This window comes from Scomber scombrus, chromosome 22 (assembly GCF_963691925.1).
Source record: "Scomber scombrus chromosome 22, fScoSco1.1, whole genome shotgun sequence".
In the NCBI taxonomy this organism is placed as follows: domain Eukaryota; kingdom Metazoa; phylum Chordata; class Actinopteri; order Scombriformes; family Scombridae; genus Scomber; species Scomber scombrus.
In genome coordinates, this window is record NC_084991.1 from 14794239 (window position 1) to 14938417 (window position 144179).

General features: G+C 39.7%; 5 protein-coding genes across 7 annotated transcripts in view; 3 read left to right on the top strand and 2 right to left on the bottom strand.

Moving 5' to 3' along the window:
- Nucleotides 1-2692: 2692 nt before the first annotated feature.
- Nucleotides 2693-58443, bottom strand: ppp1r12a (protein phosphatase 1, regulatory subunit 12A). Of its 3 annotated transcripts, XM_062444082.1 has the most exons (26): nt 58123-58443; nt 33284-33414; nt 29579-29697; nt 25798-25957; nt 24890-25034; nt 24734-24808; nt 24485-24576; nt 24104-24261; nt 23650-23771; nt 21255-21479; nt 20789-20880; nt 20372-20488; nt 19438-19590; nt 18104-18265; nt 17591-17749; nt 16105-16195; nt 15365-15544; nt 14918-15089; nt 13641-13762; nt 13430-13495; nt 11868-11884; nt 11643-11763; nt 10674-10778; nt 10531-10578; nt 9337-9387; nt 2693-4732 (listed from the first exon to the last, which is right to left on the bottom strand). In XM_062444082.1, the coding sequence occupies exons 1-26, from the start codon at nt 58357-58359 to the stop codon at nt 4646-4648; spliced, it is 3207 nt and encodes a 1068-aa protein (XP_062300066.1). In that variant the 5' UTR covers nt 58360-58443; the 3' UTR covers nt 2693-4645. The 3 variants fall into 3 exon arrangements, with proteins under 3 accessions (XP_062300066.1, XP_062300067.1, XP_062300068.1); XM_062444083.1 differs by lacking the exon at nt 19438-19590; XM_062444084.1 differs by lacking the exons at nt 29579-29697; nt 33284-33414; nt 58123-58443 and adding an exon at nt 29046-29161.
- A 22158-nt stretch (nt 58444-80601) lies between these two features.
- Nucleotides 80602-83221, top strand: rps16 (ribosomal protein S16). The gene is made up of 5 exons (XM_062443604.1): nt 80602-80653; nt 81167-81268; nt 82037-82133; nt 82256-82303; nt 83030-83221. Exons 1-5 carry the CDS (start codon nt 80606-80608, stop codon nt 83173-83175), a joined length of 441 nt encoding a protein of 146 aa, XP_062299588.1. The 5' UTR covers nt 80602-80605; the 3' UTR covers nt 83176-83221.
- Nucleotides 83222-116010: 32789 nt separating this feature from the next.
- Nucleotides 116011-117496, top strand: myf6 (myogenic factor 6). Its single transcript, XM_062443679.1, has 3 exons — nt 116011-116532; nt 116951-117044; nt 117137-117496. The coding sequence occupies exons 1-3, from the start codon at nt 116011-116013 to the stop codon at nt 117244-117246; spliced, it is 726 nt and encodes a 241-aa protein (XP_062299663.1). The 3' UTR covers nt 117247-117496.
- A 4503-nt stretch (nt 117497-121999) lies between these two features.
- Nucleotides 122000-124206, top strand: myf5 (myogenic factor 5). Its single transcript, XM_062443777.1, has 3 exons — nt 122000-122487; nt 123469-123541; nt 123763-124206. The coding sequence occupies exons 1-3, from the start codon at nt 122035-122037 to the stop codon at nt 123957-123959; spliced, it is 723 nt and encodes a 240-aa protein (XP_062299761.1). The 5' UTR covers nt 122000-122034; the 3' UTR covers nt 123960-124206.
- A 5606-nt stretch (nt 124207-129812) lies between these two features.
- lin7a (lin-7 homolog A (C. elegans)) overlaps nt 129813-144179 on the bottom strand; it is a 33910-nt gene continuing 19543 nt past the window's right edge. The window contains exons 3-6 of the mRNA XM_062444089.1: nt 140473-140544; nt 135783-135992; nt 134606-134821; nt 129813-131915 (exon numbers count right to left, since the gene is read on the bottom strand). Coding sequence (XP_062300073.1) covers nt 134606-134821; nt 135783-135992; nt 140473-140532 — 486 coding nt within the window. The 5' untranslated portion in view covers nt 140533-140544 and the 3' untranslated portion in view covers nt 129813-131915. The remainder of the gene's footprint in view (nt 131916-134605; nt 134822-135782; nt 135993-140472; nt 140545-144179) is intronic.

The following is a 144179-nucleotide window of genomic DNA, read 5'->3' on the forward strand; positions in this document are numbered from 1 at the left end:
CTTTTCGCCCCATTTGAGCACAATATTGTCTGAAATATCATTGTATGCTATAGCTTTAAGATTTCCCCTAATTGAAACAAAGGGATATTGCTCAAACCATGAAGATATTTGGCCATATAGTGCATGTTGGTGTGTATGTATGGTGGCCTTGAGGTGCAAAACACGATAACATTTCAGGAAAGAAAACAATAAAACAGAAACACAACAATATATGAATAATTATGTTTCTTGAAATGTTGTTGTGTTTCTGAGATGTGTGTATTGTGAAATGTTAAGTTCTAATGTTGCCATGATCTTGTACTGCATTTGTATTTGACTATATCACCCTACAATTATTAAATAGATCTGATTGTGATGACTTATCCATTAAAGCAGGTTTTCAACTCATGGCAAAGGTGTCATGAGACTGAAAGATTGTGGGAATCACATTCAAAACATCCAAAAAAGTATGATTTGAAAATGGTCATAAATAAGGTTAGGCATGCATTAGTGCTACAAGACATAAAAAATGTGTAGGGTCCATCAAAAGCCGGCTGGAAACAAGTTTAGGTACTATGTAAGTGGTGATGCAGTTTCGAATTGGGGGTAAAGATTGACAGAAACTACAGTAACAGGCCGATGTCCTCTTTACACCAAGAGAACATCATGAGAAGGCTGCAATAATTCAAACCATTTGACTTTCCAGAGCCATGAATCTGTCTAAAACAGCTTCCCCCACCCCCACTCTATTATCTTCTGTCGAGGTCCTGATGAAGACAATCTGCGGGAGACAGCTGAGGAAGCCTTGTCCATGTCACAAGCGAAGACACAAACCAGACTCCTTTAACCACGTGCTGAGGCAATGGAAAAATAGATACAACTTTTGCCTGACTGTGGGCAATTACAGCAGATACCACAGCTTATCCTTAAAAAGCTTTATCTAAAGATTTGAGCTCTTCATTACAGACCTAGAGAGAGCAAGTCACACCCATCATCCAGCTATTATTCACAATACATGCAAAGACAAGAGCTTATGGTTAAGTTGGTCCCACAATAACAGTCATATAAATCACATAAAGAGGAATCTGTCTCTTCAGTGGTGGAAATGGTTGTTTTTTCTTCTTTATTTTTATCATCTAACACCGGGCTTCACTTTATTTGTCCTAAATCCACTGCCATCAGGGATTACACTGAAGACCGGTGAAGCAGCGCACATTCAGGAGTGTGAATACATCTGTAGGGATTTTAAGCTCAGGGAGAATAAGGGAGGAGGACAAGGGGGCAGGGGGAGTGTTTTTGTTATTGATGCAGAATTTTAAACTCTTGCCATGAGACAAGACTTATTTCTTTTCAAGCAGAATGACCCAAGAAGCTCTGCTGGTTCAAGAGACAGAGGGCACGACATTCAATACTGTCATTACAGCTGATGAATACAGACACATGCCTTGTTTATATGAGCAGCTTGTTCTATTATCAGCTTCACATTTCTATTGAAGTGTGAGGATTTGTTAAATAAACATGGGCGATGTAGCTCTGATCTGAATCTAATACTCAGTGGCCATAAAACCCCTTTCTTTCTTACAGTAGAATGATGTGAAGTGCACCTGACGGACACAGTGTGCAAAGTGGTGCGCCATCTACTGGTATGATGGAGCGTAACAACAGTGAAATGCTTCATCTAATTCAATTTCCACTGAGTGCATTTAAGCAAGTATTAAAAACAGAAATATTGAGTTTAGAAATACTTTTTTAAAGGGCAAGATCACCCAAATTACAACAATATTACTCTCTTATTTCCCTGTGGTGTAAAGACATGTACATTTGGTTTATTTTATCAGGTTAACTGCCCCTATAACACATCCATTGCATTGCCCCATCACAATGGAGGTGGATGAGCTTTTGTTTTTGATGCTGACAGCGATGAAACATGGCATTTGGCTTTCTACAATCTGTGTAGATGTTATTCAGATCTCACTGTAACTACTTTCTACCAAAGAAAGTAAGAAAGCTAAGGCTCCGACCATGAATCACAGCATTCCTAGTTTATATCCCGCTGGGGACTTTTTTAATACGAGTCATTCTTCCCTCTTTTCCTGTCATCTCCCTGCAGTACATTGTCTAATAAAGGCAACAACAACAAAAAAGACTCCCCCAGGATTAAAAGAAAAAATAGTCTTTGAAATCTGTTAACAGTGTTCTGGGGATTATTCACAGTAACAGGGAGTCATGTTCTTGTTTCTAAAAAGAGATAGTGTTATGTAATTTAAAGTCCCATTACACTCAAAAAACTAAAAGGTGTTTGAGCTTCACTGAGCACAGTTGTACACTAGAAGGCTGAAGTTTCTATCTTTTTCACCTTAAATCCAAGTTTAAGAAGTGCGAGTTTAAGCGTCACAACTAATTCGGAGACAATTGTGGTCCAGTATGCAACAAGTGTGATGTGGAAACCTGCAGTGTGAATACATATTGAATTTTTTCATGCACAAACCATATTGGTCACAAACGATCATTCAAAGAAACATTAAAAACAAAATAAAAATTTTAAGGCAAATCTAACCCTCATTTAATCCCACTGTATTCAGGCTGTGGTAGAAATCCCCATCTTGTTTTATGTAACCTTTATTCAACCACAGAAAGCTTTTTTTCCCCCTCCCGATAGTATCAAAACCACAAAAAAGAAAATAATGAGACATGGGAACTTTACAATGTACAAGTTTATTTTTAATGAACTCTTCAGTGGTTGGTAGTCACAGCACAGCTTGCATGTATTAAGCCACACACCTATTTTACAAGATGACGGGGAAAAAAATAAAATAAAGAAAAAAAAAACAACAAAACAAAAAACAAAAAAACAAAACAAAGTCTAAACCAAAGTAGATGGTCATTAGTCTATCTTCAGTGACTTTTTATTTTTCTTCTTTTACTAAAATATCCTTAAAAAGGCCACTGAAATGCATGAAATGTTTTCAGATGCATGGAACTTTTTGATGGTGGCGATTTGCTTTTTAAACCTGACATCAAGACTCCTCACATGGCATTGACAGTGCATGTAGACATTGTAAAAAGGACTGGGTTAGCGATACCTAAGATATTTTTTTATTTTTTTAGTGACAACACCTTGGCTATAATACTACAGCTTTAAAAAAATTGGAAACAAAATTAACAGCACTCTTCCAAGATACTGAATACAATGAAAGTGAAATGTAGTGAAGCGATTATTTTTTTTCTTTTAATCTCACAATTATGTGAACACTTATTTTAAACTGGAAAAAAAAAAAGCACTGAACACTGTCAGCCGTCCCGTTTTTAAGAGAGGCTCTACTGTATTGTATCCAATGTTTTTTAGACTATAAAAAGAAAAAATAATTAAAACACACCTTTTTGTCCTCTGGAATTTATATACTTTTAATAGTAACAGACGGGAACCATAAATGCATGCCATGTGCTGGTCTCAAACAAAATACATACAGGTATATACAGCATCACTCAGTACCTGCTAAAACAAAGTGAGGAATACAGAGTATAAACTGACTACACTACAAACTTAAAAAAAAAAAGAAAAACAAAAGAGGGGAGGAAGGTGAGCGATGGAAGCGGTGGAAGAGTGAAAAAATCCTACTTGTGATGGACTCATCATTAAAGCATTAAAAAAAATGCATATTGCACATACAGTGAAAGCTTAAATTCCACCAGGTCCGCCTCGTTTTTTTCGCAAAAGCGAGAATTCATTTTTTTTCCCTCTTGGAGGAAGACACACAGAGGTACAAAAAAAAAAAGGAAGAAAAAAAGAAAGAAAAAGGGAGTAGAGCGAGCTAGTGTTTGTGTGTGTGTGTGTGCACTGGTGATCTGTGTGTGTTAAAAAAAAAAGAAAAGGGGGGAGGTGATTGGGTTAGAGGAGGCGAGGCGAGGGCCACAAGAAGCTGATATGGGGGGCAGAAGTGGCACTTTCGGGGGGGGGGGGTATCAGGGAGGGATGAAGAAACTGCACAGCACACAACATTTACACAGGAGGAAAGAAAAGAAAGAAAAAAAAAAAGAAAAATTACATCAAATAAGAGATTGTGGCACAAATAAAATCAGGTGTTGGATAATATCTGTTCTTCAGTGATAGCTAAGAGAGAGAGAGAGAGAAGAGAGAGAGAAGAGATCGATGCAAGTGTTTTCTTTTTCTCTTTATGTACAACTAAGGCTTATTGGTTAAATAGTTTTCAGGCTTCCCCGCCCACGATGCTTTTACATGCTGATCGCACAACCCTTTTTCCTTTTTGCTCTGTAAACTCAGTGGTTCTATCAGGACAGCAGCCACAGAATCGAGTGGATTATAGTTGAAGAGGAGGAGGAGAAGGAGGTGGAGGAGGAGGTGGTGGTGGTGGTGGTGGCGCGCAGGGGAAGATGGATGGATGGATGGATGGATGGGTTGATGCTGCAAGTGGTGGTGGAGGAGCAAAAAAAGAGGAGATAAAGAGTTGAGGAGTAAAAGAAAACAAAAAAAAGAAAAAAGGAGTCTTGTCTCTGATGTCTGTTGCAATTAATATCTAAATGTGCAATTCCATTAGTCACTGCCATGGGGGACTAGAGAGGAGGAAGGGGTTGGGGGTGCAGAAGACGGGGCGGGGGGTTTGGTGGGTGGAGAAGGGGAAGGAGGAGGAAGGAGGGGGGGTATGTTCTACTTGGAAAGCTTGCTAATGACTCGAATGAGTGCTCCGTTCTCGTCCTTTAGTCTCTGGTTGTCTGCTTTCAAGTCTGGGAGCATCTGAAAGGGAATAAAAAGGAAAGAGGGAAGAGAGGGAGAGACACAGAGAGAGAGAAGGCTTAGACAAGTCATGACAGATACACGCTGTAGTTGTTAAACCAGTCAGGTCGGTTTTTAAATTTCTCTCTTTTCTTTTAAACAAACTGTTAATTGCAGCCTGTGTAAATCAATCTTGGAGTCACACAGCATTTCAAGTTTTACTTTCTCCTTTAAAAAAAAAAAAAGGAAAAAAAGAAAAAATAAATAAAAATCACATCCTTGTTCCAGAGTCCAAAGACAGAGGAAACTATTTTTTTTTTTAAAAAGCGGGCACACCACAGGCCAAAAAAGATCCTGAGAAAGCCATGCACAACCTGAACGGCTGCTCACTGGCAGCCAGAAAAATACACAGCAGAGACAAAAACAGTCGTGTTTTTATTTGCTCGATCGCAAACAAAATTCTAATTCTTGATCACTGTAATAGTATCTGACAGAGCCTGGCAAATGTTGGGGTTGTTTCTTTTTTATTCATTTAAATGTGCTCCTGTTTTGCAGCAGGACTTGAAGTCAGATGTTGATGTAGATACTCCAGCTGGCAGCAGGTTAAGCAGCTTTTGTTTGGTATTCACTTTCCTATAAATACTGAATTAATTCCATTAAACATACAGTATCAAAGAGTTTGGACACACTTTCTCACTCAGGTGAATGGGAAGGTCCAAACTTAATTCTTAGTTTTGCTTTTACTCCTGAAGTGTGTGAATATATTTTGCCTGCTGAAGTTGTTTTGTTTTGCTTTTTCCCCCTAGGCATAATTCATTAAAATGACAAAATATATTGAATTCATTTGTGCTCAGAAATAATCAATTTAAGGTTATGAATAAAGTAGCATCCAAATAATAAAATCCTTTAAATGGCTGAGAGACACCGCTCTGTTTCCTGATGTTTTTAGTTAACCATGATGGATGAAATCTTGTGGAGACTGTCTGACTGCGGACATGTTGGGGCAAACATCCTGCAATCATTCAATACACTTTCTGTTGTGGGTCTGAAGTCAGAAATCATTAAATAACTCCAATAAAAACCACAACGCCAAACGAACATTCACTTATTCAAGGTAAGTAAGATGCTTCGAGATGATCACAGATATTATAAAATGTAGAGAGTATGTCGAGGACTTAACGTAGAAATCATGTTCTACAGTTTTCAGAGGTTCTCGACTGACATACAACACTGAGAAACTGAGAAAAGACAATTCAGTCCTTAAAAAAACAAAAAAAAACAACTTTCAATTTATTACAGATGACAATCAACTGACGTGCGAGTGAAATAATTCACTCCACTTGAGACCAACTTTGTACTGATGAAGCTAAAATGCTAAACAAGTGACCAAATGAACCTGCATGTGACGGGCTGGAAGATTTGTTGATGTCATCTGTCAAATAAAATTTTTGATAGAGAAGAAACAGAGGGGGAAGAAAAGTAAAAAAGGGGTCAAGTCTCTGAAGATTTGGGCCAAAAAAGTTGATGCCAAAAAAGGGGGAAGCCACTTCATGCAAAGAAGCCAAGAACAAGCCAAACTGAACAACTGAGCTCCCTGATGGAAGCTTCACAACTAGAAACTACAAAAGAGGACACTTTCCTTTACAGTACTTGAATTATCACATTTTGGAGTAAATTTAAACACCTGTCGGCTTCAAATGATACTCGGCTGAGAATTTCCCCCACCCAGTATAAAGCCGTTTGGCATATTTCAGATGTTTTCACACACTGAGAGGCGTGGAAAGCACCTGACAGTTGTGTACTGTAAAAAGGAGAGTGTCCTGTTGTAAAAAAAAAAAAAAAAAAAAGACACCCTCCCCAATCTGAAAACCAAAAGCTCTGGGGAGGCAAATGGGGGGGGGGGGGGCAGAAAGGGGAGTTTACAAAACCAGTGATAGTTGGGCGGCTGGGCACCTGCCTGTCTATGTGTGCGGGGCAGAGCGCGAATGGAGCATGAGAAGAATGGAGGTTGGGAAAGGAGGGGGGAGAGGAGGTGAAGAAGAAGTAGAGGAGGAGGAGGATGAGGTGGAGATGGTGGTGGACAGACGGACGTGGCTTAGAGGTCGACGGTGGGCAGCTGGCTGCAGGCGGACTGCGAAAGCTTTGCCACCACGCGGGCCAGGGCCCGGTTCTCAGCCTGCAGCCGCTCCTTAACCTGCCGCAGGGCCTGAACCTGCTTTACCTGGGGGAGGTTCTGCAGGGGGGGAAAAACAACAACCACAGAGGAGAACAAAGAAAGAGAGAAGGGAGGGGGGGGGGGGGGGGGGGGGGGGCAAGAAAAGATGGCGGGAGAGTGACAGTGACAGAAAGTATATCAAGAAACAAATTAGGGAGAGAAAGGATTAATGAAAGACAGGACAATATAAATTAATAGAGAATAAGAAGAGGGGCCGAGAGAAGGAAGAAAAAAAGGGAACAGAAAAGGAAGATTGTTAGAAAATGGGGACAGATTTTGGAAACCGAAGGAATGATTAAAGAGCTTTTCCCGGTTCAGCATGATGCTTGTAGTTAGAATGGAAAAGTGACACTAATAAGATCGGCCAGCTGCTCTACGACCTAAAAATAAACACACTTAGTTATCACATTGATGGGAAGAACACTTGTTCATGGAGATTTTAATGGATTGTTTTCCCTTCTACCACTTCGTCAATCGGTTCTCCAGAAAAGAAAAAAAAGGAACCGTTTAATTGGCTGTCTCAATAGAAGAGCTTAAATGTTATGTCAACGTAGATTACACCCGCTGAGCTGAGATCTGCCCTGAGCTGAATAAGAGATGCACATGAATATTTAGCAGGTATACGAGGAGGCTAAAATGGGAGCAGAGGTGAGGCACCATATTCTCTCTGGAAATTTACATTTGAAAAATTGGAGGACATTTGTGTATCCATATTTTTGAATGGCCTCCTACAAAGAGTGTTGCATTTTGGGTTGCTTGTAGTCTGATTGTTGCTAGGCTAGTGAGTTTCTGTCAATAAAGAGTATTTAAGAGTTAAGTTAAACAAATTATGCTGACTGCCCATGTGATGTATTTTTGCAGCTACAGAGGAAATTAATTCCTGATTAAAAAAATGAATTAGAGGTGTCATCTTAGAGAACATTACACTGATCAATTCAAAAGCCTGAATGAAGACTGCGTGGTAATGACACTGATAATTAAGCTACACAGATATTAAGTTTATATCCTGTTCAAATTAAGATAACTTGATTTTAACTGTGAGAATATGCTTCAAGGATTTGCTTTTCATTTCCAAAAATAGGTACTACAACAAGAGGGTGGTGTCTTATATTAGGGTCAATACGGTATTTTTGATACAAACTGTGTCTGCTGTAGCTGTCTGGTAACACCCAATGACATATTTGTGACTGTGGCAGCTGTATTTAATTAAACAATGTTGTTAATTCATATAATATCTGTCATGTTTTATTGGCTGATGATGTACATACTAGGGATGTCCCGATCCAGCTTTTTGCACTTCCGATCCGATACCGATATTATAGCTTTTAGCATAGGCCGATACCGATACCGGCCGATCCAAGCATGTATTAAAGATTAAAGATATTTACTTATTTTGTTGTTATACTCATGTTGAAAAGGGTTTTACTCTTAAGAACAACTAGCCAACTTAATTAGGTTAGTTTGAATAATCCACAATGGTTGGTAATGAGAAGCACAAAAAAGCTGAGTAGAAAATAAATAGTGGGACGCTGGACAGGTCGCTAGGTGTGCTGAAAAACACGGACCGGATTTAGGTGGAAAAGCTGAAAAAAACTGGAATGGATTACCTACATCGGTGTGCTGGAAAACACAGACCGGAGTTTTGAAAACAAACTGGATCGGGAGTCCGGATCGGGATTTTCCCGTGCAGGCCGATCCGATATTGATATGCATTTTTTTGCTAATATCGGCGGCCGATCCGATCCAAATATCGGATCGGGACATCCTTAGTACATACAGCTTTTTATGAAGTGAAATTACATTTTTATACAACCAAAGGCGTATTTTCGCAGCTCTCTCATGCATTAAAGATGTAAACAGTTTGATTTTACTTCCAAATAAAGTAGGTTAGATCATCGGATGACTTGTTTAACTGCCTGACTGCTCTCATTTTTTGCCCCATTGGACTTTGTTAAAGAATATTTAAAGTAATTTCTGTTATGTCTCTGTCAATTATTCTAATGAGTACAGTTTATTTTAATGTAACCCATAGAAATGAAGGCTCAAACTACAAATATAATAATAAGAACCCAAATTGTAATTAACCAAAAAATGTTCCTTCAAGCATCATAGCATTTTGAGATACTTGACCACTCTTATGACCCCGTTTTACAAACATTAATGCTTCATTAGGTTATTTTAGGATCACAAAGTGACAAATGTTAGCACTATGTTGTAATTATTAACTCACAAGTACATCCTGCACAGTAGTCCTGAGTTTAGTAGTGGAAACCTTCAAAAGCTTAATGAACATAATAAGAAATTAAAATGCAGTGTGTGTGTGTGTGTGTGTGTGTGTGTGTGTGTGTGTGTGTGTGTGTGTGTGTGTGTGTGTGTGGGTGTGTGTGATGTGAGATGTGTGTGGCGGTACCTTAAGTTCCTCCTCCATCTCAGAAATCTTCCTTTCTAGAGCTCTTCTTTCCTGCAGGGATGGAGGACAGTGGGTTAACCCCCAACACACACACACAGGTCATGGAACATTTAGCATTACAAAAAACACACACACTAAAGTGAAGGCTCAACACACACAATGGCAAAAAATAAGGTGTGGAAGATGGTGGAGGGTGATAGCACACACTTGAACACACGCGTATCTTGTGAGGCGTCTGCAAGCAACAGCCACTTTGTACCTAAAACATGTTCAGTAACGTAATTTCGATGTCCAGAGGCGGGAACGAGTTGAGAAATGATGGGGGGGGGGGGGGGGGGGGGGGGGGGGGGGGGGGGTGTAGATGTTTAGAGGTAGTGTTGGATGGCAAGTTAATGAAATGACTCATAGACAGAGAGGTCAGAATGTCTTTTTGAACAAGAAAAATGACATTCTTGTGTTTTTAAAGAAGGTTGTGAGGACAAATGATCTGAAAAATGTGGCTTAGATTAACAGCATGGAATTTCAAAATGAGGGGATGAAGTTGACAAATCAGGGGTTATGATGTCATGGCTAAACAGCTGCAGCTATAGACGCCAGTATGATTATTGAATGAGTGACAAAAAAAGCATGAAAACACACATGCACAGGTACTTTAAATAAATCTATAGTTCTACTTTTTTTTCAAATGAGATACAAACACATTCAAAACACACACACACACACACAAACAAAATAAATAGAAGTCTTGAGAAGTAGTGATCACACGCTCTGCCTCTGAGGTTCAAAAACAGGTGAAAGAGAAGGTGGCGGTGTTCTGGGTGGCGAGGAGGAGGAGGAGGAGGAGGAGGAGGAGGGAGGAAGTCCCTTTGACCCCGGGCTATAAGGGCATGTGTGTGACATGACAGCCAGCAGCAGAGAGTAGACTGATACAAAAATAAAATAAATAAAAAACTCAAGGCTAAATTCATACCACCACCCAGCTGATATTGGGGCCTGCTTGTTACCTTCAGACATAAATCCATTTGGAAGTGTTACCGTGATGTTTTCAAAAGCAGGTCGAATTTAAAAATCAACTTTTATATGTAGTTAGAAACAAATTTGACAAAAACAGAATAAACATAACTGTGTAGAAAGTTATTAAAATAAGGAAGAACATGTGTAACAGAGGTGGGTTAAACTAATTTGTGTCATTACCCTTTTCTCCATCTCAAGCTGTGACCGGTCAGCATAGCGTTCCTGCCTCTGCAATGAGAGAAAGAGAAAGAGAGAAACAGTAAATTCTGATTATCTGATCAACTTTTATACTGATCAGCGGAGTCGGTGGGAGCTCAGCGTACCTGTGTGGCCTTCTCTAGTTGTAGCTTCAAGTCTGCCAGCTCCAGGTCTGTGTCACGTAACTGGGCCTTCAACTTCTCGTTCTCAGCTAAGATCTGCTCGTAGAGCTGGAGAGAGAGAGAGAGAAAGGCAAAAATATTCAACATTTAACAAGTGTAACAATCAAACCTCATCATTGTGAAGGAATTTTAAAATATGCGTCCAACATTAAATTGCTCCTATTTTCTTATATGTGGCATAATGAAATGCTCCTTAGACAAGCAGACAGTGAGGGACAGACAGCTGTCTTCCACCCGGTCAAGTCGACCTGACTTTATTATTGTATCCATAGCGACTGTGCTAAAGTTAACAATCTTAAAAGGGATGCTGCGACTAGGGACAAAGTCAATTTAATAACAGAGTGGTTCAACTCTTTTCCTTAATAGTTACTGTGGCATTTCACTGTGACTACACCTTCTAACTGCTGTCTTCTTAGTCAATCAAGTTTGAATTAGTCAATAAACCTTTTTGCATAAAATGTCCAATATCTGCTGTAAGTTTCTGAAATGACAAGCTCAAGATTTCTATAACAATCATCTAAATAAAAATAAAGTGGCTTTTGGTGCAACTTCAAAAGTTTCTCTCATTTAGTAACTTGTCAACATGAAAATAGAATTATTTTGGGGGTAAAATTGAACTTTTTCTTGGTATCATCATCTTTTTTTTTCTCCATACAGCTTCAAGGAGCTATTCAGTTTACGTGTACAAGAGTCAAATTGCTTCAGACAGTCAGACTTCAAAATAATAATGAGGATCCTTCAAAGTCTGCAGCCAAGTCAGCTGACACAGCATTATGGCTACCTGGCAAACATCATTAAGGTATTTTATCCCATGTCATGAGGTATGCATGTTTCTACTTCTAGGTTGAGGGATGATTTAACCATCAGAGACACATTCTTCATGAAAAACTGTGTGACGTGTGTACGAAATACCTTCTTATAGTCAGTGGTATCATCTCTATCCAGTCTGCTCGAGTATGGCCTCCGACTCTCACCATAGCTACGGCTAAAAAGAGTGTCGTTACGATCTATGGATGAAGTGCTGCTCTCGTTCCTACAACAGTAATGACAGATATTTGTTAGAAATTAAATTGTTCAGTGACACAGAAAGATCAAAGATAGTAAGAAAGAGCAAAACATGAAGGGGGTAAAACATACCTGGACAATCTGTCACTCTGTAAGAAAGCAAAAATACAAAAGTGAGGTTAATATTTATAGACAGAAAAATATTTGTGCATAATCAGGAAACTTTTACATAAAACTCAAGTGCATTACAAACCCTGTGTGTCCAAAAGCAAACAAAGAAACAATGAAATCAATTTTGTTGTGTTGCTCATTTCAGACTTAATCTCCACTTCCAGATTCCCCCTCAAGCTACAGCCGTATGTTTGAGCACCTGACCTTCACTCTCTCGCTATCAGCCTCCTACACACACTGCACTACATACAAATACATCCACACTAATTCCTCAACAGCTGCCATGCCAGCCAGGGGCTTCGAGGCCTGCTGCGACTCCAGGCCCCGCCGTGTTCATGCTGCCACAGCGGTGGCGGCAGCGGCCCAGAGGACGGGGGCCAAACATCAGATAGTGAGGTCAGGTTGGAGGGTCGAGTTTCCAGCTATTTTTAAAAAATTGGAGTGGGCTTCCTGAGGCGGGACGGAGGGGCGGTAACATAACAATGCTACAATCTGACTGAAACACTCCTGAGAGCCTTCCAGGGAAATGACAACCATAAGAGTTCAAGTGATCAGATAAACAGTGAGCTTTACACAACTCAACGCACGACTGCAGATGCATTACTCCACACACGCACATCTGTAGCAAGGTTACATATTTTGCAATCTAAACTCTTGAAGACTTGTAGACTTGAAAGGAAGAGACTCTAAAGCTTTTCCTGTAAGCTTTTCTATCTCCATGCAGAGATAATTGCCTGTTTCCTATTCAGCGCTCTGTAACCGCTCCACCCTTTTACACCGTCCTAAAGCGAGCGATGGCTGGCAGCTGTGCACTGTGCAGCTCTTCCTGGACGGCCCGCTGATTGTACTCAAGTAAAACTATTACTTTCTGCTCTCTGTGTTGTGCGGCATTCAAACAGGAAGTCTCTCCTGCCAGCAATATTTTAAGGATCCGGCCGAGTTTTCAATCTCATCACCAAAACTTTCAACTTCGGAAAAACTCACCTCACCGTCACATTCATGCGTGTGCCCCTGACCCTTTTTTCCTCTGTGAGCCTGTGCATTTTTAAAATCTTCTGATCTATGCCAGCAGGAAATTTTGGTTTCGCAAGGTCACCGTGGCAACCAGACAATCGCAGGAAGATGGAAAACGGAGGAAAACAATAAAAATTCAAAGGCTGAGTGAGAGGTGAAGTTTAAGCAGAAGGGGAGGAAATCATAGTGGTAGAGGGCAGGCGAGTGCATATCAAAGGCAAGTTGACTTACTTGAGACACGAGGAAGGACCAGAATAGACAATAAAGCAGGGGGGCAAAAAAAATCAAACCAAAGTCACGCAGAGGGTCAAGAAAAAGAAGACCAGCTTGATTTGGATGTCAAGCTTGGAGGGCTCCTACTTGAAAGTCAGTTTTATCTACTTTCTATCCTCTCTGTGTGTGTGTGTGTGTGTGTGTGTGTGTGTGTGTGTGTGTGTGTGTGTGTGTGTGTGTGTGTGTGTGTGTGTGTGTGTGTGTGTGTGTGTGTGTGTGTGTGTGTGTGTGGTTACTTGTGGCTCTCCCTTGGTGCTTCCCTCCTCTGAGTCAGACTGCTGATCAGGGTCATTTTCATCACCCTAGAAAATAAAACGCAGACAGGAAAGTTACATTCTGCCTCCAGCTCACGCTTACCCAAATGATCAAAGAGGAACGAGTGCTGCACCTCATGAAAGAGTGCTCTGGAAACTTGTTACTTTTTTTGGGGAGGGGAGAAACTCTTACATCTTGGGTCCAGAAGGAAACCCCGGTGGAGCGTCTCTTCTCGCGGGGCCGCCTGCGATCCCGTATGGAGCGGGGCTGGGACTTGTCCTCTCCCTCCTTCTCCTCCTCCCTTTTGTCAGTTTCTGTTCATCGGGAAGAACGGATACAGGTGATAATGCTGCCATGATGTCAAAATTATAATGAAAAGATCAACAACAACAAAAGAAGAAGAGAAGAAAACATGTCATGTTCAATCTCCAGCCTTCACTTTGAAGTAAACCTTGTGCACCTCTACATTACGTCTACATTAGATCATCTATATTTTGTCAAGATTTGTATAACTGATGATGGCCAGCATTCTTTAACATGAGCTAAATTGTGTAATATTCCTTTTGTCATCTGCTTTTGACTTCTGCCTTTTATTTAAAAACACAATTTGACCCTTTTTATGTTGACAACAGTGTGCGATTGCAGATGAAGCAATCCTACTGAAAACTGGAAAAGTTCAGATCAAAAAAAGCCAAGAATTTGACTGCAGGAGGCAAAGTCAGGACAAAAACTGGACTAGAGTTCAGAGGACAAAAAAAAGGCTTTAGTTGTGGGAGAACAAAGCTGTCAGTGTTTCCTGAACAGACTAAAGCTGCCTCCCATTTTTTCCAGTGATGCTTCATGGATTTATTCGTTAGGAGAGGAGCTACTTAATTTAAAAAGGGAACCCAATCCCTTTCTGTCTCAGTGCCCTTAATCAGGCTGTGGCAGTATGCCCATGTGAGTGTGGACCCGAGGAGACAGACACCGGCGTATATGGATTTAATAATATTTTCAGTTATTTCAGTTTATTAAACTGACTCCAGACAAACCAACCAAAGGAGACGACATTAAGACTTTAGGCTAGACTGAAGTTTTAACACAAACATAATCATCATTATTAGATTATAATGACGATTTTGGACAGTTTGATTTAGAGCCTGACCAATATAATTGTTCAGGCAATATTACCGGTATTGGTGAATGTGTTGTCTGATATGTGCAGATTTGTTTTTAATTTTTTTTTGAAGTTATATAGGCAGCATTTTATGTATAGTTGACCCTTTTTGGATGAAAACAGAGGTTGAGGCAACTGTTAAGTGTGTTTTCATAAATACTGCATGCCACTTCAAACCATAATAAGAGTTGTGTTTGGATGTTTTGGCATTTTAGATAATCTGCAGTTTCTTTATGTATAACTGATGTGGGGGAAAAACTAAAAAAAAACTAAAAAAAAAAAAAAAAAAAAACAGTTTTCAGAATTGACCGACCTTTTTCTGTATCTCTGGAGGAACGGCTATAGGAGGAGGTGATCCCCGACAGACTGTTGGGCCTGTTGAGGGAGCTGGAACTGGAGGACAATGCGGCGCTAGTGTAGGGGTTGGAGGCAGTGCTAACTGAGGAAATGGTGGAGGTGGAGGAGGAAGATGACGGCCGGTAACGCTGGTGGAAAGAAAGAGAGGAGTGAACATTTATAGCTGACACAAAGCTGATGCTGCTAAAGATGGCAATTTAATTTAATGACTGTGTCACTGCCACTGTAATAGTGATTAAGCTCTTCGGAGAATATTTTTTTATGACGTTTTGAACTATTTGATCCACTTCAAGTGTTTAAAAATACAATTTAACATTAACATTTTAAAAGGCCCATTTACTCATTGTTATCCACACCAGTTTAAAAGTGAAGACGTGCGTTCAGCTCAGAGGAGGAAACGTACCTCTTCAAAGCTGCGGTACTTCGATCGGTAGTCGTCCTCCTTGGTCTCAGTCTCCTTCCTCTCCTCTTGCTTCTCCTTGTCCTGCTTCTCTCTCTCCTCCTTCTCCTCCTCCCGGGTCTTTATGGGACGAGTCCTGCCGATAGTCTTCTCGGCCTCTTGCAGGTCAGTCAGAGTCACGCCCTGGAAGAGGAGAGAGAAATATTGAATTCTGTGGGCTATGATGTGCATTAAAAAGTCAAAAATCAAAGTAGATTCAAAAAAAGCTCAAATCTATCAGCATGTAAAATGTTCCGCTCTGTTTACAGGACATTAGTGGTGCCTGTGTACACAAATAACACTCTTTCAAACAGGATAACGTCATTTATTATAGTTTAAACCCTCTTTGGCGATAAAACCATAATTCCAAACCAGGGGCAACTACAGGTCACATTTTTTTTTAAACATTTTCTTTTAATGAGCGATTCCGGTGTCATTTTGCTGCTGGTTCATTGTGAAAATATTTTCTTTTTGGTGGAAAATAACATACCAATAACATTAGTTTTTATGTTGTATGTCTCACAACAGGAGGGCCACCTGACGAGTGGTTATGGGTTTATATTGGCTCCTCCAGCACATTCCTCTTTTATTAGTTATTGTTCTCTCCTAATCTCAATGTTCTGCATGTATTATGTATAATGTTTGTATTATGCATTAAATTACATTAAAATAACATTAAAAAAAGGTGATTAAAGTTATCTAACCTGGGTGGACCTTCTCGACTGTCGGGCCTGTCTGGAGCGAGCTTTCCTCTGGGACTCTGACTCCTCGTCTCGCACAGGTGTCAGATAAGACCTGAGATACAAAGACACACACAAACACACCCGAGGTTAAAACTCATTTTACAGTAAGAACAACAATACTGACTTTTGGCATTAAGTGATTATTCGAATGTGGAAATCATCAAGAAAATTCTTCAAGTAACCTCTCTTCCAAAATCATCACTGTGAATGACAGTATGGTATCATAAGGTTATATAAGGTGCTTATAACTAAAAGTATGCCTACTTTAATTAATAGACTGACAGAAAAAACTATGAAAATAAAGTGAAGCAGGTAACTATGTCAAAAATGGATGAATGAGGATGAATGTGAAACGGGATATTCCTGGAAAAGATCTCTGTACCGTTTCTCTAGAAAAAGCTTTCAAAACAATCTTCATACTAGTTTTGAGTTAATGCGCCAAAACAGGATGTAGATCTGAATGTTTAACTTTTTGCTATTTAAGTATCCTAGCCTAACAGGAAACACAATTTAGGGAAATACAACAGTGAGCTATTCTAGCACTTTCTCTGAGACTGGAGCATGCCGCTGTTGGCCACACAGAAGCATGAACTCATTCACTGGAGATTGGAGTCTTGGCCTTGAGGAAAATGTGCAGCTTCTGCCCTCCTTCCATATAAGGAGAAGTCGCTGGAGCAGTCTGAGCTTTGAAAACAGCCCTGCCCCACTCCCACCACGGACAGGTGGCTTATTTCAGCGCTGCAACAGGAAGACACGCGCTAGACCCCACTCAAACACACACACTGTGACACTCTCACACGTGCTCCCTTCTCTCACAGACAGACAAAAGACAAGCTGTCCCTTCCCTGCTGTGTGTGTACAGAGCTGGAGATCACACACACCCCGTTCTCAAACAGAGGAAATATATCCGGATTATTGTTTGACTGATGGAGGCTTTTAAGGTTAATGACGATATTTCTGGAAGGTGATTACAGTAAATGTTTTCAACCAACTTCTGATCTATCTGCATTTAAAATTTTAATTAAAACAAATAATTACAGAAAATAAACTAAATAACATAGTGAGTGCTCATCCTTTCACCTTATGACTCATGTCAGTATAAAAAACACACAACATGGGATGCTGAACGTCTTAACTAAACCCAAAATAGATTCAGCAATAAACACTGAAGTAAACAAGCCTAAAATACAAAATGCATCTATTCATCAATTCTAAGAGTAATAATAAGTCCACATATTTACAAACAGGCCAGAATTAGCACATAAAAAACACTGATTCAGGTCAGTTTTTGTACTTTGTCACACATTAATAAGGCTGTTTATGAGTTATGTAGTTAAAATGTGTGTGTGTGTGTGTGTGTGTGTGTGTGTGTGTGTGTGTGTGTGTGTGTGTGTGTGTGTGTGTGTGTGTGTGTGTGTGTGTGTGTGTGTGTGTGTCTGTATCTTACCTGCGTCTTTCAGAGCCAGTGCCGATGCCGGTAGATATGCCGGTGGTGGTAGTGGTAGATGTGGTGGTCGTAGTAGAGCCAGTGTTTATAGTGGGGATGACTGCAGCAGACTCCCTCTCCTTCTCCTTTTCCCTCTCTGCACTCTCCTCTGACCAGTACCTGTCAGCACACGCACATTTTACTAAACACGCACACCTCACTTGGCCTGACAGCATTCATTTCAACTGGCTTTATCAAACTGTAAAGACTTCTGTGGGAGTACATGGCTTTCAAGTGGTGCCTTGTGTGTCAGATACTGCTCCAATCCTATGCCTAATATATTATAAGGATCATTTTTATGTATCCTCTTAGCTGCTGTGCTAATACGTCCAAAATCAAGCTTAAAAAATACAACTTTTCCCAAAAAAAGCTAAATAAACCCTCTTCTGAGAGAAAGTCACAGATGAACAACATGTGGGATATCTACATGTTATTCTGCATATCATAGCTGTAAGTCATTATCTGCCTGTGTACCTGCTGGTGAGACTGGTGGAGCCAGTGCGTGTGGAGGAGGAGCCCAGGCTGGAGAGCAGTCCGCGATGGCCCGTGGGTGAGGTAACAGATGAGGTGGTGGTGGTCGTGGAGGAGGAGGTGGTCGAGGAGCTCAAGTCCTCGTGTCTTCTGCCAAAAGAGCCACTATGGGACAAAATGTCAGACATTAAAAAGAAAAGAAAAAAAAGACGCAGCAGAGTCATTGGTAGGAAAAAGTGGGAATAGCTAAAATGTTGATTGCATGGTGTTAGATGTGGGGAATATTAACTGTGATAATTAGTAGTGATGATTTGAACAAAGATACATCATATCAACACTGTGGCTATTTATGTTCACAATGTTTAATTTACATAATAGTTATTTTTCCTTTCTTCATAAACTGATTCTACAATTATTAACTGTGGCATACAATTGCTATTTACACTTAAAATTGAGTATTTGTTAAGTCCTGCATGAAAAGACAGGTGAAGGAAATTAAGAATAGTGGATAACCAAAGCTAAACTAAGGTGGTGATTTAATTTATTTGTATTAAGAAATAGAGGGAATCTAATGTATACAATACTTTCCCCTCTTGTGTATTCTCTTTGAGGCAAATTGTAGCCATTTACAGTTCCAGAGGCTTTATTGCATTATTGACTGCAGTGGTTTGAAACATCACTGGTTCAAAAACTAAATGTTGCATCTGGGTTTTACCTGCTGCTGTCAGTAGAGATGACTTTGCATGTATTATAAACAAAAAAGGTCATTTAAGATCCATTAATACTGAAGCCTGCAACAAGAGACTGCAATGATACCACTGTGTCATTCTGCATTGGTGAATATTAATTTCAACTCTCTTTGAAAGACAAGACAAAAATCCATTCAATTATCTGACAAAAAAGGGGGGAAATTGGACTGCGGATTTAGTGAAAATTAAGCTGAATGGACTTTTGCTGATAGTACAGCGGTTTCATATTACTAGATGATCTTTGTTCAGATTTTTTGAGTTATCAAGTCTGTAAAACATGAAATGCTCTGTCCAAGATTACTGAAACATGATGGGTTTTAGCATTCATGAGATTTATGAGAAAACATTTTCATTTAAATTTCACTGGAAGATTTTGGACAAAGTGACAACACTAATGTTCAACACAAATTTCATCCAGAGTCAAGCTCTGAATTTAAAAACAAGCATCTCTTCCAGTATTCACTTTGACATTAAATGTAACCAGGGAGACACAAAACAAAATGGTAGCTTCTCCAGCGGAGCGGAGACACACAGTCAGTGATGACAGGTGGGTGTGGAGACGGCGGTGCCCCGGTGAGGCTGGTGTACCTGCGGTAAATGCTGTAAGACTGGTAGTGGGAGGAGGGTGGCTGCCAGGGTTTAGTATTACAGGTGTTAGGGTCCAAACTGGAGGTGGACGAAGACTTGGCTGGCACGTCCCGCGTGCTGCCGCTCCGCCCTAGCGCTAGCGTATGGGACGTGCTGGCGTGTTGGCAGGCGGGTGGGCGAAAGAAGCATGTTAGCGGTGGAGGCGCACACACACACACACACACACACAGATATAATATAAGAAAAATACATATTTGAGACTATTAAGCTTTGACACACTACTAGTGCATTCATGTCATATGGGAATAGCTGTTGGTGGGTTCATTGATCATAATCAGCTTGATTGAACTACATTGAAAAGCTGAATTTTTTGTTGTAGACATCAGAATTCAGACTTCAAAAATTTCCAAAGCAGTATTTACAACTTAAACTGGAGTAATTGAATAAAGAGGCTTGTTTCCAGCATTTTTCCCACATGACATAAATGCAACATACGTCCATGTCTAGGTGCTGTGCCATGACAAACTCTGAGAACTGAATTTATTTGGGAGTCAGACCGATAGCTAGGGCTCGTTAAAATGTCTGAGCAAACCTAGAGGCACAGCGACCTGACAGGACAGGTACAGTCATGCAACAGACTCTGTAGCAGTGATAGAGAAAAGCGTTGGGCTGATTTGCGTGGCTTTCTCAGTAGCTGCTGCTGTGCATGGAAGCATGTACATACATATCTCTGGTGATATCATCCAAGCGAAATGTACAGTTGATGATTGATAAACAACTATCAATGCTATCTTAAAAAAAGAGGTTTTAGTACCAAAGCTATGCAAGTCCACCTCATTATGCATTAACGCATCAGATCTAAATGGAGCAGAGATCTGATAACTGAATGAGGGATGGTGTTTTTTTTTTTTTTTTTACAGCAGCAGAGGCTAACCTTCGCTGGTAGCTGGGGGTTCGGTTGGTGGAGGCGCTTCCTTCACTGTTCTTCAGGTCGTCATCCCAGCGTCGCCGGGTGTAGGAACCACTACGTATCAGAGTGGCAGAAGAATCCCTGGGGAACCACAAGCTACAATTGTACCCCTGGCTTCCACTAACAGATACTGACATATTTACAATGGTCTTTCCCCATGACACCTAATTATACCCACTACGAAATCTGGCTTTTCTTATTAGATTTAATAAGTCCACTAAATCCATTGCTGCACAACATAAATACCTAAGGCAGTTGTGTTTGGCCGCACACACCATGCAGGATATTAACACCTTTTGCCTGCAACACACAGCAGTGGGCAGCAGGAGCTGCTCATGCCAATGCATGTTTGCACAGAGCCAACTGGCACTGGGGATTCACCTGTTTTCCTTCTCGTCAATGTCTGACGTACTGGCCAGTCTCCTGGGAATAGTAGGGGCCACGTAGGCAAGCCGGGTTCCTTTGTCCTTTTCCTGTCGCAGGGGAACAAATGGGACCTCAGATTAGAGAGTGTTTATGGATGAGATGTCAAATGCTACAAGATTTTTCAACTTTATATACTATTTTAAAAAAGGATCTAAGATGATATGTCAACCTTAATTGAGCTCTTACAAAAGCAAAACTATTTATAACAGCATCAATCTTAAGCTTAAATGATTTCTCCCTTTTCAAACACACATATTTTAAGCAGCTGGTAAATAACAACTCAATAAAAGAAGAGCTCATATGGCTGGACATATGACTGAATTTTAACAGCTAATTATTCAGGTATCCCATCTGGAAATCCTGATGCTACAAAACAGGAAAAAGTAAAAAAAATAAAGGATGTGACTTCTTAACTGCAGACCTTTTCTTTGTCTTTGTTGTCCAGGGACGAGGAGAGGCGAGGGCTCGAGGCTGAGCGCATCACCCCTGTCGTGTCCTTCTCCCTCTGAGCCTCCTTGGTGGCCGTGATCTCAGCCAGCGCCCCATAGCTGCCCGTCTTCCTCAAACCTAGACGCCACGACGCAGGAGACTCGTCCTTCCTCTCCTCCTCCGTTTTAGCGGAGACCTTTGCAACAGGCTGAGTGACCTGAGAGGGAGGACGGGACAGCAGTTTAGTACATCTAGATAACCGTTTAAAAAGTATGAAGATATCAAGATTAGATTTTTAGTCATCTTGGTGAGTAACACAAATGCAAATCAGGTCAAAAAACAGCTTTGATTAATCTTCTGGAGCTGCAATAATTAGGTTTAAAGGATGAGACCAGGAGCACATTTTTAAAGGTAGGACATGCCTGTTAATAGGTACAATCACATCCAGGTTCAAAGGATTAAAAACACATATACCTGACTGAGTCTACTATGGGACTTTGAATTCATTTTGGTCATTTTGTCAAAGGAACAGAAAAAAGCCATTCAACCTGTTGTGGTTTTTAAAGTCTGATCTGATCTGATCTGTCCACATAAATATTCAAAACAAACTATAAAAAAGATGACAAGCAACTAGACAAAACACAGAAGCCACACAGACACAAAGTGAAAGCACAGATAGGACAGTGTGTTTGTTGATTACAAAGTGAAAACAACACCATGTAGGGTTGATGAGTGAGAGTCAGCGATAGGGAAGTTTCAATCAGCATCACCTGGATCGGGCCAGGGCGGTTAAGGAGGGAGTGTTAAGTACTTAGTCAGTGCACAGGTGCATGTAGGATGAGAGAACAACTCTGGTGCACACCAAATGCCTCACCATAGGTTTTTTGGGCACAAGAGAAATGCCAGTTTTGCGCAAGCCTTGACGCCACAATGCAGGACAGCCTGGCTCCGCCACAGGCATGAGGGGAGTAATACAATCAAACTAAAGCCAACCAAGACAAGAGCCCGGGATGAGAAAGACGCAGAGAGAGACAGAGAAGGGGAGGGCAGGGAGGTTGAGACAGAGAAAAAGCCAGAATAAGACTGAAGCAGCAGCAAAAGAAAAAACACACTTTATGGAAAGGACAGCTTTTTTTTAAAGGCCTAGTCACACCACACAATGCTTACTGCCAAACCAAAAGGGAGGGAGGGGGGGTCTACCATGACTGTTTTCAGTTGGAATAAAAATGACAGATCCAACAAACATTTGGTAGTATCAAAACTGGACACTGTTAATGTTTTGTTCACTCTTGTTAGACAGGAGACATTGTGATGTGTGAGCGCTAGGCGTCAAAGAAGGATCGGAACAAGAAGATCATTTGCAAGAGAAGAAGCAAGAAATAAGAAATAACATTTAGAAAAGTCTTCGATTGGTGGCCGCTGATTGCATGGCATTGACTAAAGGTGATCAGTTTCAGAAAGAGGTAAAAGTACTCTATTTAAGCCACATTCAGGAGTCTGTCAATATAGTCTACAGTATTATAATGCTGGTGTTGCTTGACAGACTTAGAGGAATTAGTATGAGGGCTTTTATTAGCTAGTATTTAATTTTAAGTTCTCAGTTTTTCCAAAACACTTGAAGACGCCTCTCTAACAGTTACACAGGATGTCATCATTTCAGCCAGTGGACTGAATGAAGCAGGCAGAGGAATTTATCTGGCTCACTCACTTCATGTGCTTGGCCTCGTTTTGCCAGCAGAGGGCAGCAGACTCAAAAGAGGGAAAACCAGCACCAGTTCACTGCTCTGTATAGTCACTCTAGCCTGCTGGTGTCCTAATTGTGAGTCAGTCCTACAGTAAACTGTTAACATCATCCAGTACTGGGCCGCCAATCATTTCCCTCTTGTGCGGCACGTTGCCATGTTTGTTAAACATCAGCAACAATTAGTCGTAATTCTCTTTCTCAAGGCCTCTGTGACATTTGTTAGCTTTGTTGGCTCATTATGCTGCAACATGAACAGCAAAACAGAACGATGGCCTCGAGTATGAACTCCAAATTAATTTATCTAACGGTGAGCATCTTCGGATGCCTGTGAAATTAGGTTTGTGTTCAAGGGGGGGGAAACCAAATAGATGGAGGATTTTATTGATTTGTATACATAATGAGGCACCGACATGTCTCAGTAGAACAAAGTTGTAGAGGGGTGTAGTTACTACTTGAAGTAGTTTGAGAGTAGAATAGTCACAAGATTACATCATGGCTGTGTTGCAGCTTTTAATTTCCTCTCAAGCCTTTTTTTTTTTTTTTTTTTTTTTTTAAATCAGTCAAACATTGCTTTTTCATTTGATCTGTATGTTGCAGGTTTTTAATGCCAGTAATGAGGCATCTGTCTGATACCAGGTTGTACCTTCTTTGTTGGTGAGGTGGGAGTCGTCAGCTGGTTGGTTGGGCTAGTTGGAGATGAGACAGTGATGCTGGATGGGGTGGGTGTTGTGCTGTTGCTCACTGACGCCGAAGGCTTGCTCTTATCTGGAGGGATTAGAAAGAAAAAAGGTGAGTTATTAAAAGGCAGGAAGCAATAAAAATAATATATCAGCTGCTCCTTTTATCATATTTACCTGCTCAGTGGAGAACACATGCACTATATAAATAATTTTATGTATATCATGGTGATTTTTGACCACTTAAAAAAAAAAGAGAGGAATCAAATGCCTGTTGGTTAAATACTGACAGGCTGACACAAATTTGCCTCATTTTGACCCCGCTGCAGTAAAAAAGAGACAACACTGACTGAATCAAACTTTAAGTGGATAATTTAAGTGGCAAATAGAAAAGATTTTGACTTCAGACAAACACAGTACCTGCTTCAGTCTCTGACTCTGAATCTTCCTCCTCCTCTTCCTCGCTGGAGCAGCTCGATTCGTCCTTCTTTCCCTCCTCTTCTTCATCCACCTTCTCCGGTTCTAAGGTCTCGATGCGTGGAGCGCTCTTTTCTGGCTCCAGAAGCAGCGTTTCTTTGCTGCAGCACACAGATTTAACAGAAATACAACATCAGTATAGTTGGACAGTATTATATGTATGCAGTGTTTTCAATTACAAAAGAGAATACAAGTTCAAGACTAAAAAGGAAAAATATTTCAACCAAACAAATTTAATCAGTTATGCCTGTGCTAACGGCAGCTTTATGACATCCGAACACATTTTGTTTTTCGTTGATTATTTTTCACCATCAAGCTATTTACCTCTTGAGTGGTTTTAGTGATTGGTTGTTATCCCCTGTGGTTGTCGTTTCAATCAAAGGAGACTTCTTAACATCTTTCTTCTCGCTCATCAGCTGGAATAAAGAAAATGAAAATCAGCAATGCTAAACGGAGCAAAAACTGAGACTCCTTCATCTAGCGCGCGCACACACACACACAATTTAATATTGTTAAAATGAGATTCACAAATTTACATTGTGGATTCTGCAATCAGCAGCCACACTGACTTACAAGATTTTGTTTCTTTTGTAGTTCTTCTAAGTATCCCAGAACATCTTCATCTGCTACATCAAAAGCTGTCTGGCCCTGAGGAAAAAGGCATAAAAGTTCTCAAAAATGTCACAATGAAAGTTAATTACACAATAGTAAAGGGTTACAGATGCTCACCATTTTATTAATGAGGTCCATGTCACATAGGTGCTCCACCAGTATCCTACATGCCTCCTCTTTGCCCCAGTGTGATGCTGCATGTAGTGGAGTCCAGCCATCATAGTCCTTAATATTTACATCATACCCTGCTTGGATTAAAAGCCTGCACAATAATAGAGTGGGGAGTGTGAGAGTAGGAGAAGGTGGGGGAGGAGGGAGGGGCAGGCATAAAAATAGTTTTTGTTAGAATAAGCAAATCTGGTTTTCTCGGATTTGCTTCTGTAAACTAATCTTTAAAAGGTGCTGCCAGCGCCCAGGCTTTTTAGAAATGCGTCAGTATTGTAACCCCAGGTCGGATTCATGAGATACAGTCCAAACTCATGGACACATAATCTGAAAAAAAAAACATCTCTAAGCAAGAGCGGGAAGAGGTTGGTGAATTTTAAAACCTTAATATTTCAGTCAGTAAATCTGCCACGACAGGAAAAACATTTAGATCCCCGTCTTGTGTATGGGTAGTCGCACTAAACATTAGATCTCAGAGCTATCTATGGCAGTCGAGTGTGCTGGCTGGTTTCCCAGAACAGATGGACAGGCGGTTGCGGTTCCTATCCTCGAGCAGTGTAGCTGTATTAACAGCCCGCAGAAACAATGTTGGGACAATGCATTGACAAGACGCAGAGACCAAGATATGTTTGGCAATAGCAAAGAAAAAAGGCTGACGCTAAGCCTCGCTGACATGACTATTAACAGAAATCACATAATGTAACTTACTGGGAAAGCTTTGTTTAAAAACAAGCTACCAAAAACGTGTTGGCGATGACATTTGGTCCCAGTGGAAAAAAAAAAAAAAAAAAAAGGGCGACGGCTGCCAAAACAATCTTGACACTGAGGTTAATACCTGTGAAATCAAAACCACTGCTTACTTTAAAACCTCGACGTATCCCTTGGCGGCAGCTACGTGGAGAGCCGTTCCTCCAGACTTGGCGTGCCGGGTGTCTTGGATCTGGCCGCTGTTGAGCCACTGCCGGGCGTCCCTCAGCATGACCCGCTCCTCCTCTTTCCGGGCCGCCTCGATATCCACCCCTGGGGAGACAAGAAGAAGAGACTGTTACTGTTAAAGCGGCGTCCGAGGATTACCTGCTACTTAGGAACAAGGCTGCCAGCTGTAACACTGAACGAGAGCGAGGCACAATTAACTCCAGATATCTATAATAAGTTACATTACATCCACAGTAAGGTATGTGAATGTTTGGAAAGCATTACATTAGTGTGCGACTATGGATTACATTAAAAAAAAACATAAAATAATTCACACACATTGCTATAATAACGCTACAATAATGACATCCATACACATCATTTTCATTCTGGCAACTTGTCTAAACACTAGAGGGTGTTGTCAAGCCCTCGTTCTGCTTGGATAAACAGTTTTGTGCCAATATTCTGTCAATTTGACAAAAAAGTCGTGGCTGCAAACACACAGGCCTCAGCTGGTTAAGTGGGTCAATATGTCTGTCTGAGCTATACGCCTCATGCAGAGGGCCTGTATTGTCTCGTTGACGCCTGGACAGGAACACGAGACGCACTGAAAACGCGCTGTTGAATGAGTCGTCGACTTGTCAGCTGAGCGTTAACTGTGTTGAACGACATAAACAGTAATCCAAGGAGTGCTCTGGGGCGGGAGCCAAAAATTCAGCTGATCTTATAGGTTTTTGTTTCTACTACTCGAGGATACAGCATCACTCTTTTCCTGACACCCAAGAAAGCTTAAGATTGCCTCGAGCTTTTAAACCCAATATAAAAGAAGACAAGTGGGGTTTGTTTTGCAAGTTTGGCTTGAGAAAAGTCACACTTTACCCAGAGGTTTAGACTCTGCTAGAGAGGAGAGGAACATTAAAGAACCTGAAGAACAAACCAAGTCATTTAGAAACTTGCTCATCTTCTTTCTGCTCTTATACATATTACATTTTTAGAAAATTACATACAAAATCTACATTTCTTATTCATCAAAGTGAGAATCTATCTACTTTGTGACAAAACAGTATATGGTTCCCTTTTCCTCTAATTATCATTCGAGAGACTCCACACAGCTCTTCTTTTTCTGTGTTCCTACAGTCTCTAAATCTACTGCTAAAAAAGCGTTTAAGTTCAAAACTTTCTCTGAATGGAATAATAAATATTCTCAAGAATATATTGAATCCTTCCACCTGTTCAGAAATGCTGTCTTCTCATTAAGTCTATAATAACACCTCTGCAATGATAATATTCTGCTTGGAGTATGATCTTAACTGATATTTTCTTTTATGTTTTGTTCATGAATGTGTTTATTTGTTCTTTTGTCTGACCTCCTCGAAAACAAGATGGTACATCTTTGGGTAGGGGGTTGCTTCTAATGAAGAAACACAATTACGACACAGACTAAGTGTTTTTGTGAACAGGAATATTCTGGCTTGTTTAAGGACTGGACATGATGCTTATTAAGAAGTTGAGTGAGCCGAGTGTAAGAGAGTGAAACTAAATGGGAAGAAGATGACTCGGCATCTGAGTTTAGCCTTGATTGGATTTCAAGTTTCATTTTTAAATAGATTGAATTTAAAGACAGCGACTGAGTTTTCTCACCAACCAGCAACTAGTCAGTGAAGCAGTAAGTTTGCAATGCCCTGATCAAAGATTCTTATATTTTACATTAAAGTTATTTTAAAAAAGCAAAAAAAAAAGGAATTGCAACACCAGTTTAATAATAACATACTGAGTCAAATGTAGATTCAAGACTAGTCAAATTATACTAAAAATGTGTTAAACTCATTTTGAATCTGCTTAATTTTGGACATAGAGGGAATATTCATCCCAGGAAATGTACTTCATCTAATTAGATCAAGGCACCACAGAGCTGACAGAGTCCAAAGTTGAGCTTTTGTGATGTAAAGGCCCACAATATGGGATATAAGAGAAAGTACAACACATACTACATACATGTGCTAGGGTAGAAAATGGAGATAAACTTCCTTAGGATAGTTGAGTTAATGTAGGGAATGGGAGCCGGCCAGGTAGGGCAGAGTCCCGTGATCTCTTGGGAAGTAGCCTACACTGTGTCTATAAAAAGCAGGCAGCCTAATGGTCTCTAAGTAGGACTACAGAGAGAGCTGAGCGGAGGAGCTGGCAGCAGTTCAAAGCAGAGTTTTTTTAACAAGAGAATGGCATCTTCTACCTGAACATAGAGAAGATAAAGACAAAATCCAATACAGTTAGTGATGTTTTAGAAAAATCAAGAGAACCTGCAACAAAAATAGTTTATTCTCCTGTCCCCTCAGCACCTAAACTAACAGGGACAGAGTGTGCGTTAGAGGAACTGGTGTGATTGTCACCCTTCCGTCCATTACAAGGGACAGGCACCAGTATTCATGAAGCAGCTGATGGAGAACGGAGGGTGGGGTAGCGCGGGGGCTGACTTGGTCACTTGACCTAATCAGGGTCAAGGAGAGGATCTAGAGGTTGTCACTGCCAATGGGTCGGGGGGGGGGGGGGTGGGGGGAACCAGGGCAAACCGGCTAACCAGTTTAACCCCATGACTGGTATCTCTTTGAGAGGAGAAAATCACATTACAAACATACAGAAGTGTTACACAACAGCTCGTTGCATAATGCTGCCTGCTACATCTAGCACAGAGAGCCGAGCTGTGGATTGTGTGCAGCAGCTTTCCTGAGGCCAGACTCACTGCACAGCACAGCGAGTTATACTGTCTCTCAAGAGCACTTTTTTTTTGGGAAAATCTGCATTAATGAACATATACATACATTAATAATCAAACTTAAACACAAAGTTACATTTAAAGTATTTAAAAGGTCTTTTTATATCGCTGTGAGTAACTTTTATATCCTGTCTCGTTGCATTTTATGTTTTATGTAAAGCACTTTGAATTTCCTTGTTGTTATATGCTATACCAATACATTTGTCTTCCTTTATCACACAATACAAACAGTGTATATCAATGCAGTTCAAAGACATTACATGGAGACTGCACATCTTCTGACACCATGGACAAGCTTGTTATATATTTCTATTTGTGGTTTCTTTATAAAATAAGGTTTAAATGAGAAGAACATTTTTTACTTCTAAAATGTGAGGGTGTAAAGGTGACTCAGACACAACACATCTGCCTGTGGCCTCTCACCATTAAGGCAGAGGGGCCTTTTCATCATCTCAAGAGAGCTCTGGCCAAAAATAGAAAGACCCGACTTTTTTCAGTTTTGAATCATCACATGAGAGCTCACGACGCAGCTGGATGTCTTTTCTATATTATGTAAGTTTTCCTCAAGCAAGCGAATGAATGGAGAAAAAAAAAGAAAGCAGGTGACTGACACTCAGTAAGAACTCAGATCCTATTTGACAACAAACTCATACATGCATGACATACACACAGGGCCCCTAATCCTTCTATTTTTATTAACACGGTTACCACATTGAGACATGATCTGATCAAACTGGATTGCACGCTAACAGTTGAAACATCTTCACAAAACCCTCCCAAATATTAGAACCAAAAAAAATACACATACAAATACATAATGCATCTGCTCCGGCTATCTTAGCTGTATAATCAGTGATTAAACTCACTTCAGACACCAATTCACTGTAGTAAATGTCCATATAAAGGCATTTGTGAGTGGTGGTAATGGCCACATATTGCAGTTTGTAGTACTTTACCTTGTCGGTTGATTTCATTTTGCAATAGCTCTTCCATCGCCTCTTCCTCAGCGATGTCCAGAGGCGTCTCACCCTCACTGTTCACAACTCCTACACTGGCACCTTGGCTAATAAGATACCTGCAACAACAAAAACAACACAAACATTTTAGGTTTTGAGCCAACAGGACATTTGTAGAATAATACAGTTGATTTTTTTAATTGAAGAGTCTACAGTCAAATGTTAAAAATAGGAGGTAGAGTCAACTGTAACTTCCTTTAACTGATGAAGAAACAATTGAAGGACAGGAGATGTGTAATGTTGCTTTTGGTTCAGTGCCAACATTAGTTTCAGACAACACCACAGGCTGCATCTCCTGTTTTGCCAGTCGCATCTTCTGACACCTCAGGCCAAATTACACGTCTTAAAATTGTTGCCGTCCGGAACTCGTATCAAATACTACGTGACTAGAGAAGAAGGCATGTTTATTATAGTGCACATGTCAGCAAACACTTCATGTCAAAAAGGTAAACAACTATGATACATATTCAATCAAGCAAGATACTCATGGCACCAGTCTAGAAACTCGAGGCACGCAAGTCACACAATGTATTTAAATGGCCGAGGGTCCTACTCAGGCTGAGCAAACACAAAGAACACGCCACACCTAAGAAATAAAGAAAATGAGGCGTCTGTGTGAAGAGTGGTACAAATCCAGACAGGTGTGTGTTATAGATGTGTAGCAGAGTTTTACACTCAAGTACGGTCCAGCTCGTCTTGCATAACTGAAATTACAGATGAAATAGAAGCATTCACTATTATCAATTGTCAAATATTTTGGTAGTAAAGGTCATAGGAGCTGTAACTTGCAGATTGTGTGCACACAAGATATGAAATGATATGTGCACATTATATGAAAACACTTCAGGAAACTTATCCAACTTGTCACTGTAACTTAAACTACCACTAAGGCTACTAAATTATATCTAAAATCTTAAAATGTGAGAATGATTCATTATTTAACTTTTAACTTCTAACACTACAGTACATTAATAAGGCTATTTTCTTCATCTAAATAATAGATTATGAGACTATGTTTCAAGATAATAAAAACAAGAATACTAAGCATTTTTTGGGGATATTTTTTTATACAACACATACCGACATAATGCATTTTTAATTAATACCATTTGGTGTAGAATTTCTAATGTGCCTCGTCTGTCAGATTAGGGATTTAACCGTAACATTGTTTAGGCCTGCTGCACACAGAGCCAGTATCCAGTGGGGAGACTCTCCTTCATTGTAGTGAGTGGTAGAAGTAGTAGATGAAGGAGAGGATAGAAATCTTTGTTTTCACATATGATTTAGACTAAATTAAATGAATATTACAGCTCAGTCTTCAGTTTTTGCATGTACATTCCATCTGAAAGCAGGAGGCATCTGGAGCTTAGCCCATAAATCCCTCTATAACCAAAACTTGACTAAAATAAGCATGTAACACTGTATTCATGGCTACCTAGCTGACTTTGTCATGTACTTCTTCTCCAAGTGTTTCCCCCCCAGCAGTGATTCAAGACCTTTTTTTAACCATTCAACATATTGACTTCAGCTGCTTCCAATTAAATCTGCGGTGAGACTCAGACCCTTCTCATTAGGCCGACAAACCACTTGAAACGCTTCTCGGTGCTCATGACTCCCCCCCCCTAAATGGCAGCTGACTTGACTACAGTTACATTTCAAAGTTTTATATCCTCCTGATTGGACTTTCTATTCTGCCTATTTTGGGTCAGCTTTACTAGGTTTGATGGCTTTGTGGTCTGGAGCCCCGCTGTGGGACTCTTAACCGACCCTATCATTAGCTGGCTGTGGTGACATCGGGGGGCTTTAGAGATACCGGCCCTGCTCCGTACTTCCCGTTACTGTGATGGCGGGATTAAAATGGGTCCGCTGAGAGCTCGCCACCCACATCAGGTTGCTGGGTTTCTCTTCATTACATGATGTCTCCATTAGTCATCCGTATCAGGCGAGCCACTTGACCTCTTCACTCATTATGTGACAACAAGAAACTTCTTGTTTTCTGCAATAGTAGCCGTGCACTGATGCTGCATTCATGAAACCTACTGAACACAGACTGGCAGTGTCTGGCGAGCTATCAACACTTTATCTTTGCATATATATATTTTAATACAGCAATTCATATTTCATTTGTACACGTTACTGTTCAGTATTATTCAATAGCAATTTTCCTGGCCAGTAGTTGTTGTTATGTTTTGGGAAAACATCATTAGTGAGGACTAATGTGTAGCCAGGTTCCTGTAACGTAACACAGAAGTAAAAGCAGGTCACAGCACACTTCCAATATGCTGAACAATGAGTACAACTGAGCTCCTTCAACCCTCTTCAACCTGTTTAAATATCCTTCGATAACATCTCCCTGTGTTGTGTTTTGTGCCCCTACGAACAGTCTTCTTTTCTGAAAAGATACTCCAGATACAGAGGGAGAGGGTAACCCCGATCTCGTCATGTTATGGCTCGGACACGCAACATGTAAGCTGCTGCTGCTCCTGTTGATATGTGACAAGAACTGTGCTCTACTTGAAATGATGAGTCCTGACATATTGATTCTGGCATGGAAGATGAAACAACAACATGCATTTGTAGACAGATATAGAAAGCATGAACAAAAGGTTGGACTGGAATAATATGATTTGGTACACCGTGTCTGTTTTGTTCTTGTTACTTTATTTTCTTGTGTTGCTTTGAATATTTTTGGCTTTGTTTTGATTATTAGAGTTTAAAAATAAAAAGGGGGTAGGACAAGAAAAGTTCCTTACTTCATCCTACATCCATTTCAAACATTGTGAATGGTTATTATTTTGTTGTTCATCTAGTTTGTTCTCATTTCTATTTTGTTTGAAATAAAGAAATAAACTAAAACTAGAGTAAACATGCTGCAGTTAGTAGTTATTGTGAATGAGTTAATGGATTCACAGGAGATTGACCAGAATAACGCTAAAAACATGACAAAGAAGAAAAACAGATTATGTATGCTGCTTTGTGATATATGCTCAAATATCTTCTTATAGTTTTTACTTAACATTGTTGTTTTTTATCTTTATTTCATGGTTTTGTCTATTGTTATTTTACTGTTTCATGATATGACGTTTTATAGTCTTAATTGTCCTTTCTATGTTTTACCTCATGTTATGGAAAACACTTTATAACGTTGTTTTGATCAGTTATTATTATTATTATTATTATTATTATTATTATATAACCATAAACTTGTCATAGAGGCCAAAATCCTCTTTCTACTGAGCTAAAAATATGATTAGAGCACTGCTGCGGGTCACACTGAGATGACATCAATCCTGCAGGCAGCATTATAAAATACAGATAAGGGCTTCAGAAGGGTGACAGGACAGTAAAGCACAGTCCTCAAATGGAAACCCTGTTAGTCATGATGTCACTTTGTACTTGACAATCCAAATTAAAATGTATATTACCACATGAATCATTAGAAGACGACCTCATCCTAACCCTGCTGCTCAGATGGTGCTTTACACAAACTTGAAACTGAAACGATCTGATGAGCTTCTTAGAAAACAGGATGTAAAGGAAGGAGAACGTTTGCAGAAATCAAACCTGATTAAAAAACAGATATGACCTAATCTTAAGAAACGAAATAAACCGGCCTTGTTAAAACATGGAAACACATATACTCACTCTGCTATGTCTAGGTATCCGCAGGAGGACGCGGCGTGGAGGGGGATCCAGCCCTCATTGTCAGGTTGGTCGATGCTGGCTCCGTGCTCCACCAGGAAAGTCACCATGTCAACATTGTCATCTATGCACGCCTGGGAGAGGAAAGAGGGAGAGAGAGGGAACGGGTAAGGCCACTGAAAGGAGCAAAGGGGCACCAGCTGCCCCATGTGTGTGTCAATGTGTTTCTCTGTGTGCTTATTATGTCAGTGGGATGGCCTGCGCTATAGTTACAAACAGCTTGCATGGAAAGAGCATTACGCTGCCTCTGATAGATTGCCACGTGCTTTCTGAATTGTTGGGGAATTTTGGCAGCCGGAGGGGTTGCCGAAATGCCAGCACATAGCAGGGGTGCTTCAAATACCACGTAGAGTAGTACTGCTGATGGAGGCAGTGAGGTTGCTGTGCCTATATGCTGCTACTTGATGCAAAAAAAACCTTACAGACGTCATTTCAAAAAGATTATTTTTATTATCTTTCTTTTAAAAATCAATTTTGAACACAAGTCAAATATTTTCTTGTAGACTTCAGCTGATAAATTGATCGATTAAATCCACATTTTGCGGTCTAACAGAAAGTGAATCGGCTTTATTTGCCGGCACATTTTGTACCCCGGTGTTTTGTCCTCTTCAGTTAAATCGATCCTAATCATTAGAAAGTGTCGTTCTCTGGCGCTGCACATCAAAAACTAATCTTTCAAGTAGGCAGATCTTTAATGAGGGGGTAAGCTGGAGTTCCCTGAGAAGGATCTGAAGACAAATAGACCATATAAACACATGAGAAGACCTTAGATTCAAATTTAAAACTAGGCTTATAGGGGTGAGGGGGTACTGTCAGTGGCATATGGTGCACAAGCCGATGAATAACGGTTCACTAGACAATCCGAAATGTAATTTGTGTCTGGGTATCAGTCAGGGGGAAGTAAAGACACCTGAGGTCAGATAAGCAGATGCCCAACAAAAATATCTATATATGCATGTCTGATGACAATAAAATGGGGGAAAGCCCCCACACTGATCCTAACGCCGTTTAACAGACCTAAACATTTATGACTGATGACACAGTGATACCAAAAGTGACACCCATAAAAAAATAGGCTGCTGCAAGTGCTGAACATCTAACTTAAGATTGTGGTTTCACCGACGTTACGGTGCATAATTTGGCTGCTCGAAGATGCAGAACTGTGTACCAGGTTGGGTTTCGTAAAGTCAGTTTCCCTGTACAGTCGAAAAAATGTTGAATTTAAACACTGCTATTTTTTAAAATGTATTCTGTAAAGCAATCAAAATGTTGCTCCATCTGTTGAGAAACACTGCTAACCACTAAGTCCCTGGAGGCAAACATGATCTTCGTATACTTTGAAGTAGTGGCATACATATTTATGCCATATGTCAAAGTGTGCAGAATGTACTAGTAAGATATTTAAAATGGATAACTTGTTGGCTAAATAATGCTAAAAAAAAATGTGTGTACAAGTGACTCATGGCCGGGGGGAACGACAGCTTTGTTTGGCCGCAAGCCCCGAGAGGCAGAAAGCGGTCACAAAGGTCACATTTTTCTACAACATTCAAAGCAGGGAGATGGATGAAAAGCAGCAGCAGAGAACCTGTAGTGCACTTCTTATTCAGGACACACAGAGTCTTTAGGATGAAGAAGTGACCTCACATTAATCCTGCACAAAAAAAACACATCTCCACCAGTATATCTGCAGCTATCCTACATGCACAGCAGTTATAAATAGAACCGCTGATTGATAGTCATTGTAGTAACAGATCAAGAGAGATCTTAAATGTCACAATATTAAAAACAAAACTTCTATTTTTTTTTTTTTTTAAACCCAGCCAGTTAACCCCCCCATCCCTGAACATTGTGCCTGCACTGTCTGCCCTCTCTCTCTCTCCTGGGGTTGCTATGACAACCAAAGCGTTGACAAGGGAAACAGACACACACACACACACACACACACACACACACACACACACACACAGACAGACACAGACACACAGACACACAGACACGAACACAGAGCGGCCTCACGTTCAGGGCACACGACTATCTGGCTGGAATCCTTGTCCAAATTTGGGCCGTTTACAACGCCGTACATGGACCGGGGCTGAAGAGCTCCTGAAAAGGCCTCATTGAGCTTATCTGACGGTGTGTGTGTGTGTGTGTGTGTGTGTGTGTGTGTGTGTGTGTGTGTGTGTGTGTGTGTGTGTGTGTGTGTGTGTGTGTGTTTGTATATGATGCGGTTTGGTTGTGTGTGTGGGTGCTTAGATGGAGTTTCTCCAGGTGCAGGTGGACTTTTTTTTTTTTTTTTTTTTTTTTTTTAAACAGGCTAGATCCAAATTTTGTTACGGGGCAGACGGAAAAGTGCTGACGTCTGCAGCTATTATCACTATCAGTGTCACTCCTGTGGGTTTGCTAGCTGGAAGTCACCATCAAATGCAGATGATGAGGCTTCGATGTCTCAAAAACACAGCTTAAACTGTGCTCCTTAAGTCAAGTAAACACTTGCTTTTAATTTAATGTCAACAAAGGCGGAGGTGTGGTTCATGCTATTAAAATAAAGTATTAAAAGACTCAAGACTATTTATTCAGGTAAAACAGGCTGTCTGTATAGTATAGCTTTAATATCATCACACTGTTAGAAAAAGCTTTAACTCTACTATCATGTTAGTATTACCTCCATGTTTTTGTTATGAGGATAAAGATGTATGGATACTTTTTTAGTGCAATCACGCTCTTGTTTGTTACATTCGTGTGCCGCCATGTTGCCGCACCAGCTCAGAAAAAGTCATTATAATCCATAATTATTGGAAATTGATAGTGTTCAAATCAAAGCAGTAAGAGAGTGAGAGAGAGCGAGAGAGAGCGAGAGAGAGAAAGCTTAAGACAACATATGACAGAAACCAATGCAAAGCAAAGAAACCTTTTACAATTTCACCTGTGACCTTTTAAATCAAACAGAAAACATAAAATAAAAACGTTCATACAGCTGCTACTTTTGTTTTAGGTCCATGAAAACAAAAGACAACGACAACAACAAGCAATTTCCTCTTATGCAGATGCAGATTTTATGTGTAGTTTTTAAATTTTCTGTTCATTTACAACTTTTAACAAAAGATGCAAAGTGATGAACAAGTCAGCCTTGGCTTGGTGTATAAAAAGCACCTTCTTTAAGTTATGAAAGCTTCAGAAAAATGACTGGAAAAAGAAAAGAAAAAAATCTAAAAACTGTCCTCCATACCCTCATCTAAATCCTCCCCCTCAGTCAGCCTCCACACACTTATTATCTTTTCAAAGTCCTCGCTCTCTCTCTTCTCTAAGAATGGAAACAAGCCCCTTAAGGCGAACACAGTAGTGCCGGTTGTGACCTCCCCTCCCCTCCTCCCCTCCCCTCCTTTCCTCTCCTCTGGTGCGTCACAGAGCCTTTCCTCCTTTGCTGGCTCCGCCCAGCAAGCTCTTACAACCCCAAAGGTAATCCCTTAATGGCTGTAATTGTCTGTGGCTGACAGGTGCCAGAGTTACGGCCTGTGCATCATCAAGAGTACGCTCAGTGTAGTCGTGTGTGTGGCCAGAGGCAGACGAGAGAAAGCACAGTGGCATCCTCTAGCACTTTTTTTTTCAAGTATGGAGCCTGTATTACACCTCTGCTAGGGGGAAAAGTACTCCTCCTAAACCATGTGACACAAATATATTGGACAAAGCAGTAACACTCACTTCTATGGTTCATAAAAATCTATTAAGTCACAATATTTGACATGTGACAGCCGGCAGAGTGAGTGAGTCAGACGGTGTAGAGGAGGAGGAGAATCTGACTATTAATTAAAGTTATAATAAGCAACATTGTGGGCTTTAATCCTGTCTCATACACTATAAGATCAGCACCCCCCCCCCCCTCCCAAAACGACATAAATGAGCAGCGTGGCTCACAGTGAAGCATTCAGACATGTAGTGAGTAAGTCACTCTATAGCAGAGAAGCTGCCATTAAACCTGTTTAGCCAGTGTGTCAGAGAGAGAGAGAGAGAGAGAGCGAGAGAGAGAGCGAGAGAGCGAGAGAGCGAGACTGACTTCAGGCCCTGTCAAGCACAAAGGCAGTAAGATGGATGGCTCTACATAATAAAACAGAAGAGGTGAACAAAAGATGAAAAAAAACCGAGGGATGGTCTAACCAAAAGATACACAAAACCCTAATTGTCAACTAAGCTCACATTTAATGTCATACAAGTAGACATAATAGACTTGATTATGTACCAAAATGCACAACTTTTAAAAAAAAATTTAGGCTGATTCTTTATCTTTATAATAATGATGATACATTTGGAGCGTTACAGGATTAGTATTTGGTCCAGACTGTGTATTAAGACCGCTCAATGACGAGAGCTTTAAAAAGCAGAGGGACTCATTTGATGTATCCAGGAAGGACTTCAGGGTGAATCCTTGCTACCATTAAAGGTCCTCTCTAATGGAAACTGATGCTTCTGGGAAGTTGACATAACAGGAGAAAAATCAAGTGCTAACCTAATCAATGGACACAGGATGCTCTATTTGATTGGTCGATAGAGTTTAATGTACATCGTGTAGCCAGCTTCTGAAAATAGCCGTTTATCCATTAGGATTTGAGGAGTGTGAGCAGAAAAAAAATCACTAATCTTTAATAAGAAATTAATTCATGATGAAAAGTGTGAGCTGTGGTCAATGGGAGTCAAAAGTCCAATCTAATGTAATTCAATAATCCACAAAAAGCATCATTAAGACATTTTCAGGGGCCAGTAAGAGTTCATGTAGGATAAATTGATTGGCCAAACAGAGTCATAGGTTAGACCCTTTAAACACTGGTTTTCATCCATCATACTCATTGTCATATTTAGCAGTAACTGCTCAACTGCTCACTGTTGTAATTGCAACTAAATCTGACAGTAAGGGAGACGGTACGAGCAATTTATTAAAGCGTTGAACAAGTAGAGCATAAAGTTAAATTTAAATTCCCCTCTCATACACATATACAGCTATAAAGGGAGCTTCTTGTGATAATATAGTGAACAGTTATGAACTAACTTAAATTGGATGTTCACTGTATGTATCAATGGAGTTTATTTAGCTATGTATCTCAAAATAAGTAGATTTTTTTTTAAAGCAGCAGAGGGATGAACGATGCCACCAGTTTACTTTCATTAGGTTTATTATCGAGGTCGTCCATAAACCTCTGTATTCACACAAAATATGGAGGAAAAACTTACATTTATACACAATTCATTGACTCATCCAATATGTGTCTTATTTCATATTTTGCCTATTTGTGTGATATAACAACATTACGTATCCATAACTAAAGAAAAACAACCAAATCTAAAGGGAACTTGACTATTGTACATACTGTGAATACAATGAATATTGCGATGAATTAATAAATCACAGATATTATGGGAACATTTTATTTTTTTGGGTTGCCACGCCAGTAAAAATATACAAGGGGTTCAAGAGAGGATCTAAGAAATGTTGGCCATGTTCCACTAATATCCAATATCATCTAAAAGGGACCCAAATTAAATGTTTACAGCAGGTGAATCATGTCACGTTTAACAGAGCTATCGAGCAGAGACATAACACCACGGGCGATATAATACTTATATTGTAGAAATCCTCTAATGGTTCATGATGTTTTGACAGAGCACATTTGATCCGGGTCAGTCCATATCAACTCATGTAGGACCTCCGCCCCATTCTAAAATTCATGGGACCCTGCAAAACTCTACAGCTCTAATCAACTAGTAGAGTTATAGGATTTTTGCTAAACTGCTTAATGATGAAATTAATTATGACTGCACTCTCTTATGTATTTGTATGCATGTTGTAAACTATTCTGCAATAATCCTCCCAAACATGTTTCAGGTGGGATAAGTCCGGACTTGATTTGTTTTCTAAAGCTACCCGTTTATGTTAGATATTAGATCAGAAAAGTCTGAAATTTAGAAATAATCTATATCTATATAAATCTATAATAATACACAGGATCTAAAATGTGGTTGCAAAAAAGTAAACCTAGTGAAGATATTACATTTATTAGATTTTTTTTTTTTCATTCTGGTAAAAATTATTTTTATTTATCTGATTACTGTAAAACATCCAACAACATTTATATGAATATGTTGTAAATGATCCTTCAGGTTTCTTTGATGTTCAGTATCAATTTCAGCCCAATACAGTGAAAAATAAGCAATTGCTGAGGCTGAGAAAACACATACAAAGAATCATAAAAATGATTAATTTAAGGCCAAACTTCACAAATTCATAAATAAAAAAGTATTTGGAGTAGAGCTTTAGGATTTTGCAAGGTCCCTTAAGTTTTTACATGTTTTGTTTTCAATAAAATCTACGATATGAACCGGCAGAAGTTCCTTAAATCTGTGTGAGTTGGAATGAATTAACTACCCCTTAAACATCAGCTCTAAGTCACTAAATGTGTTTGTGTTCATGAGCTGCTGCGCTCTGATTGGAGCAAATTAAAAAGAAAGATCAGACATAAATTAAACTGGAAGATCAAACAGCCACAAATGCCACTTTATGTAAGAGGAGGAAGAAAGAAGCTCAGTCCCCTTTAGTCAGTCAAAGAAACATGACACACACACACACACACACACACACACACACACACACACACACACACACATACACACATACACACATACACACATACACACATACACACATACACACATACACACATACACACACACACACACACACACACACACACACACACACACGCACACGCACACGCACACAAAAAAACAAACAAAACATAACAATGACAATAAAAACAACAGTGTTGGCACAGGCCAACACGCCATTAAGACTGGCCTTACTGGATAAATACCAGTTTTATGAGCCGGACATATGTAAACACTTTTTCAGTACTGACATGCCAGTTTTGAGACATGGTTTCAGAAAAGGAGAGCTACAACCAACTCCTGACACAGAAAAGTAGGAGAATCACGCCATTAAGTCCACCTGCAGGTGGCTGATTACAGGTAATATCAACAGATTAACTCTTTGAACCTTTCCAAAAACCAGTATGGACAAAAATATGGAGAAGATTAAGATATAACAATACAGTGTCTATCATATGGATCTCTCTAATCCTGAAATAATATAGAGGAATTCAAGCCCTCCTCCCTACTAGCGCCGCACAGAAGATGGACTTAACCATTCTCGACAAAAAAAATAAAAAATGCACCCGTGACGTGCTCTTAAGAAAGGAGGCCGGTCTGTTGCCACGACAACAAAGCCAAAAAGAGAACATGGGTTCAGGCCTTGTCAAGCTTTTGTAAGAAACATAAATAAATAGAGAAAAGACTTCATTTTAAAGCACACGGGGGTTGCTCGGATAGCCCCCGAAGGCAACGTTTTAAAAGCAAAACCACTGAGACAACATCGCCAAAAAAAAAAAAAAAAAAAACCCTCACGTTGAAAGAGCATCTTGAGGTGCCATCTTTCTTTCTTTTTTTTAACCTCTCACAGGTCATGACTGTTATTGGAAAGGTTCTCATGACCTTTTATGGCCAAAAAAACATAGATATCCAATAGACCCGACTATTTGGGCGCCACGTCTACTTATTATAGTCTCTAATTTGTAATAGGGTCAATGTAGAAATACTCCAAAAATGTTTCTTTTCATTTAATGTTTTAAAATAAAGTAATTATTTGTATAAAGTACACTTAAACACACTGTAGGTGGATATAATACTTAATATTTATCATTCTTGTGTGGTTACACCATTTGACATTTACAGGAGCATTCAGTCTTACTAACTAGCATGACAAGACTTTAAGAAACAAGATTTAATTAAATAAGCAAAATAGAGGGACGCCTACAAGATGATACAGCTACCAGACTTCAAAAACACTATAAAAGGTACAGTTCAGGTGGTGTAAACGATTACTTCTCCTCAGATAATACTATAAAAAGGGCATTGTCTACCTCCTGCTACAGTCAAGCGGTATAGCTAGCTACTGTATGTGTACAAAAAGCCTAAAGTTTATTATCTAGTGGGCCATCGTGCAGAGAGCCCCGAGCTTAATTTAGCAGCACTCCACATGAAGCGGACACTTGAAGAAGACCCCTCCCCTCCTTGACTTGCTTCAGTAGCACCCCTCGGATGGCCGGCTTAAAGCTGCTCTTGTGGCTGTTGCACATTTTACTGCTGAGAGTGGCGGGGTGGGGGTGACGGGTGGGTGGACGGGACTCAGAGGCACAAGCAGCCAGCTAAGCCCATTGTGCTGTGCAGCTATTCTACATTCAATGACGGTGTAAATGGTACATGCCCACGATAACACCATCAGTGACAGCAGTGTGTCCCTAACCCTAGCCCTAACCCTCTGGGTGGGAAGGGATGTCATAAGACCCGTCTGTCTGTACCTCAAAACAATGAATTAAATACAACAATAGCTAATTATTTGCTCAAGTTACTCAATTTAGTTGCTATCTCTATGAATATTAACTGATTCAAACCTTTATTTATATGCAGGGGAAACTCACCACTGTTGCCATGAAGAGCTTAAAAATGCATCATACAAACAATAAATAGCAAATAAAATGCTTTTTAACAAATGTTGCAACCTACCTACACCTATTATACCCTTGTCTGTGTTTAAAATGTATCTTCAAAGAAACATATTTCCAGTTAAAGCCTCCGAGCCAATATTTTAATAATGTGGCGTTATCGTCTGCCAAATGTTGATGCAATGAGAGCATATTTTGACTACATAATCAATGTGCTGTATTTCAGATGGCAGCCACATTAAAAGAGGGTCTAACACAGAAAACACATCACATTTAAAAGTGTCAGAAAACAGTGAATTTAGCTGCTGCAAAGTAGTTTTATGAATATTAGTTGTGGGGGAAACTTACCACAGTTGCCATAAATGGCTTAAAATGCAAATAAAATGTTTTTAACAAATGTTGGAACCTACTGTTACCTGTTTCATTTATCTGTGTTTAATATTTATCTTCAAATAAGCATATTTCCAGTTTTAGCCTCCAAGCCAATATTGTAACAATGTCAATGCAATGAGAGCATATTTTGACTACATAATCAATGTGATGTATTTCAGATGGCGGCCACATTAAAAAGAGGATCTAACACAAAAGGTGATGTCATCAAATTGCTCAGCACACATTGCTCATCAGATGTCCGACAAACACTCAAAACAGCTAAAAATATTCAGCTTGTTATCATGTGTGACAAAGAAACGCAGCAAATCCTCGTTGTTGAGAAGGAAAGAACCAAAAGATGTCCGAAAAATGACTTAAAAAGATTAAATAAACTATAAAAACTTCTGCATTAGTTATGTATCCATCAATTTATTGAGTAATCATTTCATAAAACTTGTCAGTATCATCGTCATATTTATCCACTCATTAATCAAGCTGCTCACTACTTGAACAACTCTGACCATACAGTTTATTTACATATTTAAAAACAGATTGTGTATTAAACTTGTGATGATGAACACGTGTCTGGCACTATTATGTGTTGGCACACACAATAAAACCTTGGCAGCATCACTGTAAGCGACAGTAAAACATCAACAAACTGACCTTCACCATCAGATGAATGAGTGAAACCTACGTTACTGCACACAGTGCGTTTCCCTGAGCTTCATTTTCACTTTATTATTCATTATAGTTCACCGAAAAAAAAGACAATCACACATAAAAAGTATATATTTTCATTTGTTGTTTCAATTGTTTTTATAAAGGTCTATTTTCTACTGAAGAAACAATCAGAATAAGAAAAGTAAAGGTCTATTTTCTACTGAAGAAGCAGAATGAAAAGTAAAGGTCTATTTTCTACTGAAGAAACAGAATGAAAAGTAAAGGTCTATTTTTCTACTGAAGAAACAGTCAGAATGAAAAGTAAAGGTCTATTTTCAGCTGAAGAAACAGTCAGAATGAAAAGTAAAGTTCTATTTTCAGCTGAAGAAACAGTCAGAATGAAAGTAAAAGGTCTATTTTCTACTGAAGAAAACAGTCCCAATGAAAAGTCTCCTCAGAACTGTTGCTGGTATTATGTTACGTTCACTAAAAATGTAAAACTACCACAACAAACCAACAGGTGATCACAGTAACTGGGGAAGATGTTTGAATCAGCTGTTTAACCCCCCCCCCCCTCCCACCAAAAAACAGGTTTGAGTCACTCTCACTGGGAAAAAATAAAATAAAATCACCTAAAAAAACACAACCGAGACAACTCAACGCCCTTTAAAAATCATGGCAAAAACCACTTGCTAATTTCTGCTTTCTCATGCAATCATCTCATGCTTTCTGTGATGCTTTTTGGCTTTTCTGTGTGTGAGGAGAGGGGGGTGAAATCTGCTGTAATTTCTGTGGTGGTGGTTAGATGGAAGATGGCCAAAACCCTCTACTACATGTATCTATACTAAAGTAAGGTTTATGTGCAAAAGAAAGAACAAAAAAAGTAGTGTTGTTGGCTTTCTGAATGTGTGCATTACATATTAACTGGAGTCAGGAGGTCCACAGTAAAGCTTTATAACCAGAGATTTGCTTTTTGTTTTGTTTTGCAGGGAAATTACCTCTTTTCTCCCATATAAAGCAACAGTATGGACAACAAAAAAAGCAGCTTCTTCTGGATATCAGAAGTGGCCTCTCTCTGTCTCTCTCTCTCTCTCTCTTTGCTTTACTTCTCTCCCTCCCCCCTCTAGCAGCAGTACAACTGCTCTCTGCAAACCACCTAACCAGGCAGCAGCGAGGCCCTGGACTAGCATACCAGTGGAGAAATTCCCAGATAAGTAATACTCCTAGCCTTGGGTCTTCAGGCATCAGCGCCCTGGCCACTCCTCGCGGGCCTACGTCATCGGCTCAGAGGCGCGCAGCCACTTCCACAAAAGGAATTCCTTCTTACCGCCTGCATGTAAGTATGAGTGCGTTATGTGTCTGCATTTTCATGTGTGTTAAGAGAGATGAAGCTAGACATGGAGGTGGAAAAAAGTGGGATTTAATTAGGAAGTGGAATAAACTAGAGGTGAATAAAAAATAATAATAAAAGGATTACATGAACTATACTTGTGAGAGAGAGACTGTGGAGTGAATGTTCAGTCTGTTATGTGGTGTACATCTTTGTGTGTTTCTGTATGTGTGTGTTTATGCCTGAGACAAAGAGCTCACAGCTCCTGTGCAATTGGCAGGGTTCAGGAGGCCAGAGGGTACGAGGGGGAGGGTTAGAGCGCTGCAGGGCGACCAGCTGGGTCCCTCCACTAGATGAGCTCTGTTGGGAGCTGTAACCAGACTACACACACACACACACACACACACACACACACACACACACACACACACACACACACACACACACACACACACACACACACACACACACACACACACACACACACACACACACACACACACACACACACACACACACACACACACACACACACACACACACACACACACACACACACACACACACACACACACACACACACACACACACACACACACACACACACACACACACACACACACACTCTGCCTTCAGTGCTCTAGTAGCTGCTGCTACTTCTGCTGCTGCTGCTGCTTCTGCTGCTGCTGCTGCTGCTGCAGCTACCGAGGACGACCATATATGGCCCTGGGATTCCCATGGAAAAAGAAGAGCAGGATTGGGGAAGAGGGGGAAAAATGCCGGCGAGATTGTAACTGTATGTTTCACTTGGGGCTTTTTGCTCAGCAGCCAAAACAATAGCTCCACTTGAGAGCCAAGTTTGTTTCCATGTGAGGGGTCCAAAAAGGCAAGAGGGGGGCACCAGGAGGGGGAGAGGGAGAGGGGGTCATATGGCCGTGAAGAGAGATGGCAGAATACGACCTCTGTTGATATTTCCATATAATAGAAGCCTTATGTGGCTACTATACAGAGGACAGTAGAAAGCCCAGTCAGCAGTCACTGACAGTCAATCTACTAAAGAGGCATTGAGCATGAGCCACACTGCGTCCCCCCCCCCTCCCCTCCTCCCTCAGCGTACTGGCACTGTGTCACCGCTCACTCCAACAAGCTGCGGACTCAAGAGGTTAAATGGACACTGTGGACGCTGGGGTTTTGCCCTGCAGCCATTCTATCAATTTATAACCATTACCAGCACACATATGGATCAGCATCATCGTCTTCATCATGCAAAGAGCGAGGCTGCTTTTACAGTGTAGAGTGGATCAAAATAAGCTGAGTACAGTGAAATCTGCTCCTACAGTATAATATGACGCCCCGCTCACATGTAAAAACAAGCACAACAAATCAACACACACACACACACTAGATTAGATGAGATTCGTTTGCTATTTGCTAATGTGTTTTCCAGCCCAACACAGAAGATCAAATTGCAGTCAACACAGCCATGCTTTGAATTAGATTGACACTTAATTACCAAAGTAATGATATACGTCACTAATAGCATGCAGAGCTCGGTCATAGCTATGATTTCTATGTGAGAAAAAGCTGCACATCACCACACATATATAAAACATTTAAAGAGGTGTGTATGTTTGCCCAGTTTAGAAAGACAGCTGTATGCATGCATGAGCGTGTGTGTTTGTGTGTGTCTATGTTGGGTAAGCAGCAATGATAAAAGCAGAGGGAGTAGAAGAAGCAGGCTCAACTAGTGGAGCCTCAAAGAGGAAATGAGAAGAATAAACAGCCACTTCCTGTTCTTCTTTGGCCTGAAATCTCCCAACACCCTGATCCCTCCTACCATCACCACCTCAGTAAGGAAAGAAGAGCGATAACACCCCCGCCCCTCACCATCCTGCCATCCGACACAAGCTCTGTATTATCAATTGAAAACTTTCTCTAGTCGTCAAATAATAAACACACATATAGAGGTATGGAGGCAAATTTTAAATGACAAATGCACATTTTCGCACGTGTTCGTTCACTAATCATCAGCCAATAATCACCTGAAATAAGCCCAGCAGCTCAAAAGCAAACAAACTAGCTTCCAACAACATATTCTTAATATTATTAACTGTGATCATTGCTAAACTAAAACTGTAAAATTCATCACAATTCATCAATAAATCACTGAAAAACATCCCAATAACCATCCACATGAATTTCATTGTTATCATTAAACTATAAAGAGTCCTGGTCTTAAGGATCGAGACTTATCAGTGTCTTAGTTAGAGACGCACTGATCAATCAGTCACTTATTGAAAACAGACAGTTATCAGCTGATCAGCCTCGACCAGTGACCCTGTCCCCGACCAGTCTCAAAAATCCAATGTTTTGCTGATTAAATTTACTAGCTGGTCATTTTGTGCACACAGGACAACACAGTGACATCACAGCCACACACTGTTATCACGACCACCAGCATGCCTGAACACAAGCTACACCTGGACCATCCAGGTCGGCTTAAAATGGGACAGACGGTGAGTCAGTTCAGCCCAAAATAGCCTATATAACACAGAGTTTACACAATGGGACGTGCTTGGCTGTTTACACACAGTTTACCTGACACCAGGCCATTGACCTTTAAAAGGTAAAGTCTGATATTAATGTTTTATTGAAAATCAACTGAGCTGGGGCTCTGCTGTAGTTTTGTTTGTATTATATTTAATTTAACCTCTTTCAGATTATCTGAAATGTTCTCTAAAATATGCTTTTTTTTTGGTTACACTACTAAAGACAATATTTAAAAAATGACAACATATGAAAGGTGAAAAAGAGGAACGTGCTTTGTGGTACTCACAGCACCACTGACAAATATTTAATCAGTATTGCTTTGGGTTGACTTCAATGAAATTAAAATTTTATTGTGTAGTCATGTAGAAAACCAAATACTAGGTTAATTTTTTACTGCGAACATACAACAGAATTTTCCATCAAAGCAAAGTTACAAAACTTGCAGGTCAGACTTTAAAAAAAAAAAAAAAGGAAATCCGCCGATAAAATTGCAATCGCTGCATCTCTAGTTTTATGGTTGCATTGTAATGAATTGTTAGTTGTCTATAAGGCAGCCCGAGTGGCTGCAGTTCATTTATTATTCATGTAACAGTCAATTAACAACTCAGCTTGATTGGACTCAGTGACCTGACATTTATGCTCCATAAAACATGGAGATAAAACGCTGTTAGAGGACACTGTAAGGACTTCATTTCATCTCGCCTTATTGTGCATCTAGTCTTGTTATTGAAATTATATTGACTTCTCATTTCAACATTTGATATTCAGCACGGAGCTAGCATGCAATGCTAATGTCAGGCTGTCAATTATGGTAAAAAAAAAAAAGAAAAAAAAAAAAAACTTAAGTCAATTTCAGTCACAAACCAAGTTATAATCAAGCGGACTAATAAATGAAAAAACTCCACTGGCCAAGCATATTTTTTACCAATTAATTTGTATCACATTCATTTCAGTACATTTCACATCAGCACAGCCTCGATATCTTACTGTAGTCGGCCTCTAGAAACTCCTTTATCTCCAAACCTCCATTTCTCACAAAACTTTGCTTTTTTTAAAAGTGCTTTGTCCTAATACTGTCAGTTTTCATTTTAACAGGTTAGCTCACTTCTTGTAAATGAACGGCAGCTAGCAGCAGACCAACAGCAAAGTGACAGTTTTTGTTTTAGCGGAGAGCTGCGATGTCGAGTGTAAAAAAAAAAAGAAGAATAATCAAGAGGGTATATTTGAAAAACTAAATGGCAAATTTCCGGCTTCTAGCTGTTGGACAGGTTTGAGATGTTAAGCTCTGCGACAGGTGGAAGAAGCAATGAGCAAACATACCATGATCTTTGTGTTTTAATGTATATCGTGTGAGGTAATGAGTCAACCACCATTCTTTCACCTTTAACCCTCACACGTCATCGAGCGAAGATGCAGCCATTTTGAGACTAAATGGAAAGAATGTAACCTCGCCCCCGTCCACAGACAACAAATGGACATGTGCTCTTATGTCTTAATTGTACTCGCTTGCTCTGTAAAGACAATGAGGAATTCACAGCCTCTGGGTCCAGGTGTTTTCAGTTCAAAAAACAGCTCATAAAAAACACTCAGCGTGAGGCATGTGACTGCCGCCAAGCAAACAACAGCGGGACGGCTTCAAGAAGACCTGGCTTAAGTAGAAGACAGACACACTATGTGCCACGGGGTGGGAAAAGAAAGAAGGAAAAAAGGAGCTGAAGTCATCACACAAACATTTCACAGCAGCTCAATACTATGCACGGCTTGGAAACGTGGGGGCTGACAGAAAAGAGAGTGGCGAGCATTCATTTTTTTTAATCCTAATTTTTGAAAAAGGCACCTTGCTGGATCTTTTTTTATTTTTATTAATCCACCTCAGACAAAAGTTTAAATAGATGCATTCATGCTGCTTTAAAAGCTGCTCCATGTAGTAAAAGAGCTACAACTTCATGGACAGGTGATTGATCAATACCCATCAAACAAGTGGAAACTGATAAAACTGGAAAAATGGAGTCCTCAAACTATTATCCTAATTTTAATTTTATGTATTTTGAGAATGAGTTTTATGTATGTCTGTCTGTTATTGGTGAGCCAAAGATTATTTGTACACCATTGTGGACAATAAAGTGTATTCTTTTCTATATATACAGCAGCACTACCATAATTTAATCACTCTACTATTCTAATTTATTGTAAAAAAAAAAAAGTCCGCCCACATGAAGCTTTTAGGCTAAAAGGTCAAGTCTGTGTCCGTAGCCCTCGCTGTCTTGTCAGCACAGCTCACATACATATATATTTATATATATACGTGGCAGCAGGTTTTGCTCGACTGAGGAATTCATCTTACGACCCCAGGTGAACCAGTTCCAACCTGCAGAAAAACCCTCGCTGCTCCACATCCTCTGGCATTTCACCCTCGCTGTGCATTACCTCAGCAGTGTCAGAAAAAAATGAGAGCAGCGATCAATAGGATCTATGCAGACTGGAATAACACAGTACCATGAATGATTTTTAGCCTTAAAAAAAGCATCTACGGTCCTTTGTTTACAATTATGCACACATTTATTTACTTTTACATTATCAGCATGTTTGAACTTGGTCATTTAAATGGTTGTTTTACACTTTATTTGTGTTTTTGTTTTGTTCATTTCACCCCACCTCACATTTCTGGTTTTACCCACTTTTTTATTATTTATTCATTATATTTTAATTTTATTTGGCTATTCTGAATTTTTTATTTATTTTTTATCCTAGCTCTGGTGTTTCCTCATTGAATATTCATGACAGTTAGATGATAGTGTTTCCTCAGTTCCTGTTTTATGAGTCATTGTTTCTTTTCTTTCTTTGGTTTTTGTTTTGTTTTATACTATGTAAATCACTTTGATTTGTATTACTATGTATGAAAAGTGCTATACTAATAAATTATGACAGATAAAATTGATTGATTAACAAGAAAGAAACTATTCAAATAGACTACAGGCACTACAGAACAAACCTTCACATACTTTGTGAGCGGGACAGTGATGACAACAACATTGACGTGTCACAATCAGCAGACGACCCGGCATGTTGCAAAGCGCCGGCAAACACAAACTCCACAAAGACTTCCTGCTTATTGATTAAGGGGTTTGGTTTGAGAGGCTGAATGAAAAACAGCAAGCGAGGCCAGCTCGATGAGGAGAGACCTGCCAATTACACGCAGGTAATTTAGTGAGCGTGTGCTAAAATTAACACTGTCAGTCATCAAGCACACAGATGTTACAATGTTGCTACAGTGATTCATTACTAAACTATACTAAAAGATATGAGACGGTGAATTTAGCTCATGTTATGGCATCTACAGTACACGTGACATCTTTAAATCTACTGTGTGAAGTTCAACACACGCACACACACGCTCTTATTGCAGCTGCACTGTCCATCCACTATTTGTTTCTTCTATTGAGTCTCATTCATTTGGCTTTAATTCATACTGAAGCAAGCATGGTGCTGTTTTCACGCCTGCTTTCTTGTGTTTGTAATGTTGCTTTGACAATCTGTTTGAATTAAATAGATAGTTCACTGTTTACTTGGTGGTTAAAAGCTTCTAACTGCTGCGTCACCAAAAGATGTGATGATGCTTGAGAAGCTGAAGAGTGGCTTTATGAAGGATGGCACCGAGAAGCAAAAGATAAGCATCAAAATGAAATGATTACAAATCATAATTATGAATCTGTTGTTTACATTTACAGAACTACTACAAACCTTTAATTGAACTGTTACGTGAGTCAGTGTATGTTTTGGCTTCTACATCAGGTTATAAAAAAAAAAAAAAAAAGATTTACAACACCAAACAAAGGTGTGTCACTGGCAATCATTACTCATCACATGGGAAGCAGGTAATTAGCTTTTAACATTAAAATACCAAAACATGACAACTACAATTAAAACAAAAGGGAGGACTGGCAGCCGTCTGTTTGGGCTAGACAAAAGAACAATAACATGTAGACTGTCTAGATTCCAGTCTATGAATTATTGAGTTGCATCTTAATGTATTCTGCAAAGATGTTAGAAAAGCATGAGTGACTGATGCCTACTGTAAGCTGGGCCTTAAATCATAACAAAGACAAAGACGCTGAAAGCCTGGTGTAACCTTTTGTGAGAAAAAAAGTGATGTGAAACTAGACTTCTTCCAAAAATGAAAATACCTCTAGACAGTACGGGCAGCGGGGAGTAACTATTGGGCTCTGAGATCCTGCTTTTTAAAAAAATATTAAGTAACATTTTAATGCTTTTTACCATAGAAACCAAACAACACATTTCCATTTCATTAAGCACAACATTTTAAAATGCTGTTTACCCTTATTATCTTGACTTTAAACGCATAAAACTGGGCAGTAATTCCTCCACAGGGAAGGTAACAGGAGCGCTGGCTAAGACGCTACGTAAGAACAACAAAAGAAACGGGCATGATAGCACTACACAAGGCAGGCAGTCCCCTCTTTTGTGTGCAAACACAAAAAGCACATTGGCATGTACTGTATTACAATCCATGCAATTGTTGTGTTCATTATATCCTGCATAGCCACGTCTAATGAATAAGTCTGTTACAAAGCACAACTATTTAATTACACTACAAAAAATGGACTAAAATATCAAATGAAATGCAGCACTACATAGTTAAGATGAGTGAAATGAATACCTTGATATAAATTACCCAATCTTTCTAATCTCTACAACATATGTGCAATTGTTGCGTTCATTATATCCTGTAGAGCCATGTCTAAAAAATAAGTCATTTACAGAGCACAACTATTTAATTACACTACCAAAAAAAGCACTACAAAGCTACGTGATAAATAACTTAACATAAATTACTCTAGAGCATATGTGCAATCAGAAAGCTTTCCTGTTCTGAACAGAGAATCCACCTCCCTCCTTAAACTAGTAGAAAGGGGAAAAGATTTAAGCAGTGATTTTGATAAATATTGTGACAATGGTTTGCATTCATGTAGTTAATTTTGTTGGGATTTCTAATTAAAATCTATATGAAAAAAAGAAAAAGAAAAGACCTTTTCCTTTTGTCATCTGGGCTCACTTACATAAAGCGCTCAGGCCACCCCTACAAGCTGCTGAAGTACAGTAAAGACAGCGCTATGTGCGTTATATTTCACCCTCAAAATATGCAATTCTGGAGAGCCTTTATCTAGCAGTCATCAGATCTTGGGGTTATTATATGCAAGTTTATCAAGCTACAAACCTGACAGATAACTGAGCGTTGAAACCGTTTTCAAATCACTTCTCAAGACTCACCTTTTCAAATCCGCTTTTAATGTTTGATTGTTTTGATGTTTTCTTCTTCTTCTCTTCTCTACATTGCATTTATTGTTTTTAAATGTCTCTGATTCTGTAAAGCGTCTTTGAGTATTGTTAAAAACGCTCTATAAAATGTATTATTATTATTACTATTAATATCAAGCTTCATCTCTGTTGTGTAGTCTAGGAAAAACAGGTGTAATGAAATGTGATGCACACGTCTCGGTCGAGGGGGGGTGGGGGCCTCTACGACATGAGATGGCGGGATTTTCTAACCCTCGGGTACAAAGACAAGAGACTCGGGGGTCTATAAGGGGGATGCCGTGATGCCTTTTTATCAGGAGGACAGGGACATGTCAAATGCATTTTGTTGTTTTTGGCCAACTGCGAGAGCGTGAGCACAGCTGAGAATCTCAAGGTTGGGGGGGGGGCTTGTGAGCGAGATCCGCTGCAATTATGTAATGCGTTAAATGACAGACGAAAGAAACACGGCTACCTCGCCATCCTCCCATCACATGTTTTATAAAAATTGAAGAGAAAGACGTTGATTCTCTTACTTTTTCTTTTTTTTTCAAAACTGCTGCTGTCAGAGACACTTTTTTTTCTCTCTCTCTCTCTCTCTCTCTCTGCTCGGGTCTGTTATGCAACTCCCACTCTGTACATGCAAATCCACCGACACAAGTGACTAGAAACCTTCCTGAGTCGTTGTCATGGAGACAGCGCAAGATAATGTTCATAGACTTCAGGGCCGTAATGAGGGTGTGTAATGTCAACAAGAGCAGAGAGGCATTGTAAAACGTCGACGCTGTGACACGTTAAGCTCTGAGCTCAGTCCCCGTCACCTCGTCGGTCCTGGTGGAGGGGGGGGTAAGAACAAAGGCCGTGAACGCTCAAGAGGAAGAGTTCAGGTGTAGGTCAGCATGGAGATTTTCTTGTGTGTGTGCGTGAAGCGACAAGCCACCGGTTACCTCAACACTAATTGCCTTGATGAAGCTCAGTGGGCGACAGTCAGTCAGTCAGCTGGGCCCTGGTGGCGTGGTGGTGGTATTGGGGGGGGGGGGGTGAAGCAGGGAGGAGAAGGACCTTCGAGGGGAGGGGTTTAGGTGACAGCTGAGGAATGTCTGCTCTCGCTCTCTCTCTCTCTTTCTTTGCCATGGTTTCCAGCGACTGTCATGTGAGGAATGCGTGGACTAGGACGACGGGGACTTGGAATGCTACCCTCCGAGACGAGTTTAGCTGAAAGGATCTGGAAATCTCCCCCCCCTCCCCTCTTTTTGGAGCCTTCATTCACTTGTACATCCTTCTCTGCTGTGCACCTGAATCTACAGTGAGCGATTTTGAAATGTCAAAAAGTGGCACAAGGAGTTCCAGCATATGTGCATTTATCAAAAAAAATATATCTTAAACCTCTAACAACCTCTGCAAAACAGCAGTGGTCCTCATCAACCACTGACGAGAGCAAGTTTTTAAAGTGACAGAAGGTCCATGACTCATACACACACACACACACACACACACAGAAAGATGCCACCTCTTATCCTAAAATGTGAGATCATGCCCAGGCCCAGCACTACAAAGCAGAGCTACAGACTCTGAGTCATACCCAAACTTAGTATCATCTCCTGAAACCCAGTTAGGAGAACTTGTGGCACAGCGGTATTTATAACCCCTTGCAAAAAAAGCATCTGGGGGGATTGACACCGCTGCAGGGCAATGAAGTTAACACTAAGTTGCACTAAAATAAACGTTCAAAATTACCTGTGATGCTAAAATGATGAAAAAATTACACTTTAACGTAGTCGATTATGTAAATACGTTGATTCGCGTGGGATGCGTCACACTGTTTACTATGGCTTGGCAATAAATCGATTATTATTATAATATCAATATTGTGATATTTTATAGATATCGTCTTAGATTTTGAATATCGTAATATGGTGATATGGAATAAATGTTGTCTTTTCCTGCTTTTAAAGGCTGCATTACAGTAACATTTTAATTTTCTGTTTTATGATCCACATTCTCATTATATCCACATTACTGATGATCACTGATGATTTATCAAAAATCTTATTGTGTAAATATTTTGTGAAACCACCAATAGTCATCCCTACAATATTAGTAATTTGGTCAAAAAATATTGTGATATTTGATTCTGCCACTATCGCCCAGCCCTACTGTTTATGATTATCCCCAATTATGGCGACTCCTGCTCCTGGTACAGATGAAAAACAACCTGATTGTTTAAAATGTGGGAATCCTCTAAAAGGAGACCTAATAAAACGGTAAAAGTGAAATGGCCAACCACAGCAGCAAGACCACAATGCACGAGCATCCCAAAAGAAAAACATCCCGGGGCTCGCCGACCACAAAACGATGAGACAACAGTGAGTTTTGTATTAATGTTGGACGGTAGCCAGTGCCTGAAAATCATCGCTGTGGCTTTTATCTGTTGTGTTTCAGACAAGATCTCAACTAAGACTCCCTTAGAGCACACTAACAGGTAGTATGGCAACGCTGCTTTTGAGTCCATTTGCAGGTTGTTTATGCGGACATAGACATACAAATCTAAACTACGTAGATTTCTGTTCAAATTTTTGCTGTACGTCAGTGTAAGCAACCTTTTGCAGGTAAGTAATTCAAGACATTAGCCATTGAAGTAAATCATACTCAATGCCATCTACAGTAATTAATAGCAGAATATAGTAAATATCTTTCCTAATTAGACCCACACTGCTTAAATCTTAACTTTTGTGATAAATAGTGTCATTAGGTAAAAGCTTAAACTTGAAATGGTTCCTTCATTCATTGATTTGATGTGAAAATATGTCACTGATTTTATTTTGTGTGTCTGTAAGATTTTTTTCCATTGTCATTGTTTACACTTCCGACACACTGGGAAATTATTTGTAAAGTAAGTAGAAAACGCTTGTAGTTATGGTTATTATTTATTGGTAAGTTAACCAATGGATTAATCAACTTATCAGAAAATAATCAATAGAAGAACTGGAAAAAATAATTAAGATGACTGATAAACTAATCATTATTTGCAGCCTTAAAATACACGCTAAGTTATTCTCTGAGCTCTATTATCCAAATTCAATAAGAAAGACATCATGTGACTGACTGAGAAAACGTTTGAAGTTATGGTTATTATTTATTGGCAAGTTAACCAATGGATTAATCAACTCATTAGAAAAAAAAATAATGTTCGATTTATCGCTAAAAGATCATCAGTTGCAATCTTAAAAATCATGCTAAGTTACACTCTGAGGTCTATAACCTAAAATCAATAAGAAAGACATCATGTGACTGACTGTCCATCTCCTCCTCTCCTCACTTCATCTAAGGAAACTAACACAAGCTTGACCTCACAGCAATTCTGGGATTAGCACGTCAAACACGAAATCCCTGTATCGCCTTCAACTCCTTTATAAGACCCCAAAAACCCAGGGATCACATGCTGGCCTACACACACACACACACACACACACACACACACACACACACACACACACACACACACACACACACACACACACACACACACACACACACACACACACACAGACACACACACACACAGACAGACAGACAGACAGACAGACAGACAGACAGAGAGAGAGACACAGCCTCTCGTCTCCAGAGATGGTTAGGTCTGGAGAGCGGCACTGCAAATTCTTTCCTCACTCTAACTCATCCCTGGACATCAGCCCAAAAAAAGGCAACATTTCCACCCAATGAGTTTGCACGGGGGGGGGGGGGGTTACATGGCTAATTCCGGATTTAATTATAGCAGACTCTTGAGCTCAAAAGAACGAGGCGATTCGATTTTTACAACACGATTAATATGTGCACGGAGCAAAAAATACTCAGTGCAAAATAAGATCAATCCATCATCTGAAGATAAAGCTAATGACCTCTTGCAGGATAATTCCAAATAAATTTTAGTAGGTGTAAAAAGTTCTTGGACAACAAATGTACCATGAAAGCGAGGAGGTGCACATAGCAGTACTCAGGCTTACTAAGACTGGACATGTGGGCCTGAGTCATGAGGTGACATCACTAGAAACCTATGCTAGCATTAAGCGTTTAATATTAAAATTCTTGTGTTAATCCTTTGATCATTATAGCACCTGCTATCCAAATAAATAGGGAGGAGAAAGCACCCTTATACAGAATGTCAGCATTGTGGACAGGCTTATTTCCACAAGCTATAATTGAGACTTTGATTTCTTCAGATTAAAAAAGTACCTGAGAGTGTCAAGTTATATCAGTGGTTTTTAAAAGGGCACATGCATGTAAATTAAATGTCCTGTGTACAAATCCAGTTAAGGACCTTTATCAAATGTTACTATTATTTATGAGTATTAACAACTGTGAATGAGTCTGTTATTGATGTGCTGCAGATGACTTAACTACTATAATCTTGCTTTATTTATAACAAATGTCACTGCATGTAATAACATCAAAGTGTCTCTCTTCCATTGATAAATCGTATCTACTTGTTATGTTAAACAGTAAAAAAAAAAAAAAAAAAAAAAAGGTGGAGAGATGGGGGGGGGGGGGGGGGGCACACCTGGAGCATTGCACAAAATTAATCTAAATTAATAAAACTACAATGACACAACTCACAATTCACAATTAACTCAACACAAATGCAGCAATTATACCTACAACACTAATCTACAGGTTTGTTTTAATGTTATACATCTCTGAAATCCAACCTGGTTACATATACATATATAGAGACATATGGGCTCTCATTTAACTGCACTTACTAAATGGTCAATGCACTTTTAAACTACTAGATACCACAATCATTGGACTTGTGTTGTATTGAACCTGGACAATCAGACATTTTTTGCCATGTTTGGTTACAAAACACCTCAAAACACCGTTCAGCACCTGGTGATACTGACTCAAAAAAACGAGCTGCCATTTGCATTATTTGGCTAAAGAGGCTAGTCAAACGTAGCTATTACTATTACCCGTCGTTAGCGGGCAAAATCTACCATGCCAAACACAACCATAAATGCCAAATGGTTGGAAACGACTAATACTACAACCCACAGTCGCCAAATGTCACTTTTGGGGACCTGCTGTCATCATTTGTGAAGCTAGCCAAAGAATGAATTAACCTTAGCTTGTGACGACAGCTTAGCTTAGCATGCTAGCGTAGCGTTAGCATTCAACTTAGCTTCGGCTAACACTGCACTGCAACAATCCACCCCAATGTTTATCATGTTTTTTGACACATTTCAGCGACATTATGGGATACAATATGGTAAACACTTATTTTAAAAGGTGGCCACGGGGTTGATAATATTAGCCTGTAGTTGAATGACGTTGTAACAAACTAAAAAAAACGCTAACTAAAGCTAGCTTCCTCTCCAGAGAGTAGCCACAGCCACAGTGGAGGAGGTTTTATATATCAACAAAACGACTTTTTACTGCTACATCCAGGTTATAGCCACTGCTGTCGTTTCCATGTTTGGTTGCTGTGTATGTATATCTCAATCTCAATCAATGACAACATTTTTCGCGTTTAAACTCATACAGCATCACCATAAAACACCAGATGAGTGTTGAGCTGTTTTTTTTAATGTAATTTCAATCAGTTACAGCAATTAGACTGCACCCCTAGTTTAAATGAAGAAGTTGTGCCTTTCATAGTAGCTGATAACATCGCAGCTTTTATTGTGATATGCACACCTCTTTTTTAGAATGAGATTTAAAATACCACTACCTCAACCAACACACTTTAACAAAAAGAAAGGAGAGAGAAGCTGTTCATCTATTCATCAGTACTCTGCGTCGAGAGAGAAAGAGACGGGAAAAACTAGGTAGGTAAACAACAGGATGAGAATGGCTTCCACTTGACAGGTGCTACAGGGGAAAGCAGCAGACCTACCCCCCTCTCTCTCCTCTCTATCCCCGACATTAGTATCACACGGCCCGGCTTGCAGTGCCTCACACACACCGGTATGTTAACATGTATATATATAAACAAACACAGCTTGGACACGAACCTGGTGGAGGGCAGTGAGACCGTCCACATTGGCGTAGTTGATGTCTGCTCCCCGGTCAAGCATTCGCAGCACCTCCTCGGTGTCGCCGCTGGAGCAGGCGGCCAGAAACACGGCGCCATCATCGAACTTCACCTTCGTCTTCTTCTTCTTCAGCACGGGAGGCTCCAGGTCCGTCTCCGAGCCCAGCCATCGCTTCAACTGCTCGTTCCTCTTCTGCTTGGCGTCCGCCATCTTCATCCCCCTCCTGGTCTCGGGCTTCTTATCTTTTCTCCGAGAGAGAGGATATACTTTATAGTGCCCACTATCCCACAGCGCACTGGGGCGTGGGAAGGGAGGGCTGTCGGTGGTGGTGGTGGTGGTGGTGGAGGGGAGGAGGGAGGGAGATGAGGGGAGGGAGGAGAGAGAGAGAGAGAGAGAGAGAGAGAGGAGGAGGAGGAGGAGGAGGGAGCAGGAGAGGGCGTCTGGATTGTTTTTCCTTAACATCGCGAGATCTGGGGGCTCAGGAGCTGCAGCATAACGTCATCATCAGCAGATTATGAGAAGAGAGAGAGAGAGATGGATTAAACATGAAATATACAAATAACAGGGTTTCGGAAGGTTGTTTAGGAAATGTAATAGGTAACAGATTACTAGTTATAGACATTTCAATTGCTTAATCAGTTTTTATTCTAAAGCAAAAACTACTCTAAATGCTCCAAAATCCTGATCCTGTAATAACTGCAACTTTTATTCTAATATTAAGGGGAATTGTGCATTATTGATGGCAGCGAGTGAAATGTTGTGTGTGTATTATGTGTTTTTGTTAGTTTAATTACTAATTACTAACTTACTTTATTCTTTTACAAGCACCTTCTTTCTTTTTTTTTTTTTTAATTTATGATACCATAAGGATTGCTTTTAGTTTCATTGTACATGTACAATGACAATAAAGACTATTCTATTCTAAAGTAATGTAACTTATGACATTTGAGCTGCAGTATAACGTCATCATCAGCAGATTATGAGAGGAGAGAGAGAGATGGGTTAAACATAAAATATAGTCTACAAATAACAGGGTTCGGGAAGGTTGTTTTGGAAATGTTAGAGGTTACAGATTACTAGTTATAGATATTTCAATTGCTTAATCAGTTTTTATTCTAAAGCAAAAACTGCTCTAAATGCTCCAAAAACCTGATCCTGTAATAACTGCAACTTTGAGTTTAATATTAAGGGGAATTGAGCAAATGTTGTGTGTGTGTATTATGTGTTTTAGTTAGTTTAGTTTTTTTGCAAGCTTTTCTTTCTTTTTTTACTTATAATACCATAAGGATTCCTTTCAATTTCGTTGTACATGTACAATAACAATAAAGACTATCCTATTCTAAAGTAATGTAACTTATGACATTTGATTACTTTTTGATTACTTTTCAAATTTTCTTACGAATGTTTTCAACTGTTAGGTTAAGTTTACCCATCTAAGTACAGGTGTTGTTCATGGATACTGACATGATTTATAAGGGAGATCATTTCTTATAAAGCAAGATTGATCTCTTATTTATAATAATAATAATAACAATAATAATAATAATTATTATTATAATGATAATAAACTTTATTTCTATAGCACCTTTCAATACTGAAGTTGGTGATGATGACTCTTCATCAGCAGATTATAAGGGGGAGAGTGAGCTGGGTTAACATTAAATGTACAAACAAATATATCAGGATCAGGAAAGAGCTTCAGAACTATAATCACATTTCACCTTTTTTGAAATTCACAATTAGATAATATAAACTGGCGCAAAGCATGGTTGTGCCCCTTACAATTCTGTATTTTGAACTAGATCCTTCTGTGGTGCTGATCCTCATCTGTGTTTTGGAGATATATGGAGATGTTTGTTTATAATGGTTATGCCTAAATGCATTATTACTTAATTCAAATGAAATGATTAACCCTTGAGTTACATAATTGTTGTTAATTTCACATACATAAGATTGTCTAAAAGTCCTTCTCAGTCCTTAATATGTTTCTAGTTGAGTTCAATTTGTATATACATTAACCTTTATGATTAACAAAAAAAAAGTGAACGCACAGGGTTATATTTTAAAGAAATATTTTCTGTAGCCCCTAATTCTGGTATATAGATTTTTCATATTTCATTTGATTGATATCTAATTTTATTTCACACATTGGAGGACTGAATTTTACAAGAATGTCCATATCATGTCCTCCAGCTGACTATCTATTATGTACTTAATATTCAATAAAGAGGAAAAAAGGTGAGCTGGATAAATCCCCAATGAATTGAGAGAGGTACATTACAAAATTGTACATAATACATATTGCACCAACAAATGGTGTCATGTATAACAAATGTGAATTTTGTCAAATAAAAAAAAAAATAAAAAACTACAACTAAAGATCTGTTTTATGGAGTCAGTATACGTCATGATTCTGGAAAAAACTCAGACACTCAGACACCAACAATTCAATTACACTGGAAGCCAAAGATATAACTCAACAGACTGTCAATTTATTAATTTTACTGAGAAAATTTCACATTCATAAATCCAAATTCTCGCCCATCGTTTGAACTTTTCATGACTGAATTTAAGAAGTATTTTCAGTCTATCCAACTTATAAACAATAAGAAATGTGCACATACAGTTATTATGATCCAATTAAAATGTTTTTGGAAGAAATCTGATTTTATTGCCCATCTTTTCTGTTAAGTTATTCTTCTATCTATTTATTTATTAGTCTATTACTTTTACCCTTTGTACTGTTACCACGTTCACTGTCATGTCCTTTATGCTATCTTTATTTTCAGTATGATACCTAATTGGTTTCTGCTTTTGTATTATAGTCACACATGTTGTAAGTGACACTTTCTATAAATAAAGCAATGGAAAAGAGAGTGAGCTATGTAATCCCTTACAGACTGTGTGCACCAAACAAGACAACTTAAACCTATTACATAACGTCTAGCTGGCTCACAAGCATTTTCAGAAACAGGCATCATTACAGACATCACATACTTGCCCCATGGCCATACAATATTACTAATAGTTAATATTATTTTATATTATTGACCCTATTGTTTATTGTACCAGACAATTACTGGGTACATGAAAAAGGGTCTCCGTTCACCTTAGTTCAACAATAGCTACTAGCTACAACAATGAGATAAATAAAGCAACAACAAAATTGGTTAGTTTCTTTTAAAAATAGTATTGAATGTTACAGTAAAACGTTTGAATACTCAGGAGTTTTTTTGAATGCATAATGTAGGAATTGTTCATTTATTTTACATATTAACACAGTAGAGTGAGTACTTACCCATACAGGACAGAAAGCCATGGATATTTTCATTGCTGTTGTTGCATGTTTTGTTATTATTGTGGAATACCAGTTTTCAATTCTTAGCTCACTAAATTTTTATCTTTTTTACATGATTTACATTTTGTCCAAAATGTTTTAACATATCTGCAATGCCATATTTTCAGTACAGTGTCTTGAATAGAAAACTGGGTATATTTTGCAAATTCAAGGCATTCTATACAAAGCCATACAAAAAAAAGACAAAAAGGAAGGACTCAACTCAGTAGCTCAAAGCCTGCAACGTAATGGGACTATATATAGTTTTCAGACTTTTTTGATCATTACTAGTGCTTAAAATTAACTTTTATTGACTCCTGACCATGATGCAGCACTTGTTTGTAGTTGGGTGTGTGTTAGTGTTTTCATACCAAGGTGACTTGTCTTTTTTTCTTTGGTCCTCATTTCAGGAAATGACATTTAACCATGCTTACTAAACAAACTTTCACTTTTAGAGGTATTTTCCCTCTCTTCCACACATTGATGCATCCAATTAAATGGCCATTCCAACTTTGCCACATGTAACTTTTTCAGTTTCCATCTAATAAAAACACATTGCTCGCTGAAGGAAAATAAAAGCTGTCTTCCCACAAAGTACCTGTAATGATTTGATGGGTAACACTTGAAGTGCTAGGAATGTCTAGTGGACTCAAGCATCGGGGTGGTCTGGCTCAACCTGGAGTAAAAACAAGGTGGCCAGGCATGAAGTGTTTTTTTATTTTGGCACCGCCATGTGTTATTGTTGGCAGACACCCATGTGTACTCAGTAGGGGGTGCGGTATTACCTCCTCATACGCAAGTTGTGGGTATGAAGCATGCAGCCACTTTTTAAATCTTTTTTACATTGAGTCATCATTACAGATGATAGCGATATTATTTCTGGGTTAAAAAACAGGTAGAAATCTATGAAAATGTATGCTGCCTGTGCTTGATTAGATACCTTCCCCACCTACTGAACTTGAAGCTGACATCCTGAATAACAATCTGTTCAAGCCGAATCATGATCCCAAACTTTTATACAACTGTGACCGTGAGCCATTGTATAAAGTCCTGCTACCTTAGTTTTCTCATTTCAGAACAATTTTTCATGTCACTGACACTGAATGTAGGCAGATTTACAGTCATTTATTGTCTGCCAATGCAGAAAATGAGACTGGGCTGAGGCACACGAGATTCTGAGCCAGGACACGGAGGTCAAGATGCACAGAAGACAAGCAGCTCAGCTGATGCTAATACTTACAGTTACAAAACTGTCAAGGGAAATTATGGTGGTTGTACTGAGTCATAGGGATGGTGGAACACCAACAGCGTCAGTGTCAGGAAGTTGTTGGCCAGAGGCTTCGGTGTGCTGATATTGTGTTGGAGGGAAAGTGATGTGCAAGCTGCTGTCTAGGAGGGAGGGCCAACTTTATGGTGACTGTACAAGGGAAGCCATGTGGGCCACATCCAACAGGGAACATAGTGAGAGCATATTATGTCTTTGTGCATCTGCGTGATGCACAAGTGTGTTTTATAGCCTTAGACTGTGTTAATATTTGCAGCACAAACAAGAAGAGGCTGTGCTTATCTCAATGTTTTGGTTCAGTGGTTTCAAGAGGTTATTGAAAATGATTACATTAAATTAACATAACATTTGAATATCACCATGTGGATATGTGATAGCACGGACATTTCAATATCCTTTCCTTATATAAATAAAAAACAACATGTAACTGGTATATATATGTCATTACATTTCAGTGAGGGTTAGGGTTATATAGCTCACAAGGCAGGCATAAGAGCCCTCAAAGTTTCTGCAGTGTAATAAAGATGCCACAACTATCAGGATCCAATATTCAATCAAATGAGTTGGTTTTAAAGGTGAATTTATATGTTATAACTTCCTCTTGCCAGCACCTACCTTGAAATATAAAGGTGTTATCGCATGCAAATGGATTGCTGCCAGTCTGCATCAAATAACCCAAAAATGCTTATCATGACATTTGAATGCATCCCAAAGGTGAAGTGCATTTTTCTCCTTATAGATCTCCTCTACAGTTTGCTTAAAATACATAAGGTTACCCCCTCTTACTTAACATCTCCATGGTTAAGTAAGAGGGGGTAACCTGTTGCACTGAGGGCATGGAAACACTTGTGTATATGCACACTCCACTTAACACCATAACAAACATGTTGAATGTACAGAAACGCATCCTGTTTATGTATCCTGCTCTACAGCTGTATTTATGTCAGTGATGTAAACATATACTATACTTTTTAGTACTATTTTTAATGACATACAGCCAATTATAGCTTGTTTGAGTCAAAATAGGCGGATATAGAAAAGAAGATTCACCACAATTTCAATGTTTGTGATAATTATTGGCATGTTGAGTGATTCAACAGGAAATACATTCTACAACACCAGATAAAAATCATTTGTCAGCATCACCACTGACAGGCAGTTGTGACTATACGGCCGTCCTGCAGTACACAGCATGTGTCATGAGACTTTTGTCTTTCATTACCCTTCACTTTGATCTGCGATGACTGTTTGCTGTTGTTCCTGTTCCTTGAGAGGATAAAAGGCAGATAAGAGTGACTCAAGTGTATCAGTACCATAAAATTACACTGGCGCACTCTCACTGTTTGTCTTCAGCTGCCTAGACGTGCGTGAGTGAGTTGATTAAAACCCAACGACAGATCTAAAAGTCATGTCATTGTAGGCGTGTTCCCGGCGGCCTGACATCACTGTCAGAGCCCTCAGTACCTTTGACTGATTCCTAAGAGGAAGCCTGTGTTTACTGCTTTAATTGAGTGTTTCCGAAGAGCCTGTTCTCTGGTGTGGTTTGTGAAACCAGATGAGGTGCGCAAGTCAAGTGTTGTGGAAAGACAGCTGGCAAGAGGGAGGAGGGCTGTTTGGCTGACTGTGTGTTTTGTAGGGACAGCAGCCTTTTTTTCTTGGGTATCAATGGTACAACATAGTGGCACTTAAAGGTACACTATATATAATTGCATGCTAATAAGCTAATACTGAGTGATATTAGCCACAGCAACATAGCAACAGTATGTAAAGCGTCCACATAATTTTACAGTTAGTTTCAGTCAATGTTTTGAGTTGATAGTTTTTTTGGCAATTAATTTTTGAATTAAATAGTTTGACATCTTGTTAGTTTTTTTGAGTTTTGATAAGAAGATCGACACCATTCTCATATCTCTTTGATAATTAGCCAGCAGCTTGTTAGCTTAGCTTAGCATAAAGGCAAAGAAAAAGGGGGAAACTGCGAACAGTATGCAACGTTTTATCTGAAAGGTATTGAATATAAAACACATTAATCAGTTACCAGCATAATTCAGTCTAGTCCGATATTGATATCAGCCTCCAAAAACCTGCACCACTGAGATCAGACTGGGAAAATACCCACTATTTGGTCCATACTCCAGTCTACGAGCATGGCAGTGCAATTTACCCAGACAAGCAGCACTCACAGATGGGTGACTGGTGAAGCGAGGACAACTGAGGCCCATCTGAGAGAAGCCAGACCCTCAGCTCTCATGCTCCCATGTCACCCAATGCCTGTTGTTGGCGCCTGCGACACTGACAAACTCATCTCTTCCCCGACTTGCGGATCCAGACAACAGCGCTATCAACCAGATAGAAATAGTCAGGCTTTGATGTTATCAGAGGACGTCTAAAAAGTGATGTTGAGAAATACCCTGATAGTGCCGGCTCAACCCTGCAGACCCTTTCAATTAGTCACCGGTGGACTGAAAAGCTTGTCCCGGCCAGCGTAATCAGGTGAGAGTTAGCAAGTGTACAGGGAGTGATTCCCATGAAAACCAAAAATGTTCTTCCAAGAAGGGCTCATCCATGAAGCAAAAGCCCCAAAGGTGACATTGTGTGCCGGATATAAGTTCAAACCCACTTTCATCACTGATGAGCGGACCACTATTTCTTTGCACTATGTGTGGGACTTCACCTCCCCGTCCAAAGTCACAAGGGGCTTCAACTGTCAAAGTATTTAGTGGCACAACAGAATGAGAAAGCAGACTATGTCCAAGGCCAATCATGCGTCAGGCAGTGAAGTGGAGGAACAGAAACCAATTGGCAGAGAAACAGGGAGAGAGGAGAGGCAGTTGAGAGAATGGCAGGTGGGGCAAAGAAGGGGGAGGGAACGGGTGGCAGATTGTTTCAGACCTTTCTCATCACCAACTTGAATAATAATAGAAACCTGATCCGGCCAGTGTGCACACGCTGTGGCCTTCTTCTCCACTGTGGATGCTGCTTCATGCACTTGTATCTGGGTTCCTCTATGTGTATTTATGCAGTGTGTATTCTACTTTATGTCCCCTAATCACTTGAATCAGAATAGTTGAAGTATTGTTGCAAAACTGAGGGATTTATGCACAAAGTCTGCACATGCATAGGCTTGGAGCTCTTGCAGGCTCCCTATGGCATCTTAAAGGACAGATGTCACATTATTCATTTCACATATGCACCACTGCATGCACATATGCTCAGGAACATTATGGATGCCTCTTTTGACATGATAATTTGTGTCACCTGGCAGTCTGAAAGGCCTGTGTTAACATGAGAAGATATCTCAGCAAGAGCACCATGCTCCGCAGTTTTGGGTGCATGGCAGGGAGGACAGCGGAGGGTTGGGGAGTGTTCATGAGGTGATCTACTCCCAGACGACAGCTGAGCCTTAACCCTGGACAGAAATAGGGCAGTCGCTTTCACTTAGCAGGGGCCGTACAGCTGGAGCATCACTTGATTCTGCTTTTTCAATCCCAGACCATTATGCTGGCATGATAACAATGGATGTTTGATTGTGCTAACCCAATTCAAATGTATAGTGACGATGTTATGCAAGGTATGTGTAAATGAACAATGGACTTAGTGTATGATGCAGACACGTTTCATTCTGGGATGTGTGTTTCTTTAAGGCCAAATGAGTAGTGACAGCCTAATAAGACAAGGCTATTTGAGTGACCTTGTTTCCTAGAGAAAAGAGGCTAATAATAGGCCAAATCTGGAGCTGCAGCGAAGCCTGTAATGGGTTAGGGTTAGTGCTAAAAGCTACGATGAATCATTTCAGCCAAGCAAGCCATGGAAAAAAAGATCATCAATTTTTGCTGTCAAATTTAAAGATTGTTTTCCAGCCAGATGAAGATGAGCATGTTTTGTACGTGTATCCAGATGACTGTGGAGGAGCTTGTAAGGAGACAGTTCAAATGATTACAAATGACCAAACAGGAACTGTATTAAACATGGGTCACTTTTTATGAGTCCGTATAAAAACAATCCTCGTGTGCCCCTATGTCCTTTGAGATGATTTATGGTCACTGCAGCTACAACTCAAAAGTTGTGAACTTATCCTTTAAACAGGCATGAATGGATATTTTGGCCTTTAGGTGTCATTTCAGTAAGCTGGAGGCACAACACTGACATATATCACATTATAACTCTCAATGTTTTAGCAAACAGTTGCTTACTTATGGCGCTTTTCCACTACACCGTTCCAGCACGACTCGCCTCGCCTCGACTCGACTCGCCTCGGTTCTTTTTGCGTTTCCACTATGGAAAGTACCTGGTACCTGGTCCTTTTTTAGTACCTGCTCTGGTGAGGTTCCAAGCGAGCCAAGCCGGTACTAAAATGTGACGTCGACACACTGCTGGCCGCTGATTGGTAGTTGTCGCTGGAAGAGTCATGAGCCGTCCCACATAAGAATCAAACCCGGCATTTTTAAATACCGGCAGCAGCGTTACAACCATAGTTACAGCCATACGGCTCAATTTTCTTGCTTTGTGTGTGACAAAAAGCCAAATACAGCAGCAAGTACACCACTGCCTCAATGTCCTCCATTGTTTATGTGTTTTGTGTCGCGTATAAAACGAAGTCACGGCAGTTTCGCGGAGCCGTGCTATGACGACCCCGCCCACGTTGAGTAGGTACTTTTTTGTAATGGAAAAGGAACCGTGCCGAGTCGAGGCGAGCCGAGGCGAGGCGAGTCGTGCTGAAACTGTGTAGTGGAAAAGCGCCATTACACATCCAGCAGATACGGTGCAACATTAGCATTCATTTCTCATTTAAGTCCAACATTCACTCTTCTTTCACCTCTGTTTTGCTCTTCACTAAGTCTTCAGGGAAACTCTTTTGCAGCTAAAGGGTCAACTATGTTCACCAGCTGGTCACTCATATTGTCCGCCTGCTGTTTGGTGCTGGGCATGTAGCCTTCAGTGCATTTATCAAAGCTTTTTTTTACTGAAAAAAGTTGCCTGCTGCAGCTGGAAATGATGTTGATGTGAGACCGTACCAAAAACAGCAAAGTTATGAGCCAGAAAACCACAATATCACTTCTAAGATGCTAAAACGCTCAGAAAAGCAGAGGGAAACTGCAGAGATGCATGCTAATTCATCACTATGAATGACCATTTCACAAATGCGAAAATCACATTGTGACACAAGCAGCACCTCTCCCAGCAGGGAATTATTTTTGTGTAAATTACTTTTCATTAAATTTATGAATGCAGCAGTAGCCAAATTATTAAATCAAAGGTTATTCGAAATTATTTCCACGAAAGTTGAAAAAGATTCTCCTCCAGACACCATATATCTCTTAGATAATTTTGAGGCTTTGGTTTTCCTGTTTTAGACTTCTTGATTTAGCTATTGAAACCCTCTGCCCTCATTATTTCCATTCACCTTGATGAAAAGAAGCATGAGCGGAAAAACAGAGCCGTGTTCAGTCTTTAAACCCTCTGGCCTATCAGGTTTAAATACCACTTACACATTGTGAACTGAACTCAACCCCACCGATGATCACGGGGTGCAAGCCCAGTGGGCGCATTCTCTGAGGTCAAAGGTCACAGACCATCTCGTTTGTCATGGGCAGTACTTCAAGGTACTTCACTTCACATGTGGACAGGTTCACATTTCAATTAACAGGTGTCATATATCTTATTTCCTAACGGCGCTCATCTCCCACGACCTTGGTAATCCTAAAATCTACTACAAGTTACAAAGCATATCTGCTGGCTACAATGTTTCATTTTCACTGGCATCATATTCAGTTCATTTCAGTCAAGGGTTAAGGCCCCGATCTAGGGATGTCTTTGAGTACATGGATTACATGGAAAAACTCTTAAATAATCATTTTTGCCATCTTTAAATAAAAAAATACCATCTCAGGCCTTAATTACAAAAAAACGAATTGTGTCCACTCCTAAACACATTAACTCTCAGCTTTTAACTCTCTCCTATACAGAAATTACATTCACATAAGCTCCATCCACACGTTTCACAAAGGAAGCCCTCAAGCAGCAGCTTAAAAATAGATAAGTGTTACTTGTGCTACTCAGCACTCCCTCTTGCAGCAAAGCCACCCACATATGATTATTAGCCTTTATGCAGCCATCTGACAGTATTATCAGTGCTAACTTCTGTAGCTAGAAAAAAGCTTGCAGGCACAAACATATCAAGAATTTGCTGTTTTAACCTCACATGTTGTCAATTTTCTGCTTGGAAATGGAAAAACACCAGTGAATACAGATTTAGAGCAGCACTGTTTGTTTGACTGGATTTCAGATGGATGTTATATGATGACCAGTAATGCAACATCAAAGCACTGGGTGTTTTCACAAGCTGACAACTTGGCCACAGTTTCTTGGTGGGTGTGAAATAACAGAAAACTAAGAAGAGACAAAAAAAATCAGTCACACTCTGATATAACCTCATTTACACTATAAATTCTCATTTGCGTCCACTGATCTCTTATAATCTTGGCACTATTTGCTGCAAATGCAAATAAATAGACTTTTAGTTGCAGAGATGGGAGGCTGGTTTGCAAACTGCTCTCTGTGATGTAGTTTAAAATTAGAGAGCACAACAAATTGGGTCAAGGCAGTTTTAGAGCCAATATTCACAATCCTCATCTTCCATGTCCCAAGTGGAGCCAGAGGAATGTAAATGAAGTGCATTTTGAACGCTGTGGACGAGGTCAGCTGCTTGCATTGAACAACATGACACACTGGCACTGGCCTACTGTCATGTTAGTTATCTGCTAGGCATGGGTCAAGCAGCAAGGTGTGGCTGTGTCGCAGCTGACAAGGTGACGACTGATGTTGTTCATCACATGTGGTACCTGTCAACAACAGCCTCTTACCTGCACAGGACAGGAGGATACTAAAGGAGGTAGAAGCGATGGGAGAGCAGAAGAGGATGGGGAGTGACGTTTGCAGTGTCTCTTTTACCCCTAAAAACACCTTGAGGGTGACTACCTGTTTCTCATGTCAGAGCTTCCAAATGCAGACAGAGCAGAACACAATTCCCCTGTCACATGGGATCAGCATACTCCTCCGGTTTTGTCTCCAGTGTACTGGAAACGTACCAAAATGTTCAAGTTCAAGGCTTTAACCCTAACCCCAAAGGTGGACTGATTATTCAGCCTCATACTATAATGACAGCCTAAACTTAAAAGAATAGTTGGACATTTTGGAAAATGTGATTATTTGTTTTCTTGTCAAGAGTCAGATAGTTCAATACCAATCTCTGTCTCACAGCAACTCCAGCAGGTGGTTAGCTTAGCGTAGCATAAACACTGGAAAAATGCGGAAACACTTAGTCTGGTTCTGTCTAAATAATCTTTAAAGCCTTTAATCTACATTTAGTTTTCATATAAATTATTTCTTAACTAATTGATTATTCGTTAGTCTATAAAATGTCAGAAAATTTCGAAAAATGTCAATCACTGTTTCCAAAAGCCCACAGTGACATCCTCAAATGTCTTAGAGAGTGGCTCAAATTGATGAATCAATTATCAAAATAGTTTGTGATTAATTGTCTGTCAATGACTTGTCGATTGATTGATTAATCTGCAAATTATTGCAGTCCTACTTTGAAGTTATAAATATGTTATAGTTTGTTTAAACCATACAAAAAATACAGTGTTCTGGCCTCTGGCTCCAGCTGCATGCTTACCATACCAACAAGTGGTCTCTAAATGCAAAGTTATTCCTTTAAATATCATCACTTCTAAAGTCTAGACTGTTTTTGTTGTTTTCTTTACACCAAAGCCACAATTAACATTAACAACTGGGTGAAGCTCTAGTTTAAAAGAGAATGCTTTGTGAATACTACACAATAGAGCTGAGGGTGTTCATGTAAGTCAGGCAAAACAAGTCCTTACACCAAAACAACCCTCATAAAAAAATCCAGTTTGACAGATGGGTAAACACAAACAAACATGACATGAAAAGCGGGCAGGAAGTGCAACCCAAGACAAACAATCAGATTTATTTTGAAAGGCTGTTTGACATCATTATAATAACCTCCAGTGGCGGACCACCGTTAAAAATAGAAAAGACGTCAAAGCACTGGTACATATATGTCCATGAAGTGTGCGGAGAACATTCCCCAGATAACAGCAGATGGCTCGGAGATTGGAGCCTCGGGAGCAAAAGGGTGAAGCTTTCGCCCACACGCGCCTGATGCAGCCTCACTCCAGGCACAGGAGCTCACCTGTGCAGAGCCAATGCAAAGGCCCAAAAAGGGTTGTTTGTGGGGTTGAAGGGGACATAGCCATCTGTTTTGGCCTTGCACGCTTTGTGTACATGAAGTGGTTCTTGACCCCTGTCGCACAGGCTGTCATGGAAAAAATTAGACGGGCTGACTGAAACAGAAAGGCCAGCAGTTGTGTGTGAAGACATCCGCTATTTAATGAGTTTGGGGCATTCTGATTGGTCAAAACTACCAGGATAAAGCAGGTCTAACCCATGTATGCAAAAGGTGTCAACATAAAAACGTTTCACTATTAGTCAAGTGCGACTTACAAAAGACAACTTCTGCATCTCCTGTTGTTGTCGTGATATTGCATTTTCTGCTCGTTTCTGCTTTTGCTTTGCAAATATGGGGAAGTGTGCTGCAGTTCCCCTATCACCTCTGGTGCACAAGTTTAGAAACACTTCAAATTCAAAATGTACCCAGTATATGCAGCAGTGAGTACAGTAAGACATAATAAGTCCCAGTCCGGGAAATCCTATCTTTCACAATAAGCCTTTCCAGCTTCTGATGGATGGAGGCCCTATTTCAACTCAATGAAGTCATCAGTGTCGTGTGTTTCTCTGATGTGCTGATGGCCAAATCCTGGCTCTGCTCCTGCAGCCGGGCTTCTCCACTGCTGTAGGAGGGAGGAAAAAAAACATAAAGAGAGAGAGGGTGGGGGGTGGGGGTGGGGGGGTGGGGGGGGGAGTCCACGACATCATCTCTCCAGGCCTTTTAAGGAGCTCTCCAGCGGAGGGCTGAGAGCGCTGGCCCACTTTCCCATCAGAGCTTCCCAGCCCCGTCTCCTCTCCCCCTGGGAGCCTGGAACACACAGTGATTGAGCACAGAATTACACCAACCGTATGGACAACATGAAACACAATATGGATATAATACACTCTAATAACACACCAAAAGTACTCTAACAAAATGACTGAATATACTCCAAGACAGTGAAGAAAAACTACACGAAACACAAGCAGCATGACACGGCGCTCATTTGTTACGTGCAATTATGAGGGGACTAGACCACAAGTTGTAACATGTACTTATCATGTTGTCAAGGTCACACTTCATCATCTGTTGGACATTTTAATATGTGTGCAGGCACAACCAGAAAGAGAGAGAGAGAGAGAGAGAGAGAGAGAGAGAGAGAGAGAGAGAGAGAGAGAGAGAGAGAGAGAGAGAGAGAGAGAGAGAGAGAGAGAGAGAGAGGGAGGGAGAGAGAGAAATGAGAGGACGCTAGTTGCTGGCAGTGATCATATTCATCATTGTATTCCCAGATGTTGTCAAGGGCCAAAGCGAGGCTGGAGCTTAGTGTTCCACAGCCCATCAGATACTGGAGAGGAGAGGGGAGAAAAAAAAAGAGAAGAAATAAAATTGAGGAATAAAGAGGGCTTTGGTGTAGTGGTGACACTCTCTGGCTTTATCGCAGCCGGTGTCAGCCAGACCCCACATGGCCCCGTCCTCACCCCACTGCCACTGCCTCTTACATGAACCCTGACCAGAGTCGACCCACACACGCACACACACACACACACACACACACACACACACACACACACACACACACACACACACACACACACACACACACACACACACATACTCACGCTTGCACAGGCACACACTTGCAGAAAGGGTGAGATGGAGAGAAATAAGTAGGGGGAGATGGAACAAGAGGAGAAGGAGGGTGATGTTGCAGATTGTGTGGGCGAGCTGAGCGTGTGTGTGTGTGTGTGTGTGTGTGTGTGCGCGTGTATATAAGTGAGTGAGATTGATCGAGGGGAAGTACCGGTGTGTGTGACAGCGCAGATAAATGGCGAGTGAAAGGCTGTTATGTTGGCAAGTTTGGCTCTGCCCTCCTGCCAGATCAGCTGCATGAATTCAGTGTGTCAAGTGCAGCTTTGAGCTCCTCAACCTGCTCTATAAACAATGAGCCTTGCTGAAACACATAATGAGGTGTTTTGAGTGGGATGGAACAATGTTGTTTTCCTGAACAAAAATGTGATGGGGATTTTATGTGCAAACAAAATCATAACAGATGAAGAACGGCTTTCTTTTTTAAAATATTTTTACATGAATTCAAACATAAGAATTTCCTGAATGCTGGTCAAGTTTTACATGAAGCTCACATGCACAAAAAACAGCCATTTAGTATTAAATTCATATTTTCCTTCTATCAATAAATAAATAAATATATACAAATCTCTCAGTAAGGTGAAGCAATTTAGCTTATGCACAAAACAAACTGGGGGCAGATTTTTCTTGATGATGGAAGAGAAAGGTTTAACCATAAAAACTATACACCTGCACAACATTACACTAGACTGTTATATGTTAAAAAAAATGGACTAACAATTATAAATCATGATTCTTCTAATGAAACCTGTGCCTTGATGGGGCATCCATGGACTGTGTAACCCAGTATGTTTGTTAAAAAAGAATAAACCTGTTGAACTTTCATCTGGCACAGTTCATCGACTGAGACACTTCATCAGCCAATGATCTTGTTGTGGTTGCGTCCCCATGACAACGCAACCCATAGCTTCAACACATCTCTGAATCTGGCAGATGCTGAAGGTGAATTGTGCTTCAAAGATTACACTAGACTAAATAAATAGATTTAACGCATATTTTTGCATAGTTTCTTTCCCATATGATTACCGAAATAGGTACAATGAGGTACAAAAATAGAGGCAAGCGGGCCTTTGCGGTGGCTGCCTCTAATCTCTGGAGCGGCTTACTTATTCATATAAGGACGTAGAAACTTTTAAGGCGCTCCTGAAGACCCTCCTCTTCTCGTTGGCTTTCAATTCGAGTTGAGGTTGACACTTTGCCTCGCTCTTGTTTTGTATAACACTTCTTATATTACCATTATGACAATTGTTTTCTTTTATTCCTCTTTGTTATTTAACTTTTATATTTATTTATTTTGGTACTTTAAGCTTCTTAATTACCATGGTCAGCTTTGTTTTTAAAAAAATGTACGGTGCAAATAAAGTTTGACTTGACTTTGACAATGAGGAAAGTATTTTGTTTATCTAACCCCAAATCTTAAATTTGCCTGAAAGGCCTTGTACGGCATACATCACCCTGTATCCTTAGACCCTTGATTCAGATAAGGATAGCTCCCAAAATAAACCTTTAATGAGACATTAAGGAAGAGATTTCAGAAAGATCATGACAGGGATACCTCCTCCAAGACGCATGCAATAAATGTACACATGAAATTAGGTCCTGTGTGATATGCAAGATCCACATCTGTGTATAAAAGGCATGTCAAATTGTCTAAAATGACTGCAAACCTTCATATTTCTTTCCACTCTTCTGCAAATAGAGGATAGGTCCATAATTTTTCCAAATAATCAAATTAAGAAGAAAATCAGTCAAAGTCTTGCAGCAATGAAAAGTTGTTGAAAAGGACAAAGGACATAAAATGTGGCTATATGGATCCAGCGCTGTTACCGACAGAGCATTGCATCCTGGGAAGAAAGACAATATGCCCACTGCACGTCTGAGCCTGCTTCGCTTCAGCATTATCCTGTGGCCCCAACTCTGAAGGCCAGATGGAAGTTGACAGAGCGTGGGACAGCTGCAAGGCCCATCGCTATGTGGTAAATGTGTGCTGAAATAGCCAAATTAATGGAAGGGGCTCAAGTCCAAACCAGGGTTCAATACCGGGCTACATTTTAGTGCTATGAGCTGTCATCCAGTTAGGCAGACAGACATCAATATTTACTGCTGCCATGGCACAGCGACAGGCAAAAAAAGAGGGGGCGGTGGCAGCCATCTTGGTACCTCTCACTTTCAAGGGTTACTTTAAGCCAGTTTCAGGGAAATCCCCCTTTCTGTGGCACTTTGGTGCACCACCTTGGGATTTTTATTTCTTAGAAAGAGAAGGAGGCCTGAATGTGATGTAGTCTTGCGTATGTAGAACTCAACATATAGAAAGTAAGCATATTCTGTCAGATTTTATCATCTACAGTAGCGAACATATGTTGATTTAAAAATTTGAAAAAAATATAGATATGTAGTATACATTTATGTGTACATGAATACATTATTTTCTACTTTCATTTGGTTATTTAAGGCATGAATCTGAACCACTTGAATTGTGCACCTGTAATAAAATTGAGAATGTTACACTTAAATGTTTCACAGATAAACAGAAAGATATAGAGAGCTATTTATGGATCCTCGCACATGGATATAAAAGGTAAGACCTGTTGCCTTGAATCATATTTCTCTTGACTTGCAGATTCATGGGCCTCATAGCTGCTTTTCAGGGAAGACACTTTTTCTGCCTCATGAGCCCAAAAGAGTTTCCCCTGGTTGCCATGGTGACTCCGCTTCTGTATACCTCACAAAACCTTTGTGCGCCCCTCTCGGCCTCTCCGCCTACTGGGTTTAGCAGATCTTCTCCTTCTGCTCAGGGAAACTTCAATTACCGGCAACACTTTTTCTACCACCGCCAGGCCTATTATGGTCAAATGAGACGCAATAGCAGGCAGGGAACAGCATCTCCTCCCCTGTAAATCTGAGAGCGTTGTCTCATGCTCAGGGTGCTGTGACAAGACGAGGTCGAGGGGTCGCACCTCCAGGTGATGTGTTTCCATAAGGCCATGCAGAGGAAATGCACATATATGGTGTGGTCTTTATTTATTGCCAGCTATTTTACTGGATGACTGCAGACTCCCCTCCTTCTGCAAGCTCTAAAGCAGTGTGTGCCTCTTTATAAAAAAAATAAATAAAAAAAAGTTGGATTAAAGAGCCTTGGATCTTTTAAGAACATTATGATTTTATCTGCCATATGTAAACAGAAAACAGTTAAAATGTGATTGTGTGGGGTTTTGAGTATACTCAGTGACAGTTCTGCTGAAAATACCACTGCCACTACCCAAAGCAGTAATCTGAGAGCGTTTAACTTCAAATGGTTGAGAGGTCTGGATTTTGTAAGATGAGCTTGACAGTTAGTAACACAAAAGGATTGTATGTTTTAGTGGGCTGCTGAACAGAACAGGAAATCAGGGATGATTCTGCAGCCTTAAACATGTTTCCTATGCAGACAGTGACGGGGGTGGGGGTTTTGGGGCATAACACCAACACAAACAAAGGTTTATCTGGAAGCTTGACATCCAGCCTGGGGTCCCCACACTGTGTCTCTACAACTACAGCCCTGTTTCTTTTAATGAACTCACACGCATTAACTGAAAGGGAATGAGAGAGCGTTTAATAGAAGAGACCAGACTGGGCTCTGCACTTGGTCCTTCATAGCCTAATATGATTCTTTAATGGGGAAAGCTTCATTTGTCACCACGGGAGCATTAGGGAAAAGGTCCAAACACCTTCTGCTTGTCTTCATTCATTTAAACACAGGCATCTGAAATGTTTTTAAAAAAGCCTTGTGAACTTAGCGACTACTTTAAAGGTACACTATGTAGGATTTGTCATTCAAAATTGACACCTCCTCCTCCAAAAGAGAGAGAGCAGTGTTGGTCGAGTGAGCTATAGAATAAAAGAAGAGAGCGAACAACCCTGGCGAGAACAATTAACCAGATAAATAAGATGTTATTTTATGATTGTTTCTAAAGCACAAATACCTCTATAGCACACCTCTGCACACCTCTGTACAACCCTACAGGAAGGTGCAGAGCTTCTTCCTGTCTGCTGTGGCCTTTCTGCTCTTTGTGTGTGAAGTTCAGCCCAGTCCTCAGTCAAGCAGACACACAAACCATGACATAGAGACTGAGAACAGAGCAGAGCAGAGGACAAAAACGGAGACAGTGGTGTGTGCTGGTGGCTAAACTACCAGTCCTGACCTCAAACATGGCTTGGAGCACGAAGGTTGACACCCAGAAATGACTCGAACACAGCAGAGTCTCTGCAGATAAATGCATTACTTTTTACATTGTTTTTTTGTAAAATTCCTGCAAAGTATTTTACACTAACAATGGGCAAAGTGTAAAGTGAAAGGGTTTACCTATAGTGACAAACTCTGCAGTTAATGTCAGATTTATGGAGTTATCAGTTATTTCCCTCCAGTCTGTCCTTTTTCCTCTTGTCTGCTGGAAAAGCGCCAGGATACAGGTACATTTTTTCTCACGTTGAAACATTTGAACTTGTTGATTCACGCTGCCCGGGGCAAATATGCGTCTACTTGCATCTTTGCGTTGACAAAATGGATGAATGCATGGAGATCTAACATGAACCTGTTGTCTATATCCAGAAACATAAATGGCTCCGTGTACACCATCCTGCCACGAATTTTAGAGTCTGAGCAGTGCTGAAGTAGAGACTGAGAAAAGTAAAAACTATTATCCATCCAGACTGGCCCATCAGCAGGCAGCCCCGAGGGGAGTATGCATTCTCCCTGACAATAAAAGAAGCCAGGTGCCTGTTCACTCGTGGCCGACACTATAAACACCATTCTCGCTGCAGTAAATGTCAGGCATAGGTAGGCACTGCACACCGCACACATGACTCACACTATTGTATACAGACTCCCAAGACGCTATCTATCTTCTTCAGACCTTCTTTGACCCAGGAATGGCCCTGCTGCTTCCTTCCTTTAAGGGTAAGCCTTGATGCTGACACTTTCCCCTCTTCTCCAGTGTCAGACTGCAGGATTTGTGTGCTTGAGATTCTTGACAAGTGTCCCCCTCAAGGCTCTGTCCTAGTAGTTTTTCACATTAAGTCAATTACCACAGAGTATATTTGTTTTTGTAAACTGCACTGCTATGATGAATCATGAGAAAGCAGCTTCCTCCCACAAACTGCAGGGTCTAGTTTGCTCAGATGAACGTCGTCCAACATTGTGGTCAGATCAAACACTGTCTCTTGTGTAGGACTAAAGTTTAGAATTGGGTGTCCAAAAAGATCCCCACTTCCTTTTTCCCATGTCACGTCCTACTCCTATAGGCTGACCCTCAGCTACTCAGCGCCAAGTAGTACTGAACCACATGATCTCTGTGGTTAGACTCACTAGCTTAAAAATGAGCTTTGATGAAACCAAGCTGCAGTGTGTTTGTGTAGTTTGATGCGAACTGTCAGGCATTAATGCATGCAAAATTAATGTTCTGCAGTGATCTCTGCCAGACAGCTTCTGGCTGATGATACAACTTTGCCCCCATCTGAGGTGGTGATGATGTCACACTTGAAATTGTGTTATTAATTTCACCAACACCAGAGGGCACTGTTGTTGAGGACTTCAGAAAAATGAATGAGGAAGATGAGTATAATCTTACATTAAACAGGTGACTAGGATTTCTATTAACACATCACAGATTATGGGGGTGTAATGTGATGTGATTTTTGATTTGCTGGATTACATAATTCATAAACAAAAGGCAATATTTAAAATCGTTATCTTAATATATACTGTATGTATGTATGTAGATGTGACTTGGTTCCACCAGATCCCTCTGAATAGAAAATTATTATATTATTATTACTATCAAAATGGTTTATAAGCTGGGTGCAATTTATCAAAATGTCTTGGATGCATCCAACTAAAGAAACTAAATCCAAATATTCTTCTTTCTTTTTTTTTTGCTGCTGGATCATGACCTGTTCCTTTTATTTGGCAGCAGAACAGGGTTGCTGCTGCTGCTGCTTCAGTTTTTGTTGTTTAGACAGATGGTTACTTGTCTGAAAATACAATCTATCATTCCAGGGTAGTGGAGAAAATCTGTTCACTTCTGTATTTCCAAATGGTTGCGTTAGACCACATATTTTGTCAATTATTCTCAGTTTGAGAGAGCAAAGTATGTGTCGTCTTTCTGAAATATTGAACACTCTTGGAACTGCTATGATTTATTATATAATAAGATTTTAAGGTGACAACAGAAGCTGAGTTAATAGACCTTTTTACAGCAGATATTTTTGACTTGTCATAGTAGGAAAAGCACAAGTGGATTAATAATATTATCAGTGGCTTAGTTCCATCTAAAGCCAAGCCAGTGAGCCATCATGCACATTATCAAATGATACTAAATTGGATACAGTCCTTATTTTTATTTATTTAGCACACCAGTGCTTTCCCAGTTGTTTCATCCTCATACCAAACTGTAATCCACAATGCAGTTTTGTTTATAGAGTATGATAGTATCTATCACATGTCTACAACATTTTTAGCTCGTTAATTTAGCAGGTTTAGCCGGTTAGAAGGTCAAAAGGTGTTTGAAACAGTAGACACCTTTTTCCACACCAGACTTTTTATCTAGCCACAGTAGAGATGAATAACATTCATGATGGCTCCAGTAGGGTATGACAGTGCTACAGTGATCATAATGTACACAACTAGGACCCGGAAACTGAAGCAGATAAATGGAGGCTGACCCCATATTGGTTTATTTATGTGCACGGGTTAAAATCAAACAAATACATACAAACAACAAGAAAAAAATCAATGTGCAAGGAGAGGAAAGAAACCAATTAAGCTAATTGATTTCCTCTGCTTAAGACCTACATAAACATCAAGAAAAATAGATAATAAAAGCATGTTGAAAAAGAAAAGTCATAAATGTGGACCTCTGTCTGATTGGAAATTGACCACTGGTTGGCAGGATTAGATGATTATTAGATGATTAGAATTACTTTTAATATATTACCTGAAATTATCTGGAATATTTCCCTCTTTGAATTGTATCTTATAGCTATAAAGTAGCCTACATATGTGGAAAATGTTAATATCTAAGATTGTCAGAAGTTACACCAAGATTGTACAACCAGCACAGCTCCCAGTAAACCTCACAACATATCTATCCCTTTCTATCTATCCATCAATCTATCAATCTATCTATCTATCTATCTATCTATCTATCTATCTATCTATCTATCTATCTATCTATCTATCTATCTATCTATCTATCTATCTATCTATCTATCTAACCCTATCTATATTCACTTCCATCTGTGCAATAACAATCAAACTCTCAAAGGTATATTATCCCCCAACACTAATATTACTCATGCACATAATATTAACTACTATTTTACTATATTCTTTAGGTTACTACTATTGTTTTTATTGCTTTTGTACTTATTATTTATTGTTATTTATTCTTTTTTCTGTCCACTTTGCTGCTGCAATAATGCAAATTCCCCCATTGTGGGACTAATTAAGGAATATCTTATCTCATCTTATCTTATCTCAAGTAAGGTGTTCACAAAAGTCCATGTATTTAAAAAAAAAAGTGTGATCTCAGTTTGGAAAAGATGCCCTGTATCTCCTGTTAAATCATTTCCAACACTTATGATGCTCATTATGTTAAAATCCAAGGTCCATTTTTAGCCCTTTAATCCCCAAATCTTCTCAACACACATGATTACACCTTTTACAGCAGCTTCACAGTCCAGAGACACTTCTGTAAAATGGAGGTAGAGCAAGAGCAGCTGTCGCAAATCTCCTGCCACAAAGCGGTGTGACGTGTCGTGCAGCAGCCCCTGATGTTCGGCTTGTGAAACCCCGTCGGTCTCTCCGTACGGCACCCTAGCTGAAGACGGTATGTTCTTCAGCCTGATCCGCTAAAAACGACCAAAAATACACACATTAATCTGTTTTTCTAACATAATATTGTGCCCTGTGTGTTTCAGAAACATGCCAGCCAAAGGTCCCCTGCAGTCTGTCCAGGTTTTTGGACGTAAAGTAAGTAAAATAATAGGATTTATTCCACATGTGGTACTGTGGCCACCATGTATGTGTAGCAAACGCATGCTAAGCTAACGTAGCTAACAAGAAGCGGCAGCGTGTCGTCTTTTTACACTTATATGCCAAACAATAAACTTTAATGTGGATATATATAGTTCAAATGTGTTCTGTAACTGCTTTGAATGTCTATTTCTGGTCTATATGATTGTTAATCACGTGTTAGACGCTGTGTATTGGCTCTATGCTAATGTAGCTAAATAGCCTGGTTGATGGTGTACAGGCAGTGGATGACAAACTAGATATTGAACTTAAATACGGATTGCTTTCTTAAATTATGTGATCCATGATGTTCATATTGTCCAATAAATGAGTTGGCATCAGCTAGAAGGTTGTGATGAAGCCAGGATTTAAGGCTCATTCATTTTGACTTGACATATCTGTTGTAACTCACTTCAATCCATATATCAGCCACTTTAAACATATTTCTGTTTATTTTTTGTTTGTCAATAGAAAACCGCCACAGCAGTTGCCCACTGCAAAAGGGGGAATGGCCTGATCAAGGTGAACGGCAGACCCCTGGAGATGGTGGAGCCTGCCACCCTCCAGTACAAGGTGAGAGAGGGTGTCCACATCAGGGGTGCACATGTCTGGTTGATAGAAGGCAGGTAGTGGTGCATTATTTATTGAATGGGTCAGTTCAGAGAAAGGATGAGCATGGGGTAAGTGTCAGTGTTGCACATCTCAAGACTACAAGGAGTGGAGGCCTACTGTTGTATCTGAAAGTATTATACAAGATGGGTTATTTTAAATGAATACTGTGGATGGTAGCATATGTCAGAATATATGTCCACCTGAAGCTAGTAAGGCTTCAGTACTATTACCCCAGCATACAACAGTATAAATAGTAATAATAATATCTTAATATATAGCAGCTTTCAGACAATAAATGTAACTCAAATTGCTTTACAGCAGAAATACATTACATACACCAAGTGCTTCACATTAAAAGGAGCATAGAGCAATGTCAAAATAATAGGAAGAGAGGAAATAACAACAGTAATGTAATATAATATTTAAAAAAAAAAAAAATATAGTACATAGTAAAAGTTGTTAAAAATGAAATAAGTTTCAAAATAGATGTGCAGTAGTGACTGATAGAAAAGCTAATTGAAAGCTGAAGTGAAGAGATTAGTTTTAAGCTTTCTCTTAAAAATATATATTGAACTGGCTTCTCTATCTATTGGTAGTTGAATAGTTTTTGAGCTGTGATTGACAAAGGCTGCATCGCCGATTTTCTTTCTACTGTTGCTGGAAATGGTCAGTCTTTCTGTCTTGATGTTTTTGAAGATGTATGTTTGACATTATATGCTCTCTTTTCAGCTTCTGGAGCCCGTGCTGCTGCTGGGCAAGGAGCGTTTTGCTGGAGTTGACATCAGAGTCAGAGTGAAGGGTGGTGGACATGTCGCACAGATCTATGGTAAGCAGAAGAGTTGTTTTTTCTCTTTTCAGTCATGAATTTATGCTTAATATGTACGTATCAGCATTCAGTTTGTTTATTATTTCACATTTATTTAATCATATGTTTTTCCCCTCTTCCAGCCATCCGTCAGTCCATCTCCAAAGCCCTCGTTGCATACTACCAGAAGTGTAAGTATTACAATCAGGTTTAGTGTGTAAATATCACACTACTTACGATTTGGAAAATGTTTCAACTACATGAAAATGTGAGAAGAAGTAGATGATCTGCATTTCAGGGCAATAGATGTATATATTTTTGTGGAAGATACAGCTGAGATGTTTTCTTGGTCTAATGGATAAGTTTCTTACTAAAACGAATAATTACCTGTATGTGCTGTATGAAGGATTTAAGTTTAGAATTTTCTGTACTGTGAATAGTGACATCAAATCAGTCAAAACTAAATGTATGTACTGTGATCACACTGAAGGTCATGAACAGTACAAAGATAAACATAAAGAATGAGAATATGACATGAGCTTTAAAGCTACATATGTGCTCCACATACACTGGGATGGGGGTCAAATGTGTACATTTTTAAGTGACTTCTTGTCCTTAAAGAAACTCCCTTCTTGGGACAATTTCTAAACAATGCAACTGATCACAATTTGGAAAAAGTAGGCCACTTATTTTGGATTTTTACCTGGGTTATATAATAAGTATTTTATAAGTTCATTACATGTTTTTATCAGAGCTCAATGAAAAAGGAACCATGTTTTCAGCTAGGATGTGACAATGTGATACATGGTACTCGATGCAGGCTGCATTTTGTAGAGACAGAAGTATAGAAAATGTATTAACACTTTGGACAGAACGATGGGCTTGTATAATAACCTGAAGTTTTTCCCCCCCTGTAGATGTGGATGAGGCCTCCAAGAAGGAGATCAAGGACATCCTGATCCAGTACGACAGGACCCTGCTGGTTGCCGACCCTCGTCGCTGCGAGTCCAAGAAGTTCGGTGGACCTGGAGCCCGTGCCCGCTACCAGAAGTCCTACCGTTAATTGCCCTGTACATTTTCATAATAAATTGGAGGAACAGAGAACTTCACTTTGTCTCAAGTTGTCTCAAGTTTTCATTTATAAACTGTAAAAATGGATAGTAGTTCAGCAAGCATGAATAGCTTGAGTTGGAATTGCTGTATTAAAGTACAATACACTGTCATCTCATTAGGTCTCGATTATAGTTCAAAGACATGCATTTGGTGGTAAACTACATATTTCCCTTTGGCTTGGTGTGTTGAAAATATAAAATTGGATAACTAACTGGTAAAGTTAGTAAGTAAATTAAAAAGATTTTTACAGAACAACACTAATCAGTTAGGATGATAATGAGCATTGTATGTGTGCTGTATTGGGGAATTACTTTATTTGTTTTAAAGTAAACTGAGTACAAATAAGTGTCTTAAAGAACAATGAGCAACACAATCTCATCCTTAAATCAGTCTGACGTAGCTCCAACTGAACTTGACCCATTGACAAAAATGTGATCATGAAATAAGTGAATTGATTCAAGTTAAAGTAAACACTTTAGAAGTAGCATTTCAACTTTTTCAGTTGTCTATAATGAAATATTTAATTGGTTGCGGTATTTTGCAAGCATAAGGACAGATGTTAACACTTATTTCCAGTATAGGTAGTTGGGTATTTTTTCATATACTATTTAAAATCTATTATTATTTAATTTTCCAAATAGCTACACATTAAGAATTTAATTGAGTTTTCAACATGCTCTTTACTCTATATGTGATTTTAGTCTTACAAACTAACACTGTGTACAGTTGTGCGTTTGGTCAGTTATCGACTATATTTTGCCAACAGCTTGCCGTAGTTTTTCATTTTATAATGGCCCAATTTTACCAGCAGAGGGAGCTGTAAGACAGTTAATGAACAATACAAACGCATTTCCCCTCACAAGCAGCCATTAGAAAATGTTTCCAACTGGCCTGCTGTCATTTCAGAAAGAGTCTGACTGTCCCACTGTCAAGACAAACATGATTTATGAATATAAAACATGTCAGAATTCCAAACTTTAGTCTATTTTCTGCCAAAATGCCTTCAAGTAAAGTATATAAATCTACTTGCTTGGGGAAACAACTGATTTAGCAGAATCTGGCAACAGTGCCTATGCTGAATGTGCTTGGTTTAGCTCGATAATAAATATAAACATGTCATTCAGAGAATGCAAATGTTGACTATAATTCAATGCATGGGCTGGCTCTTTTATTAAAAATCATAACAGGCAATGGGTTCCACTGCTGATTTCACTCAACTGCATTCAGGTGTGTGAACATCTAAAATGAAAATGCACTCAATGTGCCAGAATTGCAGATTGTGATTATACTGGTTGTTAGAGGAGGGTTTTTATTGTAAATTATATGTTTTCAGTCTTCTCTACTCTGGTAAATATACCTTCAAACTCTCAACACATTCTTCTCAAATACATCCAGGTTCACATTTTCTCTCCAAATTGCTGTCATTCTTTCCAAAATTTCTGTTGATGGCTTGTTACTGCTATCTATCTTTTTTGTTTCTCCCAGCGCAGATGCACAAACACGCCACTCCGCCCCATCAACAGGAGCGTGATGAGGTGAGCTGAGCTGAGCTGAGGCCCAGATGTTGTTGGCCTCTCTGTGGGCAGCCAGCAGCAGCCGTTCCCGCTCGGTGAGCTCCCGGGGGGGATCAGACCTGTTTACAGCCCTCCAATAATCAACACAGCAGGGAAGCCCACTCCCCACTGCTACTGTTGTTTACTACTGTTTATTTTCTGCCCCTGCCTGCCGCCTCACCTCTAAAGGCCATAATGGTACACCGATGACATATTCTGTGCCTGTGGAAATGTTTTTTCTGTAGCACGTAATAAGGGCTGACAACAGGGACTAATGTTGGGAATAGGGGTAGAAAGACAAGAAGAAAAAAGCAGTGTCAAAATTGATCTTTGTGTCTGTTTTTCTGTCTATAATGGCAAAATTACTCTCCATCTATGTTTCCACAAGAATTATTTATATATGTCATGGTTGAAGGTCAGAATAGATCATGTCATAAAAGGAAAACCGATATTTTTTTATAATTGAAATTAAAATCACACAATAACACATCTTAAAGCTTTTGAACCTGCATGCAACCTGTATTCAATAATAAATTATACATTTAACTTTATATATCATGTTTTTATTATATATTTCTGAAATTTACTTCTATTTAAACAGGTATATCATGTTAATTAGGTCACCAGGAACCACTTTCTAATAAGCCAAACTCTATAATAGTGTTGTAATTGATGCCTTAAGGTTAAAAAACAATATACAGATGCTTTATAAACAAGTTATAAGCCATTATTGAGAAACGTCAAACATTACACTTACTTTGTGTTTTTAGCTCTTTCGTTCATCAGGTAGGCCTCTCCAGCGGACCATTTGACCTCTGACATTCTGGAAAAAGGGCAATCCATTTATTTACTTTTGTTTTACATTTACTACTGCAGATGTGATGGATCTCTGTAAAAACCTGATTAACATGTGTAACTGGTTTTGTTACCCTTCATTATTCACTTATTAGCATTTATAAGTGCAGACTTAATGGCTTATTTGAATATAAGAAAGTCATTCAGCAGCAACCTGGCAACATAAAAGTAGTTATCCTCAATAAACTATTTATTTACCATGAATAAAGCCAGAAAGTACAACATATAAACCTTTTATAAATGTTACTTTATGAGAAAGTGGCACCAGCAACCAATTACTAGATTTCTTGTGAAGGAAATATATGTATAGCCATGGGAAATGAAGCATAACATATTTAAGGATAGGTGCAACATGTTGGCTCCAGTGTTGTTTTGCTGCAACTTAAAAACTGATTTCTCTTGTAATTACTGCGTAAGATGTATTTCTTTGTGGCACACACCCATTCACACACACACACACACACACACACACACACACACACACACACACACACACACACACACACACACACACACACACACACACACACACACACACACACACACACACACACACACACACACACACACACACTGATTCTAGCACCTGCCTTTCCTCTGTTAACACCTCTGCACCTCTAGCTCTCTTAATCACACAAACACTGAGGTGTTAGGCCAGGATGCATTTTGTCATCACTTGCACTTCATCCCCACCTCTCTTAACAACACCTATATGAACGCACATACTGCAGTCAACTCATGAAAGCATATGAATATATGAATGCCCGCCGTATAGGCCTGTAGTGATTCATTTAGTCTGTCAGCATCATCTCTGCGGAATAAAATAGAGAGAAAAAAGGAGGGATGTTCATTAACATATATTGACCACTGCCCTCCTTCTCCTCCTCCTCCTCCTCCTCCCTGCAGCGGTCTACTCCTCGTCAAGCCTCATTGCCCTGAATGAGTAAACAACAATTGGTCGAGGGTGCCAGCGGCTGAGGATCAGGGGACAGTAGCAGGCAGCAACAAATGTTGGCTTCAATGGGAAGGAAGCTGAGCCAAGTGACGTGCCGCTGTTTGGGCCTGAAAGTGATAATGAGGGAGTAGCAGCTTATCTGTTACATTGTCCTTGAGAGGAGGTGATCTCTACGAGCGTGCCTGTGTGCATCTGAAAGAAGGAAGATGTCTCCTTTGAGATAAAAGCTGGGTCATTGAAAACTTTCATCTCCCTTGCCAATTTAATTAGATTTAGTACGATTACTATAACAAACGACTTTTGTTTGCAGTACTTGAGTTTTAAGGAATAAAGAGATTTTTCAGCACATTCCTTTTTTATTAATGTAACTAAACCTCTTGATGGAATCTTGTTTAAAGTCTTTAAGCTAAGTCAGGATTCACAATCCACAGGAAATTAATTGACATCTATTTTAATAATTGATTAACCATTTAAATTCTTAATTAACATTCATTATTAAGGGTTGTCTGCTTCTCTCTGTTGTATATCTTTGTAAATTGTATATTTGAAAATGTCTCATTACAACATCTCTTAGAACTTGTGATGAGCATTTATCATTATTTTATAAACATTTTATAGATTAGCCAATTAATTGACAAAACTCGTCTTAAAGGAATAATTCGACATTTTGCAAAATGCACTATGTCGACAGATAAAATGATATCACTCTGTATAGTTATGTGTCTTTATATATGCTATTTATACAGACAGGTGACAAATTAAAGGAAAAAAGTGAGGAGATCTGGTGGCTCTGTTATTTTGCTGGGTTTGCGTCTGCTTGTCCCTTTTAGAGAGAAAGATCACTGCGAATCAGTACAAAGTTGTTCTATGAGATCCCCTTTATCCTATGATGAAACACTTCTACACTGATGGGAGTGGTCTCTTCCACCCACTGGGCACAAGGGGTCACTGAGGGGTGATGATGATGAGTATGAACATGACGTGTATCCTATGCTGAGGCTACGGAAGTCACCAGATCTCAACCTAATTCAACATCTATGGGAGATTTTGGACAGTGCTCTCCACCAGCATTATCAAAACACTAAATGAGGGAATATCTCTAAGAAGAATGTTGTTCATCCCTCCAGTAGAGTTCAGACACTGTAAAATCAATGCCAAGGCGTATTGAAGCTGGCGGCACGTGGAGGCCCAACACCTTACTAAGCCCCTTTATGTTGGTTTTTCCTTTAATTTGACACCCGTCTGTAGGTATATAATATGTAGCTGAAGCCAGCAGGAGGTTAGCTTAGCTTAGCAGGGATCAGAAACTTCCTGGAATCTCTACTGGTTGCATGGCAACTGCTCCTGCCCACCCAACAAAACGATAAATCTGTTATGCTTCTGTCCCATTTTGGGTCTATGTCCCTTCCCCAGTCCACCAGATACCCTCAGGCTTTTCTGCCTATTTAAGACTGGACTCAGTGGGATGAAGGACAGACATGAGGAGTTGCAGGTTATATCTGAGGACCACTTGGGATGCTGTTGCTTGCTACATTTACTCTCATTGTTAAAGTGAACTGAAATAATGTTACATGCAGCCTTAATATGCAAGTCACTCCGTGTGCTCGTTCTCGTTCCTGTGCTCCACACCTGCCATGCATCTCGTTAGGCCTGCTCTGCTCCATGTTTCTTCCCCAGCCGATCAGCTCCCAGGCTGCACTTGTGTGTCTTAACACCTGTTACCTCTTGTTTCATTAGTTCAGTTTGTGTTTAAGTCCTGGTTTTCAATTCACTTTTGTTGCCTCCTTTGTTCTGCATTGATCGCTTTTACTTTGCCTGCACTCAAGCCAGAATTAAGATGTTATTATTCAGCTTTGCTCTGCTTGCAGTGTGCTGCATTTAGGTCCACGTAACAGAATTGTTATTTGTAAACTTCAGTAAGCAAAAGACTTACATATGACTGTTAATTAGTGAGCTTTAGAAGTACAGGTAGGTTTCAATTTCTTACCTTTAGGCAGAGCCAGGCTAGCTTTTTCCTACTGTTTCTAGTCTTTATGCTAAGCTAACTGTCTCCTGACTCCAGCTACATACTTACCATACAGACATGTGAATACATCAGTCTTCATCATCTAACGCTTGTCAAACTATTCCTTTAAGATAAGCAACCATATAGTATACATACATACTGCTACTTGACAGACACATTTCAGTCAAGTTTATAATCATAATGTACAATCACAGTGAAATGTAATCCCATCAGTTCCCTCAATTTGTGCATTAAAAATAAGAATAGGAATATCAATAAATATGTGTGCATGAGTGGGGGGGGGGGGGGGGGGTCTGTTACCTGGGATAATTTCAGGACTATTCTTTCTTTGAAGGATCATTATTTTAGAGGAACCGCAACTAAATATCTGCAGAGAATTAAAAGTCTTAAGTGTCTTGAGGTGTTGTTTCCTTCTTTTCGGCAAATAACTGCTTTTGTATGAATTCTTTTGTGTACATTTTTTTCACTTGTTGCAAAGGGGTTTTAAATGTCTGTGACAACAATCATAATCGAGCAGCCACCTGGATGTTTGAAAGAAACATTTCAGAGGTCTGGCGGGACTACTGATGACAGCATTAAAGTCAGGTCTCTTCTGTTTATTCCACAATCCCACGCTGCACTTAGTTTCACCCCCTCCTCTTCCCTTAAAGTACTCTTTGTTACCGTCGAGGGTAGGGAGAGAATATTGAGCTGATGATGGATTCATCTCATCTGTTTCGCTCTGCACAAAGAGGCCTCGCTTGCTCTCCTCTCAGCCTGTTTTTGGTCTGAAAGCAGCCAGAAAAGGGCTCCCTGTTACTGACCCGCTCTGTTAGTCACACTCTCTGCGGCCAGCATTGACTCATTCCCAACGCATTTAACCTAGACTTGAACTAAAGCGGAATTAGTCCCAGTGTGCTCACATCGCCGAACCTTTGTCTCCCATTAAAATCTGCCTCTGCTCTCCCCTCTCTATGCTCTGTCTCTTTTTCTTCCTCCATCTTTTGTGCAGGCAGTGTGGTAGTGGCAATGCGGCACTGGACATGGCCTGCACGCAGGGTGAGCCGGGTCATGCAGGGGTTTCCCCCAGAGAGCTGGGCTGTTACGCCTGAGCCAAATCGGGAGGTCATAGGCTACCTCACACACCCTTCAACCTTTACCCTTCAGCTCTGGCCGTGGTGCTCTGGTTCCCTGTGACAACCTGCAGAGGACCTGCACTGATCCCCACTCCAAGGGAGGTCAGACTGCCTGGCCAAGATCTATTTTAGTGAAAACACACAGTTCATACAAGGGAGCTTCACCTCCTGTGCAGCAGGGGTGAGCAGATTATTAGAGTTCACTGCGCTCTGAAGTGGGACTCCAGACAGCTTTGAAGTATAGAGGTTATCTTTCATTCCTGCCACATTTGTTGTTGTTTCTTTTAACGTCATGATGAAAGGAATACGTCAAGATTTGTCGATTTAAAGAGATGAAAATGTGTGCTCCATTATCGTCGGTGTGTCCCCTTCTCTGGTGTTCCATGATATATCTTTGTTGATGAATCTTTGGCGCTATATTTAGTGATAAACAATCACCCGTATTATCTCAGCTTAATGCTCGCCACCCTTCATTTTGTGATACGTGTAATCAGATTTAATTGCAGAGTTTGAGTTGCATGAAATTAGTTTTGGCTGTGCTGATCATAATTTACGATAAAGGCCTGTTTTACTGCTGTGCTAATGAACATTATGAATGTACAAAAAAAAACAGCCTTTAACAGCATGTGAAGACATAAATAACAGTATTTGTACTTTTAGTCTCTGTATGAAAGGACCTGTTGGTTTGCTTGAAAGTCCAGACACATTTATCACTTTGTGCAATGTGTGATGTGAGATGTGGAAGAAGGAGGAAGGTGTTTTGGTAGTGGGGTGACTCTTTATGTTTGGATCAGGAGCTGGTTCCTTTGTTTTGTGGATAATCATAAAATTAAACGTGTCTATGTCAGTGAGAAAGAGAGATTTAAAGAATACATTTAAAGCCCTTATGTGTAGGATTTGAACATTTCTGATTTTGGTTCTCCTGGTTGGAGTCTATAATAACATAAAAGTTCTTCACATATAGTCTGATTCCACACCTCTGAATCCCCACCCACATTTATTATTTGTATTTGTATGTTCTGGTGTTGTGCCTGCATTAAAAACAGCAACATCATCTTCCTACATATCTAGTTAGCAGTCAAGCTACTCTATATTAATAAAAAATTGTGACAGAAAAGTGAAAATAAGCATGGGTGAAACTGATGCAGGTACACTGACATATAACATCAACATATTTCTTTGATCAATGTGAAAAATGTTTATTGCTCCGAGCAACTGCTGCTGCAGCTTCCGTGTCAACTGAAGATAACATCACTGCGATGGATACAGCACTCCACTAATTGCTTGGGGGGAAACAAAACAAACACGCCCCCGTTTTCTGATTTTGTCATCCCTGAGTGGTGATATTAAGAAAACCACTGTGGCAGACACCAATGTATACAGCAGCTAGCCATCCACCAAACAGCTATGCATTGGCATTATTGATTGATTGTCTCATTTTCCAACAAAAAAAATACAAGTGGCATATACTCTTTCCTCCTGTTTTCAAGGGGGTACAGTAAAAGTGGTGGCCAATAAGAGCTTATGTGCAGCACAAAAGTCTTCAGCAGGTAAATCTATCATTTCTCCCATCAAAGACTTGCAGAAAGAAACTTCTTGCATTTTTACCATGCCCCGATAATGAGTCATCTTTTATCACTTAACATACCGTAAAGTGTCTAAAATGTTAACACAAGTAACGGAGGAGCAGGTGAAATTTATTGTCGATGCTCTCATCACTTAAAGGCCGATGCTGGCAAATCTCCCAAAAACCTGTTGCACTCCTTTGAGGGATTTGACCTCCTAGACAGACTCACTAAGTGCTGCAGAGCACATGAGCTACTTGACTCAGACCTGTCAGAAAGTGTTGTGAAGAATGTTACTGAGAGAGAAGAGCGTGAATTGATTGCCCCCCGACTGCTGCCAAAACGCACTCAGTGTGCCATCCTGTGTTGAGTACGTGTGTGTTTCGGCCTGTCATGCCCCCTATATGTGGAGATAGGGGGACATGGCTAATTAAAGGCGCAAAAGCTGTTGAAAGGGGATGGACACTGCCAGCACGAGAGGACTTGACACCCATGTGTTCTTGTTTCGAGGGAGAGGGGGCAAGCGTGACGGATGCAGGAGGCCCAGGTTGCAGCACCCCGACTGGCTGCAAGAGCCCCTTCACAGGGCGAAGGGGGGGAGGTAGAGGAGGGCTGGTGTTGATATTAACTGCAATTCCAGACCTTCTACCACCACTCTTTCTTTCTCTCTCTCTCTCTCTCTTTTCTCCAATTCCACAGCTCTGCGGCCAACAGAGAGCTTTAAAACCCCAACACCCTGTCCTACTTCTATACACACACACAAGTATATACACATACACACATTCCAAGAGAAAGGGATGGGAGCGTGACAATCGGGAAACAACGGCTGTTAGTTACAGAAAATGCATTACGGCGTGAGCCCGGGCAGCAGAGCGGAGGAGAGGAAGTGGTGGGATTACGCCGGGCTTGGACAAGGAGAGCACAGGGTTATTTCCTCCCCCTCTCTGTAGTAAACTGTCCAGATTTACAAGGCCTCCAGGGATACGGATACCCCATCCTCGTCTCGTCAAACCTCGACAGCTCCTGATTTAAAAATAATCCTAAATCAGTGCATGACAGTTGTCAGTGGGGCAGAAGGAGGTCAGAGGAGCCATCAAGAGAGGAGGAGAAGCAAATGGCATAAGGCAATGAGGTTTTTTGGATAAGAGATAAGCCTCATGTGGACTGTTTATTTAAAGATCCAATCTGTTACTGCAGCAAAGAGCCCCATTATTGTCTCTAACATAGCGATTTGGAGGCTTTATGACACTTTTCATACACTGATATTAACTTCCTGAAGCTTTGAACTTTGTGCTAATGGCTTTTGATTTATGACAGGTTACTGAGGTGTGGTGGAACTTTCCAGGAACCAGTAAAACACCTTTTGTTATTCTCCTAATCTTAGGACTCATAAGTCAAATATGTGCTGGAATAAAATTTAGAGAGTGAAACAAATTTGGGGTGAAAGCTTTTGCTTTGTATTGCGCATGAATGAAGAAGCAGTTTGTGCATTTTTCTTTGTATGAAGAAAATGAAAGGGCTCATATTTCAAATGAAGACTTGTTTAACCTCCTTATATTAACTGTCATCACCATGAATGGGTGTCAAGATAAAAATGAAAAAAAAAGTGTCTTCATTTTATCAAATCTGTTTTCTCATGAAATTCTGGATAATTTGACCTCTTCAAACAATCCAATATAAGTAGGGAGTATCACTCTTTGGTTGAGCTGCTTATAATTCATGAGGTGTAAGCAAACTTTGAATTTAAACTATCGCCATTTGTCGTTGCTGTCATTGTTTATTACAACATGGGTTTTCATAGTGTTGGCCATCATTTGTCCACCAGTAATAAAACTGTACACACCAAGTTCATTGCTGAAATTTGAGAATCTGGCAGTCTGATGGTGGAAAAAAAAAAGAAAAGTAGTCAGATGATTGGAAAGATTCAAAAGAAACCTCAGCGAAACTAATATGGAATGGAAAACAAAGGTGAATGTCAAAATTATTAAACCAAATTTTTAACTACTGTACTTACTGTAATTGTTTTCCTATCCAGTATAATTTTTACCAGAATTTTAGATGCATTAAATTCTGGTTTTACCTCCAAATTAAGTCCTATTAAGTGATTATATAATCTTGATAAACTGCTGACTCAAGATCAAAACTCAAGTTGACATAAACCTGATTTCTCTTTTAAGGGGTAGCAACCAAAAAAAGTAGAAAACAGACCACAGTAATAAAATAAAAACCTTATCAAGCTGTGTGAGGCCTCCAGGCTAGCACTGTTGTATCTCTCCTCTTTTTCGTCATCCTAATCTGAAAGAGGGAACATATTTCTCCCTGTAGCCCTCATAGCAGTAAATAACAGCATTTCACTATCTCCCATCCGTCCTATTCCAGCTACTGCTCTGTTGATGTATGTTTTTTACTGTGGCAGCATCACCTCAAACCGGATGCGCACCGGCTGCCTCTCCTGTGATCACCGCAGGCCTCGGAAGACCCCTTCAACAGAAACAGGAAGCAGTTCATAGCACAGGTCGCGACCCCTCTCATTCAGCCCCATGAGTCAAGCAGAGCCCACCCCGGCGAAACACAGGAAAGTTCCGGTCCCATCAACAAGGTGTGGAAGGATATTCTAGGGGGGAAGGCGAGGAAGCGGGGAGGGAGACCTCTCTCTTTCTCTCTTGATGCACATCTGTACGTATGTGTGTGTGAGTGAGAAGGAGGTGCACATCTGTCGAGCAGTACCCGTGTAACATTATTACACACGAGGCCCAGAGAGACATACCTAAACGCAACTACAGCTGCATCTAATACAAGACTGCATCCACAGGAGGGAACTACTGTATGAGCTGCTACTGAACAAATATTGAATGCTTATAGGTCCCTCTGGTGTTCTGATCAGAGGCTCTGGGGTATAACACAGTCTAAAACTAAAGGACGGACAGATGTGTTGTGTTGTGTAAAGAAGCCTTCCCCACAAGGTTAAAAGGATAAGTTCACAGTTTTTCATGTCAGCCTTAAAACAATAGGCAGATGTCCATGTCAACATTGAAACATGCACTACATCTTGCTGTAATCATTCCTCCTGTTCATACTGAGCATTAAAAGATACAACCCGAATGTGTTTACAATGTAAGTGATGGGGGGACAAAATCCATACTCCTTGTTTTAAGGGAAAAATAGTATTTAAACGTTTATCTGAAGATGATATGAGACCTCAGCCAGCTAAGTTAATCAAATCAAGTGGATATCTGCCACAGTTACAGTCTTTTCAGTGTAAAAAAAAAAATCCCTCTTTGTGTTTCCCCAGACGGTGTTTTCCCATTCAGCTGCAGTGGAAGGATTGTAACAAGAAGAGGGAACTTGGCACTAAAAAGACTGTAAAGTTGAAATATATTGACTTGAATTGACTAATTTGGACAGCTGAAGCCTCATATTATCTTCATATAAACTTTTACATACATTTTTGCTTCGAACTTGATTTATAAAGGGATCTTCTAATAGCCAGGATGAACAGGAGGATAAAAAACACGTTTTGATGTTCACATGGAAACCTAAATATTGTTTAAGGGAAGATATGACAATCCTGTCCTTTAAATTGGAATAATTTACTGTTATTTTTAGAAACCTGAGGGAATTTGAAGTGGCGGCAAGTAACATGACAGAACCTGCCTTGACTTGCCTGGACTTGTGTGGGGGTTTGCCTTTGAATGGCTTATCATCAGACAAAACCACTTCTGCAGCACTACAGTTTCCTTATTGAAGTAGCTTTTTGCATATTCAACTCAAGTAGTAAAAATAATGGTGTTATTTTTAGAAATAGATCAATGTTGGACATCATCTTTCTCTTGAAAAGGGAGATTTAAAAAAAAAATTGAAGATAAAGACGTGAAATGTAGCGCACACAAAAGAAGCATCTGTCTACTGCAAAAAGCTTCACACAGTTGATTTATGATTTTTATGAAAAGTTGACAACATTTATGGATGCAATGGACATAGTTTAAAATATAGGGGTTGACATTTATGTAAAAGGGAAATAATGCAATTCAGAGTCTTTGAAGCACAATATTAAGCCTGATAAACGGAGGATTTACAGTAACATGAGTGAATGTAATTAACCTGTTAACCATGTAATTAACCATGTAAGTAACCTCCACTTTTGCCTTTAAGCTTACAAATTACAACACATGCCGAGTCGATGTTTTTGTGCCAAATATTCAGTTTTTTTGGCCAAAACATTGAGCTGATGTCATGGGAGCTGTGTTCATATTAGGCTACATCTGATATTTCACTTTAATGGAGTGGTGTTAATAGTGAGAAGCAGAGGGGAAGCAATGGGGAACATGCTCACTCGCTGTGTGTGTGTGTGTGTGTGTGTGTGTGTGTGTGTGTGTGTGTGTGTGTGTGTGACAGGAAAGATCATTTAGCAAGCAAAGCTATATTCCCCCCCTTAAATGAATCCAATATATGTCTCTTCCTCAATAGCTATTCTCTGTTTCCAACATTTTTATCTCCCCTCACCTGATTTCAGCTCCTCATATAGTCTATACTTAATAGCTTCCTCTCAGAGTCTGAATTATTCAGCCTTCCCAGACATGTCTAACCTCTGGCAGGTTTATTAGCATCCTAGATAAAACAGTGAAATCAGTACTTAGCAGCAAGACCATTTCACACATGAAAAGAAAAAATCCTATTTGAAAATGTTGGCTTTATATATAGTAGTTATTCAGTCGATATGAGTTAAAGCTGCACTATGCAATATGTTTGATATAAACAATGAATCAAATGGCCGTGTGTAAAGATACAGGTGTCGCTCATATGATGAATTTACCCAGCTCTGCAGTTTCCTTTAGCTCTATAAAGCAGCGCCCCTGTTTTTGGAAGTTCCAGACATTTTTTTCCATTCACAGTTTTAGGTGACTCGCAGTTGGTTCACTTTTAAGTCTTTTACGGACATGAAGCGCTCCCGGTTGAGTCATCAGTTCGAAAGAAAAACAACTGTGTACAAAATATCTTTAGTTCTTTTAGTGTGCAAACATAAGGTGTTGTCCACAATTAGCAAGCATTTAGCTAAATTTTACAATGTTTAGATAATTAATCCACAGTCTAGCTGAAAAAATATTTTTTGGATTCATTTTGTTTAAAAATTGGATGAATTCAGCATCTAAGGTGTTGGGTTTTATTCCCATCTGGAACAAAGCAGTGTTTTGAATTTCCAACCACTCTAATTTGTACCTTTGACTGGTTTCTTCTACATACCAGCTGCTGAGGTGCATAGATATAATAATAGCCATCTGTCCATCCAAATTAATGGGAAAAAAACAAAAGAACATCAAAACTGATGTACTTATCCAGGACATTCCCGTGTTGTGATGTTAAACAAGAAAATAAGAAATTGAAATGGGTATTTACAGTGGCAAAAAAAAACCTTAATCAGCTAAATGGAGCATAATCAGCCCCCCTTTGCAACTTTATGAACCTTTTCATACTGTTATTTTGGTTATGAGGCCCGTGGACTCTGCTCTTAGATGCGTTTTAAGTAAAAGGGAGCTGATTTCAGCCAAAAAAAATAACAAGCAAACAAAAAAATTGATAAACTAACTGTACACTATCAGCACCAAACAGTAGCCAGACAGAGGTAGTGCTGAGCTAACATAGTGGCAAGATAAAGAGCCAGATTCTCAGGGGTGCAAGGCTAAAAGGAGAATGAATATTGCTCTTAAATTCATCAGCTGGACAGAAACGAATGAATGCTGACGTTGCTATTTGTTTCTTAGAAGGTGATAATATGTCAGTCGTTGTGCTTCCAGCTTGTTCTGGCCAAGACCTGCTTTAATTCTGCTCTAAGGATTTGTCACATTTTTTTAATGAAATGCTTTGTTTTCTCGATCACATAGCCCACTTGTTTTAATGTCATGAATTGTCCGCTCAGTAATTCTATCCCCCGATCTGCTTTTACAGTGATACGAATCATCTTTTTAACAAATTAACTGCCTTTTTTCTCCTGTTGAATTTATGCCTTGCCAGTTCTGGTATTTGTCCTTTTGCCAGCTGTTTTCTTTCCTGAGGTAAATCTCTATAAATCAATGGGAGTTAATCTGCTGAGAAGATTGTGTGCTCGCCCCAGCTATGGAGGCACTCTATCTCCATTGGTTACAGAGCATCCATCAAGTGCTCAATGAAGGCTCAGCGGAGCAGTGACACCCCGATCCCCTCTAACCCCGTCACCCCCAACCCCCATCCAAACTCCTCCTTGCTCTTCTTCATATTCTTCTAAGGGATTAATTAGGATATGAAGACTATTTTACTTTGAGGAGATACAACACGATCACTTAAAGAAAGGTATTGTATCGTGTTGTTATCTGTTGTTAAGTTTCACACTCCATATCCTCTCCGGCTTTATCTGGATGTCCTTTTGGCCTGACTGTGAAACAATTCTTCCTCCGTCGCTGTCTCAAGGGCGGCAGGGTCTCGCTGCATTTGGAAAGTCGATCTGATTGCCCTGTCATTCATCATGTAACTTTAACTCCGGGGGCACAGTGAAGTGAAGTGAAGACTTCTTTGCGGTGATATAAAGCTGGGGCTGCATGGGTGCAAATCATCTCTGTACTCACTGCAAGGGGAGAGATGGGTTTTGAAATTCCACACATTCTGCACAGGGTTGTCTCAGAGGATAGATCTCACCTGGCACAATAGGTTTCAATAGCACTTTTAATATTCAGATACAATAATCATTTAACTGATGCAACTCTGCAGGGAACTCTATCACCGTAATGGAAAAAAAAGTTTAAAGGTATATGTGAGGAAAAGAAAAGCTAAGGGAGTCGAGAAAGGGCTATGAGCTTGTGGGAAGCAAATTGAATGTAAGAGTTTCTTGATAGATCGAGGGAGAGGAAGAAATAAAAAAGGAAAATAGAGGGAAAGAAGAGGGGTGAGGTTTCCTAGGTTTGAACCCTGAATGACCCTGCTGTGTTTACCCAGGTTGTCCTATAGTTCCTCCCCTTTTAGACACCATCCCACGCTACCTTCCTCTGAATCCTGCTCATTATAGAGGAGTGTCTACTTATAATGGGAGTAGTGAATGGGTAAATGAGTTTGTTTGTCAGCTCTGTTGCTCCAAACGAACGTGTGTTGAGTTACAACGGGTGAAGCAGCATTAATTAAAATGTGAAAACCACCTGAGCTTAAAGCTGTTTTAGAGCCAATTATGAGTAGCCAAGTTGGACAGATTTTTGTACCTCTCCCTCTGAGTGTTGGGTTTGGACAAAATACAAGATTGGATTATTCAAAGGTATAAACAATCATTAATGAATGAATTAAAAATAAATGGTGAGTAATAATTTGCTGATTTGAAGCTAAAATATGTATAAGTAAAACAGAACTACATTTTATTCCACAGAAAGGCTTTTTAGACATCAATGTGTATTTAAGTGTTGTTTCAAGTTAATTTTTGTTATTTCGCTTTTCCTTTAAGTTTGATTTATTATTCATTTTTCCTTTTATTTAAACTTGAAATTTGTTTTATTGTAATATTTGTATTATAAATATATGTATTTTCTGTGTATATATCTGTCTTGTAAATGTACATTCTTTTCAATAAAGTAAACATTTCAAGTCTTTAATATCTCTGTTTCAGTGTGATGTAGGTTAATTACATGTTGAAATATAGTAATTGAAATGCAGATGAAATAAATGTTATATGTATTCAGAGCTTACTGGGTAATTTCCACTTCAAAAGTCATTACACCTGCTGCAGTCACATAAAAAACTATTATATATTATATATTATATATTATTTGTTTTTAGATGCCGTCCTCCCATGAAAAACGACACAAAAGGTCATGATGTCAGTTGGCCAAAAATGAAACAGTGACAAATGCCATCAAACGGCCACAGACCTGGAGCAGTGCTGCAGTACTGATGACATGTATACAGGTCACTTGGAGGAGGAGGGATGGATGGAGGTGTTAACCCAACAGTGGACTGCTGTTATTTTCTTATTTCCAACTTCAAGTCATTATTTAATAGACACAACTATGATTGTCCCCTAACCTTAACCCCATGGCTATTATTGTAGCCATGATGACAAAGGTTGCTTAACTTTAAGGAATTACTTTCTTAACTAAACTTGTCCTTTAACATTATTTATGTCAGCGTTCATATCTTATTTTTCTCTGATGCTTTACTGTGATGTTTTCACTGTTTCTACTTTGTTATTGTTGCGTTTGTCTACCTTTGTCTTTGGCTGAGTTATTTCAAAGAGGAACATCTGTTACTATATGACAGACAATAAAGTTTATTGAATCTTGAATCTTAAAACCACACCACATGTTTCTCTAACCTTAACAAAGTGATCATTTCAACCCAAAATCTGATCTTTCCTTAAATCTAACCAAGTGGTTTTTGTGCTTAAATAAAAGATAGATAGATAGATAGATAGATAGACAGACAGATAGATAGATAGATAGATAGATAGATAGATAGATAGATAGATAGATAGATAGATAGATAGATAGATAGATAGATAGATAGATAGATAGATAGATATATACTGTAGATAGATTGATAGATAGATAGATAGATAGATAGATAGATAGATAGATAGATAGATAGATAGATAGATAGATAGATAGATAGATAGATAGATAGATAGATAGATAGATAGATAGATAGATAGATAGATAGATAGATAGATAGATAGATAGATAGATAGATAGATAGATAGATAGATAGATAGTCACTTTAATGATCCCAATGGGAAATTCAGGTTTCCAGCAGCTCAATGTAAGCATCAATGTAATAAAGCAACAGACAACGGACAATAAAAAGACAGTAAAAGACAAGACGTGTAAGAGTAAATAAAACCAATAGCAAGATTTAAAAAAAACATGTAATGTCTAGAAATAAATAAGGATACTCAAATCTGCTATAAAAGCACTTATGAAGCACAAATGAATTGATTTGTAACTACTGCATAATTACTGCAGATAGGGATGCTAGATTAGAAAAAATGTCTATGCGTCGTTCTGGAGTCACATGTTGAAACAACGTGTGTTGCTTGTTAAATTTGGAGGACTCGTTTTTTTATTTTTATGGATTTTATCATTTTTTACTATAATTGGTCTCCACAGGTTAAGAAAATCTTACATCCTCCGGGCTTATCCAAGCACAATCTAATATTGTGGCACTAGTACGACCAATTTGAAACAGTTTCAGCAGACAGCGGGTTGTGTTCAGTGGCACAGGACAGGATCAGAATTCTTCATGTTGTGTTGCTCCCAATGAGATCAGTATTCTGACATGTACAGACTCAGCTGCTGTGATTAGCTCCTTCTTCTAAGTCACCACCTCTCCCCAGGCTCAGGAGGCTGTTTTTATGAAAGCAGGCCAGCAGGGACCACACGGGGAGAGGGAATCAAGGAAAAACATGTTTGACAAACACCACCAACAACCACTGACGTTGCCTTTCATCTGCTTCGATCCCGTTCAGGGGAGGTGGGAGGAGAGTTGAGGGGCAGCTCTGGAGTCAGTGAGTCGCTGCTGACTATTCTCTTTCGCAGGACTAAATCATGACTACAATGATTAATTCATAGTGCTTATAGCCTTCAAGAGCAGAAAGTAAAGATGTGCATTCCTTTGTGAAGTACTTTTCAGAATGGGTCATGCAGGTCGCTCCTGGACACTGGTGTGTCTAAGTGCCAAAGGAAAGCAGAGTGGAAAGAGGGCAATCACTGGTCCAAGATGACTCCATTCCTCCTATTGTTCATCATTTTGACTGTCTTTTTTTCCATTCGAGAAGCGTGAAGAAATGAGTCAAAACTCAAACATCGGCCCCAAAGGAACTCCTCACTCACAAAGAATGTCCAAATGAGCGTGAGGGTCTCAAACATCAGCGCTGCTCTCTTAAAACAATGTCTGAAATTCTCCAAAGGGGCGAACACACAGACGAGGCTGGCTTGATTTTCAGCCGGCAGCGGAACTGGGCTGGTGGGAAACTGAAATGATGTCTAATAGCAGTTTAAAGTTACAGTTTGTGTTTTGATAATTTGACTGAGAGCCAGAGGGTGGTTTAGTTCTAATGGGCTGGAGCCATGCTTTGTGATGGGCTCGGGTATGGTGATTAGCTCGGGGGCTTACACATGAACCCCGGGCAGAGCAAGGTTTCAGCTCCCCGCTGGCGTAAACTGTGGGTGGCAAGGAGATAAAACACAAGGCAGACTCTGCATTGTTTATGCTGCCTGTTTGTGGTCTGCAACCATGCAGGGGTGTGTGTGCAGCCCTTATGTCTCTGCAATGTAGCACAGGGATGCTAAAAACCTCCTACACATAGAATGAGATGTAATAACACAGCTTTTGTTTAACCAACACTTGCAGCAGAGAAATACAGAAACCAGTAGGTGTTTAATATCTGAACAAACATGTTTTAGGATCAGGAAAATACGTTTCTTGCTACTGGAAACAAGCCATAACCTTTGCAGTTGATATTTAAAAATGTATTTACCTTACACTGGGTGAAATATTGGAACATTGTGAGTTAAGAATAAGAATTTACTCATACAAAATATATTAAATACATACAAAATCCCAATGTGATAACCCACATGGGCAGACAGGACTACATATTCTCTACTGGAGGTCCACAGTTAAGTATGGGGGGTCCCGCTCCACCTGTCCCCCTGCCCCAAGCACACAGGGTCAGCCCCCAGAGAGGTGGTCCTCCCTGGCTTCATCCACACCACGAGCGGACCCTATCAACGCTAAACAGTGTGAAACAACACATTAACCAGCGCCCTGTCCAAATGTCAACCAGGACAAGTGCTTGCTTTAAAAACGACCACCACACATCCAGTTATCTTGTTGTGTGGTCTCACTCATGAAGATACGTTGTCAGATGTTTTCCTGCATTAAACCTCACGCTGAGAAATATCTCAATCTTAGCTTGGAGATTAATGAAGAGGAAGTTCTGAATAATTTCTGCTCTGAGTGCAGATTGGGCAGGAATTTGGGTTAAGTTGAGATGAGTTCTTGCGAAATTTAATGAAGGAATTTATGATGTTTGAGAATTTGTTGACATTGAAGTCTGAGGTGTTTTTAAGGTATTTTCCTGCCAATGCCATTTGTACCAATGCTGAGCAAACATGTTATACAATCAGTGATGCATAATGAGGTTGTTCCAGTTGTCATTTACCACATTCAGAGTAACAGAGGCTCTGCTGATACTAGTGGATATAGACTGTTGATGTGTAATGGAGAGAAGACACTGAAAAAGTCTCTATGTGAATGACACAACCTCAAACTTTTATCATATGATTATATTTCAGAGTGACACACATAAAGGAAATCAACAGAAAACTGAGACCACATTGATTATTTAGTTGTTTTTGTCCATAATTAATTGTGATTTTCTTCAAAGGAAAAGATTAAAAAATGAGTCAGTCAGTGCAGTGATGAAATGATTATTTCAATCTGTTTACAATCACATTTTTAAAATTATTTTCTCTTCTTGATTATTGTCTCTACAATGGCATTTTTCATTATTGTTTAAATATAATTAAAAACAAACAAACAACTAATTCCAATGTTTCATACTGCACTGGCAGGTTTTCTTTTACTTGTTTTAAGGAAATCAGCCCAATGTCAATACAGTTAACGAGTTGAGGACACAATTATGATCAGACATAATTTGACAAAATGGGGAGTTTTTTTTAAATCAAGTGTAGGAGAAATCTTTCTTTCTAGTAAGTATTTTAATGGGGACTTCTAGTTTATCACATCATAAAATGCTCTGAGTTTGACTTGACTGCAAATTCTTTGCAGTATTTTTCTTTTTTATTATTTATCACCAAAAGGCCATTTGGGAGAGAAGGCTGAAATGGTGTTAATTAAAGTGCTGCAGATATAATTAAACCACACTTTCTTTGAATAATTTAAAATATCTGATGACAGAAACTGTGTCTGGAATTAAGCAAAAGAAAGCAGATATATTTATTCCTAAAGTATCTGTGCTGACATTGGGCTGACATTGACACAGGTTGGTCACACCATATATTTGAATGCTTATAGACAAAATTATAAAACTTGGGCATCTTTAGCTTTACAAGTTCAATACCGCGGGGGGATTATTATCGCGACACTTTGGTGGTATCGTGCAACCCAAACCCTCACTACTGTTCCACACATAAATCTCACGGAGCGTGACTAACCCGGCGGTAACAGGAGCCGAGGCCGGTGTTCCCAGCGGACCCCGGCCTGCATGTCAGCGTTTCAGACCGCTTTGCTGTAAGGACCGGCCCCAGAACCTCCAAGGGCCCCCGGAGACACTGTGAAACCAAACAGTGAGGTCAGCTCTGGGCTCCCATCTCACAGCGAGGATTACACACACACACACACATACACATACACAAAAGGCTAAGGCCGCTGAGACTGAGCTTGGATTAAGTCATTAAGGGTAACCATCCCCTAAAACCTCTGCCAGGGACTTTCTCTGTAAAAACATATTCATTTCTCACAGCAATTGATTCTCTATCTGCGAGCAGAGCTGGCAGGCCTGTCCTGACCTTTATTTTAGATGGACAATTAATTTCCGCAGTGGATTACAACTCATTATAGTCTTCATTAATCTTCTTTTTCTGCAAAAACATTGTCTCAATAAATTCTTTCCTGGTTTTCTCCCACCAAATGACAATGAAATGAAATAGCAGTAAAGTGCAGACTGATGCATCCCTATCAATAACATTACGTCTGTCTGACTATTTCCGAAATGCACCTGTACTACTATTACACACACACACACACACACACACACACACATAATGAAACTCTATCTCCAATAACTTCCACAATAGTAACACTAGAATTTTTATTGTATTAAACAGGTGGTGATGACCTTCAGGGCCAGTGAAATGCATGGCAGCAGGCATCGCGTAAGTCTTGTGTGTTTGCGTCTGCATGTGTGTCTCCACGTGCATGTGTGTGTGGCACCTCAGGCAGCACAGTTGATCCTCAGTCTCTGGTTTGTTTGCTTTTAGTGGAGTCTCTCCCTGCACGTGAAGAAGCTGCATGCCAGCAACATCATCATACTATCCAACCAGAACAATAAGCTCACCGTGCCTTCTGTACACCGTGCTGCATTTCAGGGATGATGCATGCAGCAAACACACACATTTTTAACTGACGTGGACACAAGCACACGATCATCGATGCTCAATTACCCCTCGGCTGTGTTTAGACAGTAATGCTAGTCCAGAGGGTTTTTGGGTTGTGGAGAGCAACCTGTTGAGAATAATTCATGCAAGTGTCAAAAGTGGGAATCTCCAGATTGTCTTACATCGTGTGGGCCACACACATATGGACGGGCTAAATGGCATAAGCCCATTTATCAACATAATAGGGATCAATTGTTACTCACAATATGTTTATTGCTGTCAGGCAACTCAGAGAGTCATAAATATTGTAGTCTGGATGTAAAAGGATAGTTAGTTGTTTGGGAATTTACATGTCATGCACAAAATATTCAATGTACTTATTAAGTTACTGATTAGGTCTAGAAAAATCTAGCTATGAATTCTTACTGGTTTCCCAAATGAAATAATCTTTAAGCTTTAAGACATTTCAAACGGGGACTTGAAGATATACTCATATTTTGTCATATTTTGAAAGTAAAAAACCTGTATCAAATGATGTTGACACTGGATTCTTTGAAGAAGATTCCCAATAGCTGTAAATTGCAATTTACATATCATGTACAAATTGGGGATGTTTATTTGGTTCACTGATTAGATGAAACGTGGTAAAATCTGTTATCTGTTACCGATTTCCCAAATTAAAGGATTTAAGTAGTAAAGGCTTAAGATGTGGAGTCAAGGGGGATTCAACTCAATATCAGAGTCGAATGTATTGTAAGATGAAAAGCCTTTGAGTTTCCACTTGAGTTATTATACACAATCATTATTTCTGGATGACATTTCATCTTTTTGATAACCAGTTTCATAACACTGTCATTACGATAATAGAGGTGACCATACAAAGCTCATGTCAAACCATGTTTTGAATCGAAGAAACTTCATATTGACAACATTTGTATGTTTGGGGGCAACTGCAATTAACATGTAAAGTTATATTAGAGATTACAACCAGGTAAAAGACATAATCTCTTATTTTTTGCCCAAATTAAAGGAGCTTTAAGAGATTTAAGAAGTAGATTTAAAGGGAGATATATATATATTTATAATATATATTATATATATCAGTCAAAATGAGGAAGCTATCCAATCGATGGCCTCATATTGTCTATTGACTGCACTGTAAAGTGAACTGATTTTGAATTACCACTTCTTTCATCATCCATTATTTATGTAGTGTTTAATCTCTTTGATGAGCACATAAGAAAAAGGGCTGCAACTAATAATTGCTCATTTTATTCAGTTAACTAATTCAATTCTTTACAGCATCAAATGACCAAAACCCTTTATGAAGCCAACACTTCAAAACAATTATATAAAACAAAGAAGGGCAGAAAATTCTCACATTTAAGAAGCTGGAACCAGCAAATGTTTTGCATTTATTTCTCAAAAACTGACTTTAAAATTGTCATTAGTTTGACTGATTGAGTCATTTACTAATCAATTCAACAGTATATATATAACCCAAGTACTAAATAGGAGTTAGAGACATTAAACAAGGAAAATATCTAACAAAGTCCATGTCAAATGATGTTGACTTTGGATGATACGCCTTTGGAAGAAGGTTCAATTAACTACATTTGTGAATCAACAGGATCAAACATCGGTTTTGGATAACAAAGGTTATCCATAATGGCTGAGCCAGACATGGCTGTGTTCTTTACCCACTGTGGCTTTATGGCTATCATGTTATTGCCTGCATCTAGCCAAAGCTTCTGTGCCCTCGCTATCTGTTGTTTTAATGATAGAACCCATATAACCAATTATACAGCGCAGCGGTTCCCTTCGTCTCACTCGTCAACACTGACATTCATCAATATCCTATTAGATTCTCCTGGAGCCAGGCACATTATCCCCCCAAAAGTCTGCTGTTGTTGTTATTCAGGAGTCTAATTTTCATTGTAACAAAACACGCTTTGTTCTAGGATCAGACACTTCAGGAAAAACTAATATTGGTGGATCATTGTCACTGAGGTTGCCATGGCTACAGTCACACTTGCTGATGATTGGATTCATTCTGTGTTATCGCTGGCTACATCCCCGACTCCCAGATGCAGTGTGATATTAATGATAGCAATGTTCCACCATATCATTTACAGGCTGCAACATCAAAGCAATGCTGAAAAAGAAAAACAGACTCAGAAAAAACAAAATCACTCTTCTTTTGATATGGATTCTATTTCCCGACTCTTTTTGTAGAAAAAGTGACTTTTGAGAAAGGCCTTATATAATACTGACTCTACAATGAGAGACACTTGTCAAAAAATACATGAATAAGAGCTGGAGTGAAACACTGAGGGCCAGACAGGGGGCAACGGGGTCAACGTCTCACCTCACTGGCCAGACGAGAGGTCTCCTTTCGTCTGCTGCTGGGTCAAGGCCAGTGCCCCCCCCCAAGACCACGTCCACACTACATGAAAATGATCTCCGTCTCCGCAAGTGTTTTAGCACCGTTTCAGAATTAATCTTCATCCATACTGACACGCCAGAAAACTCATATCAAATGACCGTTCACATACACGGCTACAGTTGGTTGCAAGTTGCAGAAAACTTGGTCAACAATGCTTGTAATACGTTATCCATGTTAAATTAACAACTGGTAGTAAAGGCTGTAGTTGTTTTCATCTGAAAAAAGTTCATGTGATAGGGGTCTGACGAATTAGGGAAGGACACGTTGTGACTGATAATACCGAATCAGGAAGTGAATGTGGCTGTCTGCATCTTATCATTTTCAAAATTCTCCATTTCTGCCCATCCACAATTTTGACAAATCTTGAAATTTTGAAACTATTACAAGGTTTGCAGGGATTTGTAAAGTCTCAGATTTAGGGGTTTACACAAGTGTGGACACAAGGTATAAACATAGCAAAAGTTATGTTTGTGTATATGTATGTATGTGGACATAGCTTAAGTCCCACTGAGTGGCTCTGTCTTGGCAAATATGGATAAACCATACATTACATGCACTGAACAGCAAAGAAACTAATCCCTCATTCCCGAATGAGGACAGAATCAATCAGGAGGGACCTTCAGATCACTCCAAACTAAATCACCATCGACTGTCACGTTATAAGCTGTAGAGGGCCCTTCTCACAGTGTATTACAATGGAGACCTGTTGAAATAATGGTGAAATTGGTATGTGAACAGCTGGTAAAATCTGCCCAACCTTCAGGCTTGTTGGTGTTTTCATTTCTTTTCTCAATGCTAATCAGTGAGTTATTATTCTTTGCATCCATTTGCACGAACAACCCTTTAAGCCATTCCATCAATACCAGTCCATTTGCAAGGGGCTATTGACATTGCCTTACCAGTGTGCAACACTCTCATCATGCCTCATAATGTAATGCTCTGAGGTCATAGAGAGTTAGCTGGCAAACAGGCAAGTTAGCAAGCCCTTTCCCTCGTTAATTGATGCACTTCAGCCGCTCGGCCTTTGAACTGAATCCCTGCGTCGTGCACCAGAGAGAAGGCAGATGCCATCAGCATCCGCCTTTGAAACCCAAGCTCTCAGTCTAACCCGCAGCTCAGGGCACGAGTGAGAGGAGCCGTCTGTTAACTTAGCTCAAGAGACAGTTTCTCCCGCTTTGTTTGACCACCGTTGAGTCTAGCCTGTGAGTTCGAGGGAGCCAAGACAAAAAGATTAGCTGTGTTTTCAATGGGAGATGCTATCGTACGGGCAGTAAAGGCAGTGATACTGGCTGCCCCTGATTGTCTCACAACTTGGCTGGACCAAGGAGGGCAGCAAATGTTTGTGCAAGGCTATAGCCTCTGTATAATCAACTGGCACTCTTCCAGCCCTGTGCAGGAAGGCCCTAAGGATGTAGACCAATGAATTTATGTATTTATACAAGGAGTTTTGGAAAGTTGTTGTACTATAAATTATTAATTGGCAGCCAAACTATACACTATTTGATGTAAACATACTTTGTAATTCTTTAAGTCCTTCAAAAGTGATTCTTATGTAGTGTGGTGTCCTCAAATTTACTGAGATTTGCATGTTAAAAAAATTAAAAGGCTTGGCTCTCTACCAACCTGCCCGATTTCCAACTTCTGCAAAGTGGTTTTCAGCAGTGGAAGGATTTTTTCAGCCAAAACTTAAAGTGCAGTCTCAACCTTGAAGTTACCGTATGTTGCCTTTCCAAACTTCACTGATAACCCTCCTATGCAGTAAAGGCAATTTCATGTCCATTTCACATTTTTGTAGTGTAATCAAATTGGTTTGGAATAAAAAGAAGATTTTAGGAACGTTTTAGGGAAGGCATTTCTTGTCATTGACCAAAAGTAATGCCTGGAAAGTAAATGAATGAAGCCAGATGGGTAAATATTGATCTGTTTAAAGATTACCTCTTCAAAGTGATGTTAATTGCATACTGGTATGACATTGAAACTATTTTTGCTTTGTAATGAAACTACAAGCAGAGTAACCAGAGAAGGACAATTGCTGTTCATTGTAGTGTTCGGTTATGGCCTTCCAATTAACATGGTTTGTTCTTTCACTGTGCTTCAGCTCAGTTGAGTGTCAAGTTAATGTTACTGCAAACCAGCTTCGTGTTACAGAGGCAGCTTCCGTGTTTACAACTGAGGTGTAGGACCCTTAATGCTCCGCTACATTACTTCTCAACACAACTAGCTAGTTTTCTTTGTTTAGCATTAGCAAACAGTAGACTCATTTACAAATAGGGCAACACTTGGTGGGCCTGTTTTGCCTATAAGCTGTGACTTTTGAATTCAAACAAATGATTACAAATCAAATGCTTTTCCCACTTTTCCCCATGTTTGTAGTTATAATTTCAAAAAATGACAACTCTAACAAAAGATTAACAATACTACCACACAGACAAAGTCTCTAATCAAATTAGCTTGAATTCTTGGGAACTACAAATTCAAAGACTATAGTAGCTAGTTAGCTATAAAGCTCTTATGCAAACTGTAACAGCCTAAAACCGAAACATGTTGCTTTGCATGGTCAGTAGTGTCTGCTTACACAGAACTACTCTCTAGAGACTGAAAATAGTTGTGAAGGAATATGTGACCCAGTCTCATAGACATGTTTTTAGTAGTTTTTGGACAACAAAGGTCAACAGCGCAGGAATAAAATATATTTCTTTGGCTTTAGATATGCATATAGATCTAGGTCAAAGTGATTCAGAATCAGCATTAAGACGTTTGTGAATGAGCAAACAAAGCTGCATGCAAACATACAGTAGGTGGAGTAAAATATCTTTATTTGGATAATAATTAATCTTTTACTTTGTATTTTGGATCAAGGAAAATCCGAATTTTGTCATTTAAGGTCTGGACGTCTTTTGCTTAAATCCATAACTTTATTGACATATGAGCTCTCTTTTCCACTCATGCACCAGCCTGCTTTTACAGTCTGAGTCAGTGGACAGGTGACCCCAAAGGTCAAAAGGTGACGATCCCAGGTGAGGCATTGTCATCGGGCCCATGACCAGGGTACTTAACCCCTGATTGGCTAATTCATATCCCAGGTGTGGAACTGGGTTATATACGGTGTGTCCGTCACGGTGCTCAGGGTTTCCTCTAAAACAGCCCAATGAGTGTGTAGCCTGTCTGAGGCAGAAGGTCCAGCTAAGCCAGTGAAGGAGGGGGAGGTAGGAGGTGTGTGAGGGGGGGTGGGGAGCTTAGAGAGAAGGGGTCCTACAGTTCATGTTCATTAACAGTTCTGTTTGTGACCTCCATGTCAGCACCAGTCTTAAGTGGATCCCACTTCCAACACCCGCTGGAAAGAGAAATATCACATGGACATGACTTGTGGACACAGGCTGGTATGTGAAGTGAAAACATGAGGCTTTGAGTTTGGGCTTTTGGAGACTGTCTGAGAAGTTTATATTGGCTAAAGAGACCGAACAATCTGCATTAAAAAAAAGTGTCAACATAAATTACAATAAATGATAAAGTTTCAGCATTCAGTAGCGCCAAATAAGCTTATAATTACACTATTGGAATAAGTTACTGACAAGGTATGATTCATGCTATTTGGTCAGTGTGATTAAATATTAATTAAATAGTACACATATTTCCATAGGCAGTGCCAAAACCGTCAATCTGGTAGAGGTTAATGGTCAGTCCCTGGGGTGGAGGGGGGTAAAAAACTAAATACCTGAATCTATACAACAAAACTAACAGTTAATAATATTTTACTTATTGCTGAAATACAGAAATAGTGCATTTACCTTTTTGATTTATATAAAAAACTATAAAAAATACGGAATGAATTTGCTCCTTTCACACAAACAGGATACAATATAGGTAAAATAAATCTGTATCTTTTTTTCAATTCTCCCCCTGCACCTAATCAATTATTCACCCAAGAAAAAGTGTTTGAATCTCTGAGTGCCACAGGAGGAAATACTGACAGTCCCCGCTGGGATCATGTCCCACTGTAATGCTGGGAATATTGAGGTGCTGCCCAACTTCATAACTCTTTTTTGGCTGGACCGCAACAACAAGGCCAGCCCTATAAACACGAAATTCCCTGACTGACTGACCGAGTGATGAAGTTACACCACTGGTCAGCAGAATGATGCCATTTTCTGTATGAGCTTCAGTTCAGTCTTGTTAACTTTTCCTTCCTTATGAATTTCATGTGACTAGAAGCAGGGATGCAGATAGATGTAGGATGATAAACCTCAATGTAGACTATTTTATCCCTGTTTATTTTCTAATATGAGATTCTCTAAATGTATAATTGTAATAAGAGATTCAATGGATGTAGGTATCTTAGGGATTTACACTTCACCCTCTTGCAGAATGTTATTGTAATTGAATGAATGATCTCATTCTCATATTTTGTCTTTAAATATGAAACCATGTCCTGCAGTTACCAAGAGTTTAGCTTAGCATTGGTCAGTTTACAGTTTAAAAACTTGCCTATTGTTACTTTAATTTGACTAATTTAAGTTTTATCTAGTTTAACAGAGCCAGGCTTGCTGCTTCCTCCTGCTTCTGGCCTTTATGCTAAGATAATTCATTGCTGGCTAGCTTTAGCCTCATATTTTCTGCACAGACGGGTGTGTTTCCAATACTTGTTGTTCTGTATTCTAGCTTCATTTTTTAATGGACTGATACTTGAATGGTATCAATCTTCTAATCTAACTCTCAGTAAGAAAGCAAATGAATTTACTTCCCAAAATGTTGTACTCTTCTTTTAAACTAGATCATTGTGTCAGCTCATGCATATAAACTCAGATTTCACCACATGTTTTCAGTGTTTAGACTCAGCGTTCAGACCACAGAGCTATTGACTCAAAGCCGCTTTGGATTCCAGGCAGATTTACACTTCCCGCTGTCCATCCTGGCTCCTCGTCCTGCTTCCCTGAGAGGCCACATCCCACAGGTTGAGTTTCTGCCCGGGCAATCCCATGATTCTCCTGACAGCTGAAGCGTCAACCCCCTGACACTGACGGTGAATTTATGGTTCGGTTCAGGATGCACAGTAGCTCTAGGGAAGAAAATACACAATTGGGGCACAGCAGGGGATTCCATTCATCTTGAAAATAACTACATCTAACTGCAGCTTGGTGATTGCGACAAATTATATGTTGAAGTGAGGATTTTTAAAAAATATAAGTTATTGCCATTTTGAGCAACACTTTTAAAATATATTTATCATCATTGCTCATGTGTCTAGTTGTTTGCATGAAAATGAGAAGTTGGCAGCACTGGTAAATATGGAATGCAACATCAATACATGACAAAATGCACAACACCTCCAAATAACTTAATGTGCCACATGCAGGAACATGCACGCAAACACACACACACCCACACACACACACACAAACACACACACACAGTCTGTATCGTACACATAATTTCTGCTGCATGACAAGCTCACAAACAGCAAACTCATATAAAAGCTATTTTGTTTTCCACAAGTGACTGTGAATAATGAAACATAGGAAATATCATGCATTTGCAATATTTTATGTAATGCACATTTATTGTAAATTATTGCTTACTATTACAGCTGACAACAGATTTCAAGCATTTTTCTTTGAGTACATTCAGCATTTTTCATAATGTTTTTCTATGGTCATGATTGATTACAGTAATGCTATATAAGTCCTGTGGAAACAGAAATACATGGAGCCACATTCTGAAATTCACAGGTGTAATTAATAAAATGAATTATCTGGCTGCAGGGTCAGATTGGGGTGAAGTTCTCTCTCACACTTAAAGTCAATGTACTGTATAACCAATACATTAAACTTTCCCTAATCTATACTAAGTGCTTTGAAACATTTTTGCTACTTTGCAGAAAAAAAACATTTTCTCCTGTTAAAAAAAAAGGGAGGTATTATGTTTCTTTCTTAACTCGCTGTTGCAAATGAGTACCATATAAATGTAACTATTAGGTGACATTGGCTGGCTATAATGCATGCTAGCACAGAAGACTTACTGACACACCCACACATGGAACGGACCCTTGTTAATGTTATTAGCTACACCTGTGCTTTCCCAACTATTCAGACACTATGTCTGAATGTTTGCAGTGAAACGGGTCTATATTGAGCAGACTGACTGACAAAAATCTCAGTGATAAAAGTACCTGCTGGACAATAGGCCTTTTTTATTGTGACGTTCACAGGTGAAACAAATATCGTTAATTAGGGCTCTGTTCTATTGTCGGCTCTAAGTCATAACAGTTAGCCAGCATTCAGACTGACATTGACTCTGCATGACAAAAGGCAACCCTCTCATTCATTTGAATGCAGTGAGGTCTGGAAAAACCACTTTGGGACGCCCAATGCTACGTAATGTGACTTTAATTCCTTAATGTAAATGTGGTATTTCTGCTGTTTACCTTGAGATGGTTGAGATGAAAGATAAAATAGTTTTCACTGCGATAACTTTGCAGAGTTGTAAAATCCGGTCTGTGAGATTAACAAATGAGTGTGCACTGTTTTGGTGTCAGATAAGCCTCAAATGCATTCAATTGTAGCTCCAACTCGACTTCCTGGATTGTATTTCATTGTTTCTCTGGTACTTTCAACAACGCGCCCCCAACAGTGCAGCCCCTTGCATTGTTTTAACACAGGGTAATGCAGCCCAAGTTAATGCACTCTCAAATGGGTAGACCTAAGTGGAATGTAGCCATCATTGTTAATGATATTAGTTAAAAACGAGGACTACAGAATTTGTACATACCTGTTTATTCATTACTAACTGTTAGTTATCACAATTGCAAATTAACCTTTAAAGAATGTGAATCAGATATCTCAAAATTTCCTATATCTAATGTTGGAGTCACACAGTATCATCAGAATAAGAATAACAGGAATACCGTCTGTTGTTCCGACTTTAAATAATAACACAATTGTATTTCGTTGCTTGTCCTGACAGTTATAATGTATGTGAATTACAACCAGGAAAGGCTCATATGAATGCTTTTCCCACTCTCTGGTCTGTAAGATACCATATGAATGTGCATAACTGACACATTAAGTCTACATCAGTCAGACTTACAGTGACTTAGAGACACCATGTTGACTGGAAGCAGTATTTCAGACACCCTGACAAATGAAAAAAGTCCCCGTGACCCTCTGCCTTCCACAACACCGTAACTGTAGACGGAGTGGACGGGGGGGGGGGGGGGCATCCATAGGGTAAAAGTAAAACCCCACTACAACTGATTGTGCAACAGCATGCTGTACTACACACCACGCTCACACTCAGCTTTCAGTGTTTCTCCCCCCCTGTCAAGGTGCCTTTAAATCTGATACATTCAAAAACGTCCTCTTCATGTTCACCCATCAGTACATAAACTGGCAGCTATTAGCTTATGAATAGTATACGAAGGTGTGTTTGCCGTTCTTTGTCTAAATCGACTTCCTGACAAGTCCATTTTGTTTCACTTTCATAAGACAAGGTCACGTTGTGCATATAAAAATAGGAATCCCTCACATTCCCGCCTGTGAACTTTCTAATTGTAGACCTTTCAGGTTGTAGAAAAAAATGCGGCAGCCTATATATCACCTCTTCACAGGCTTTTATCTCTTTATGAATCTGAGATGAATGAGGAATGTTTCTATTTATACCATCCCATGCATGCATTTCTCAAAGCTGTTTTGACTCTGCACATTCCAGTCTATTTATGTTGGGATTTTCTACACGTTACAATTGGCCATAGCATTCCCACCACATAAAACAGCTTGATGTAGCTTCTGTATATGAGTTATAGTTTGATGCTTTTACTGTAATAAGAATGGTAATCGATATTTTTAATCTAACCAACTTGTGCTTTCTGTCCTTGAATTAAAACACTGTCCACTGTTTTCTTTGCAGGAATGTCTTTTTTATTTCCTAGTTGGGGTGAAACCGACATTTTGAGATCTATATCTCTCTGTAATGAGCCATACTTCATAAAATGTTTAAAAGGTCTACCTATGTTTTATTACTGGTTATAAATACAGTAATAAACCATCAATAAGGACAACTTTAGGGTTGCTCGGCTGCAAAAAAAGAAATCTATTTGGCTGGTTCATTATCCTCTAAGCTCCTTCAACATACAAAACACATGTATTAAGAAACGTATTGCCATACAGACTTGATGGCTCATTACAAAGGCTATTCATGAAGTAAGGAACCTTCATTTAATGATTTAGTAACATTGGTTTGATCTCTGTGTTCCCAGCTCAAGTGTGAGATCTGGACACTGGATATTATGTTGGCATTGATGAACAAGATATAGGCGTTGTCAGGTATGTGAGATGAACGAAGCTGAAAATGAAATGCAAAAGAATCTTTCATATTGTCAGATAATCTAGATAATCCATAGTCATTGAGATAAAATATTACAGGTGGCTTTGATATTGTGTCTCTTTTTTTGTGTCTGTGTAAAACTAGTTTTACTTTCTTTTCCTTGGTTTAGGAACTATGTGCAGTTTGCAGCAAGGATTTGGTTTGACATGAAGGTAAAATGTTGGAAATCTGGAGCTTTTTAATGGTATAACTTAAAAAAGAAATAAATCTAAAAGCAAGTCATGCTGTGGGAGGTTATACACCAGTGACTGCGGTTGTTTTACAACCTGGCAAGCCTAATGGACGTTCTTTCAAGTGGTTACTATACTGGCCTTAAAAACCATTCGTAAATTCAGTGTTACAATTAATTAATGTAAAGTATATCTTATTCAACAGAGGTATCTCTCCCTTTTCATTCACATTCATTTTAGCCCTGTTATCTGTGGAATAACAATGCAATGTCTTTCACTTTGTCAGTAGCAGCCTTGGGAAATATTATTGCTCCCATTTTGCTGCCAGATGCAGATATTTAAAGCACCTGTCAAAAAACAAAAACCTAAGGTGACATTTCAATAACTTGTGAAGGACTTAATTTATATTATTTCCTACACAAAGTTAGTAGGTTGTAAAGACCCATTGAAAAAAAGATGCTTGATGCAGCGTGGCAGCCAAAGAGTTGGATAGAGTTTCACATTCTATATATAAGCCTGGTGACTTGTGTCTCTGCTGCGCTATTTAAATGCCAGAGTCCCACTTGTCAAAACAGAGGCGAGGGGCGCAACAATATGATGGACCTTTTTGAGACCAACACTTATCTTTTCAATGATTTGCGTTATTTGGAGGAAGGGGATCATGGACCACTACAGCACTTGGACATGGCGGGGGTGTCTCCTCTGTACAACGGCAATGACAGCCCGCTGTCACCGGGCCAAGACAATGTTCCGTCCGAGACCGGGGAGGAGAGCAGCGGAGAGGAGCACGTCCTTGCACCCCCGGGTCTCCGCGCGCACTGCCAGGGCCAGTGCCTCATGTGGGCCTGTAAGATCTGCAAGAGAAAATCAGCACCGACGGACAGACGCAAGGCTGCCACACTCAGGGAGAGGAGGAGGCTCAAGAAGATCAACGAGGCCTTCGATGCGCTGAAGAGGAAGACCGTGGCCAACCCCAACCAGAGGCTACCCAAGGTGGAGATTTTACGCAGCGCCATCAGCTACATTGAGAGACTACAGGACCTGCTGCAAACGCTGGACGAGCAGGAGAAAACGCCAAACGGATCAACCTACAACATTAATGTCAAAGAGCACAGTGTAAGCTGTTACTGGATAGCCTACAACCCCACAGAAAGAAACCCCCCCACACTATCCCCATGATATTCCTTCAGAGTTTTTCTTTTTGTGCTGACATGACTCAGTAATAGCTTCATTATGATTTTATGATGTGTTTTCTTCCCCATTGTATCAATAATAAATATAAATCATCATAATAGATCATTAATAGACTTATAATGTGTTTGTGCTGATAATAAGATTATGGTTTGTTTACTTTATGTTTATCTGTCAGCATTACTGTGATATATCTTTTCCACTGGGGACGAATACTGTGATAATGATGCCACTATCTCTCTGTCTTTCTATCTCAAAAATAGTAGTTCTAGCCTAAAAGTGTTCTTCAGCGACTGACACAAACATGTAAATATGATACACATGTGCTGTGTGATTTCTACAGGTGTCCGGTCATGAGTACCTTTGGAAAAAGTCCTCAGAGACCTGGGCGACCTCTGCTGACCATTCCACTGCAGCGATAATAAACCAGAGAGAAGGTACACATGTCAAACTTCATATACAATCAAAGTAAAAGTTATACCACCACTAAGAATCATGAATAATTCTAAGCTGTTTCTTTTGTGTCCAGGAACCAGTGAGTCCTCTGGGTCCTCCAGCCTCCTGCGTCTGTCCTCCATTGTGGATAGCATCACCAACGGCGAGAAAAGCAGCTTCAGCGAAGTCGTCTCAGAAAATTGAAAACGCTAGCAAACACCTTCACTAGATAGCATATTTAAAATTCCCATTGTTTATCTCTAAATTATTTCCACTGTATTCAGCCGGCATGGCTTCAGTTTGTGATGTTGTACAGCAGGAGCAGCCGCTGCTCTTTTGCAGATAAAAATGTATATATTTTATAATAATGTGATGTTTAGATTTATTTATTTTGTATTCAGAAGAAAATAAGCTGTCTAAGAAAGCTGATATTGTATTTAAATATTTGTACATAACTGACAGAATAAATAAACTGCTACTTTTGCAGTACTCTAAACCACTGTTTTCCTCACTCTTCAATGGCATGATGACAGAAGCTAAACCTCTATCATCTTCAGAGAAATTAGATGTAGTCTATAAATTGACATTATAAAAAATTACTCCCAGCTCAAAAGGTAGTTAAAACCTTTTCTGCAAATAAAACTGAAGCTTTTGGGTCACTTTATTCCTCACTGTATCCTTGTATTTAAATAAAACGAGAAACAAACTACCACTACCAGTTAAAGATCTACCGGTTCCCCCGGCATTCACGGCTATTAAAAATCCATAAAATCTGTCTAAACTACTCTGAAAGTTTGTTGCCGGGCTGCTTCTCTTTGTTCCAACTGGCATCCGGCAAGGCCTGATCCCAAAACAGTAACTCGAGTCCCCTCCAAACACAGCGTGCCTCTCCGTTCCTCTCCTATCATATGTTGGGGACATGGAAACTTGGGCAGCAGGCACTGAGTGCAAAGCCCAGTGGGATAATGAAGTTATCTAAAGCCATTAGGCCTTAATTCATCACTGCTTGCCTCATCATCGGATAGCAAACAGTTAACATACGAGCTATTATAATGTGTGACATGATGCTAACAGCATGGAAATCCATTGAGTCTTGTTTGTCATGTATTGACATGAAATGGGGGCGTTTGTTGATGATGTCAGGGTGCCTCAGATCTCTGTGGACGGCACAGAGTCCTGGTTGACCTGTGGGACACTGACTCATCTTTCAGGCCGGCAGGCGTGCACACGCAGCCATGCAAAGTGTTACACATGTGTCAGGTTTATCAGAAGCTGAAGACCTCATCGTGACATGCAGCAAGGGGAAAACAAGGATACTTCAGAGACATGAGAGGAATGCATAAAAAGCTTTATTGGCAGAAATTAAAGCACATTTTCTATACTTGAGTGCAATTTTGAGGTAGATAGAAAAGTTTTTACTACCTTTATTAACTTTACTTTACCTTTAGAGAGAAAAGATGAATTGGAGGTCACTGTTGTGAAAAAAAAATCTTTTGAAAGAATCACAAAGAGCTCAAGCTGTACTCCAGCATGAAGGTCATCTGCTGTTTAATGTTTTTTAAAGTCTACTGTAAAGAGTGTGTCGAGTGACCGGTTATGGATGCCAAGGTGCTCCACAAAACTCACAGCTGTGAAACTTTTAAATGACATGTGATATTTGCGTGTTTCCTGAGATAAGTTGAGAAGCTGTGAATTTGGACATGCTTTGTAAGGTTTTGTTTCATATGCATTGTTCTTTCAATTGTTAGTTTTGATGTATTGAAGGTTTTATTGATCTTTTATTGATTTCCAGGTGCATCACTTATATTGGCCTGTTGTGACAGGCTGTTTTTTATATGTTGTAATGCTTTGACTTGCCTGACTTTTGCTATTTCTCACTGTTGGTCGCGACCAAATTAGTTTCCTCTCTGGGTATCAACAAAGTATGTAATATAATATTTTTCTTCCATTACATCTAAAAAGGAAGTATTAGAAATATTTTTACTCCATCACATGTTTGATAATACTAGTTACTTTAAAAGAAATTACTATTGCTTGATCAACAACAACATGAACTGACTTGTATGACCTTTGTCCTTTTGAGAAGCTTTTTAAATGCATGACTTTTATTTGTAATTGAGTAATTTTCCCTTGTTGTATTTGCACTTTTATTCAGTCTACATACTTCTTCTGTCATTCAGCCTTAGTGTAATTAGAAACTGATAAATTAAACGGTAATCCGGGGCTCTTATGTATTGTTTCAACAGAACTATAGATATCTTAAATATCCTGTTTTCTGTAGAAACCAGACAGAAACCTGATAGCCTCAAACAGTTATGTGACTTTAATGGGCGCCTGCTCACCCCCTCACTCTGATAGCAGTGTCACTGCATTTTGAGGCTCTATGGGTATCCGCTAATCCGCTGCCTCTATTTGGTGATGACTGCACTTTACCAGAATTGTAGACCTAATATCAACAATTACAATTCATGCTTCAACAAGAGCCTTTTGCTTCAACACTGACACTTATAAGTGTCTAAAATAATTGACAAACTGTATAAAAACCTGAATTTCAAGCTGCTTGTCGAGCTCTCTTTGCCCTAGAAGCTCATTATCCGGCTGTATTTTGTACCTTACTGTCCTATTCGTATGTTTGCTCCATCAGACAGCAAGCATTCCCTCCCCACAAAGACCCGACATCCTCTTGAAGCCCTGACTATCTCTTGTCTACCTCTACAGGGATTTTGGTGTTACTGATGATACCGTATCTCTCATTTGGATGTGAAGGCAGAGTTTGAAAGTCAAAGCTGATGAAAGGTGAGCTGTTATACAGACAGAGGAGGATAAGCCTGGAGGCTGAATGCCTTGATTTATCCAGACTTCCCTTGAATATCCTGCTAGGAAAAGGATTCACTGCTACAGAGCTGGCACCTCTTTCTGCTCACTGCTGAACAAATGCTGTTGCCACTCAAAATGTTTTTTTGTCTCCCTAACTCATGCGAGTAATGTAGGATGGACTTGGATTGTCTTGAAGTGAAGTAGATCTTGTTTTGTTTTAATCAGACTTCATATATGTCTGTTTTTTTCTTTGTTTTACCAACCTGGGATTAAATATGTAATCTTTACAGTACAGTTTTGCCCCAGTCCAACTGCACCAATGGTATTTTTTCAGTTAAATAAGCAAAATGCAAGCAAATAAAAAAATAAAGCTAACTGTGTGGTCAAAGGGAGGTTGGAAGGAATCTATTCTGCAGTAATGTCAGTGACAAATTGTCTCTGTCAGGGGTCTTGTGTTGCACCAAATAAGCAGCATACTGAGTCAAAGCATGAGGCACTTTAGAAGAAATAAGGTTTTCAGACGTGAGGGAGATGGACATAAAAGATCACCTCCTGCCCCTCACTTAACTCTGTCTCTGACCCTTGAGAACAACAAAAAAGCAAACTCAGTGAGTTCCCTAGAGACCAGCAGAGAGGCCTTGATCCTCGCACTGGCCTGTGCGCAATGTCTGTGCCAATATAAACTCTGTGTATTTCTAATAACACCATGTGCTGCGCTAATCTAACTTCAGCCTCAATTAGCAATCGGTGAGTGCCAGGTTTTCTCATTGTCGACGTTGTTCTCAGTCTAAACAGCCTTTGATCTTCTCAGCAGCTACAAGCAAAGCCGAGCCGATGTCTTCTTCAGCTGTGCGTAATCCAAACTCCGAAGGCAATTCAGAGGCAGCAGGTAGCTACTGGTGTTTTCTTAGGTGCGCACAGTTCCCAGAGATGGGGGCTCGCCAAACGTTTTGACACATTGTGAGAAATATCCGCATTGTATCCTTGTAAGCTGTCAACAACATAATTACCCAAACCAGTCAGTGTCGAACTGCAAAAGCCCTGTGTAGTCTGACAATCTACGTCCGCTGGAAGAGAAGTAGAGATAATTTAACTTGATTCCAGCGCAGTTTGGAATATCACTGCCTTAATCTGTAAAAACTGAAAATCATCCAATTAATTTGTTTTCACTTTGAGGAAAAAAAGAAACACATTAGAAAACATGTTGAGATTTCTACAGCACAAACAACCTTGTTTTCCACATCTCAAAGCCTCAGATTCCACGTGAATACAAAGTGCTGCACCATAATGGCCATCTGTTGTGTGCTGAATTGAAGCACTTGCCTCGTGTCAATAACTTTTAATGGTTAAAATTTGGTCCTTCGAGGCAAAATGGTGCAGGGAATTGCGCAGTGGTGTCAATTGTGTAAATACTGTTTTAATGAGCTTTGGCAAACAGGCATCACCTCATTCACAGCACCTTCAGTGATGAGCCTGAGGTGTTTAGAGGGGGATTGCCGCTGCAATGTGAATTCACAGGGCTTGAAATGTTACACCTTTCTTTGCAGCTGGGCTGCATCTGCAACGCTGTTGTCTCCACCGTAAAAAATGGCCGGCATACTTGGACTAAACAAAACACACACTCTTTAATATTTATGTCTTCATAGCTGAGTGTCACTTTCATTGTCAGCTTTGACACAATGCCAGCAGGCCAATTACAGATAAATCAAGAAAATGAAGCATTTGTGACTTTTTTTAAAAACAGATCCACTTAGTGGTTAAAGCTGCGAATGTTTATCCACTCTCCTGAAACATTCCCAAGCATTGTATTCATCATGGCCTTGTAGCAGAATAGTTGTTGGAAGGAGAGAGTGGTGATGAGTGGGAAAACACCAGTAAGTGCAGATGTGGGAAACTCTGCAGGGTACTGGGGGGTGAGAGGCAGCGGGTTGGGATGGGGCAGGGAGGGAGCTGAACTAACCCCAGCCTGCCTTCTGGCTGGGCCAATGGGCCATGGTAATTAGATCTGGCCAATGTGGGCCCTAGGCTCTGGCCTCAGGGCATATAAGGGGGGCCTGGGGCAACAGACCCCTCATATCACTCAGAGGTTGCCTCTCTCTCACCCCACTCCTCTACCCTCCTTCCTTTCTTTGTGCCCATCTCTACATCCATTCAGTCTCCTTTCTTCAACAAGCCATGGATGTCTTCTCACCGTCCCAGGTCTACTACGACAGAGCGTGTGCTTCATCTCCAGACAGCCTGGAGTTTGGCCCCGGAGCGGAGCTCACCGGCTCAGATGAAGATGAGCACGTCAGGATCCCCGGAGCCCCTCACCAGCCGGGACACTGCCTCCAGTGGGCCTGCAAAGCCTGCAAACGCAAGTCCAGCTTTGTGGACCGCAGACGGGCCGCCACTATGCGTGAGCGCCGGCGGCTGAAGAAGGTCAACCACGCTTTCGAAGCTTTGCGGCGCTGCACCTCAGCCAACCCCAGCCAGCGTCTGCCCAAGGTGGAGATCCTTCGCAATGCCATCCAGTACATTGAGAGCCTGCAGGATCTGCTTCGAGAGCAGGTGGAAAACTACTACGGCCTACCTGGAGAAAGCAGTTCGGAACCCCCAAGCCCGTTGTCCAGCTGCTCTGATGGCATGGTAAGCCCTCTCATCCACATGTTCAACCTTGTCATGCAAACATCTGGTTGTGCAGAGTCTTCCAGCTCTTGGCTGTGGCTGCAAAACCAATAACTCATCACTAAAAGAAATGAAGACTCTGCTGCATGCTAGGCAGGACTTCATCTTGTAGAAACTTTACCTGAAAAGAACTTTATTGTTCACCAATGTCTCTTCCAAGTCTAGTATTTAAACCAGTGCACTGTTGCCATGTCTCATTACCATGTAGGGTTTTCCATTTCTAAACAGCGCAGATTTCCAACTTAGAAACCCATTAATCAAATAAGCTTGTTTTGCCCCAAGTCCTCAATTACCATGCTTTTCCGTGCATTTCATATTTCCCCATAATTTTTTAATACATTAATTATTGCATTAAATTTAAAGACTGAAACACTTTCTTGTCATCCGTGTGTGATGCTTGTTATTATAGGTCAGGTTGAATTACTTTTTCCACAACATCAGCTAATACAAAAGAACTTACAATGCTGGATGGAGTAATGGCTTTCCCACCACCGGACACTTTATAGCCCTAATAAACCAAACTAAATCCACCTTACTGAAGTCTGGCAGGAAAAACTGGGTGCTTTTCTGCATTCCATCCTGACTGCATGTTCTGCACCACTGCCAGGATTTTCTGCAGCTTTACAAGGAGAAAGTGTCATCTTGCACAAACTGGTGTTGCTTCCACTGATACAATCGATTTGCCACGCTCAGAGCCGGGCAGACTGCCACTTTGGCTTTAAGGTGGATGTGAAATAAAGAACCCCATAACTTTGGAATTCAGGATTTATTAGCCTGTCTAGAATATCATGAAGGGCATTGGTTGTGTTTTTTTTTTTTTTTTTGCACATTCTCCTGCCTCTTCCTATCCAACATATATTTATGCAAACAAACACAAAACATTGTTTCTGTCTGCAGTATACAACAATTCAAGGGTAAATCTGATTTCTCGTGTTCTTCCAGGCTGACAGCAACAGTCCAGTGTGGCAACAACTGAATGCAAACTACAGCAGCAGCTATTCATATGCAAAGAATGGTAAGTTCTTTTGACAGAAACAGCAGCCTGATACGAATATACAGTCAAGAAAATGTATGTTTATGTTTGCTTCTGGGTGTCCTGTAGGAGTAAAAACACAAAAATTAAAACGTTTTTTTGTCTCCAAGTCAAATTTAATCAACATATGAGGCATTATATCTACTGAAGTCATCACTTTATTGAAGTCAGGACTGATCACTTCTTTCCCTCCTTCTTATCAGAGTGTTATGGCAACAAAGCAGTCGGAGCTTCAAGTCTGGAGTGTCTCTCCAGCATCGTGGACCGTCTGTCCTCAGTGGAGTCCAGCTGTGGACCTGTGGCTCTGAGAGACATGGCCACATTCTCCCCCGGCAGCTCCGACTCGCAGCCCTGCACACCGGAGAGTCCCGGAACCAGGCCCGTCTATCACGTCCTGTGAAGGAAATCTCGCTTGGACAAGGATATATTGCCACAAGTCAGGCGCCGTGCTTTACCAAACAGCAGCTGCATTCGCAACGAGTAGCGATAAGAACTAGTTATCTGCAAACCTGAAGGAGGAACGGTGCCAAGAAACAAGCAGCTTTTATATTGTACATGAAATTGTAAATATTTAATGTAAATTCCCATTTATTCTATACATGCTATTATACCCAGACATATTTAATTATAACAGTTAATGTACTGTTGCTGACTTAATGTTGTTATTTCCTACTTTCCATGTTGTTATGACCATTAAATATTTCACTGTTTTGTATAAAAGTTTGAGCATTTGATTCTTTTGAAGCTCTTCTTCTTCTTCTTCTTCTTCTTCTTCTTCTTCTTCTTCTTCTTCTTCTTCTTCTTCTTCTTCTTCTTCTTCTTCTTCTTCTTCTTCTTCTTCTTCTTCTTCTTCTTCTTCTTCTTCTTCTTCTTCTTCACCATGTATCCAGATATCGCATTAATTAGCCAATCAATATAGGTGCTAAAATTATCTGACATTGTGGATAAAAAAAGGACTAAATCGGACACTAAAGTTGGTCTTTTTTACCCTTACAAATGTGACCATGTTATAACCATGAAACCAAACAAAAACTCCACCAGAAACCTACTTTTTTTTTTACTTTTATGAAGGAACTGAAAAAGCTGTATTTGGCAAAGCAAGGTTAACAGTCAAAGTAACACATTTATTTAACAGTGAGAGCAATTGCATCATTACAACACAGATTAATCATAGCTTAGTGGCTTTGAAGCTCTTTAAAGATAACACCGAAAAAGATGTGACCTTATTTTAATATGACAATGACTAAATCATTTCAGATTGCAGTTCCCTGCGCATTTCCATAAATATTAGTCCAAAGAAGTTCAAAAGAGAGGGGTTATTATTTATATGACAAAACTGTCTCAAGCAGGGATTGTTCTGAACAGTCTAGACTCCAGCTAACAAGGTGTGGAGATCACATTAGAAACTGATAGAGGTCAGCTGATACCATTAATCATCTGACATTGCCATTATCACTCTTGTAGCCTACTGCACACGAGCCATTACAGCAGTGTAAAAAGGGCATTTTGTCTCCGATAAGCATCTGTTTTTCTGCACCAGAGAAAGGAGTCGAACATGGGAAAAATGTAAATAGAGTAAAAAATAAAAAATGCTGCAGTGAGTTTAATTGTGTTGTAGTCTCTCTTTGTGCTTTGATGTGCCTTGAAGTATGTTTAGGGGGAGGCAGCAATGTGTGTGTGTGTGTGTGTGTGTGTGTGTACCTGTTTGTTCTTTCCTACCAAATGTGAGTCATCATTAACACCCTTGATTATACCATCAACACCGTAGTCGAGAAACAAATGGCCTCTAATTGTGCTCATTGTGTGACTAAAGGGAGGAAGGACGTGTGTCATACTGCATCATTTCTTTGATCAAAGCCAGTGGCCATGCTGTAAGTAATTGGTACTTTTTTAGTTATAGTTTAGGTACTGAACAGGGACACATCCATTAATCCTAATACATACAATGAAAAAATACATTCTGTAGTCCCTCAATTCCCATTTCTTTAATATCTTCTTCTTGCTCGAATGTGCTTTGTCTTAGTTAAATTACAAATAAAGGGAAAAAAATCTCACCCAATTCTGCTGCTCTATGTACTTTTGTACTTTATGATTCATCTCACGCAATATATTCACTATACCATCATTTTACTCTCTAGCCTTGAGCTCTGTGTTCTTTATTGTTGGCTGCATTGTTGATGACAGTGAGTTCTAAAACCTTTCTCTGCTGTTGCTATTCCTGGTCTGTAGCTGTGGAGGAAATATTAACAACCTTACAATGCAGAAATACTCACAATACTTACAATACAAAATCCTGCAGGTAGAACAAACTTCATATGTCAGTATTGTAAAGTTAGACTGCAACACTGATTTTTTGTATTATTATCATTAAAATATGTTGAACCTAGTATATATTTTGCTGGTAAACACTGAGCAATTTTTATTTTACCTTTTATAACATATTGGGAAATTTAATTTAGGAAACTGTGTCATATTTCATATACTAATCATACACCCAGTGTCCAGTTTATTAGTTACATATAGCTAAGATTAATGCTGGTTAACGATTCAACTTAATGGTCATTTTTACAGATGTAGTTTGTGCTTCTGTTGAGTTGTATTGCATTATGATGAGGTGTTTGTAATATTGATTTACTCTTATTAATATATAACACTGTTGCATTGGATTGCATGAGCACAAACTGGCAAATAAGTGTATTTTTTGCATGTAAAATCTCAACCTGTTAAGTACAGTAACTATGGTTGCATAGCAAAATAAGTAAATTTGCTTAAAGGAGTAGAAATATAAAGTAGCATATAATGGAAATACTCAAGTAAAAATATATGTGTACTTGAGGAAATCTAGTTTAGGTGCAATATACAATTTACATGTAAAAAAATGTAGTCATTAGGGAATTAGTAAGCAGGGTGCAAAATAGTCTTGTGTAAATCATTTCCATTATGAAACAATTGTTTGGAAATTGGAAATAGAAACAACTGTAGGTTGGTAACACTGTCTACAGGCACATGCTAGCACAGTCCCACATGCTCCGGCTCTCTCTGTCCCAGTACTGTGAGGCATAGTGGGCATTCCAGCAGCGGCTTGTATTACACTAACCTCCACGGCTGTGTACAACACTCCAAATGTCACTGATGTCATTTTCCATGGCTACACTTTCGGTTGTGATTCATAAATCGCTCACTTACTGAGCCCGGAGTGTCAACACGAAGCCCACTGAGACTTCACATCAAGGTTTTTAATGTCAAAACAGGGAGATTGAAGATTGAACAATCATATTTTCATCATCTAGTCATTTAAATTTTAATCTTGACTGAGAATGGACATAAATAACCAAGATAATCTTCTGAATTCATTATCAGTGTAATAGCATGACTTCAAGGCCAGTACAGCCATTACTGTAGTACTGTGTGAGGCCACTAGAGAGAGGTGTTTCTTGTATTTCCTACATCATCACTTGTCATATTTACCTTGTGTTGCTGTAGATCATAACAATACATTTTAAAGGGCTTGTTTGATAATTCTGACATGATTTCTGTTGAAGGCTTTCCCTGCATTTTTACATACCTGAGAGGAATACTGATTATGAAATAGATGTTTAACTGAGGTCTTTGGAGAGTTAAACCTGCCCTCGGGCAAAGTCTGCGATGTTGAACAGCTGTCTAAGGATAGAAAAAACAAGATGATATAATGTAGGTAAACTTTGTGGATCTGCACCATCAGCAATGCTAAAAAAAACATATACATCAGCCATTATGTTTCCATCAGCAAAGTCATTTTGATTTAAACACCTGAAGTTTTGAATATATTGATGATCAATCTTAATTTAATCATCATAACACTGGGAATTTATCTTGCTGCTGGTATCTTCTCATATGCATTTAGACAACATTGTAAGGAGGAGCCAAAGATTGAACACTTTAACTGTTGTGGATATGAAACTTTTAACATTTAAACTATCAACCTTCCTTCTATCATGTCCATGTATGGTCAAATATGCCTCTTTTTTTGGTGATGAAATGGGGATTCCCATTGTGCTCTCATAAAATCCACATGAAGTACAACACAATATCCTTTCTAGAATCTGTAACCTTTCTACAACACTTTAATGTCTCCAAACATAATGTGAGGGGTTAGGATTAAAAAGCAAGCTACAGACTTTCTCATTTCATATAAACATTAGTTGTATTTCTCACAGCTTCTCCCTCACATAATGACATGCTTAAGACAGCTCACACGCAGATATTTGACCTCAACAACAACCTGAAAGCCTTCTCAGGTGACATTTTATATTTCATAAACACATTGCACATTTGTTGTTTATCTGCTACTCTTGTTGAGTCATCTATACAAACAAAATGTATGTTTGTGTCTAGTCTTGTGAGGTTAGGATGTATACCTCTAATTTAGTATATTTGTGACATGTCCTCTTCTTTCATCTTAAAAACTTATTTTTTCCCATCTACTTTTATATTTTTTTCTCCTTCCAGCTCTTCCAGCTTGGGGTGAAATTTCATGCTTATGAATTAATTATGTATTTGTGTGCATGTATGTCTGCCAGATGAATGTAATGAATCCAGTATGTTTTTATATCTATTAAAATATAATAAAGAAAAAAGAAAAAGCATCCTTCCTCCGTCTATCACTTCCTCTGATCTGGTCAATGGGGATGAAACCTGAGCAGTTAACAGGGTCTTTGCTTTTGGATGAGATAGCAGCATACTGAACATATGACCACACTGTCATAAGGTGCAGCTCATGTGATATTATTCTTAGAGGGCGTGACAAGTAAGAAGTGTTAACACACAGTTTGCTCAGTGCTTTGTCAAGGCACAGAGGTGTAAATAGAAGATTGTGAAAGAAATCAAAATTGCAATGAAAACTGTTTTCACACCCCTGATATAATAAAAAGTGTTACTGTGGGAGTCAGACCGTAATATTTATGCAGCTACTTCATCTTTGCCTCAACTCTGAGGAATCAGACCCGAGCCTTTTGTTATCATAAAAGATGGTGACGATGGTGGGGGTGTTGTATTCAGCTCTCCTTGCTGAGATGTTTACCTGATTAACAGCCGTGGACATGGGTGAGCAATTTCTCACCTGCATTAAACGTCACCTTCAGTCTTGAGTTCTGTCACTTCAGGCTGTGATCATTTGCCGCAGAAGTGGCTATTTGGCGGAGAGTATAGCTCTAACAGAGATTTTATTGCACAAAACACATTTCCAGTGAAGAAACAACACTGCTTTGTGCTTCTGCTGTCACCGTTTGAGTTTAACACCTTCCATTTACAAGAGTCTCTTTGTTAGTTTCAGTGTCTGCTCTTTGTATTGAGCTAACAAAGGCCATTGACTTTCTGCTGCTAAGACTAAAAACGTGGATAAACCTTCAGAGGTTGATTTCAGTCCGCAAGGTGTAACTACTGCACCTTCTGTAGCTGCAATTAGATCACTAAAAGGTAATTAGTGACAATCTATTATGTGATTGTTATAATTACAGAACACACCACAGGTTTATTGTAAAATGAGTAAATTCTATATCAAGGTCTTTATTTACGCTATATGCAAATATAGTAATTATCCTGTAGGTGACTGAAATCCAGAAATGAATAGGTTTTATCAACCTGATTACAGTTTACAATCAACAATGAAAAACACATACATGATGGATATTTTTATAGGCAGATTCCTTTTTTTTTTTTGGAGCAGATATAGTTAAATTTTACTAAATCTAGGCCAACAAATAGAAACAAGTAAACTATACCTACAAGCAGGTACCAGGGTCCAGGAAACCAAGGCAGTTGGACAGACTTAGAGTCCCCCCCTGCAGTGCACACTGGCAACATCTGCTCCAGGCTTTACTTAACTAGGGGGAAATCTAAAATCCTAAAATCCTGTCCATGACCCTGATCAAACCATCTGTATTTTTAAAAAATCTTTATTTTTCTAATGTACTTCTTTGCAAATTCAGTATATAAGAAATACATTCCTGGGTGTCTAATTGCTCCTGGTCAAATGAAGTGGACAACTTTCTATATTTTTCTTACAAACTACTATGACTGTAATCTTTATAGCAAAGGAATATGTCACCCAGTTTCAATGGTGTGGCTCATTGGCATGTTTTTAACAATTAAACTGGAAAACAATGGAAGTCTACACAGAGGAATAATATATATGAGGCTTTGGATACTCACACAATACCTATAAATAGGATGAATTCATAGTTGGTTTTGGCTATTCACATAAGATTAGTTGAAATCCAGCCAGCCATGCCCTTTAATGACACCATAAAGATGCAGCAGGAGATATGAAGGAAGAGTTGACAAAGTAAGTGATCACTGTACACAAGCACATAGATTTATTTATACAAATATAGTATGTATAACAATTGCATATCAACAATTTGTTGTATTTTTTTTTCTTTTTTACGTTAAGCACAGGACCATCAGCTTCAAAAATGCAAGTCAATCAATTAAGAAAGAGTACCTGTGATTGAAAGATACAAAAAGGGATCTGTTGTATTGAGATTTCTGCTTAGAGTGTGAATGAGGGACAAACACATTTTAAATATCCAGTGATGGGATTCCTATAAAACCTGAGCGCAGTGGTCACGTAATACCAAAGCTTTAGCATTTAGTCAATCTCAGCGCTAACAGTTTTTTTAGGAAATGACAATGTTTGGCAGCATGGCACGTATTATGATAGGAGAATTTTGCTCTGCTGGACTTAGCAATTAGATGTAACTGTTCAGAACACATTATTCATATACATTATTCTGCAACATTTTCATGAAAATACCACTTAGTTTGGTCTCTCTTGGGGAAAAATAACATAATCTGGCATACAAGAAGTGATGTTTGGAGTCTGTTTGGGATAAATTGAACGAACAAAGAAAAGATTACCACTTAAAGAAAACGAAACAGAATCAACACAAGAGAGTATCAGTAACACAAAGATCAACTGAGAAGTAATCTCTGGGAAGTACAGTGCACGAAAAGCGCTAAGCACCAAAGATGGAGATGACAGTAAAATAAACTCACACTTGGTACTGGGATATTAGAGAGAAGCTTAAAAACATGTTTGTTTGTTTTTTTCCTACAGGCGGAGAAAGGAAAGAAAAAGGTAAAACATCCCACACAGTCTCATCGCCGTTCACAATGATTGTCAAAACAGAAACACAAGGAACAGATCCACATGGACTATGTGCTAGTATTCAGCTGTTTATACAATGAATAGATTTTAAATAATAATCTGCACGTCTTAGAAAGAATACATAATATTTAAAAGGAACAATAAAACTATGTTAAATCTGATCTCGTCATAAACTATTAAATAGACACGTTTGAAAAATAAACATAATTCTACCATATTTTGATTTAATTCCAACTCTGTTCAAATGAAAATTGGTGACATTCTGTTTGTCGGGAATAGGACACAGTTAACATTTCCGAGGGTGAACGTGAGCCTTGTTGAAATCCCTTGGTAACATATATTTTCTGGATAAATCTCAGTTGGGAGTAGCTTACAAAGTCTGTCAGTATCCGCAATTATTGCACAGTAATTGTACATGCCACCTGTAAATCAATAATCTCTTTAAATGGCACAGAGGATAGATTTAGACTCAGAAGCTGCCTTTCAGTGCATAAGACCCACTTTGCTTTACAACAATTTACATTTGCACCGATCCCATAAACTGTGTATGTATCAGATCATCAATTTTGTGGTGAAATGTAAAACTGAAGAATGTGTGTTATTGCTAAACCTACAAGATATAAAATCTTTTCTTGCTACAATATAGAAGGTAAAAAAGAGTTCACGTTTCTCCAAAACAGGACACACACACACACACACCAAAAAAAAACAACTTTTAACAAAACAATGGTCATTCATACAAAGACACAAGCACCAGTTGAAGAATCAATAAAAACACCACTGTACAAATGATATCTATGGCGAAATGGCAAAGGTGCCACAGCGTAATGGGTGTCGGTAAGCAATCAAAAATGGACGACTGTAACAAAACGACAAACAAGAAAGGGAGCTTCAGTAAGAGTCACAATCTTGAACTATCCAAGGGAGAACAACGTATAAAAGGGGAATATAAAGATAAAATGAATGACTTTCAGTGCTAGCCTCCCTCATCCTTGTTTTTCAAAGCACCAGTTTTAGGACAGACGCTCTCTTCGTTTTTGCTCAGTTAATCGGTGGTACACTGACAGGGAGAGAGTTAAGTTAAAGTCTTCTACTAGTTGGTTTCCTCCACAACAGAGAGATTCCTCTGGGATCCTTTAACACAAACAGATGGTCTTTGAGATCCACCTTTCCGCTCTCCTTCACTCCTTCTTCTTCTTTTGGAACAACCTGCCAATCACAAAAAAAGAAGAAAAAACAAGCTGAGAGCAATGCTGAAATGCTGAAATGCTGATGGTTAGGTCTCAGAGATGGTTCAGCAATAATGTTTTTATACTTTAAACTGATGAGTTTTGCAAAGTGATCATAGCTCAAAATGATAATGTAGCTTTAGATAGCTTTTAATTGCTAACAATCTTCAAATCCTTCAATCTCTGACTATTCACATTTCACCATTCCTGCTTTTGGCATGAAACTGTAGACTATATAAAGATGGAGGTAGCACAATGTGATGTCAGCCATTGGGTTGCATTGGAGCCCTGTTTGGAGCCCAGATTTGCTGCTTATTTGAAGCAAAGACCTTCTAAATAAGGAGTGCAGGAGTGTTGCCTTTTTTTTAATTATGGAAGCATGCTTCACAGAAGTGGATGCCTTTTGAATGGGAGTAAATTGGAGCCAGGGATTGTTTTGGAGCCAGCATTTAGTGGTTGTCAGTGGCATTATACTTCCACATTGGCTTCAGCATCAAGCCATGGTATGTTTTAGGCACATGCTTCACATTCCTCACATATATTTAATGAATGTGGCTGCTGTTTAGATAATCATCTACTAAGTGAATTGATCCAGAAATCAAAGCCATTGTCAAGATTACTCTAGCTAGCTATGAAATGTTGTGATTTGTGTGTAACAGAAAAAAGAAGAAGAAAGACACAATCTGAGAGAAATATGAATACCAGGCAAACCACTGGCTCGTGTTGCACTCTTGTCTGTTTGTGCGTGTCCCTTGGTTGGCAGCCTTTTGGCCGCCAAAACAAATCTCTGCAGTCAGCATGCCAGCATTGATATAACATGATCCCTGCTCAGTTCCCTGTCTGTAGCTCTACCACAACCCACTGCTACAAGCCCCCAAATACCTTTCCAAGCTGTGCCGTGCCAAGTGCAAGACAAGAGATATGCTTGGGGGATTTAGCATAAAACAGACAGTGCCACAGAGATCTTGGACCAATGCCTGCCTCAAAATAAGTCAGGCAAACGCATAAATAATTTGAGAAGTCTGGGTAGAACTTGGTGTAGCATAATATGCTCTAGTGTTATGGTCTGATTAGTGTCTGAAAAGTTTCTTCTTACTTTTAAGTTTTTGTATTTTCAGTCAGCTAAAGTATGAGTTTGCTTTAGTTCGACTGGCAGTGCAAAGCTTTGTTCTAAATTTGGACTATGTGTAAAAATCTTTTTTAAAGCAGAGATATGTAGACCCTCCATCAAGTTGCACCTCCCAAGTAACAGCATTGCAGGCTGTAATTACTTATCCACGAACCTGCAGAGCACGAGCCACAGATGTAATCGGTTAAAGCTTGAATAATTTACAACCTTTACAACAGAATCACTGGCAGAACACAGCAGAAGCTGTAATGTTTGCACAGAGGATACCAGACGCTTGGTTTTCAAAATATACCACTGAGGTTTCAGGCTTCGTGCTGGGATCTTAAACCCTGCTACCTGCACACGGCCAGTAAAAACGCTTGCCAGGGAAGGCAGAGCATGGCGAATGAATCTTAAAAGAAGGCTTGAACCTGCCTTCACTTCACCCTCTCTCCATCTGTATTCCTTGACTGTATGCTTGCGAAATGATTTACATTTCTGTCTGAAAACTCACGCAAAACAGTATTTACAGTAATGCTCGTCATGATTAATATACACAGACAGTTCTTCATAATCAATAAAACAAAAACCAGTAAAATATATTCAGTAGATAAAACAACTAAACAATGCTGCAGATTTCTGAATATATTTAAAAGATCACTCTGCAAGTGTCACCTTGAAACAGAAACAGCTGGAAGGTCCAAGCCGGAGGCAGTGCACACGGTCTTAAGGGAAATGATGAAAGGTAATACTGTATGTGGATACTGTATCTGCATTAAGTACCCAAGCTGTTTTTGATTTATTGCATTCAAGTCCAAAATTCTGTTACGTGAAAAAAAAATCCATGTTGGTGGCTCAAAGATAATCTGTGCTCATCTCGACTTGACCTCAGTCCATTTCAAGCTCAGCCGACCCAGACTGGGACTCTGAGCCAAAATAAAGCAATAAGCTACAAGAGCTGTGCTTTGCAGTGGTTTTTAAAACACCAGCTGAGAGTCTGTTAGTGTGTCAGTGCTTTTAGACAACAGCAGGGTGTTGTGAGTAATACTGGTTAAGGGAATGGTCTCTTTGGGAAATATATTTCTAGTCTTGCTTGCTTGGGAGTTTGATGAGAAGATCAGTGCCAGTAGATGGTTAGCTTAACTTAGCACAAAGACTGGAAACAGGGGAAACAGCTAGCCTGGCTCTGTCCAAAGGTAACAAAATCCGCCTACCAGCACTTTAGCTCACTGATTAACATGTTTTTGTGTAATCTTCATAAATTCTCGGCTGGACGTCACTGCTCCTGGCCAAGAACCTCCTGTAAAATTGCATGTTTTGTTATGCTTTGGTTTTTGTGCAGATTAAACAAGATACGTGTCCTGTTCCCAGTCTTTATGCTAAACTAAGCTTCCATCTCCTTGCTGTAGGTATGGAGCGACATTAATCTTCTCATCTTCCCCACAAAGTTCAGCTACTCTTTTGAAAGCAATGTAGGCATCATCCTCCTACATCTTGGAATGTTTTTCCTTGTGCTCCTGGCATCCACGCCCCCTCACCCTTAAAGCAATGAAGCGCCTCACCTACGACATGTGGTTCTGCTGAGAGGCCAGGTTCTGCTGTTGCTGCTGCTGCATGAGGAGCTGCTGCTGCTGGCGCCGCCGGGCCGTACGAAGCTTCTCAAAGCGAGCCTCCATCTCCTCCAGCACTTTGGGGGTGTAGCGAACCACCAACTTCACACTATCCTTGGCCGCCTTAAGCAGCTCCACTGCTTTCTCGTGGTGCTCACCTTCCACACTCTGCAGGGAGTTTGGAGTCAGAGAGGAAGGGGAATTTTAAAGGAGGTTGATTTTAATATATGGTGTACTTTTTTTTTTTAACGGTAAAACCATTTTTAACGCCCTGTGAGATTACACAAGAATGAGGCTTACAGCCACTGTTAGTCACATTGTTGCATAGGGGAATACAATAGTTAGTCAAAGCGTTGGGCGCCAGGCAGGAGAATAATAATTAAAAAATCCCAATACTGTCATATTTTAGAAAAAATGTAAGTAACTTAGTGAGCCTTTCTTATATGGAGATGAGGTATGTACATTGTTTGGACTAACCTATTTCAGTGGGCAAAGTTAACTGGAAAAGATTTGATTTGGGAGTGTGACAGAAAGACTTTGAGTTAGAGTCATACCCTTGCTTTGATGTTTTTGACTATGAGTTGTTTCAAATATTTAATGGTGAATAAATGGTGTTTCTTCTCATGTGTTATACTTTTGTAGCTAGGGTTATAGGCTAACTGGGTTAGCTATATGTACATGCAACATACCTATGTGTTCATAAATTCATTTTTCAAAGGATTGGATTTAAAAAAAAAAATGTAATTATCCTGTCTGGCGCCCTACACTTTGAGCAACTATTTCATTCCCCTTGCCTACAGTATGCTTCAAAGTCTCTCCAGTGGGTGAAGAAGTTGTTTCTGCTCCTTAAGCAAGACAGTTCTGTAAGCTCTCCTGAAGTTCTGTAGCTCTCCTGATTGACTCACACATCAAAGTGGAAGTCAAACACGGCTCAGTTTTATGAAAAGTTTCAAAAAGTACTTTAGTTGAAGATATAAATATTTTTTGAAGTAGTGAAAATTAGACTTAAATAATAAATAAGGGTTGAAAGTCTTATCCACACTTTTATAACCTCCCTCAAATATGTATATATCGAGCCTTTTTCCGCCATGTTTTATATCAAAATAGAAGTCTGATTTGTTAGACCTACCACGCCGTTGACAGACAGGAGCTGGTCCCCTCGTTTCAGGCCGCCGTGCCTCTCGGCCACACCCCCGGGAATAATGCGGGAGATGTAGATGGGAGAATTCTGCTCTTTGCCACCCATCACGTTGAAGCCGAGTCCTTCCTCTGTCTTGGGTAGCTCCACCACCCGCGGGTGAGAGTGGCCCTCGCTGGCTGCAAAGGCTGCGACTGTGGCCTGAAGGAAGAGAAGCAAGATGGTGCAGAGAGTGTGTAAATACTCCATGCAATTTACACTATGTGACAGCTGATTATTTTACAGCATAAAAAAGAACGCGGAAAAGTGCAGTTGTCATTCTGCTCCCTGAATTGAGCCTCTGAGGCTGTGCTTCCTCTCAGACTGAATACTGCACAGCATATGCCATTCTCATTAAAAGTGACAGACCCTGGGGCACCCCAGTGGCTTAATGGTTAAGGCGCATACTACTTAAATACAACGTCCACAGTTGCAGCCTTGGGACAATTGTTGCATGTCATGCCCCCATCTTTTTCTCTATGTTTCCTGTCTTTCACCACTGACTCAAATAAAGGCAAAATGCCACACAGTTAAGATTGAGTCAGGGTTCCACATGAGAAACTCTCTGGCTTTCTAAGCGCATGGATTAACACATTGAAGTTCACACTGGAGGAGCAGCCAGACAACTTTCACCTCTCTGTATCTTTACCAGCTGGTTGAAGTTGCTCGCTGGCTGTGGAGTTTCTTTGAACTGCAAACCAAGCCCCTTGCTCCTTGTGCCTTCAGAACAAAGCACCCAGCAGCCTGTTAGCTAAGTCTGGGGAGGCTAATGGCAGACGAACAGAGAAGGAGACACCCCGTCTCACAGATCCACAGATGCACTGCCACAGGTGCTTCACTGTCAACTCGGCATCATTTATGATATGTGATGGAGATCGGGGAAAAAAGGAAATAAAAAAAAAAGTAGAGGAGGGAGGGTTCTGTCAGAAGCTTTTGCAGATGTGAATCCAAATTCCCCAGCAGCAGACGAGTAGCTTGGCACTTTGAGGTCTTTGACGATCCCTCCAGGCAGCCTCCTCATAACGGCTCCCTCTTACATATTCATATACATCTTCATATCCACATTAATTTCTGCTCAAATGGGTTTTTGCTCATTTCTCTCTCCTCTCCCGCTGCCCATTTTAATCTGGTTATTGTATGCTGTCAACTTCCCCTCTCCTTCTTATTCTTTCTCTCTCTGTCCTTCTCTTTTTCTTCCTCTGTTCCTCCCTCACTGTCCCACTGTGAAGCTAAAAGGCAGCTCCTCAGCATGCATACCGTCGCCTCCTAGGCCTCACAGCACATCGACCTTCACAACTTTATCTGGGTTTGTGCGAACGAAAAAACAATCTGGCAGATGGCCGGCGACGCTTAAACACAGGAGGCATTTTAAATGAAAGGCTTGCTAGATGATACTTTCTTGGTAAACATACAGCGCATTATAAGTATGACTTAACACAACCAAAGTCACTTGATAATCAGCTCTAATCTTTTTCCCTGGAGCACACACACAGCCCCTGATAGTCTCGGTCTCCATTACGAGCTGTAATAAGGGCCTCAGGACAAGAATTAGAGTCTGAATTGATTTAATTAATGAAGCAATGAAAGAGAATCAAGTTGTTCAGGTGAAACATAAATCTCAACTGTCGGGAGATTTGCTGTCTCACTAACTAAGGCGCTTGAGAGGCAGTTGAACAGAAACATATTTCTATACATTTCATCATCATTGCTTCTGCATCTTATAGGCCTAATTTTCAAGGCCATTGCTCTGTATGTCTTTTCCTTTTTTTCGATGAAGCTGACACTGTGGCCTCGCTGGGATGAGTATCTTAAGAGAGAGTAACAAACTTCTCGTCCCCCCAGTTGAGAATGTCCTTACAGCTAAGCAAGCTCAGGCTATTAACTGTGTGCTTAATTGCCCAGTGGATATGCAATTTTAAAACTGATTTAGGAGCAGTGACTTCTCAAAGTTTGGAGCGAGGACTGAAAAGTAGGAAAGAGTTTTAAGGCAGCTTAAATCATGCCGTCATGCTTTAGGCTTAGAAAAGAAAAAGAGACAGACGCTCCTCTTTTTTTTCTAGGCTAATCTGTCACAGCTTCTTTGGAGCCTTTAATGAGGAAAGCATGTTTCAGATCAGACAACAGTGTCCATTTCACAAATGATGGGAGACATTGCACTGGTTCATTGCATAGTTCTACATTCTAGGAAATGCACTTATTCACCTTCCTGCTGAGAGTTGGACGAGAGGATCGATACCACTCTAATATATGTGTGTTAACTAAAGAGCCAGGAGTTCATTAGCCTCGTTTAAAGCAGGTGGAAACAGCTACCCTGACTCTCTCTGGAGTTCACAAACACCTCTGCCAACACCTCTCAAGCCAGGTAATTTACATGAATTTTATTTAAAGTCTTCTTCCACTCAAATATTTATTTTTCTTGTAGATGCCTGTTTGACTTTCAATGCAAAGAATGATGTATAAGCACAGTTTAACACTAGAAGGCTGTTTTTACATTAATCTGCTGGGGGGGGGGGGGGGGAGTTTCTCTGTGCTCACCTTAAATCTGAGTTACAGGGGTGGAGCATGATTTGTGACATCACAACTAGTTTGGTGTGATGTGGTGTAGTATATAGTATATTCCAACATGTCCTCATACCGACACGACAGAATCAGTCTATTTCCATCAGTCTATGACTCCTAAAACAGCATTCTGTAAGGTAATATGATGAGGAAATTGAATATGTCAGACACAATTTATCACTCCACACAGAGGATTTTATACTGTATATGCTGAGGGGATCTTTAAAGCCATACACAAACAGGGATATAAAGATGACAAGTTTGTGGTTTTACAAGTAGTCGTACATAGTAACTATTTTGTGGACAATTAAACACAAATGTATTGAAATCCAAAATGGCTTACTGTAATTTTACAATTACAGGAGGCATAATATTTGTTAATATGTGTAAAAATTCCATTTTAGATTAAATATTGTCATGCTGCATAGATGTCCTATTCTACAATCTTATAAAACATCTTTATTTGCTACAGATACCTGTGGTAGAGTAGTATTTTTTAACTTTATGTTTGACACAGTCAGACTAGCTGTTTCTAGTTTTTAATGGTAAGGTAAGCTAGGTGGCTCCTGGCTCCCCATACTTAAAGCACAGACATATGAGTGGCATCAATCTTCTCATCTCAGCAAGTAATCAAATGAATGTATATCCTAAAAAGCAGAACTATTATTTTAACCAGGAGTTCAACTGCAATTTTGCTGCAAGTTTTTTTGTGCTCAGAGCATAGGATTAGTGGAAAGACAATAAAAGAGAGAAGAGCTTGTCATGAGTGCTCATCACTTCAAGCCTTGGCCAATCTCTCTGCACACACACACACACACACACACACACACACACACACACACACACACGCACGCACGCACACACACACATCCATTTCTATTGATATTCCCCGTCCACTCCCTCTGATGTAGTGTAGTGCGGTGGGCTCAGCTGGACGTTCAACCACTGAAGGACAGAGAGGCGCTCTCATCTCTCCCTATTCCTATATCTCCTCTTCCTCACTCTCCCCATCCTCCTCTGCATATCAAATCACACAATCCTTATCTCTTTGTTTTCTTTCATAAAAGCCGGTGTCTCATGCATGAAATTTACTGATAACAGGTAGTGCTCAAGTGACTGACTCAAGCTCATCTCTTTTGTATACCAACATTTTTGCTTATTACACTTGTAGTAAATTCACACAGCACCTGAAATGTCTGTGCTGATTTTGTCCAGCTGAGACCCAGATGTGATGTTTTATAGATAGCATGCAACAAGACATCTGCCTGAAAATATTGAATACTGGAGTATGTGAGGCATAGATTTAAAAAATAAAAGTCTCAAAATGGAACTGTCTATCAAAACAGTAAAACTTGATCAACAAAAGAAAAAAATAATCAGTGTGATACAGTGAGCCTGTCAGTCATGATGATGGTAAAAACAAGACCTGCTCATATTGACTCAGAGGATTTTTCATCCAGTGTGCGTTACAGGATATAAAGGGACAACAGTGTTAAGAAGAAAATGAACTTGTGTCAGAAGAATAAAGATTAGATTAAAATCTAGTGGCTGTTAATCTGATGATTCAGGGTGAACATTATGTGGAATTAAAGAAAGATTTACAGCTCAAATCAAAGACTTTTAGTCAGCAGAAAACTGTTGGAAGCAAAGATGAAGAGCTGGAGATTCTAGCGGAGCCTTTTAAGACAGTAAACTTTTATCTTTAACTTTTATTCAGTGCTGCTCTACCAGTACACTGTCAGTCTTTCTTCTGGTAAAGAAAAAAATGTATAAGTCTGCTTTTGATGTCAGTATTGATAACCAGCTTGTTTGACTTTGTAAGTTATGTTTTTCCCCTAAAAGCAGACTAACTGAACCGAGTACAAACAATGTACGCCTAAAAGTGCCTTTTGATGCCATACATCTACTGATGCAGCAGTCTTACCTCATTAATTGCATTAGCCTTTTTGACTTTAAAGCTGCACTAATCAATATTTTTTATCTATTAAGGATGCATCATACGACTATGCGTACTGTCAAAGGAGTTCTCCTAAGTAATAGACAGATAATTATCATCTGACTCCACTGAGCCTTTTTTTCTTACCTTAGCTGTGGCCCTCGCCTGGTACTCTGGACAGCCATTCACTGTAATGGTTTCATGCATGTATTGGTACACCTGAAAGAAATGGAGAGAGACAGGTGTTGTAATTATGTTTCATTTGGTTGAAATATTAAAATCACCACCCAGTGTCAGAGCTCAAACACTTGATTTCCATAGTCATATAAAGGTGTTCCTTCACAGCTGGCTGTGCATTCACATACTGCAGTAACAGTGCTGGCAGCGCTGCAGGATGACTGATGGAAAACTGATGCATGACACTCAGGCTCACAGTTACTGTAAGCTAACAGGAATGCTATCACAACAGTACTTCTTTACTTACTCAGAAAACAGTCTGCCAACACTTACTCTACACATGAATAATATGCAAATCTTATTATTTTGCCCACAGATGTACAGAAAAGGCTACACAAATTAAGATTTCATCAAGTTCATGAACACCTTATAACACACAATCCCTTCGAAATGTGATGTGAAGAAATGTGGACAGAAGATAAGAAAATACTACTTTATTACTGATATTTTAGATTGTAAAAGCCTTAAGACTACATGTTATTCAGGAGAATAGTGTTGTTTATTTGTGCAGTACATTGCTATATATACATTTCTTAGCAAATAAGAAAAAAGTTAACTTTTAAAAAGGAAGCAGAATCTGGTCCTGACTTCATAAAAAGAAAAGTCTGCAGAGCAGGAGGCAATATGTTATACTGCTGGGCCTGAATAGATGCCAACACATGGGGTTGCTGTATGTCCAGTTGGGTGAAACACAATGTTTTCTGCCTATTCACTGAGGCAGAAAGAATCAATGCAGACAGCTGACCTTTCCTTTTAATACGTGTTTTTTAAAGACACCTTACAACTGAACTTGTCCAAACGATAAAAGAGAAAAGAAAGAAACCAGCCACTAAAAATGTATCTAAATGACGATGTACTGTATGGTTAATATACTCAAAAAAAGCACACTTTGCCATTTAATTCGATTTCTACAGGATTTCTCAATCCTGCAACCAAATAATGAACACGTATAATAGGTGGGTGGACACGGAGGTTTAAAATGACTGAGATGAATAGGCTGATTGTGAAAATTCTCAGAGGAAATGTTTCTGCTGAGCTGGTTCAACAGACTTGATGAAATGCATAAATTACCGGAAAGATCACACAATTTCAGCAGATAGGTTTTGTACGAGAACATATTCTAGTGTTATCTTACCTTTATAGCAGTTGCAGCAAATGAGCTAAATAATTTCAATCGAGCTAATGAAAAAAATGTTCTCAGAAAAAACCCAACAAAAAACTTCAAAATAAATGCAAAACTATCATCTATGACATATTACATACTGTGACTCAGTAATGAATTTTAATCATCTGTTTCCACTCACTAGATGATGTCTCTCATCAAAGTATGGCAGCTTGCCTGGAAGCGAGCGCGCCTCGTAGCTTTGACGTGCCTCAGTATAACATTACAAAGGCATTGCTTCTCTGAACCTTCAAAAGGCTGTATACTTATAGGATACAAACCCTGAGATATTTGTATGTAGAGATCTCAGAGAGGCAAGAAATATCCTTGAGCTTCTGTTGTCTTGTTTGCTCATGAATCTCAAAGACCAAATGAGCAGCTCTCGAGAGTGCAGCTCAGACTGCAACACATTTTCTTCCTGGGATTTATAGCGCTGATGCGTTTGGAGAGAAGGAGCCTGCAGTACACGCACTCTCAGCTCCCAAATGATACCTTTTCCCGAGGACTTCTTCCACCTTTGCACCGTTTGAGGCTGAGCACAGCTTTATAAATGCCATGAAAGGTTTTCCTCGACTGTCTGTCTGCAGAGCGGTTTCCTTTTTCCCTTACTTATCCATTTTCTTAAACCTCAGGAACACGGCTACACCTGCTAATTACACCCATTTATTCTGTCTGCAACTGTCTCTTCCTCTTAGCCCTTTTTAAGACCAAGAATCAGCAACTATATTGGCTTCATCTGTTTGTTAAAGTAATGGCTTTTGGGCCTTCAAACAGTGGTCGCTGTTATGTAAACGTTAAGTAATGTCTCTTTTCAAATATGACAGCACTTCTACAGATAGGGCTGCAATGCTCATGCAATATTGGCGTGTTGTACGTGAGAAGGAGCAGTGACACAGCAATGAGCTGAAAAGTGAGTTCTCAGTTATCTCACAAGGTGCATCAGTGATGGAGAACTTAATTTGCAGGTCTACAGTTACCCTGTGGAATTTCTGACAACTACGTATAGTGCATGTGCATGCAGGTGACACAGTTTATATTAATACCACACTATTCATGTTATTCCACTGATCTACAGGTGACAGTAGTGTGCCTAGAAATGCAGCAATAAACCAGCAGGAAACAAGTAGAATGCAAGCTGGATGTAAACAAGGCATGTGTCTCTAGTATTTATCTGCTACTAATAATGAAGTCAAGTCAATTTTACTACAGTTCAACATCAAAAATTACAAATATGCCTCAGTGTGCTTGCAATCTCTACAGGAATACAACATCCTCTATTCCAAGACCTCCAATTCAGATAAGGGAAAAAAAAACCTTTAACAGTGGGATCACGTGCCATCTGGTTGCTAACTTTGCCTGTCTACTGTTTGATGCTGGGTGGGTATTGAACAGCGGATGGTTTATCAGAGCTTTTTCACTGAAAACAGGTTGATGAGTGCAGTGAGAATAGAATAGACCAAAATAGTAACGTTAGGAACTGAAAAACCAAAAAAATGAGCTGATAAATGTTAAGATGCTAAGTAGAGCTGAAGAGAGGTTTTAGCCTGCAGAGTTGGGTTATAATTCTCTGTTGGTTCATCACTATGAGCAACTGCTTTCACATTGCATGTAGTAATTTAATCCATTGTGAATGTAAAATTATTTAGAAGAGCAGCTTCAACATTATTTTATTCCCAGAATTTCCTGGTTTAACATATTTTATCACTGAAATAATCATCACAGTGATTTAAAGAGGGTGCACATTTAATTCTTTTTTTTTAACATATTTAGCATAAATACAGTTCTCTGAATAATCAAGCCATTACATGGAAATATCAGTTTGCTTTTGGATGTTATTATCTTGTTGTGGCTGCACTTTGCTCTAAAAAGGCTGTCTACAGTGCTTAATCTGTAAATCAGGAGGTCCCTAAACACAGAGAGGGTGCTGTCCAAGCGGGTAAGGGGGAGAGGAAAAGTCACAGAGCCTGGAGCACTTTGGACAACAGATAGCATTAAATACACTGTTGCCCATAAAGCTGGAATAATTTTGTTTTCAGACACATTCCTCTTTATATTTTCTATTTATACACATCACTAATCACCTTCGACCAGGTGAAATGAGATTGAGCAATACAATTTTGAGAATATATACACTTTATCTATCATGAATAAATCACATTATCACAATCATTTCATGAGAAGAAGTAAAACATATTTTATTTCAACTTTATGGTCAAGAGTGTATTTACAGATTTGGATAGTGACAGAGGAGGTAACAAAATCAAATATGTGCCAGTCCTAATCTGGGAAGTCCTGGAACCTGTTCTGGCAGGATCTGGCACAAATTAAGCCCTGACCATCTTTCCTGCAGCTTTAGCAATTCCCCTGCTGCATCTTCTTTAGCCATCCCTACAACATCATTTCCATCAGTCCACCCTCTACTACATTTGTCTTTTTCTGTCTGGTTCACCACAGG

Bases quoted from the DNA above. Each gene is read 5' to 3' on its own strand.
- ppp1r12a (XM_062444082.1), bottom strand. From the start codon at position 58,359: ATGAAGATGGCGGACGCCAAGCAGAAGAGGAACGAGCAGTTGAAGCGA. The intron at 29,698-33,283 runs GTGAGTATATGT...TTGTTGTTGCAG, and splicing joins GGATACCTAGACATAGCAGA to GTATCTTATTAGCCAAGGTG. The intron at 20,489-20,788 runs GTGAATCCCCAG...GTGGTTCCCCAG, and splicing joins ATTGACGAGAAGGAAAACAG to GGATTCTTCTGCCACTCTGA.
- rps16 (XM_062443604.1), top strand. From the start codon at position 80,606: ATGCCAGCCAAAGGTCCCCTGCAGTCTGTCCAGGTTTTTGGACGTAAA. The intron at 82,134-82,255 runs GTAAGCAGAAGA...CCCCTCTTCCAG, and splicing joins ACATGTCGCACAGATCTATG to CCATCCGTCAGTCCATCTCC. The intron at 82,304-83,029 runs GTAAGTATTACA...CCCCCCCTGTAG, and splicing joins CGTTGCATACTACCAGAAGT to ATGTGGATGAGGCCTCCAAG.
- myf6 (XM_062443679.1), top strand. From the start codon at position 116,011: ATGATGGACCTTTTTGAGACCAACACTTATCTTTTCAATGATTTGCGT. The intron at 116,533-116,950 runs GTAAGCTGTTAC...TGATTTCTACAG, and splicing joins TTAATGTCAAAGAGCACAGT to GTGTCCGGTCATGAGTACCT. The intron at 117,045-117,136 runs GTACACATGTCA...TTTTGTGTCCAG, and splicing joins GATAATAAACCAGAGAGAAG to GAACCAGTGAGTCCTCTGGG.
- myf5 (XM_062443777.1), top strand. From the start codon at position 122,035: ATGGATGTCTTCTCACCGTCCCAGGTCTACTACGACAGAGCGTGTGCT. The intron at 122,488-123,468 runs GTAAGCCCTCTC...GTGTTCTTCCAG, and splicing joins CCAGCTGCTCTGATGGCATG to GCTGACAGCAACAGTCCAGT. The intron at 123,542-123,762 runs GTAAGTTCTTTT...CCTTCTTATCAG, and splicing joins CTATTCATATGCAAAGAATG to AGTGTTATGGCAACAAAGCA.